The 140,573-nt window shown below is 35.6% G+C and overlaps 1 protein-coding gene across 2 annotated transcripts; it reads right to left on the reverse strand.

The window, feature by feature from the left end:
* Positions 1-38,771: 38,771 nt before the first annotated feature.
* GNAT3 (G protein subunit alpha transducin 3) lies at positions 38,772-120,834 on the reverse strand. Of its 2 annotated transcripts, XM_043967951.1 has the most exons (9): positions 120,717-120,834; positions 86,792-86,834; positions 71,384-71,507; positions 70,198-70,215; positions 64,413-64,570; positions 56,578-56,706; positions 42,003-42,132; positions 41,633-41,786; positions 38,772-38,962 (listed from the first exon to the last, which is right to left on the reverse strand). In XM_043967951.1, exons 1-9 carry the CDS (start codon positions 120,832-120,834, stop codon positions 38,772-38,774), a joined length of 1,065 nt encoding a protein of 354 aa, XP_043823886.1. The 2 variants fall into 2 exon arrangements, with proteins under 2 accessions (XP_043823886.1, XP_043823885.1); XM_043967950.1 differs by lacking the exon at positions 70,198-70,215 and having other exon boundaries at positions 71,366-71,507.
* Positions 120,835-140,573: the final 19,739 nt, after the last annotated feature.

Below are 140,573 nucleotides of genomic sequence, written 5' to 3' on the forward strand. Positions count from 1 at the left end.
TTTCCATGCTCATTTATATTCAGTATCCTCCCTCAATGTAGATTCCTGGTTCCCTTTTGTTACTCTGTAATCATACTTCATCTGCTCTATCATCATATGATTGAGATGTTCTAAACATTTATAGTCTCATAGTACAGATGTCAGGTTGTTTGAAGAGCATGATAACTGAACAAGAGTGTTCCAAGCCATCTTGAAACCATAAAAGAAGTGTTCTATTTTCCAATTTAAACTTATCCTCTACTTATGTTGATATTTTACTATATGGTGGGTTTTCAAATGTTGTGGTGGGCAACACTTGCCATTCATTCAGTAGAGTTTCTGATAGAGTATAACCAGTGTGCCATTGATTTAAAAGAAGAAAGTTATTCCTGGAGAGATTTATTCTTTAAAAGATTAGTTAACATATAAACATTGTTTAAAATGAAGCAATATAGCAATTACATGTTAAGTACATTTGTCATTTAATATGACAGTTGTCATTAACCAGTAGAAAAGTTACATTGTTTGTGATTGGTTAGGTAGTGAACTGTTGTTGTTGTTGTTTTAATCTATCTTTCAGCAAAGGACCTTCTGAAATTCTACGATTTTCCTCCACATATTTGTGTGAGTGATCATTTTCATTTTATTCTATTTTAATAAAAATACAAAAATAACTCAATGAAGGACCAGATTTAAGACTATGTTTATCTGGTGTATAGCCACATATCTCAAGCTTCTGTTAAAATAAATAGCACATATTTACATATGGTTATCATGTTATGTTAAACATCTCACAAATTGAAACATTTCATTAAATTGTTCATTGTGGTTGATAAAAAAATTAAAATACAGAAATTTAATATGAAGTCTTAGAATAATATGCATATATGGTCTTGCTGGATTACTTCCTTTCAGTCTCACAAAATAGCCTACATAAAATATTCATAACTTTATTATAATTAGTTTTATGATTATGTATTTGTAGTTTTCATAATTATAGGTGGAATAAAATTTTATATTTTAATTATAATTCTAAAATGTAAATTTCAATTTGGAGTTTTGAGAGACAAAGTTATTATAGTACTTATTATAGACATTTAATTCATAAATCTAACATAATATTTTAAGTAGTATTTTAAATTTCCCCAGGGGTTCACAGCACACTTTTTTGTAATTGTTGAAAGGGTTCATTTAAGACTAAGCAACCTAAGTCTTAGATGTTCTTATGACATTTATATCATTTTGTATACCATAGATTTTTGAAACCCAAATAACCCTGTATAGTGGGAATGACTTTTGTTGTTCAGTCATTTCAGTTTTGTCTAGCTCTTCATGACCCCCTTTGGGGTTTTCTTGGCAAAGATACTGAAGTGGTTTGCCATTTACTTCTCCAGCTCTTTTTACAGATTAAGAACTAAGGCAAATAGGGTTAAGTGTCACTGCCTTCATGTTAGATCCTTTTATCATATTTGTAGCATTCTGTATTCCATAAATCTTAGCAATTCAAATAACCTTAGAGGGTGGGAATGACTACTATTATCTTTATATTTATAAGGAAATGGAAAAAGGTTACAATAATCCATAGGGAACAAGAAGAAACTACAACTGGGTCTTCTTTGTTCTAAGCTATTCTTCAATCTAGTGGTCTGTTTAGTATGTTATTGCCCTTATTTTAAAAATCCATCAAGAAATTGCATCAAACAATGTTGTTATTTCAATAATAGTCATTGATCTTGTATACAGAATATTTCCCCTTAATTCTTTATGGAATTCTCCACTTTTTCCATGTGTCAAATTGAAGGACCAAAGGGAAAATAGTTTTTTCCAGGAATTGATGGTTCCTGTTGAAGAGGATCAGGGCCAGCTGGTGACTAAAGATGAATTGTTCAGTATCAATTTGGAAGGAAATCATTAGTGGAGTAGGGATGCTTCAGGGATATATATTTGTCTCTATGCTGCTTAACATGTTTGACAAAAACCTGAATGAAAGATAGAGATAATGTGCTTATCAAATTTTCTGAGATTGGTAACACTGTATGATAGAGCCAGCATGAAAGATCCTTTCAAGTTAAAATATGGGGTCTAATCTAATAAAATGGCATTTAACAGTGATAAATGTAGCATCCTTGGTGGTACAGTGGATAGAGTACTGGGCTTGGAATAAGGAACACTCTACTCATGAGTTCAAATGCAGCTTCAGACACTAACTGGCTGTGTGACCCTGGTTAAGTCACTTAACTCTTTTTGCCTCAGTGTTCTCATTGGCAAAAAATGAGCTGGAGAAGGAAATGGCAAGCCACTCCAGTACCTTTGCCAAGAAAATGCCAAAATGGAGTCATAGAGTGTCAGACATGACAAGTGACTGAACAACAACAAATGCATATTCCTGGTTTCAAAAATCAGTTTCATAAATATAAATAAGGAGACCTTTGGCTAGATAGCAGTTCTTCTGGGAAAAGAAAAAGATATGGAAGTCTTAATGACTTGCAAAGTGAGTCAACGTGTGCTGTAGAAGCCTGAAAATTTAACCTGATGATAGTTTAAAATTAGGGAAGAATAATGTCCAGGACTAGAAGGGTGAATATCTAACTATATTATTTGCTGGACAGATGATATCTGAAGTATTGTGTTCAGTTACGGATGTCATATTTTTTAGGAAATTACAGTAATAATCTAAAGAATATTCAATAAGAATTGGCCAGAATGGAGAATGTCTGAGATTATGCTATATTAGTATCAGAACTAGAAATAGTTATTTTGTATAAGTGATTGTGTGTGGTAGAATTTATGATAGCTATTCTAAAATATTTATATACTTAAAGTGCTGCCAAGTATAAGAAGAAATAGATCTATGTGGTCCCAGAGCATAGTAGTAGAAGCAATGGCTAGAAATGATCAGGAGACTAACTAATTTGCACTCAATGGAAAGGAAAATATCCCAGGAATGAGAGTTATTCAAAAGTGGGATGGTCTGTTTCAGGAAGTAATGGGTTCTTTATCACTGCAGGTCTTCAAGTATATAATGGCTTGTATGTGTAACTTCTGCTCTAAGCCAAAATTATCATGTAAAAACATTTAAAATACTGCATGTATGCCCACTCTTGTGTCATATCTGAAGCAAGGTAGTGATATATAAATTGCTATATAAAAGCCTGCTATTATTATTGCTTGGAATTTTGTGGTGACTGAATGTTTCAAACTTAAATATTTTTGATCCCTCATTCTCATTAAGTTTTTTGCTCATCTAGTCCATCTATTGATGTCCTATCATTTCCTAACATGACTGAAAATTAAGGTCACCCTAATGGTCTCTAAATTATTTTTGGCTAGGCCACTTGGGCCATTTTATGACTGGACAAGACAGGAAATTCTTTTTTGGACAGCTTACTAGGCCCTATATCTAGCTTGGGATATCGACAACAAGAGGTTTGGAAATGACACAGGCATTAGGGTTCAGCTTATGCTTGTCTTAGTATATAATGGCTAGTTAGGTTTTCTGGAGGTGTAGTTTACATGGTTTCAGAAAAAGCCTGAACAGGAACTCCCAAGGCTCCATATTTAGGGGGATCATACCTATGTATTACATCATTGCTCTTAGTAGAATTAATTCAACCTGAGTGAAACTATTTCCTGGAAGCTATTCTATACCACTTAATGGCATTGCAATAAGGAGAAAATAATTAATGCCTCCATAAACTTCTGGCTGAAATTATAGCCTGAATTTGGAAAGTATCAGTATTGTAACTATTGGAATCATGCCACCTGCTGGAGACTTACTGTAGAAAAGCTTCACCATGAGGTGAAGGTCTCTGAGGGCAAGACCATGCGTCTTTTCTTTGGCTTTAGGAAGTGATGTTTGCTTGTGGGAGGAAGAAGGGGGAGCCTGGCGCTCTGACTCTCATGCTTTCCTGAGGACTCCAGTGGAGAAGGGAGCTAGAAATGCACTCTCCCTTAAATAGATAGGTGAATGTAGGCCTTTCTCTCTCTCTCTTTCCAAATTCTTATTCTTCTTCATAAATGCTTAAAAGTCTAACTCTTGCTAAAGCTTATAATTTATTGACGACCACTCATTAGATATTTTAGACAGTATAGCTAGAATTTTAGCTTTAACAGTATCAAACTCATAAACCTCTGTGATGAGATAAAAATATATATATGCTGAAAAATAAACAAGAATTTCAATGTAATTTTTATATATTTTCACCATCATCCATTACTGTCCCTGTAAATAACATAGGGGTGGGTTTAGACTTTTTTCCTCACCCCATCAATTTAGGGGAAAGAAAATAAAAATACCACAGGGCATGTATGTGTGTGTGTGTCCATGTGTATACACATATTTATTTGTACACAGATGTGTGTGTGTATATATATATATATATACACATATATGTTTATATGTATACACATAATGACTATATTTAAGAATTTGGAAAGTAAAAACTCAAATATGAACTGAAAAATACCTTTGAATGATGAAATACTAAAAAATGCAAGGGAGTATAGAGAATGCACAAAGAAAAGATTTGCTTTACTGTGTCTTCATTTTCTCATAAAGTCACTAGCTTCCATTTTTTCAATCAATTCTTAGGCAATTATTTTCTCCTGAGAGATTTTGTATCTCCTTTTACATTTGGCTTTTCAAGCTGTTGACTTTTTTCTCATGACTTTCCTGCATCACTCTCATTTCTCTTTCCATTCTTTCCTCTACCTCTCTAAATCTTCCTTCTATTTCTCCTACTTTCTCTTCAAAGTTGCTTTTGAGTGATTCCAAGGCCTGAGACAAATTTATAATTTTTGGGGAAGCTTTGGATGCAGGAACTTTAACTTTGTTATTATCTTCTGTGGCTGTATTCTGGTTTAGCTTGCCCCCAAAGTAGCTTTTGATTGTCTTCTGTTTTTTTCTGCTTATTCATCTTGATCCCCTATTTCTTGGCTTTTAATTCCTTCTTAAAGTGTAGCATTGCTTCCAGGACACACTATTCTGAGCTACAGTGTGGCCCAGGGGGTGATTTGGCTTTTTCTCAGCCTGCCTGTCCTGTGAGTAACCACAACTCACTTTCTCTTTGACCTGGAAACAGAAGTGTGATTGAAATCTGATTCTCTGTGGTGGGAAGTTTGGTGTGCCTGTGCCCCTCCCCCACTAGGTGGCTGTCCCTCAACTTCACTTGATGGTTCAGAACGTGGGCACCCTGCCCCAGTTCCAGCAGAGACTGCAGTTATTCCCCCCAAATTCTGGACTCCCTCACTGGTTTGCAAGCTGAGCTTCATAAGAAGCAGCTGAAGATTCTGAGGCTTTGGAGGCACTGCCTGCTTGAGACTGGTCCTGTTCCTCATGCCGTGCTCCTCTCTCAGTCCAAACAGCAGGTGATCCCAGTCACCTAATTAAGCTGCCTTTGGTTGGAAAAGAGTCTCACTCTGTTCTTATGTGGGTTATGCTTCTCCAAGAGTTGTTGTATCACATTATTTTTGGAGATATGTGGACAGGTTTTCTGGAGCTGGGAGAGTCACAGCCTTACTTCTGCCATCTTGACTCTTCCCCACAATTCATTTTTATTAATAGAGCCCTTCTTCACGCAGTGAACTCATCCAGTGAATCATCCAATGTAACAAAAAATAAAAAAATAAAAATAAGAAAGCAGTTTAGTAAAACCAATTGACACAGTGACCATGTATGGCAAGATATACAATATTCAACATTCATATTCTGACACCTTTGTTGGGGGAGGGGAGAATAGTAGGAGGTATATATTCTCAAGTAATTTTTCTATTTAAGTTTGACTATTATAATTTCATAGTCTTCATTTTCATTATATTGTTCTTTCCATTTGCATTGTAGAATTAAGTATATTTTCCTTTAATTTTTCTTACTCTTTATCAGTATTTTAAGTAACTATTTTATTTATTTATGTATATTTTATGACCACTTAGTAGCATTTATACTCTTTAACAATGGGAGATTCTCTTCCCCATCTTCTTTGCCTCCCTCCCTCCCTCCCATTCTTCCTTCCTTCCTTCCATTCCATTTCATATTGAATATTGTGTGTAGTTTTAGAAACCATAATTTAAAAAGATAATTACACCATAGATAAGCTGGAATATGTCCAAAGATGGTTGCTAGAATGATGGAGTACCTTGGGTATATGTTGTATAAGGATAAATTGAAGCAACTGAATGTGATTAACTGAGAAAAGAGAAGATTCAGTGGTCACATGATACCTTTCTTCTAATATCTCAAGTACTCTTATGTGGAGGAGAGATTAAATTTGCTTAGTTTGATCTAAGAGGGAAGAACCAGGAACAATGAATAGGAATTTCAGTGGTCACTTTGGACTTGATATAATGAAATGCTTCCTAACAGTTAGAGCTGTCCAAATATAGAATACCCTATCTTGAAATGCTCCCCCCTCATCATCTTTAAGTAGAAAGTGGACAACCATTTGTCTGATATGTCTTCGTGAGGAGTCCCTTCTTGTATGAATTGGATTAGATAACCTCAGAGAACCCTTCCACAATTCTATGATTTTATATTGTGAAAAAAAGTATTGTTACAAATGTTTTGGTAAATATGGGACCTTTCTTTCCATCTTTGACGTCATTGGCAATCTCAAATGGGATATCTGTATTGAAAGATATGGACAATTTCATCACCCTTTTAGTATAATTCCAAATTACTTTCCAAAATAGTTGAAGCATTTCCCAGTTCTACCACCATAACTCTTGTCATTATCCTGGTGTCTAAAAATAGATAACATTCTATGGCATAGGAATTAAGAAAAAAAGAGTAGCTGTATTGCTAGTTATCATAAAAACAAAACACCTCATATTTTATGTAGACATGGATGAGACTGTAGATGGCTTTATCTTCACCCCCTCATGTTCCAATCTTTAATTTATATCCTCACTTAGACCTTGTAGTGGGAAAAGGCACTGGAGAAATACCTGGGGGCAGAACTAATTTACTGAAAAGTCAACATATGACAAAGAAACAAACTTGTAAAGGCTTTATTTTCTGATTTGTAAATCCATTATCATTATTAGCCCCTACAAGAGATAAAATTGAATCTGTAAAGAGGATTATGATCATGAGTCAATCAAGGGAATTTTTTGGAGTGGGTAGATAAGATTTTTATTTAGTACTTCCATCAGGCATATGTTTTGATATAGCAATTTGCAACATATATTTAATTGCCTCATTGTTTCAGGTTTTGGAGCTTAGAGGAAAAAAAAAGACTTTGCCTGGGAATTCTAATAATAAATGAAGTTACTTCAGATGCAGCACAACCACTATAATCCTTTATTTGTATTGCAAAAACTTCATTCTCCAAAAATGCTATCATGTTCAAATCATTCCTCATCCATAGGCTTCTGCCAATATTTCATCATGCCATATGGGTAATTCTGTCTTGAAGAAGGAGCCCTAGCTCTGCCAGGCCATCTTAAGCTGAAAAAGACTTCAAATTCAGGCTCTTGATGCTCAGAATGTCTGTTCTTTTAAGCCCTAAACGTAGAAAAGTTGGGGGAAAGTTATCAGCAAGTTGGCTACCAAGTAATGTGCCTCCCCCCCAACACACACATACACAACCCAAGCCTAAGCAATTCACAAGGACATCTGTTTAAGATACATAGTGATGTTGGAAGTAATTACAAAGGTGGGAAAAAAAAAACAAAAAACAAAAACAAAAACATGGGACAGAAAAATTCAAATTGTTATACCACTTTATACTTAGCAGCACATGTTACCAGGGCAGGATCAACTTACAGTGTCAGGATTGTGAAAGTTTAAAATATGTTTTGGAAAAGTAGCCATTATCTTTCAAACCTGTCATCACACTCTTAGAAATAGTTTAGGAATCATTAGGCGCCCAAATGTTATATTTGACTTATAAAACTTTCCATGACATTGTAAGACTTTCCATGCCAATATCCAACACATCTCTCTCTCTCTCTCTCTCTCTCTCTCTCTCTCTCTCTCTCTCTCTCTCTCTCTCTCTCTCTCTGGCTCTTTCTCTCTCTCTCTCTCTCTCTCTCTGGCTCTTTCTCTCTCTCTCTCCTCTCTCTTTCTGTCTGGTATGGGAGAGGTCCAGGTCTGTGATTTCATCAAAAGAAGAGAAGTGAATATGTAAATATGTATTTATAGAGGGCCTACTAAGTGCCATGCACTATGCTAAGTACTTTACAAATATCTCATTTAATTTTCACAACAACTCTGAAGTAGGTGCTTTTATTATCCCTACTTTATAGCTGAGGAAACTGACACAAATAGCAATTAAGTGACTTGCTCAGGGTCCCACAACTAGTAAATATATGAGGCCAAATTTGAACTTAGATTTTTCTGACTCTAAGCCCAGTGATCTATCTACTGTACATCCAATGCACCTTCCAGTGATTTAAATTGGCAACTCCAACTGAGTAGGCAGAATTTCTCAACTAGTTTATGGACTTAGTTAGCCCTAATTTTTCCATTGGAATGTTGGTTTGCTTGTGAGAGACTTTATGAACTTGCTTCCTTATGGGCTAGTTCATGCACTAATATTCTATTTGGTCACTCCCTTTAAGGACAGAAAATTTCTATTAGGGCTCTGAAATTTGAAAGGTCCTGGAAAAGGAACTTAAAACATCCGGTCCTTAGTTTACAGGAGAGGAAAATGAGGCCACAAAATATTAAATTAATTGCCTTTTGTCACGTAGGAAGTAGCAGGGACAGGATTTGAAGCAGGATCCTTTGACTCTAAATCCAGTACTTTCTGTTATATCATGTCTCCTGTCTTTAAAGTTCATTTATGTTGTATGGGCTGCAACCAACAAGATTAAGTTCTAATCTCCTAATCAAAATTGTGCACCTCATTTCCTTGCCTAAGGCCACAGTCTCCCACCTCATGCTCTGCATGACTATCTCTTTTTATGGACCTTTATGCCCTGTCTGTACTCTTGTGACTATATCTAAGTACAGATGAGGTAGAAAAATGGAAATGTTTGTCTGATAACTCCAAGACCTTTTTGCAGTTTTACCTTAATTACCCAGGTGTTTCAGGATAAGTGCTTCAGTTTTTCACTTCAGTTTGAGATGTAGTGATTCATTTTTTTTAATGTATGGCAAAGAATGTCCCATTTAAATTCAAAGACTAGCAAATTGCTTATAAACAACTATAAAAAATTACTGGACTCTCAAATTGCATCATTCAAAAGGCTTTAAAGGCCAGTCCTGCTTATTTTGGTATTGCCTAATGTGATGGGTACATACTTTGGAGGAATGTAATTTTTTTACTTTTTAGAGGCAATAGTTGACACCACCAAAATGCCATTCATTTTAACTAAGGAATATAAAAGCTATTCTTTGGAAAATATCTTAGAGTTCAAGGTCTGTATTGTATGTAAATTCTATACATGGCCTAACCCATTCTACAAGCTTAATAGTTGACAGGAAATATTTATTTTTATGTGCAGAGAATATCCCCACAAGTGCATATATTAATACACATAAATTATACACAAATACATTTGTAGCCCTTAATCAGGATGTAAATAGCACCTTATAAAATTGAGCACAAAAAGGGCAAAAGCTATTGGTCTCAGCTGAGTGATTCTTCTATATATGTTTAAAACCTCTAAATTCAAGATCTGAAAGTAGTCTGGGTCAGCATTATGTTGTCAGAACTTTAGATCTGTGTCTCCTATAGATAGATTTTCTCTATTTCTTACCATGAAGACAAATCAAGCACAGAAGGAAAAGAAAATTTAGGGGCAGTCATAAATATCCTGGTGGAGCTTCCTTGGCTGTCTTCTCTTCTCTCCTCTGATGTTGCCACCATCCTTGTGCACACTCTCATCACTTCATTCCTGGACTATTGCAATAGCTTTCTAGTTGGTCTCTCTGCCACAAGTTTCTTCCTACTCCAGTCTATACTCCGCTCAGCTGCTAAAGCAATTTTTCTAGCAGTTAGATATGAATGTCAACCCTAACCCTCAATAAAGTCCTTATCACCTTCACTATTAATTATAAAGTCTTCTGCTATTCAGTCTTTTACAACCACTTGCCCCCTTTCAGTCTTCTTACTCTTTTACCTGTCCTCCCCCTGCTTCCACAAATAAAGTCTTCTATCTAGTGTTACTGGCCTCTTTGTTGTTCCTCAAAGAAGACATTCCATCTCCCATCTCAAGGCATTTTCACTGGACGTCTTCAAAACACAAAATGTTCTCTCTCTTCATCTCTGCCCCTTCTTTTCACTGGTTTCCTCATACTTCATTAGTACTAGATGAAATTCCACTTTATGCAGGAAGCCTATCTCCATTCCTCTTAATTCTACTGTCTTCTCTCTGTTGATTATTGTCAGTTGATCTTGTTTATATTTTATTTACATGTAATTGTTTACATGTTATCTCCCCCATTTGATTGTGAACTACTTGAAACCAGAGACTATCTTTTTGCCTTGTCTACCCAAAGCCTAATTCAGTTCCTGGTAATAAGGAGTTAATTAAAAAATGTTTGTTGACTCACTAATTGAGGGTAATACAACACATATAGGGCAACAGTGGCCAGGGAAAGGAACTAACTAACTGAACTAATTTTCTTGCCTTCCCACAGAGACTAAGGTGGTGTAAGTGTGAGGAGTATACCCCACTCCAACTGTGTATAGGAGAATGCTTTTTTTCTGTACTAGTTATAAATCTAAAGTAAATAATCCTTTTTAAAAAATAATCTATCTGTTAAATAGTTAAATAGAAATAGGGTGTAAGGGACTCATAAGTTGGGAGAACACAGTCAGTGTGGTTGAGCTAATGGCAGAGAGACTACACTCCCCTGAACTGCCTTAAGGGTCCTGATGAATCCTGGGAGGAGGAGTGTAAAAGTAACATACCTGGCTTTTGGGCACTGGGGGCCATAGTATTCATTATTTACATATTGTCCTTCTAAAAAATTAACACCAAAAAAGGCAAAAAATATTTCTGTTTTTTTGCTTGCAAACTTTTAAAACCAGTTCCCTAAATTGAAGTAGTTATGAAGCAAATTAAGAACCATGTTGCCTACCTCCCACTCAATTTCAGTATATAATGATGGGGCCTTAATTACAGGTTACCTAACCACATTCCCCTCTACTTAACTCTGCCTTCAAAATACTTGGATTAAAAGGGCATTCCATGTATGTATTTTAGGATAGCATCTACATTGTAATTGTCATGGTTACAGATAATATTATAGGTTTTAGAGGTATTACCAAGGAAATGCTAGTGATCTCACCCTCCTCAGCACTCCTACAGCTCTTACCACATGGTGCTTTCCATTGTGGTTTCCTGTATACATGCATTATCTTTTCTACTCACCTAGAAGTCTGATAGTGAATCTAACTTCTCTCTGTATTCCACATAGATTCTTGGACAGTGCCTTGCTCTTAGTAGGTTTCCAGGAGCCATCATTTGAACAGCATAATGAATTCAATGCAATGAGCAAAATCATGGCATAGTGAAAAGAAAAGTTGAAACTGGAGACATGGTTCATTTCTATCCCCCCACATATAACTATATTTTTATTTAATTTCTCCACTATAAATTCCAAGAGAAGCAGTGTAGCCTGGTGGACATAGAGCTTGCTTCAGAGGCAGAAAGATATATTTTATGCCTTGTCTGTGACTCACACTAACTGTGTGATTCTAGGAAAATCACTTAATATCTCAGAACCCTTAGGCAATTCCCTAAGACTATACATTTTAGGTGAGGAAAAGGTACCAACCAATTCTTATTGATAGGGGAGCACAAACTCCTTACCCTTATGAAATCACAAAATTAATAAAAACAATAGTATAAATGTGCATAGTATATATAGTTTTTTAAATTAAGGATTTTAACTATCAAGAAGTTGTAAGGTATTTAAATAAAATGGCATGGATTTATATTTTGTTTTTAATTGATTTACCCACCACCTTTTCCATATAATTAGTAGTAAACAAATAAAACAATTAAAGATTTATTAAAATGCAATTTGTTCTCATGAATACCAGTAATTTCCAATGGTAAACAATAGTATTGAATGAATGAAATTGCAAAAAATATATCTGTGAAGAAAAAGCAATGTAATTGTCATAAAAGTATACTACACATCATCTTGGAAAGAGAAAAAATTAGATGAGAAGTTTGGGAAACATGACAAATTTTGTATAGAGACACAGTATACAAGAGTACTTAACTATTTACATATATGTATATATATATATTTTATATTCCATTTTCTGCTATGTATATGTATATACATAGCAGAAAATGGAATATAAAAGAGTTTTACATATATGTGTATATACACACACATATATGCATAAACACAATACTAATGATGGAGGTTTCAGTTATCCAAACAGGTGATACAGCTCTCATTGTGCCCAAAGCAGGAACAATTAATTCTTCGAGTGCCTTAGTGGAAATTTGATCCTATTAAAGGAATAAGGAGAAAGCCTATTCTAGAGATGATTATCATCAACAAATAGGAATTGGTTCCCAGAGTGGAAATGTTGGAATTTTAGGGACAATTTACCACATAAACTTAGAATTCATGAGATAAAAGGAGAGCGAAATTCAGCATGATTTGATATTATCCCTAGATTAGGAAGAAAAACTGAAAAGATTTGAAGAAAGACTGGGGAGGAAGCCATGACTTAAAATTTTAGAATCCATAAAAACCGAAGAATGTTGGAACATTATGCAGAATAACATTCTTAAGACAGAGAAATAATTCCAATCATGAAGAATATGGACAATTAAAATCCATTTTTGTGTTTGTTCATTTTTGCAAAATTGAGGAAAGGATGATAATTAAAGAAGAGATAGGCATTTTGCTTAAGGGTGGAGGTAGAGAGAAATAGTCGGAAAAATTATAATGAAGACTGAAGAGAAGGCAGAACTATTTACTCATATTATTATTTTTCTCTGCCTAGAAGAATGATCTCAGGCCTGGAAAGGGCATATTAAAAATACTAGTATCCAAACCATAAGAAAAGCGGGGAGATAATTAGAAATTTTATAACTGTCCTTAATGAGTTCAAATAACTCAAGCCTAAATTAACTCCAATCCAGGGGACTAAAAGAAATGGTATATGTAATTGCCAGACCATTGGTGTTGGCATTTGAAGGACTTTATAGAACAGTAGAAGGGCCTCGACTGGAGAAAGACCATTATTGTTCTAACTTCCAGAAGAAAAAGGGAAAAGAATAGAATCTCCAAATCATGGCCATTGAATTTGATTTCAGTTCTAGGCAAAATTCTAGAACATGTTATTAAAGGGATGGTTAGTGTACAAATAGGAAAGAAAGCATTAATTATAAATCATGTAGTGCCCTTTCCAGGCCTGAGAATAGTTTGTGCCAAACTAACTTCATTTCCATTCTGTTTGTTTTTATTTTTATTTGACATGGATACTAGACCAGTAGATTAGGGAAGACCTAACAATGGGGAATGGAAAAAATCTCAAATTATACTCTGAGGTAACAAATAGTTTTTAACTTCAATATTCTTTCTTTCATTCAACCCTCTACAATATAGTTTTGTAGAGAACAGTACAATATGAGATCTTTCAATCTTTATTGCACACAATTTATTTTAATGTGATCTGCTTCAGTCAGATCCAGCTTCAATGGCCATAGTAGAATGGCAAAGAAAATACAAGCTGGAGAAAATGGGTTTAAAAAAACACAGTCAGGGGAAGCTAGGTGGTGCAGTAGATAAAGCACTGGCCCTGAATTCAGGAGGACCTGATTACAAATTTGGCCTCAGACACTTGACACTTACTAGCTGTGCGACCCTGGGCAAGTCACTGAACCCTCATTGCCCCACAGAAACAAAACAAAACTAAACAAAACAAAGCAAAACAAACAACCATAGTCAAGTCTGAGTCTTTACTGTGATTTAAGTCTTGAATTGTAAGTTTTTTGCATACTGATTTTTTTTTTATTATGTGTGTAGATTACAACTAGATCTGTGATTTCATTGATACAGGATTTTCTGGTTTTGGTATCTCCTCTATAGTTTATTGCCTTATAAATTTGCCTAAATTGCCAAGAGATTAAATGATTTGCCAAGAGTCACAAGGCCATTATTTGTAAGAGCTGAGAATTGGACCCAACTTTGCTCGCCTCTTGGGCCAGCCCTCTATATAACCATTATGCAGTATCACTGCTTCTCATGTAGATGTAGTAACAAATTGGATTAATATTTATATTTCAAATCTTGAATTCCTTGATCTTTTTATTTTACTCATTTATATATTATTTTTTCATCTACTCTGTACTTTTTTTTGTTGGGAAAAAGAAAGCATACTTACACCTTTGTGTTCTGGGGAAATTATTGTTTTTCTTTAAGGCTATTAAAAATTAATGCTATGGTCATGTCTTAGAATTCATAGTTTTCCTTATCTTCCTAGTGAATAAGCCTTTTTCATCCTTTATTCTACTCATTCTTCTGAGAAATCTCACTATAAGTGCTAACATTTCTCTGGGTTAAACTGTGTTAGTTAAATTGTCTGGAAAATAACCAAACTGACACAGCCATGTTAAAATTCTTACAACAGTATATTCAGTGAAAGAAAATAATAGTGTCATGTAAGAGTTTGCTGAGGCTAATAGCTTTTTGGAGGCTTTACACTATAGTACAAATTGCTTTCTTCATATAGCAAAATTTCGTTTTTCTTTTAAAAGTGACAAAAATGTCAAAATTTTGATGAGATTCTGAATCCCAGTCTATAAATTATTGAGCAATTAGGAACTATAATGAAGGAGTTCCAGTTTTTATATACATACATGTGTATGTATATTTATATGCATGTATATATTATGTATGTTTATATATACACACAAATCATGTTTTGTGTGTGGATCCATGAATGCACACATATATGTATGTGTGTGCATATATATGTATATGTACACATATGTAGACACATATAGATGTTGAGAGAGAGAGTAGGAACAATGCAGTGTGGATGTGTGTTTCAAGGGGAGAGGAATAATTGAATACTTCTAGAAAAGCAACATTCTTAGAGTTGGAGGTATGGATAAAAAACATTCCAATCTGAAGGGAAAGTGGGTACCAAGGCATGTAGACCTAAAATACAGTGGCCTGTGTGAAGAACTGTACAAAAGCCAGTATGACTGAAATCATGAGTATATGAAGAGGCAGGCATATATAATGAAGCTGGAAAGATAGGTTGCATTTAGGTTGTGGGGACTTGAAAAGTCAAACTGGAGATCTGGCGTTTGATTCTAGAGGAAAAAGGGTACCCCTCAAATTTACTGAGATGGGGAGTAAGATGGTCAGAACTGTCTTTTAGGAATATTACTTTGGGAAGTTGGTCTGGAGAGGGGGAATGCTTGGGGCAGAGAGGCAATTACAATAATCCAGGCAAGAGATGGTGTGGTTCTGAACTAAGGAAATGAAGACAGAACTGACAAGATTTGGCAACTGACTTCTTACAGGCTAAGGCCTGGGTTTAATCATAAACACTTGAAATATTGAATTAAATATAATTGTAGGTAATGGAGAGCAAGAAAGTATGGGCTATTACCTAGTTCAGTCCTGGTCTTTTCCTGATGAGGATAATGAGTTCCTGAGAGGGAAAAAAATTTCTTTAAGGTCTCATAATTTATAAGTAACAATGTCAGGATTAGAATACAAATCTTCTGACTCTATATCACTCTGCTTCCCCATGTTGCTTTTGGAAATATTTTCTCTTTGTTCAATTACTTCAATATGTCATAATCTCCAAATCTTCATCATAGCTTGGAATCTGTTGGCCACCTAAGGATTAGCCTAATTAAGTATACAGGGACTCATCGCTACACACACGCATACATACATAAACCCGCATAAATACACACATACAAACACATGAAAATACACACAGAGACAGACATGTGTGCAGGTATATGCAAATATACAGATGTATATATAGGTCTATACACACATATATACATATACATATGTGTACACGCACATGCAAATACATACATATACACATACTAGTAGATTGGCCATTCCTTCTTGTCTCGTTAATCTATGTATGACAGTGGTCACACATTTCTCAAGTGTACATTGGTTTAAATGCATGTATATGCAATGCACATATATATATATGTATATATACACATATGTACATACATATGCAAATATCTTTAAGTCAGTAGGGGAGGAGGCTTTTACAGATGATTTTCTATGGCAAAATATTTTATCCCAGTTAAATGTTTAAATAAGTGGTATAGAAAGTACAAGTTTTATTGTGTTTATTTTTTATTGATTATAAATCATAATTTGACTCAATGGAGCAAAACAAAAGCTTAAAATTCTCTTCCTATGATTTTTCTCTCATGCATGTTAAGATCACATAAGGTAATGCATTTATTTGCAATAACAAGCCTTTAGACAAATACTTCAGCAACTTTAAAGAGTCCAGGTGGAACTGATGTCTTTTACCTATCTTTCCTGTAGCTCCAACTCAGGTTATTGCTATCTGCCTTAAAAAAGAAATTTTTAAAATCTCATTTTATGCCTGTGACATCACTACTGTTGACATGAGGAATGCAAACAGGAACCAGATAATAACCTTGTATCCCAAGAGCTTACATTCCCTCTAAGTCAAATCTATAAATGTTTGAAATACAATGAAGAATATAAGAAGTGGTGGGAAAGATTGATGTGAGGGAATCAGAAGAGGGAGAGATACATGTCACTGATATTAGAAACATGTTCACAGGAAAGGTAATATTTGAACTTGGGCCTGAGAAAGAATAGGCTATTGATAGGTAAAGATGGAAGAAGATATATCAGAGAGGAATACCAGTAAAAAATATGTATAGGCAGAAAATTTCAGGACTTGTTGGAAAAGCAATAAGTAATCTAATTTGACTGGAGAATAAATTGCATGTGGGTGAATAGGAAGAGAGAAAGGTAGCACCAGGCTATATACTATTAAGGGTCTTAGATGCAATATGTAAAAGTTTGGGTTTCATTTTTTACATAAATGAAACCATTAAAAATTTGGGGCAAGGTAGCAAATGATGAATCCTGGACATTATCTGAAATAATGTTTATCATACTGAATTTAAGAAAGTGAGGAAGTTAAGAGAGAATAAGAAATATTAGACCTCATTAACTCAGTGTTCAATAATCCCCAGCCATGAATTCCTTAGGAAAGAACTTCCTATTTGATTTTTAAAAAAAACTACTGGAAAAAGTAGAAGAAATTAGGTTTGGATCAACATCTCATATTGTATTACATAATAAAGTCAAAATAGGTAAGTGATAAATAGCAAAGAGCCTACTATTGAAAAATTAGAAGAGAAGCAGATCATGTAGCTTTCAGAATTATGAGTAGAAAATGTATTGTTAACTGATGGAGGCAACTAAAAATAGAAAATTTTGATTACATGATCCTGAAAAGCATTTACAGAAACACAATCAATACATCTTGGAAAAAGAAGGAAGTAGTTGAATGATGGGGGTTAAGGGAAAAGATACTTACATCAAATTTCTCAAGTAAAGGTTTGGTATCCAAAATTTATAGTAAATGAATGGAAATATATCAGACCAAAAGTCAATCTTTAAGAGACAAATGGTTGCCGGATAGAAACAAAAAATTCTCAAAGGAAACATTGCAATTAACAACCATTTGAAAAGGATACTACAAATCATGAAAAGTAAAGAACAATGTAAGTAAAATAGCCCTAAATTTTCAGATGACATGCAGAAAATTGCAAATATGACAAAAAACAGAAATACTCAGTATTGGAGGGGTTGTACCTATTTTGCATACTAATTCATTGTTGGTGGAGCTGTGAATTAGTACAACCAATCTGAAAAGCAATTTGGAATTATATAAAATAAAGTGGCTTAAAATGTTCATACTAATTGAATTACTGCTAAGCATATATCAACGACCTAATTGAAAAAACAATGATGTCTTCATATAAGCCGAAATATATAACAGTGCTTTATTGTGGTAGCAAAGAATGGGAAACACTATGAGTAGATACTCATAGACTGGAGGAATGATTAAAGAAATAGAGGTGCATACATTTAATGGAAAATTACTGTGCTTTACAAAACAATAAATATGATAACTACAGAAAAATAAAACATGGAAAGACTTAAATGAACTGATTTAAACTAAAGTAAGCAGAGCTAAGAAAACAATATACATATTTCACACAATTCATCCTCATACACAATTCAACAATGTAAATAAAAAAATAATAATCATGGAAAAAGTTGAAAATAAACATTGTTAAATTACAAATATGTGTGGGCAAAAAGGAAAGGAAAGGAAGGAATGGAGGAAGGAAAGAAGGAAAGAAAGAGAAAAATGAATGAATGAATAAATGAATGAAAGAAAGGAAGAAAGAAAGAAGAGATCATAACTCCTACCACTCATTTTCAAAGTTGGGGTGGAACATTGCATAGATTTCACAGTTTGTCAATGTATAGAATGGTTTTGCTGATTTCTTCTTTTTTATCATTTCCTTTTTAAAATCAGTTTTTGTTATTATGTAGTATAGCTCTTGGGGAGGGGAGAGAAAAATACAAGAGGAATTTGGGCAATGGGGGAAGAAAAGATGCCAATAAAACTATTTTTTTTTTTTATAAAAAGTAGGATATGTTCAGCTAGGTGGCACAGTGAATAAAGCACTGGCCCTGGATTCAGAAGGATCTGAGTTCAAATCCAGCCTCAGACACTTGATACTTTACTAGCTGTATGACCCTGAGAAAGTCATTTAATTCTCATTGCCCCACCCCCCAAAGTAGAATAGTAATACATTTTAGAATATTTTACATTCAAAATGCTTTTCAAAAGTTGAGGTTCTCATAAGCGAGTATTCATTGGGGAAATTCCTCAATTAATCAGCCATATGGAATGACATTCCTCAAAGGAATCAGATGGAACCATATTTTTAGTATATAATATTATAATTTTCAGTATATGATCTGATCATACTTCATATCCCATCTCACCCTCCACCTGAGTCATATACCATATGTACTGACATGCCCTTGCCTCTTTCTAATATCCCAGTCCCTGTTGTCTACTTCTTGCCCCAGACATAATAAACAAATTATTACTACCATTGCTTCTGGAAAGGGCATTTCAATGGCCTGACCTATGGAGTAGCTCATTATCATTGTAAATACCTAGATCAGTACCCCCTTACTTGTTCATCACTCCCTATGTGTATTTTCTACTTCGCCTTCCCCCAGCCCTTAGAGTGTCAGCTCATTAAGGGCAAAGTGTTTATAACCTCAGCTCTCAATACAATGCCTGGTATATAATGAACACTTGCTAAATGTTTTTTTCATTCTTCTATCCATTCCTTCATTTATAGTATTCTTACAAAATCCATAGCTGCATTTTCTTTGCTTCTTACTAGTTATTATTGGAGTAACAGTGAAATGTGGAACTGTGTGAGATTGATAGGGTACTTTTAAGTGACAACATGCTTTTGATACAGTACTAACATCTCTAGGCAGTTGATGGTTGGAGATTAATGTTACAATTAGCATGTAGATGTTTGCTATGCCAACCTCCTGGGTTCAGAACACTTGTAAAGCAGCATGGGCTCAGCTGGGCCTTTCCTTGCCATAGATGGCAGAGATAATAAAATCAGACATCTGCTGACGTATAACTGAGATGAGATTTAGGGCTTAGGCTCTCATGTAGTAAGATTTTATTTAGAGGAGTAAAGCCCTTCAGAGAGAAAATTTTGTTAGCAAGTAAATATCAAAAATACTTTATGGAATATCACACAATCACCAGAAAATCAAATGGTTTATATTTACTCTGCAAGCTTTGCTATAGGCTAATAGGTTAAAAGCTGATTGTGACTCAGTTCAGTAGCTAGAAGTAGAAGAAAAAAATTATCTTTAAAAATAGCACCAGTACATTTTACATTTGCAGAGTTTGAACAGCAACTGAGAACAAAAAAACTAATGGGGTTAAAATATGTACTTAAAAACAGTAGTGAGTAAAGAGATGGGCTCTGAGTCAAGAATACTTGCATTTAAGACCTATCTTTGATATAAGCTGGCTGTGATGCCATGGGAAAACCATTTAATTTCTCCATGGCATGAGCTAATTCTCTAAATTTTGCAGAGCAGAGGCTAATCTGCATTGGTAGAAAGAATTTCCTCACTAGGAGTCCCTAATATTAATGAAATCCACAGGTTTGGTCCAAAAAAAGTGTATACTAATAAGGTTGGGTTAAAATGGACAGGAGATAGATGGTATCCTAATTATTATTAGGATTGACCTTTTACAAGATAGCCAATTGCTTAAAGTTTAGTATTACAGGGGGCAACTAATACTACTCGTGCTAACCATCTCTGACAATGATGATAGTTAATGTTCTCTTCGCTGGCGATTTATTTCTTTGGGCATAGTAAATTCCTCTCCACGTGGCTCTTAAGGAGAGTATCAAGTTAAGTTCCTATTATCTTAAAGTGGAGAGTGACAAGAGAAGCATAGGAGTTGACATGAAAGGGAGAAGAAAAAGGAGAGGAACAAAATGGAATCACTAGTCAATTCATTAACTTCCCAATTTGGTCTCTGGTTAACCCAGATTAAAATTTTAAATTTACATAGGGAATATTGTTAGTTACACATGTAAAATTCTGATCTGTAATTTCCTAAGTTGATGTTTCATCATGATAAAGATGAGATCAGGGTTCTTGAAGGCTACATCATCAAACCATCAATGTTGGCAGGTTCTCTCATCAAGGAAATTTGGGGGTATAAGCTAGTGACAGAATTCTCTATGGGGACCAACCAAGTTCAATATTGAAAGGCTGACCACCAGGATAAGAACCATTAGGATATGAATTATTTGCTATAACATTCAAGAAAAAACAAACATGAAACCTCTATTCTTCCATTTCTACCTTTATAATGTCTCTCATATATACCTTCTTCTCTTCTCTGACACTCCCAAACCTGGTATATTCTCTAATAACCTCATTCCGGGAGTATTATAATAGCCTGTTAGTTGGTGTCACAACTTCAATTCTCTCTCTACTCTAATCCTTCCACCAGATGTCAAATTGATCTTTCAAAAATGTAGGTCTGCCCATATAGCTCTCCATTAAAAAAGCTCCAGTAGTTCCCTATTACCTCCAAGGTAAAATAAAAATCATCTGACTTTTAAAGATTTTTTTAAAAAACAGGGCAATGAGGGTTATGTGACTTGCCCAGGGTCACACGGCTAGTAAGTGTCAAGTGACTGAGGTCAGGTATATAAACTCAGGTCCTCCTGAATCCAGGGCCAGTGCTTTATCCAGTGTGCCACCTAGCTGCCCCCCTTTTAAAGATTTTTATAACCTGATACATTTTACCTTTGCAGTCTTCTTTTGTCTTACTGTCTTCTAGGTAATCCATGATCCAGTAAAAGTGGCCTCCTAGTTGTTCTTCAAACAAAACATTCTGTCTCCTAACTCCAAGAATTTTTAATAGCTGTGCCCCATGCCTAGAACTTCCTCTTTCTTAACTCTAACTCCTTCCTTCCCTGACTTCCTTTAGGTCTCAGCTAAAGTTTCACCTCCTACAAGAATCCTTCTCAATCCTCCTTAAAATTAGTGTTTTCCCTCTGAGATTGTCCTCATTTTATTCTGTACATATTTTTGTTTGTATACAGTTGTTTGCATGTGCTCTTCTCATTAGACTTGGAGATCCTCAAGGGCAGGGACAGTCATTTTTTGTAACCACTGTGCTTTGCATAATCTCTGGACCATAGTGGGCACTAAAAATGCTAGTTGATGGCAGATTCAAGATAGTAGGGTAGAGGCAGCAACACAGGTAAAGTCTCCCAACATTCTCCTCTAAGCTTTAAAATAACTCCTCAGAAGGAATTATGTAGTGGCAAAGCAAACAAAAGGTTGGGAGTGAGGTATTTTTCCAGCCTAAGAAAACTTAGTTGGGGGTTCAGCTAGGTGGCACAGTGGCTAAGCACTGGCCCTGGATTCAGGAGGACCTGAGTTCAAATACAGCCTCAGACACTTGATTCTTACTAGCTGTGTGACCCTGGGCAAGTCACTTAATCCTCATTGCCTTGCAAAACAAAACAAACAAACAAACAAGAAAACTTAGTTGGGCAGTAGGAGAAGGCTATGACATTGAATAGGTGATGGCCTGGAGCTCACTCAATGGCAGATCCAGTGGTGAGCCTTGGAGTCAGTCATTGTAGTAGTAGCAGCAGCTTTAGGAGGTTTCAACACAGAGACAGCAAAGGAGACAGATAACTGGCCAGAAAGAAATTATAGGGAACATTTTGGGGTCAGTGGGTGGAAAATCTGGAGCTGTTTGGCCACTATATCACCCATATACAGTTCTGGATTGCAGTTCCAGGGTGGAGAGGAGCGCTTGTGGTCACTTACATGGGAGCAGGGGCTCTTAACACAGTTATATGGCAGAGAGAAGCTCTAGCACTTGTGGATGCAGGCAGTAGTGTATCTGGTCACCATTTCAGGGCCAAGAGGAGTACTAGCTCTTTTGGCTACAGGGGAACCAGGGTCCTTCTTGGGTAAGGACCAGAGCATAGATCAAGAGAACAATGATCACATCTTTTCCTGGATCACACCACGTTGGAAACACCAAAAAATTGCAGATCCCCAGAATTATCTCTGAAAATAGCAACATAAAAAAGCCTGAACCTTAGGATAGTGCCTCCCCACCCCAACTTTAACATAAAGTTCAAAGTTGGGGCAGTTAGGTGGCACAGTAGATAGAGTATTGGTTCTGGAGTCAGGAGGACCTGAGTTCAAATACGGGCTCAGACACTTGACACTTACTAGCTGTGTGACCCCAGGTAAGTAACTTAACCACATTGTCTCACCTTCCCAAAAAAGATCAAAGTCAAGAAATAGGATGGGAAAATGAGCAAATGACAACACAACAATTGCAAAAAAACCAATTTGACCATAAAAATCTTATGATGGCAAGAAAGACTAATACACAAACTCAGAAGACAGTAATTTGAAAACAACTACAACCAATGCCTCAAAGAAAAAATGCTAATTGGACCCATGCACAACAAGAATTCCTAAAAGAGTTAAAGAAAGACATGAATGATTGAATAAAAATGTGGAAAAGAAATGAGGGTGATACAAGCAAATTATGAAAATAAAATAAAGTGCTCAGTAAAAGATGAACAGAAATACTGAAGAAAATAACACCTTAAAAACAGAATTGAGTTAATGGTAAAAAAAAAAAAAGCAGAACAATTCACTGAAGAAAATAACTGATTAAAAAATGGAATTGGACAAATGGAAGAGAAAATACAAAAATTTACTGATGAAAAAACTCCTTAAATTTAGAATTGCCCAAATGGAAAAAGGGGTACAACATTCTTACTGAAGAAAAAAATTCCTTAAAAATTATAATTGGGCAGGTAAAAGCTAATGACTTTGTGAGACATCAAGAAACACAAACAAGGCAGCAAGGTAGTAGAGTATATAGAGCACTAACCTTGGAGTCAGGAGGACCTACTTTCAAATCTGGCCTCAAACACTTGTGATCTGGTTGATTCTGGGCAAGTCACTTTACCCCAATCCCCTCCCCCCACAAAAGAAAGAGACAATTAAAGTCACAAGAATGAAAACATAGAGCAAGAAGTATTATATCTCATTATGAAACAACTGGCCAGGAAAATAGATCCAGCAGAGATAATTTAAGAATTATTGGACTTGAAAACCATGATCAAAGAAAAAGCCTAGACATCATATTTCATGAAACTATCAAGGAAAACTGCCCTGATATCTTAGATCTAGTGGGTAAAATAGAAATCGAAATAATCCATTGATGATGTCCCAAAAGAGATCCCAAAATGAAAACTCTTAGGAATATTATAGCCAAGTTCTAGAGTTCCTAGGTAAAAGAGGAAATATTTCAAGTAGCCAGAAAGAAACAATTCAAATGTCATGGAGCCACAGTCAAGTTCACATAAGATTTGTCAGCTTCCACAATAATTGGGTGGAAGGCTTGAAATATGATATTCTGGAAGGCAAAGGAGCTATGATTACAACCAAGAATCACCAACTGGGGAAAAATAAGTATAAAGCATCAGGGGGGAAATGGATATTTAATGCAATAGAGTACTTTCATGCATTCTTGATGAAAAGACCAAAGTAGACTAAATAGAAAGAAAGACTAAACAGAAAATCTAATGTTCAAATTCAAGTCTCAAGAGAAGCATAAAAAAGTAAACATGAAAGAAGAATCAATCATAAGGGACACTAAGTTTTAACTACTGATTTTCTCATATGAAAAGATGATACATGTAATTCCTAAGAACTTTATCATTGTTAGAGCAGTTAGGAGTCTACATAGACATAGGGCATGGGTATGAGTCAATTATGTTGGGATGATTTAAAAAAAGGGGTGAGAAAGAGGGCTGAAGGGGAAGGGGGAAAGGAAAGCAAAAATGGGGGAAATTATCTCACAAAAAATGTAGTGCACAAGAAGGAGCTTTTACTGTAGGGAGAAATGGGGGGTTGAGCAATGCTTGCACATTATTTTTGTTGGAATGGATTTAAAGAGGAAAGTATGCATGCATGCATACACATATGCATTCACATACAGTTACATGTATATATGTGTGTTTATATGTGTGTTTGCATATGTGTGTATCACATAATCAGATGATAGGTATAGAAAGCTTTCTTACACAACAGGGAAATATAAGGGAAAGGGGATATGAGAAAGGGTAAATGATAAATGGGAGTGTGGATTAAGGGAAGCCATTCATGGTCAAAAGCAACACAAGCTTTACAGGAGGGAGAGGGTAGAAATAGAAGGAAAAGAAGAAAGGATGGAGAGAAGTACACAATAATTATAACTATGAATATGATTGGGATGAACTCACCTATAAAATGGAAGCAGAGCATAGATTTATTAGAAACCAGAATCCAATAATATGTTGTTAACAAGGGACATACCTAAAAGATACCCAGATCTAAAATAAGAGGCTGGGTCAGAATCTATTATGCTTCAGTTGAAGTGAAAAAAAGCAGAGGTAGCAATCATTATCTCAGACAAAGCAACACCAAAACCAGATCTAATTAAACAAGATAATCAGTGACCCTACATTTTGTTAAAAGGTACCATAAGGGGCAGCTAGGTGGCACAGTGGATAGAGCACCGGCCCTGGATTCAGGAGTACCTGAGTTCAAATCTGCCCTCAGACACTTGACACTTATTAGCTGTGTGACCCTGGGCAAGTAACTTCACCCCCATTGCCCCACAAAAGAAAAAAGGTACCATAGATAATCAAATAATACGAAAAGAAAAAAATCAGCACATTTCTCTAATGAAGGCAACATTTCTCATATATGTAGGGAATTAAGTCAAATTGATTAAAAAAAACAAAAGAGCCATTTCCCAATTGACCAATGGGCAAAGGATATATGAACTGGCTGTTTTCAGAAGAAATCAAACCTACCTATAATTGTCTGAAAAATGCTAACTGAGTGATTGTACTTTCAGGGACCCAATATCTCTTCATTGTGGGTACTCCTTTCATTGGTGCAGATTACAAGCCACCTATTCCTTCTCATCCTATATGGTTCTTGGTCAGATTACTTCAAATACCATCCACAGAGCATCTATTCAACACATTAAAAGCTTTATCTTAGGGCCTTTTTACTTTTTAAACAACTTTTTATGTACCAGTAGATGCCTTCTATTTGTTTTCCCTACTCAACTAGACAAACTCCCTCCACTCCTTCCCAGTGGAGCATTTACAGTGTTGTTTCCTACTCCTTTCTGCAGCCTACTTATACCAGTCATCATAACTATGTCTCTTCTTCGCCTTTTGACTCTCTTTCCTTCATAATGATTAATCTATAAATTTAAAGCTGGAGGGAATCTTAAAGGTCATCTAGTGAACTCTCTTTATTTTAGCTTATGAGAAGCCAGAGTGTCAGAGAGCCATTACCATGCCCAAGAATGCATGACAAAAGCAGACCTAGGACTTATGTTTCCTGTTGTGTAAAGGAAAAAAAGGAGTGGCTATATAGTTAAAGGACCTGAGTCCTAATACTGGTTTTGATATCTGTGTGACATGGGCAAAAAATAAACTTTCTTTCTAAGACTCAAGAAAAAAAAGTGAAAGTGCTGACTGAATAATCATCAAGGTCCTTTGCACACCTAAATTCTGTGACTTGCTTTGCAGTGTCTTTTTCTTAATGCTTCTTGTACTTTACTGCTATTATTTATTCAGTACATAACTAAATTTTTATTAGAATGTGAAATATTTGCATCTAATAGAATACTAAATCTAAACATGAAGCCCTCTTAACTTTTTTAACACCAAACTGGCTCTTTTTTTTTTTTTTACTTGTTATTTTACCTGATTTTAATTACCGGAGAAGACATTGGACTTGTCTCTTTAGACCATTTTATGTGACTGTTGGTTAATCAAAGGAGTTAAATTTACTATCATTTGTGGGCTCAATTCATTATCTTAACAGTGTGCAAGCATCAAAACCAATATTTCAAGGTTATTGCTGTCTTATGGTTATCTGTCTATCTGTTTTTCCAGCCAAGAGAAGATTAAAAGCACCACATCTTTGGATCTCTTATCCAGAGACTGAAATTTGCTTACTTTAGTATGATGTCAAAGCTTAGAAAAGGCAATCACTATTTAACTGGCAATTCCCAGTAGCAGACAGGGCAGCCTAGTCTGACTGCCACCTCCCCTCCTCAATAATGCCAGTCCATCCAGGGAATCCATGCTTCTCAAAAGTAGATGTGCTTAGTTATTTCCTTTTATATATATATATATATATATATATATATATATATATATATATATATATATATATATCCTTGTAGAGGATTATTTCTCTTAATCCAAGTCCTTTAAACTGTCATTAGTCACTAAATAATTTTGAGTACCTCCAATGGGCTTAGAAACTACATGATGCAAGGGTCATTATGCTGAACTTGGAGTCAGGAAGATGCCCACCCCCATTTCTGTCTCTGTCTCTGTCCCTCTCTCTCCTTCCCCTCACTTCCCCCTCACCTTTTCTCCTCCCCATTTCTCCCCTATTTTCTTCTCTCCTCATTTACTAATTGCATAACCCCAGGAAAGTGGTTTAAACTTCAGCAATATTCTGGAACTTAGTTACTAAATCATAGGTTGAAATCCACAACAGTTAAAGAAGTTCCCACACATGAAGTTCCCCAAATTATTTTTTCCATATATATATATATATATATATATAGGCCCATAGGTAAACAATGAGACATAAGAAACTAAATGCAATAGGGGAAACTAAATACCGCTTTGCCTTTTAAAAGTTAATCATTAAAGATATGTAGTGTGCATGACTGGACATGTGCTAAGAAGAGTGTGGTAAACCCATTTTCCTCTCTTCTGTTACTGGAGATGATATGAATTCTCCATGCCCCATGCCCTCCTTTTGCTATATGCCCAGAGTCAAGTTCTTGGTTCCAAAACTGAATCAGCTTTTAATATATATATATATATATACACATATATATGTTCATATGTATATATTGTAAGGAATTAATTGTGATTTGGTGTTTCTATGACCCCATCTTTGGCTAAAATTAGAGATTCCAGCATACACCCATGCATGCTTACCTCATGCCAGACACCCGCAGGCCTACGTGGGACTGACCAAATTATACTGTAGGAAAGTCCCACCATGATGAGAAGCCTGGTGAGGACAAGTCAGGTTATCTTCAGCACCCAGAAGCTAGAGGGCTAACATTTGTAGAGCTGCCTATTAGTTTTGTCAAGCAGGGCTGTCAACAAATTAGGTTGGGGCTGTGTGTGTGTGGATGGCCCTGTTTCCTGTGGAAGAGGGGGTTTCTGGGAGAGAGAAGGGAGGAGAGCTCACTTTGGCATGCATGAGAGAGGGAGAGGGACAATGTGTAGCTGGTTCTCTTTGAAACTGCTGATTCCAAGGGGCAGCTAGGTGGCGCAGTGGATAGAGCATCGGCCCTGGATTCAGGAGGACCCGAGTTCAAATCCGACCTCAGACACTTAACACTTACTAGCTATGTGATTTTGGGCAAGTCACTTAACCCCAATTGCCACACACACACACACACACACACACACACACACACACACACACACACACACACACACACACACACAAGAAAGAAACTGCTGATGCCGGGTGGTGGTGAGTTTGCGGGTCGTATTTTTTTCATTCCCCAATTCCCTTCTTGTTTGTCCCTAGTTCTATTAAACTTACTTGTGTTTTAAATTTGTTCCCATTAAAAAACCCTGTTTTATTTTTTGAAAGATGCTGTTAATCTCCTTTTTTACCCCAATATTACGGCAAGCTGCCCAATTAGCTCTCCCCATACTAAATTTTGCCCTTACAATATATTATAATATTTAAGGTGTATTATATGTATATATATTATGGGAGAAAGGAATTGAACTCTGATCATTGATAATGAGGACCCTTGGATAGGAGCTAAAGGATTTTTTTTTTTGGCAGGAAAATGAGGGCTACGTGACTTGCCCAGGGTCACACAGCTACTAAGTGTCAAGTGTCTGAGGTCGGTTTTAAACTCAAGTCCTCCTGAATACAGGACCAGTGTTTTTTCAACTGTACCACCTAGCTGCCCAACTAAAGGATTCTTAGAAGCACCATTGTGCTTCTAATATTTTCTAATATTTAGTAATTTAAATTAATTTTTAGGTTTATTGAGGGTCATATTTGTTACTATTTATATGATTTCAAGCTGTGGTATATGATGGTGATGAAATATTATTGTGCTATCAGAAATGATAAGCAAGATGATTTCAGAAAGGCCTGGAAAGGCTTGTATGAACTGATGTATAGTGAAGAGAGCAGAACCAAGAGAACACTGTGCACAGGGACAGCAATATTGTTTGATGAAGGACTGTGAAAGACTTAACTACTTTCAACAATACAGTGATCCAAGATAATCCCAAAGATGCCTATATTCTATTGAATACTTTTTTTTGTTGTTTGGCTTTACTCTAGAATTAGAGGACCCAGGTTCAAATATGCTGCTTGTTGCTTTTGTAACTAACCTTGGGCAAGGTATTTAACCTCCTCAGGCCTTAGTTCCCTCATCTAGAAAAAGGAGAGGTTGATATCAATGGCCTCTGAGGGCTTCTCCGACACTTGATCTAATACCCAGTATCTGATGGTTTAAAGGAGCAGATTGGCCTTTTGTTCCAATTGTCTTTACAAAGGAGACTACCTTATGTGGTATAACCAGAGCTTTTTAATCAGATACATGGAAAAGAAGAGATTCCCAAACATTGCTCAGGATTTATCTTTTCTTCCTAGTGGACTGATGAATTGTTCCAGAAGTCTTATGAAGCACTGCGATTCATTATCTTTTAAAAATTTTTTTTTTGGTGAGGCAATTGGGGTTAAGTGACTTACCCAGTGTCACACAGCTTGTAAGTGTGAAGTGTCTGAGGCTGTATTTGAACTCACGTCCTCCTGAATCCAAGGCCAGTGCTCTATCCACTGGGCCACCTAGCTGTCCCCAATTCAATATCTTAAACTTTAAAATCCATTTAACTTATGTACTTTCTCTGACTTCAGTAACTTCATCTGAATCCTTCTAAGTTTTAATGATTGGGTCATGTTTATAGAGGCCTCAAGTCAAGCAGCAAAGACATTAGTATCTTAGATTTTCTTAAAATTACTTCACCATATGTAATAACTGTTATTGCTTTGGTTAATGATGAGTTTGGTCTTCTCTATGGACATAGGCATAAACTGCACTGATACTAATGGGATAATGTAAATTATTTTTGGAAAGTATATAGGATACTGACATACAGTTTTATTTAGGTTACAAAACAATGAAATAATATTAATTCTTCTTTTTTGTAGGTGGCATTTTATTTTTTCCCAATTACATGTAAAGATAGTTTTCAACATTCATTTTTCTTTTTTTGTTGGTTTTTGGGGCAGAGCAATTGGGGTTAAGTGACTTGCCCAGGGTCACACAGCTAGTAAGTGTTAAGTGTCTGAGGCCAAATTTGAACTCAGGTACTCCTGAATCCAGGGCCGGTTCTCTATCCACTGCTCCACCTGGCTGCCCCTCAACATTCATTTTTATAAGATTTTGAGTTCCAAAATTTTCTCCCTTGCTTCTTTCCTCCCCAAGATAGCAAACAATTTAATTACTTTTTACATGTGCAATAATTTTTTTTTTTTTTTAGTGAGGCAATTGGGGTTAAGTGACTTGCCCAGGGTCACACAGCCAGTAAGTGTTAAGTGTCTGAGGTTGGATTTGAACTCAGGTACTCCTGAATCCAGAACCGGTGCTCTATCCACTGCTCCACCTAGCTGCCCCTCAATGTGCAATAATTTTAAATATATTTATGTTATGTTGTGAAAGAAGAATCAGAACAAAAGGGAAAAACCACGAGAAAAAAACAACAACAAAGAAAACCAACAAAAAAGTGAAAATAGTGTTTCAATCTGAATTCAGACTCCATAGTTCTTTCTTTGGATGTGGATAGCATTTTCCATCATGAGTCTTTTGGGATTGTCTTGGATCATTGTATTGCTAAGAAGAGCTGTCTATCATAGTTGATCATCACACAATGTTGCTGTTACTGTGAAGTGTTCCCCTGGTTCTTCTCACTTCACTCAGTACTAGAATAGCTTTTTAAAAAAAACAATTGTGGATGTACTTTTTTTGGTCTATGAATGATTCAGTAACAAATATAGACCTAGCAGTAAAGATGAAGAGTTATTGTTTCTTTGAATAGGCATTTTCTAGGAAATTAGTACTTTACATCAGTCTAGATGCCCATGCCTGTCATCTTCTTACCATCCACTTGCCATCTATCCCGCCACCTATATTCCACCTTTGGTTTCTGGGGACTATAATTAAATAAATATTATCAGCGATTGGACTTGAAGCAAGGTCTTCCTGGTTCCGAGGCTAGCCCTCTATCCATTCTGTGATGCTGCTTCTGATAAGCTTGAGAGAGACACACACAGAGAAAGACAGAGAGATAAAGAGAGAGAGACTACTTAAGGAGTAAGGAAATATAAAGTATCAGAACCCAATGTATTATGGATGAAGAAATGACTGAATGAAAGAAAGATGCATACTATTTGCCAAGCACTGTGCTAGATACTGGGCATAAAAATGTAAAGTATGAAGGTAATCCCTACTCTCAAGGAAGCTAATATGGGGTGAGAAAACACAGGATATCTCAAAAGTCATAGTGCAGTTTTAGGTTATTAAGCTAATAATGTTTGAAATAGCACACAGCCTTTTGGGACTTATGGTATATTGGGGAGTGGGAACCAGGGAGAAGAGAATCACAAGGATGTTGAATAGAGCCATTGAAAAAGATCATCATGGTCTTTTCACAAGTAAGTATTGATATGATTCTATTTAGAGAGCAAGAGTTGGAAATTAGGGGGCATAGGTAATGAAGGAAGCATGGTTTAGGGCCCTAGAAAGTAGAGTATGCATTCACTTCATCACTGACCAATAAGAAAGTTCAGCCCCAGGGTGGAGTTCCAAAGACAGAGTAGATTATTTGTTTCCCTAGGGACAGGTTAAGATAGAGGTCAGGTGTAAAATGTACTATATTTTTCTTTTTCTTTTTTTTCTTTTCTTTTTTTTTGGCGGGGGGCAGGGCAATGAGGGTTAAGTGACTTGCCCAGGGTCACACTGCTAGTAAGCGTCAAGTGACTGAAGCCAGATTTGAACTCAAATACTCCTGAATCCAGGGCCAGTGCTTTATCCACTGTGCCACCTAGCTGCCCCCAAAACATACTATTCTAAATGAGGAGAAATGTCCCAGAATTAGTCATGGTCAAAGGTGAGATATAAAATTAGGTGTTCTTTATTTCAAGTCCACCACTCTGCTTGCTATGCCACCTTGACCTATTGAAGTAAAAATATTCCAGGAAGACAAAGAAGAACACATGTCACTTGGAACAATCCAAATCATAGGTATATTTGATCATAGAGTAGATAATGCTTGTTGTATTAGCACATTATCTCTTGGTTCCTTTCATTGCTGCCTTCCTTACCACCCCCCCCACCATGACTTTGTATCTATTTTGTAGTTACTTATATTGTTTCTTCCTAATAAAATTGTTTGATTGTATTTCTGGCATTGAGAATGTGAATGAATGATGTATATATTAGATACTTAATAAATACATTTAATTGAATTGAAATGTCATATTATATGTAGGGAAATACCAAATAAAAAAATAAAAGTTTTAAATTCCCACCCAATATAATGTTGATATTCAAACTGTACAAGAGCAGCAAAGTAGTTACTATAATTTATTGGAGTGTTTGATGGGGTGATTGGCAGAAATTTGATTTAGCAAATATGTTCATCCATTATAGCTTTTAGGCCTTCCTGCTATAATTGGTTCCTGTGGTACATGCCATTTATTGTATTAGCATTCACATACCCTCCATTTACCCCCCTAATGAAGAAACAGTAGGCATTGGCCTTTTGATTTTTAAACAAGGAAAATAAGGGTCAGATATTTTGGGGACCTGATTTTCTGACTCAGACTCAGACCGGTAGTACAGTTCATGTTTGGAAAACATGAATGCCATTCAGAAGGAATGATTGCCTTTACCTTGGTAGGTAACATCAATTATTCTTTATCTGAAAGGTGTCATAATTAAAGGGCTATTACAGCCTCTGCAGAGTGAAATATAACCACTTTTATTCCTTTTGCTTTCATGTAACTATTTATTTCTTTTTCTAGTGTGACAAGATGTGATTTAGAACTAAGATGGGGCCACAGTTAAGGATAAAAAATTGTTGGAAATAGTAGTGGTGGAAATAAGAAAAGGGCACAGAGCACTCATTTCTCCCTTGATTTGGTGCAGCAAGTATTTGAGGGGAAAATGGGAAGAGAGTGTGGTGATTAATGCTGCAGTGGGATGAAATGCTCCCTCAACTTAGTGAATAGTTGTACATTTGCAGAGAGAATCTATTATTATTCAAACACACACAAGAATCATACTTTGGCTGTGAATTATTTTTTCTTCACCTGGGAAGAAGTATGTTAAGAGGGTCTGGGTTCAAATGTCTCTGTTCAAATATCAGGTCACTTAGCCTCACTGGGTCTCAATTTCCTTACTTTAAAAAAAAAAAGAGGATTGGACTACATAATATTCAATCTTTCCCTATAGTGCTAATTAAGAATGTAACGCACCATAAACAATAGAAACACACCTATTAGAAAATTAAAAATGGTACTGAATAAATACAGAAAAGATCAGAGGGAAAAATACAGAAGTAGTAAGTGTAGATCAGGATACATAGAGTTTAGCTGACCACAGAATCAGAAAGACCTGGATATAAGTCCTACCTCTAGGGAAAACAAAACAAAGAAACAAACAAAAGCCATGCTTTGTGACTCTGGGCAAGTCACTTAATCTCTCAGTACCCCCAAGAAACACTCTAATCCCATAAGTGGCAGAAAAGGAACTGATCTGTAGTATAGAGAGGAAATCATAGATCCAGGTAAAAAAATAAAAGATAAACAGCAACAAAATCAACAATAATAAAAACAACAGAAGTAGTAATGATATCATATATATTTACATCTGGGGCTGCTAGGTTACACAGCAGATAGAACACTGGGCTTGGAATCAGGAAGACTCATTTTCATGAATTCAAATCCAGCATCAGACACTTACTAGCTGTGTGACCCTAGGCAAAATAAATGAACTGGGGAAGGAAATGGCAATACACTCCAGTGGTTTATCAAAACACCCAAAAATTTTGTCACAAAGAGTTGGACACGACTGAACAACAAAAACAAAAACTATTTTATATGTAGATGTCCTGTGTTCTATAATAACTTAGGGTTGCTCAAATTAATTTCTTTAAAATATACCCACTGAGTAGATATTGTAAATTATGATTACCAAAAATTACAATATAATTCTGAACTGTAAGCATAAGTTGTTCTATAACTTCAAATATATATATTTGTATTTTTCTGTAAAATTTTTAGTACCATATTAAAATGAGGTTAGACATTGAAGAAGGGAAAAAATGATGTGATTCTGCCCCCATGTGGTTATGACCTTGTACAGCCTGTGCCAATCATTGTTCGACAAAGTTATGCAGAGCCACGCGGGATCAGTGGGGGATGAAAATGCCTACATTGTAATAGACAGGTGTATGTCTCTCTGATTTTTGAAGTTCTTAAGGATGAATATTCCAGATCCCCACCCCAACTTATTCCACATTTATTATTCCTTGCAACCAAGGGTTTTTTAAATTTTATATGTGTGTATGTGTATATATGTGTGTGTGTATGTGCATCATTCTATATACACACATATAATTGATACAGATATAAAGATGTCATTATTGAGATATATTTATATTTGGGATTTGGTAGATAGGATGCAGGATCATATAGAATGTAGCATTTTATATGAGTACTGAAAGAAACCAAGAATTTCAGGAAGAGAAGGTTAGAAAGGAGTTCATTCCAGACATGGGTAGTGCAAAGGTAGCGAGATGAGAGATTTAGTATTATTTTTCAGGAATAACAAGCAGGTCAGTATGGGAAGTAGTCAAATACTGTAAGTATAAAGAATGTTGGAATTTTTAGGAAGGGGTAGGTGGTGAAGAGCTTCTAATGCCAGACAGAGGATTTTATATTTGATCTTTACATTATCACTGTCCTTGCACCTTCTCTTTATAGAGTCATCATCTTACTACTCCCTTCTCCTCTAAGTGAGGTTAAGATTTTAGAGATATGAAAAACAAATGCCTGTACTTAAAAAGGTTGGAGATACTTGAACTAGAATACCAAATTTTGAAAACCATAGTCCTAAATAATATTTCCTTTCTCTTCTGTAGTTCGCCATGGTGAAAATTCCTTTTTTGAAATGTTTAATGCACACCGTTCCAATAAACATACCTGTAGAATAGATTGTAATTCCATGATGCATGATTCCTTCCCTGTGTATTTCTTCTTTTTATACATATGAGAATGTATCCGAATAACATTTCAGAGAAGGAATTAATAGATAAGTACAGTAGAGTAGAATCCATAAATCCTTCCCATTAATTCCTCTTTAAATGAGGGCTAAAATTTTGAGAAAAGTGCATTTATCTTAGCAAAGCCAGACACAGAAAACAATTCATCTTTTAATAGGTTAGTTATTAATATTGTTTCCATTACAATACAAAGTTAAAACATGAAGTCATCAACTTTTCAAAGGACAAACAATATAAATGATATAACATTTCTCTTTCTTTTTTCAGTAAACAATCTTTTCTTTTAAATAAGTCAGTGATCCTATTCTGAACTTGATTTGAAATAAGTTTAATGGTGACATAAAGTGGCTAATGACATATTATTGGGACTGGAACATTTTTCCAGTGTTTATTCACCCTGAGTCAATCTGTTTTGTTTGTTTGTTTGTTTGTTTGTTTGTTTTTTCATTTAGGACTGCACCTAAAAAGTATGGAGATATAGTAATTGAATTGGTCCTTAAATACCTTTAATGGTTGCAACTCCATTAATTTACTTTATTTGTCTCATTTGTCCAGTAACCATTACACTTGGACAAGTATTTGCCAAGTTCAACTTTTCACTATTCCATAGTTTGGGCATAGCAGCATGGAAAACTTGATTCTCTGGAAATCAGTCAAGATTTTTCCTGGAAAATTATCCTGATGGTAGAAATCCACACCCAATTAAGTCATTTTTATTACTGGCAAGATGTTGAACTGCCTTGATAAGGCTAAGTGTTTCCTGCCAGAGAAGTTTCCTTAATAGATAAACTAAGTTACTTTTGTAATGTTTTAAAATCTATATTCTTTCAAGTTAGAATGGATCCCAAAGGCTACCTAATCCTATTTGTACCTGACCAAGTATACTTCCACACTATTGTCCCCTGTTGCTGTCTGGCCACTATTTAATCATTCCAATATTTAGAATAAAATGCCAAATGTGTTTTTTTCTTTTTTTAATAGGTAGCATTCTCCATCTGCCAACTCTCTGGGCAAAGTGTTATATAATTTAACAAATAAAGCCACAGCCATACTAGCCAAAGCAAAATGGTGAAATTAATGAAAATTACACTAGTTTTCCTGATGAATGTAATATATAGAATACAGTGAAGTTGTAAAATCTATAAACTACTAAGTCAATGAAATGAATAACTAGTGGAAAAAATGTATTAGTAAGTTATACCTATCTCTACTTACCCAAATGGAAGAAATTTAATTAATTCATTTAAAAGAATAGTTGTGTAACATTGTTGCTTGCTATTTCTTGAGGCTCCAATAGGAAATATATATATATATATATATATGCATATACATATATATATATACATATATATATAATCAGTCCCATTGAGAAGTTTTTTTGAAGAACGATTACAAAAAGTGTTATTTCAATAAATGACCCACAATTGCTAAAAGTTTTTTTTTAAAGCCAGAGTATTCTATTTCCTGTATAAAAGTAAAATAAGTCAGTCTGTAAGGCACTTAATTTGCTTTTAAAACTTACAGATGTTTTCTGAGATAGAAACCCAGAATATTTAAAATAGGCTGCTAAATGAGCACCCATCAGTCAGTTTACTGCTCACCTCCTCAGGAACTCTTTCCTTATACTTTAATAAAGTTATGATTCCTAAGGAGGTATCACTTGATGTGATTGATGACTATAACATCATTTTCTGCTGCTTTGGTTAAAAAATGAACATGAATTCAGGAATATTGCCTTATTTATGTGACTTTATGGGGTATGGCCAGTTTAGCCCCATAGGAATGGGGATGGATGTGTAATTTAATTGATATCAGGACCTCTTGGGAGAAGAAACTACCTCTACCAATGCACACTGATATTTTCTCTGTAACTGCATGATCCAGCAACATTTATGTCCTTGCTGTTTTTCACATGAGACAATCCATCTCCTGATTCCACACACTTTCACTGGCTCTCCCCTGTGCCTGGAAGACTATTCTCCTTTCTTTCTACCTCCTAGCTTCCCCCTAGATTCCTTCATGTCAGCTAAAGTCTCACCTGATAGAAATACTTTCCAGTTCTCCTTAATCTTAGTGATGTCTCTCTGAGATTTTCCCACCACCCCTTTACCCTAGATGTAGCATATTTCCACATAGTTATTTGCATATTGTCTCTTCCATAGAATGAGAGCTTCTTGAGCTCAAGAACTATTTTTTTTGTTATTATTGTTACTGTTTGTTAGTTTATTTGTTTAAAGTTTTTGCCTTTCTTTATTTTCCCGGGATGTACAACAGTGCCTGGAATATAGTAGGCACTTAATAAATGCCAGTTTATTGACTGATTTCAACTTAAAAGTCTTACAGCACTGAAAAGATAATTGACTTGCCAAGGGTCATATAACCAGTATATCTTAGTGAGAGGTCATTTAAGTGAGATCTTTCTGGTTAGCTCTCGGTCCACTATATTACACTGTCTCTCTCTAAGGCAACTTAATACAAGGTGAAAATTTTCCTCCTACTGTCATGTTGCATGGTTCTCTGCATGTTTCTTTTGAGATTGAATAAACATTGCTGGATTCCTTCAATTTTGAGGAATCCAATTATGGAAACAGTTGGAAAAAAATCTAAGGCCAAAGTAACTTGAGAAATCCTGAACTGGAGCAAAAGATGTTTCTCTCTAATCTGTATTAACCAAAGAAGGCACAGACTGAACACATTATTTGCATTGTATAAGAACCAATAGATAATTCAAAATTTTTATCATACAAGGGAAAAAAAATCTCAATTAAAATCCTACTTCCATGCCTCATCATAGCCTGTAGAGGGCTCTGAATTCTTAGAGACTCCTTCAGCAGTTCACAAACGCTAGTAAGTCCTATTAAGCAGGAAAGATGTTGATTATGGGAATAAACTTGAATGGAACATGTACTGGGTATACTGGCACACTCAGAAAAACCCAGATGATGCTCTATTCACACCTCTAAGCCAGGACTCAGAGATAAACTGTGCTTATCATCAGACGACCAGTCTTGCCAAGCCTTGAGTCTCATCAGCAAAATGTTAATCATTAGGAATTATTATTATTAATATTTTGGCCATGAAAAGCCTAAAGAAGTTAGAAGGGGTTGTTTTCTATATCCACATCAGACTTACCCATACTGATGAAACTGTGTATTGTTCAAATGATTAAAAAAATTAAAATAAACGTATTGGATTAATGTTACATGTAATTCTTTATATATAAAAAATTTAAAAGTGATAATACATATGCCAAACCTTTGTCCCATGTGAAATTGGCCAAACTAGTCCAAAATAATTCCCATTCATTTGTGAATAAAATCTCTCAATTCAAAGCCTAATCAAAATCGACATTTTAAAAAATATTTGACCTTTGAAGGATGTTCTAGTGCCCTGAATTTTCCATAATTTCTCTTCTTAAAGAATCTAGGCCACAATGCAGAAGGCCATTTTTAAATGTCATCAGTGTGCCCTATTTTAGAATCCAAAGATATTTCAGAAGTTAAAATCTAGGATGCCAAAGGCATTATGAAGCCACAAAATTCCCTATATTCACATTAGACACCATAGTAAATTCAGTTATTTATGATGCCCAAAACAATACAGGTAATGCTTGAGCAAGAGGCCACTGAAACATTTGGGGGCCAACCCCTTGCAATGTCATTCTAACTCTAATTCTAAGTCAGTTAAAACTTGTCCAAACTACAGTAGAACACCCAGCATATCTTTCTTTATCCCATGAAAATAACACATAAGTGGGGCACATTTGGAAGTAGCAATTAAAAAAGGCCACAGTCTTTCAAGTTTTCTTTGATGATTATATCTGTCACTGCATCAAAAACAAACTTGACATTTTGGGTGTCAGTAGCACAGGTCATGTGGGAATAAATCTCCTTATCTTCCTTTTTTAAATTCAGGTCTAGGAACTGGTTCTTGATATAGTTCCCTGCATCTTCAAATGTATTTGGTCCTAGATTGAAAGAGACAGGAACAATCAACACATTGGATTTTAAAAACTTCAAATACTGAGGACTTCAAAGAAGGAGCTAATAGTTATTTCACAGTCAAAATTATAAATAATACCATCAAACATCCTTTTCTTTAATTAAATTCTTTTAAAAAAATTAATCTCGCTGTTGGCACATATAGTGATTAAAATATACCAGGTATGTTCCATATTTAGTGACCATGACTTGACTAAGCCTTACTGAGGGGCGGGGGTGGGGGTGGGGGTGGAGGGTGGCTGTCATCAATTAATCAACTTCTGTATGTCTGAAAGGCAAAAACTAATGTGCTTGAAAAAATAGTACTATGTTGCTGTATGTGATCAGGAGCTAAATGATGTTGTCTGGAGGATACAGGATGTAGGAATTCAGAGGAAGAGGAAGACTGGTGAGGCCAAAGTAAACATAGGAGGCTTAGAGAAGGAGGTGAAAATTAAAATGGATTTTAAAGATAGACATAATTTGGGTATGTATTGGGTAGGTATTAGCAGCAAATGAAATAAGATAAAAGGGACAGAATAGAATAACGATGGGAGGTGGGGAGGGGGGGAAGGGAGGGGAGTGAGGAGATGGGCTAAGTGGGATGTAATATTCATTTTGGTGTGTAATATGAGATAAGGGTAGATGGTTAGGGTGGGAACAGACTGTAGACGATCTTAGAAGCCAAACAGAACTTAATGTAATTGTCAATAGGGAACTACTTTAGATTTTTGAACAGATGAGCAACAGTGAAAATAGTATTTTAAAAGATTAGTTTATTAGCAGTACATAAGGTGGCTCCAAGTCAGGGAATCTGATTCCATTAAAAAATAGCTCAATAAACCTCATTTGTTTGCCTTTAAAACTAGAATTTTATTTAACAGAAACTTGGTATTGAATGGGATAAGAATATTGGGGTTCACCTATGAGGATGGATTTTTTTTTCCTCTTCTGTGACTTGGTAGAAATATCATCTGTATCATGCATTGAACCAGGTAGCAACATGTAAATACATACATGTAAACAATGATTTGATTACATTCACTATGTAGTTTTAAATGTTTGTTTGGTAGCAATTGATGTCTTTTTTTTTTTTTTTTTGGTGAGGCAATTGGGGTTAAGTGACTTGCCCAGGGTCACACAGCTAGTAAGTGTTAAGTGTCTGAGGCTGGATTTGAACTCAGGTCCTCCTGAATCCAAGGCCTGTGCTCTATCCACTGCGCCACCTAGCTGCCCCAGTTGATGTCTTTTTAAAATCTTTATACCTTTCCTAGACAGTGTGGCCTCAAAATTGGGATGACTGATGTTCAAGTACTACTTCCAATATATGTACTGTCTGTGCATGCCTGGAAAAGTCACTTCACTATTTTGTGCCTAAGCTTCCATATCTCTCAGATAAAAGAGTTGCATTCAGTTGTCTGTAAGGTACCTTCCAAGTCTAAATCTATGATTCTAAAAAATCTCTAAAGAGGTCTGGTGACACAAACAAAAACAAGAATTCTTCTGGCACTTAGCAAATTGTTCTGCACATAATAAATGTCCATTGAAGTTTGATAATTTAATGACTACAATATTTTTCATTCACAAACTGACAAACATCATGCAGATAAATTGCTTTGTTCAATGTGACGTAGATGCTAGAGCAGAGGCTATTGAAATAGAATTTGTATTTTGATCATAGCCATGTTTCCCTCTTCATGACCCCATTTGGGGTTTTCTTGGCAAAGATACTGGAGTAGTTTGCCATTTCCTTCTCCAGCTCATTTTACAAATTAGGAACTGAGGTAGATAGGGTTAAGTGACTTACCAGTTGGGTGGCACAGTGAATAGAGCGCTGGGCTTGGAATCAGGAAGAATCATCTTCATGAGGTCAAATCTGGCCCTAGACACTTAATAGCTATGTTACCCAGGACAAGTCACTTAACCCTGTTTTCTTCAATTTCCTCAACTTTAAAGTGAGCTGGAGAAAGGATCATCAAACCAATTCAGTATCTTTGCCAAGAAAACCCCAAATAGGATCAAAAAGAGTCCGACATGACTGAAAATGACTGGATAATATCAACAAACATGTTCCCCTCACTTATCTGTACTTGCAAGAGTGCACTGAACTTGGGCCTTCATGGATTATTTTTTTTTATTCAATTATCAACTCATTAAGGATAAGCATTGGAAATATGTAGAATTTTAAGAAATGTGAATTGAATTTGAAATACAGATTACCCTCTGGTAAATCAGTTTTCTTCTTAGAGATCCTGAGAAATGTCTGACATTTAAAGATTCCATTAGAGATAGTTCTAACATAGGACACTTCTTAGCTTTTTTGACACTGTATAGTGTTTCAGTGCTGTATAGTATTGATTAATATTCCCACTTAATCAGTGTCAATGCCTCAGTGGTCTGCTTTTCATGTTTATTCAATAGGAATTGGTGGGGTTTTTTTTCATTGTACACAGTATAGAAACATCTGCAGTTATGAAATTCACCTTTTCTTGTTATGCTTATAAAAATGAAAAACAACATCATCCTAAGCATCTCTATTAAATACAAAGCTTTATACATATTCATATATATTCCGGGAGGCCTAGGTACATGGATATACACTCAGAAGTATTATTTCCTTCAATGAATGGCTATAGGTTTTTCATAACAAATCTTACCAGTGTATTCTGGAAAACAGATACTAAGATGAACCTTGGCTACTTTTTCTTGAAAGAGATCTTTTTTGTTGAGAAACAGGACAATGGAAGTCGTAGCAAAGTACTTGTGATTACAGATGCTGTTAAATAGGTGAAGGCTTTCATGCATTCGGTTCTGTTGAATAGAGGTGATAAGAATAGTAAGTAGGCATATTCCATTTTCTACTGAGGGTCACATTTACTTGGGCATGATAAAAAAAGGAAGGTTGAATGATTGTCTTTTCAAGATCAATACCACATAAAGAAATAGCTCTTATGTGCACCCTACCATTGGGAAGCAGAATTCTTTGTTTTGTAATCAAATTAAATCATGCTTTGTATCTAGACTCACCACTTCTTCATCTTCTACTAGGACCATATCATAGGCACTGAGTGCTGCACAAAAGATTATACAGGTAACTCCTTCAAAGCAGTGAATCCATTTCTTTCTCTCTGAACGCTGTCCACCTACATCAAACATCCTTAAAAATGAAATCACAAATAATGAGGGCAATTAATACTCTTCAAAATTTAAAGCAATATTTAGGCAAAAAGACAATAAGTGGCCCAATGGATAAAGCTCTGATTCTGGAGTCAGGAAGACCCTAAATTGAAATGTGGTCTCAAACACTTACCAGCGCTTGTAATCCTGGAAATATAATTTATCCTCTATATGCTTCAATTACCACAGCTGTAAAATGGGAATAATAGCCCCTATTTCATAGGATTGTTTTGATGATGAAATGAGATAAAATTTACAAAGTAACTAGTACATTATGCAGAATAAAGTAAGCACTTAATAAATACGTCCCCACCCACCTTTTCCCTTCATTCATAATAAAATAAACTATATATCCAGTGATCTACTTGAGTGGTATTTACACCTATAGGCAAAGGAAAAGGAATGGGAGTTGGGGTGGTACTGATTTTCCTTCTTTCCATCCCTTTAAAGTAGTGGACAATAAAACACTCATTTGGGAGTTGAGAAGATTTACCTTAGAGTCTTAGCTTTACCAATAACTTCCTATTTAACCTTATACAAATAAGTCTACTTTCTAAAATTCCATTTCTTTATCTGCATATAATATACAAGATGAAGGGTTTGGACTATATGATGATAGAAATAGATAGATGGATAGATAGATGAATAGAATATTTATTAAACATTTACTGTGTGCCAGGCACTGCCCTAAATACTGGGCTTAAAAAACAAAAACCAACAACAACCACAGCAACTACAACAACAAAACAAGCTAGCAATAGAGCCTTTTCTTTCAAGTAGTTTACATTCTGACAAGGAAGGACAGCAAATAAAAGGGAGTTGGAAAAGGGACTAGTATATACTGTGCTGAATGGCAGTGAAGTTGATTGGAAATGAGGTGGAAGTCCAAGGCTGCTGCAAGATAAGGTAAAAGCTGACCATAGGGACTCAAGAGCTGGAGTCCAGGTTGCTGTCAGGAGAGTGGGGACGTGATATTCAAGACAGAGATTGTATGGCTGGAGTGGGTCAGAAAGTGTCCCTTCCTTACTTCCAATATCCTGTGTCAATGATTTGACTAAAGTCTCATGCCTTAGATGCAGCAAAATGAATAATCACCCTCACTTTGGATGGTTTGGCTTAAGAATGATACTGAGAAAATTCAACTATTCTCAACTATTAATGCTGGAAAATGAACTTAACGAAGAACAGACAAATTATTATCAATGAAAAAATAGTCATTAATCAGTGAAATCATTAATTTAAAGATCTTCACAAAGAAATCATCATTAATTTTATAGAAGTCATTAATAGATGAAAATGATTATTTGGCATCATGTAAACAAGAATTTGGCTTTGAATTCTTCATGTTAAGTTGCATACTGATCTGGAGTTGACACTTGAAGGGATCACAGGATCACACACTAAGAGTTGGAATGGAACTCAAAGGGAATTAATCTAGTACAGCCTCTCATTTTACAAATTAGAAAACTGAGGCCAAGTGAGTTGACATACAGTTCCTATCTGATTCCAGTTGTATGGCTCTTTTGCAAGTACTCTAGTCCAGGGCTTCTTAAACTTTTTCCACTTGTGGGCCCTTTTTTGCCCAAGAAATTTTTACATAACCATGGGTATATAGGCATATAAAATAGGTATACATAATATTTTACTGTTGCCAAATTTTTTGCAAGCATCATATTCAGCTATGCAACCCCAGATGGGTTTGAAATCCACAGTTTAAGAAGCTTTGCTCTAGTCTAACCAGTGCTTATACAGGAAGCCCCTTTACAAAATCCATAGCAACTAGTTATTCAGTCACTGCTTGAAGGGTTATAGATTTCTGGTGAGGAGAAACTATCTCCCAAGGAATCTCCTACTTCATTCTCGAGACCTCTAAATGGTGGGAAGTTCTCCTTTAGAACAAACTGAAATCTGATGCTTTTCAATTTCTATCCATTGCTCCTCGTTCTCCTCTTTAGGACTAAGTAGAATAAGGGTAATCCCTCTTCTGAAAAAGAAGCCTTCAAACATTTGCTGTCATACTTCTGTTTCATTTTTTCTTATACCAAGTAAACACCCTCAAGTCCATCAACCTATCCTTATATATAATTTTCTTCATTTTCCTCTCTATTCTGGTTGCCCTCCTCTGGATTCACTATAATTTTTCAACCTTATTCCTACAATGTGGCAGTCATAGATACATAGTATATATATATGTGTGTGTGTGTGTGTGTGTGTGTGTGTGTGTGTGTGTATGTGTATGTATATTATAGCTTTTTGAGCATAGTTCCAAATTGCTCTCCTGAATGGTTGGATCAGGTCACAACTCCACCAACAATGCATTAGTGTCCCCATTTTCATGTATCTTCTCCAATATTTAGTGGCAGCCATAAATGAATGAAATACCCCATATATCCTTTGACAAGGGCAAAGTATAGCAGGATAATTAGTTTCCTCTTTTAGGCTACAATGAAGATATTGGGTATTTTAGTTTTTGTCTCTCTGGTTATAGTTTAAAAACAGTGGGACCTATAACTGAGGGTATCTTTTAAAGAAGCTTCTTATACTTTAAGTTGGGCTAAGAACCTGATAGTAATTATAATATTTTCATAGTGTTCTTAAACATGTGTGATATTTAGAGAATGTTGTCAGTGGCTGATATGGAAATCTTTTCATTTGCCTTAGGATAGAGATCCTCAACTAGGGCACCAGAGTATGTACTGGTAGATCTAGCCAGTAGCTATTCTAAGATTCTGTTCTTAGCCATGTCCTACTCTTGTGAATGAGATTTTCCCCATCCCTTAGTTATAAGAGATTCACCATAGTTATAAGTGATTGGATTAAGATAATAATCAATATATTAACTAAAAATTGTGATTTATTCTATTTAATATAGATTGCATAAGGTCAAAAGGTTAAGTCTTTTCTCATATTTCCTAATTTTCCAATGTCAAGCATTAGGTAATATCACAAGAGTTAGTAGTCAGAAATACTATATTTTAATAATCATGAGTGACATACTTTCCTATAAGAGTTCACGCTGCTGACCAGTGGCCTAACAATGACCCACACTATTGTCCTCATAATGATGACATTTATGGTCATTTAGGTAGTTCCTCATATTTCCTAAGAATATGTTTTAATTTTAGAAGTACAACTAATGATATAATGCTGTACAAGTGTAACTTTGGAAGGGTATATAAACCCATGGATTGTGTAATTCTGGGTCTTTCAGGCCCAACGCCTGGATGACCAGATTTATTGGGAGGCTAAAACCCTCTCAATAAACCTATTGGCTTTGTTGGGGGACTAACCCTCTCTCAATAAACCTATTTGCTTCAGCCTGGAAACGTTGTTTTGTTCTTCCGTCGGACTTAAAAATTTTCCCTACACTCTACATTTTGAGGGATAGTTTTTCAGTGAAAATATGAACACAGCAAATTGTACCATTTCTCTCTGCTCCCTCCTCCGTCTTCACTTTACTCAAGGACTTCAGTATCACTAACTCTTCGCCAAACCCTTCCCTTTAATCCCCCTATTCCAGGGAATATGAAAAGGAAAAGGGAAATGAAATTTAACTGTGACTTATAGAAGAATTTGTGCTGATTTTAGGTGTGTGACCTTGGAAACTCAATTTTCCTTTCTGATCCAATTAATTACTGAGTATTTACTGCATTTGCAGGCACCATGATAGGCACTGGGAACACAAAAATGAAACAATTCCTTCTCTTTGAAGAGCTTAAACTCTCTTGGTGTAAATAACATATGCTTAAAAGTATGTACAAAAATATATTGGCTAGGGGCAGTTAGGTGGTTCATTGGCCCTGGATTCAGGAGGACCTGAGTTCAAATCTGGTCTCAGACACTTGGCACTTACTAGCTGTATGACCCTGGGCAAGTCACCTAACTCTCATTGTCCCACCCCCTCCCCCCCCCCAAAAAAAATATATGTGTGTGTGTGTGTATGTATACACCTACATATATACATACATATGTAGAGAGACTAGATGCCTTAATCCTATGTAATGTGCCTTCCAACTCTGACATTTCCATTTCTATGATTCTAACAGTTGATAATATTTCTGAATATCCATGACAATTGGTGTATATGTAAAGTCAAATTTGACCTGAAGACACTAAGGGAGACAAGGTAGCATAGTGCAGTAGAATGAATACTATATTTAGAATTAGAGGATTTGGGTTCAAATTCTATATCTGAAATTTACTGTGTGACCATGGGCAAGTCATTCAATGCCCCTGAACCTGTTTCCATATCTGTAAAACAAGAGAATTGAATTAGATGGTTTTCATGAAGGTCACTTTGAAATATAAATCTAAAATCTAAAATGCAACAGGTTTTAGCCATCTAGTTTTTCTGGTTTCAGTTTTCAAGAAATATTTCCCATACATTACCAAAGGGCATGCCAATAGCAAAGAAAATTTAATAAGAATCAATTTAAGCTGTTAAAAATGTAGAAAGAGAAGGAATGCGTTGTAGAGTCCACTTAATAAGTACTGCATCTATGGATGGTGTCATAATCATTACATGCAGCACAGAAATCTAAGCACATACACACACAGACCCACCAATTTATGCATATGCCGTTTGTTTGTTTTTTCTCCTTGTAGAAAGAAAAATGAGTGATTTCCCCCTAGGGTTTTGCTCATATTGATGAAAGGGCTAATGGAATACAAATGATCTCCATATTCTATGACTAATGGTTACTAACCTAGGTACCAATTTTCTCTGAGTATAGATTGATGTGGGTGACTTGGGTCCATGTTTACTGGGTATATGACCCTAAGTGTCTCTCTCTCTTGCTATCTATGTTATCTGCTATTATAGAATTGAATTACAGGTCTGACCGAGAACAGGAGTCATTGATTCTTTTTTCAATCATCTTAGCTGGCTAAAGCATTCGCTTTAAGAGAGCATTCAATTTGTTTTGTTGTTTTGATTCCTTTTTAATTTATCTCTCTTTATTCTCACCTCTTTATCCTAAAGTTTATTTCAGAATTCTTTTGGGAGGGATGGTACAATTTGAGACACATAAATTAGAAATGAATCCCACACTGCAAACATTTTAATAGTTAAAAGAACCAGAGCCTTATAAATTTTAATTATTTTGACTTCTTCTAGGTAAAATATTTGTCCCTTTCATTGCAGAAACATTCTTAACTGTAGCTTTTCTTGAATGGTGCCTCATTAAGTCTAAAATCTAATTTTTTTTAAAGGATACATGAAAATATCTGAGACTCACAGCAAAAATTTGGATATAGATTAACTGCACTGGTTTTTGGGTGACAGCTGAACATGGATTATTTGTTAAAATACTCAAATGCAGGGCATGGCACAGGAGTTTATGGTTTAATATTAAACAGTTGGCTCAGCAGCAGAGTTTTATGGTTCTACGGTTAAACAGTTGGATAAAGGGTTATCTGCACCCCAGGATTATTGTCCCTCTATAATAGTAAATACTATTTCAAGATATATAGTCCCAAATGATGCTTTCTAAAATATCACATAACATAGAATGGTTCAAAACACCTGAGGCTTCTAAATGTCCCCTTTTCATTAAATTCAATCATTTTTTTCTCCTCTTCATATATCCCCTACCATAGAAAATTACAATTATTCAGTCATATAGTATTTGATAAATATCTACAATGTTGAAGGCACTGTGGTAAGCCCTGGGGATACAAAAAAAGTAAGAACATATTTTTAAAAAAATAGTCCCTGCTTTCAAGACAATATGTAAATAAGTATATACATATACGTGTACATATATGTATATATATACACATATATGTGTACACACATAAATATAAATATATATAATCAGTATATATATATACACTCTGTGTATATATGTATATGTGTCTATTATATACATAGACACATATATTCTCTTATTCAATTCCATCATTATCATATTATCCTGGAATTATACTGAAAACCTAGGACTAAGCATGTTACAAATGGGTTATATTCTGGACCTACAGAATTTAGAACCTGCTTTTCTTATTCTGATTACTTGTTAAGTGAAATATTCAGATGTAAAATCACGAATTTGTTGTTATTCAGTCCTATTTGACTCTTTTGAGACCCCTTTTGGGGTTTTCTTGGCAAAAATCCTGGAGTGGTTTGCCATTTCCTTCTCCAGCTCCTTTTACATATGAAGAAACTGAGGCAAACAGGGTTAAGTGATTTGCCCAGGGTCACACAGCTAGTAAGTGTTTGAGGTTGGGTTTAAACTCAGGTGTTCCTGACTCTAGGCCTGGTGCTCTATCCACTGCGCCACCTAGCGGCCATTAATTATATGGGTATAACATATTATTTCGAAATAGCATGGCCTCTCTTCTCTGTCAACCCTCCCTCCTCGCAATGGCTTAGTAATAATAGTTGCAAAGAGTCTTAGGGAAGGCTTAATAATAAGGGTCTTTCCTTAAACCCCATGACAATATAATGTGTTTAGGGTCGATATATTGTAGTAACTACACATTATACTCTCTGTTTCTGTCTCTGTCTGTCTCTCTGTGTCTCTCTACATCTCTCCTTCTGTCTTTATCTATCTCTCTCTGTCTCTGTTTCTGTCTCTGTCTCTCTCTATAAACACACGCAGACACATACACTCCCTGTTTCCACAAATATATATATACATGTATCTATGTATCTATCATCTATCAATAAAGGCCATCTAACCCAACTCCCACAATTTATAGATGAGGAACTGAGGTCTGTATGACTTGCCCAAGGTCATACATACATAGAGTATATAACAAGGCAGGTTATGTAAGTAACTCTCTATCTGGCTATGCCTGTGCAAAATGAGTTTACATGTTAGTTATTTTGAATTGTCATAGGTTCATGGAAAACCAAGCCAACAGATATATCTGGCTCCTTAATGCTCCTAGGGACATGCAGAATAATTGAGCTGACCAAATCCACTTGTCTCTGATTTTGCTACTGTAGGCTTAATATTCTTACCTCCTTTTCCCCCTGCTCTTTTATATATACATAGGATTATAGGGGGAAAAGGATGAAGAACTCCAAGGGGCCTTTTAAGTGTGCCATTTTATTTCCTTTATTTTACAGATGAGCAACTTAAGTGTTTTGCCTAAGTTTGTGCAGGTAGGAACTTTACTTCTTGATATCACCTTCACTGCATTTTATGCCCTTAAGTAGTTGGGCATAAAATAAAATTGGGCAGTGGTAAGGGGGAATACTGGGAAAAATGCAGCATTTCAACCTTGGACTATGGAAAAAAAATTGATGATAAACCACTCTGTCATTTTAAAATAAAAGAGACATTGAGGACCAAAGAAAGCCTACAGTTTTTTAAAATTTCACTTTTGTTTGTCCACCTACATATTTATAGATTTTATACACACATATATATGTATACATATGTACATACAAATATGATGAATGGGAAGAAGATAATATAGAAAATGAATTTAAAAGATATATACATGTGTACATGTATAAGTCAATATCTACACTATAACAGAAAAAAATAATTTTTTAGAATTAGACTAGTCAATACTATGGGTCAGGGATATTATTTAACTAGCTGTTCCCTGAAAATGAATTGGTAAACATAGTATTTCATGGAATGGAATGGAAGATATTTTATTTAAATGGATGAAAATATGCATCTGTAATGTAAATCAATTTCTGAGTTATTTGTTCCAAGGGGTTGTGCTGGTTTTTTCCCCATCTTGTTGAATGTAAGATTGAAAGTTTGACTGTATGAGTAGAGTTTCCACTAAAAACAAATGATGATTCAGGAAATATATGACAGCACATTGGCAGAAGGAAATATATTTCTCTATTTTAGATTCTGCAGTTCTGTAACTTAACTTGCAAACTAAGTAGACCATCTTTAATAACCACATTTCTACCAATTCAAGGTAAACTACACTTTAAAATTTGTAGAACTTGAGATATAGTTCAGAAATGTTGAACACACCACATGCAAGTTATGTAATATAATAAATAAAAAACATAGATAATATAAATGTATGGTTTTCCAAATTAATCTGTGACCTGCAGTGATGCTTATGTATGGTTTAGTGACCCATGCTTCTATTTGTTATTACCAATTAAATCAAATGAATATAAGACAATACTGATTTTAAATATTTCAGTATTAGGGTTTTATTAGTGTAAGGAGCTTTCTTTTTTCTTTTCTTTTTTCAGGGCAATGTGGGTTAAGTGACTTGCCCGGGGTCACACAGCTAGTAAGTGTCAAGTGTCCGAGGCCGGATTTGAACTCAAGTACTCCTGAATCCAGGGCCGGTGCTTTATCCACTGCGCCACCTAGCTGCCCCCAGGAGCTTTCTAACAAAATAAAATCAACAAGGGGGCGGCTAGATAGCACAGTGGATAAAGCACCGGCCCTGGATTCAGGAGTACCTGAGTTCAAATCCGGCCTCGGACACTTGACACTTACTAGCTGTGTGACCCCAGGCAAGTCACTTAACCCCCATTGCCCCACCAAAAAATAAAATAAAATAAAATAAAATCAACAGATAAAACAACAGGACAATTGGTGGAGTACATTGGATGATATATGACATTTCTACCACCTCTTTGGAATGGCTTTACTGATTCAGTCATGTTTGAATCTTCATCAGGATCTCTTGGCAAGGATACTAGAGTGGTTTGCCATTTCCTTCTTCAGTTGATAAACAGAGATTATCTGACTTGCCCAGGGTCACACTGCTAGTGCGTGTCTGAGGCCACATTTTTACTCAGGTCTTTCTGTCTCTAGGCCAAACTCACTTTCCACTGAGCCACCTAGCTACACTTTATAAATATAAATATAAATATAAATATATATCCTCCTTTCCACTATTGATATGGTAAAAATAAAAAATGTTTCACACTTAGAAGGGGAAGTTATTATATTTTTAGGGATTATTGAAGAAAATCAGCTGGCCATAGTAGATAAAGAAGCTACCCTGGAGTAAAGAAAACTGGGATTTAAGTCCTCCCTCTGACCAATACTGCATGAAGGATTTTGGGCAAGTCATATGACGTCTTAGTACACAGACAACTCTTTATGTTTCAGGGCAGGTTAAGATATGTTTTGGTAGAGGAGCTTCTTCATGGCAAGCTTCCTATCCTAATGAAATCAGGGGTGGTATATACATACATATACATATACACAAATTACATCTATACCTACAATGTTATATCCACACATGCACACATGTACAGGATACATATATGTTTGTATGTGCATATATGTATATGAATATGCATATTGGAATGTCTGAAAAGTCTTACTGCAGTTTTACATTTAGATCTATAATAAGCCTTTGGGGATACTTCTACATGTCACTATCATTCTCACCAAACTCACTTAGAGACAGATGTCTATTGCAACCTTTGGTTAAAAGTGTTTAATGATATAAATTAAAATATTGGCTAATTGGTAGGAAATGAACACAATGGTAAAATTACCTTGTAATACACACAGACACATACATACTATGTATATATGACTATATTCTGTATACATGTAGATATATGAATGTATGTATGCACATACATGTGCATACATGCATACATACACGCACATCGTCCCCCATACCCCCTGATTTTCTCTCTTTGACAATGCATTCTGTGGATCTCAGAGTGAAAAAAAAAAACAAACCTCTATCGTCCTCCCTCTCTGCTTCTGAATTCAAAGTGAATTAGTGTTCAGCTGTTCATCCTTGGCACAAAAAGCTTCCTGTGTGGCTCTGAGAATAGCTTAAGAACTTTTGGAGTAGGTTGAAAATGCTACTAGCTGTGCATGCCATGGAGGATACCAGGCCAGACACGCTGTTGCTACCATTACAACACTGGCCTGTCTCCAATCTAATTCACGCATCTGGCTAAGTGGAGAATTTATATTCACATGTTAGACTGCTGTTCAGCAAATTAGTGCAGGAATGTAGGAGGGCATGGAATTTTTCCCGCCATCCTTCCCACCTCACTGGGCCAGATCCATAGCCAGAGAGCAGAGGAGGAAACCTAACAGAGTGATTTGAAGAGAGTCACAAATCTCTGTGTTGCTCCTTCCAAGTGTCCCTCATCTGCCTATAATATTGGTATATTTTACATAAACTATATTCTCAGAGAAAAAAAATAAACAGATAACCTATCGCTGAGGGGATGGGGCTGGGGGTCACTGAATGTATAATATATTGAATCATACTATTATTGACTCTTCTGATTCAAAGGAAACTTAGAGGACATTTAGTTCTGTCTTTTTGTGGAAAGAGTTCCTACTATCATATATATCCCCCAAAGGTACTTTTTAAGATCTACTTGTAGATGGTTCAAATCCTCCCTCTGATGCAGTATGTGACCCTAGGCATGTCATTTCATTTTTCTGTGCTACCTGGCAACTTCAGAACTTTAGGTTGGAGAACAGCTTTAAATTAAAGGATGTGCCTTGATGAAGGGAATTTCCTCACTGGGAGTTACACTTATGAATAGAAGAATAACTCCAGTTTTTAAAAAAAATCTCATTATGATCCTGAATTCCACAGTACTTGGTCAATGCTCTTTTCATCCTATTTTGAGTTTAGGAACTAGATCTTTTTGTTTGAATTCCAGTACTGATATTAACAATGGATAGATAGACAGAAAGACAGAGGTTGAATTTTTCTTAATTTTCTTAATTGCATTCCTTCCTGATAAAAATTGCAATATTATTTTATCAATCTCTACCTATTTTTTGAAGTTACGTCTAAGATTTTCTTCAGAAAAAGGGATTCAAATAACTATTAAGATTCTTTTTCTCCACTTTTTTTGCTCTTAACATATTTTTTATAATTATTTCATCATGATCTGATTAAATTGTATTTAACCTTTTCTTGACTTTGAATAATTTCACATGGTCCCTACAGAATTTGTTTTTAGTACTTTGAATGACTTTTAAAATGTCAACAAACATTTTTTTCTTGCAGATTTAGAATTTTATTTCCTATTTCCTGGTCTGTCAAGTGAAACACTTTGTCAGGAGGCAATGGCAATAGAAATAGAATTGACTCATTTTCATGCCAAATACATACATATGAACTCCATGAAAGTATAAAGATAACTTGTCAACCTGGCAAATGATACCATAAACAAATCAGTCTTTTCCAAATTATTTGAATGGTATGTATTTTCAAAACTAGGCAACATAGTGATTACCTCAAAGAGGTAGGAAGGTCAGAAGGCATGGGGAGCAGAGGTCCCAGCACTTGCAAATTCAAATATGTACTTTAAGTGATTTCTAATTAAGGACATTCTTTGTTTCCTAAAGTAGAATGAGATTTTTTATTTAAATGGAATTAACCATGGGGAAAAACTTGATTGTTAGTGATTGGTTTTGTTGTTTTTTGTCTCCTCCATTAGAAAATATACTCCTTGTGAAAAGGGATTATTTCATTTATTATATATGAGCCTCCAGGGCATAGCACACTACCTGGGAAATAGTAGGCACTAAATAAATGCTTGTTAATTATGTGTTTGATTTATTTGTTTAAGAAATCAAATCTTTAAGTGAGATCAGTTATTATTTATGAATAATTATATTGATATCATATCATGATATGACAATGATACTTATAAACATATCTTTGACAAAAAATCAAAAATGTGAAATTCATTAGAAATCTAATTTTTTTAATAGTGCTATGAAAACAGTACTTTAATTTTAATTACCCACAAGAATTATGTTAATTTTGGAAATGACAAAATAAACATGATTAAATGAGAATTAATACCTAAGATAAGTGAAGAGATGGTAAAAGAATGATTTAGTTCAGTCATCTGACACTTTGTGACCCCTATTTGGGGTTTTCTTGGCAAAGATACTGGAATGGTTTGTATTTCCTTCCCCAAATCATTTTACAGGTGAGAAAACTGAGGTAGACAGGGTTAAGTGACTTGTCCAGCGTCACACAACTGGTATGTGTCTTTTTTTTGTTCTTGTTTTTTTTGGCAGGGCAATGGGGGTTAAGTGACTTGCCCAGGGTCACACAGCTAGTAAGTGTCAAGTGTCTGAGGCCGGATTTGAACTCAGGTACTCCTGAATCCAGGGCTGGTGCTTTATCCACTGAGCCACCTAGCTGCCCCCTAGTATGTGTCCTTTTGACTTCAGACCCAGTACTCTACCCACCGTGTCTAAACTCTTTTCAGAACAACTGATCTTCAAATCTTTGACATTACCTATTACATTTTCCTGTCTTCTCTTCATCAGGTTAAACACACATAGTTCCTTCAGCCCACTCAAATGCTATACAACCCTGAGACTCTTCACTATCATGGTCATATTTTTTATGGATATACTCCAGCTTATAAATTTCCTTCCCCCTGCCCCTTTTCTCAATATAGCATTTCGAACTACTTGTTATATTGAAGATCTGGCCAGGGTAGAGCAGTGGGACAGACATCTCCTCTTTCAGGATACTAGACCTTAAATCAGCCTAAGATTGAATCAGTTTTTGTGGCTACAATATCACATTGTTGATTTATATTGAACTGGTGATCCACTAAAGCCCCTGATCTTACTTTTTTCTTTTTTTTTTTTTTTTTTTGCAGGGCAATGGGGTTTAAGTGACTTGCCCAGGGTCACACAGCTAGTAAGTGTCTGAGGCTGAGTTTGAACTCAGGTCCTCCTGAATTCAAGGCTAGTGCCTTATCCATTGTGCCACCTAGCTGCCCCATATCTTATTTTTTTAAATCTCCTCCACCCTACCCAGAACTTCTATTCTACATGGTAGGCAGCATGGGTTCCTTAAAAATACATTGTGCCAGGCTAACTTTATTTTCTTTTCTGACAAAATTACAGGATGTGGTAGATTAGGAGAATTCCTAATTGGTTGAATATTAGAAGTAAAGAGTATTGACCAAGATATTTCTGTCAACCAGAAATATCTTTAATGAAGTAACAATTTCTTTTCTGCTGATCTGATCAGCATTTTAACCATGATTTAAATGAATATGTAGAGTAAACTCTCATTAAATTTAAAAATAACACAAACTTAGAAGAGACACCCAATAAAATAAACAAAGAAGCCAGGTTCCAGAAAGATTTCATTACTATAAAATGATAACCCAAAACCAGTAAGATAAAATTAGATTTAATTAGGGATAAACGTCAAGTCCTATACTTGTATTCTATAAATTATCTGTACAAGTATAGAATGGTTGAGGGAAGATAAGCAAGAGTACCTGCAAAGAAAAAATCTAAGGGTTTTGGTAGGCTAGAAATTCAATGAGTCAAGACAACAAGGGGGCAGCTAGGTGGCGCAATGGATAAAGCACCAGTCCTGGAGTCAGGAGGACCTGAGTTCAAATCCAGATTCAGACACTTGACACTTACTAGCTGTGTGACCCTGGGCAAGTCACTTAACCCTCCTTGCCCCACCAAAAAACAAAAACAAACAAACAAAAAACCCCAAGATAACAAAAATAAACTTAAATGAACCCAGGGTATATAGTATTCAGTTGAATAAAGTGAAAGTCCTGGTATGTTGATGTTCAGTCATTTTTCAATCATGTCTGACTGTTTATGACCCCATTTGGGGTTTTCTTGGCAAAATTACCAAGTGGTTTGTCATTTCCTACTCCATCTCATTTTACAAATGAGGAAACTGAGACAAACAGAATTAAATTAATTTCTAGGGGTCACATAGGTAGTAAGTATCTAAGACCAGATTTGAACTCAGGTACTGTGCCATCTAGCTACCCTTACAACAACAACAACAACAAATGATTATAGTATTCAAGTATTTGAAGTAAATTTTGCCCTTAAAAATCAGAACTAAGAATAACAGATGGAATTTGCAAAAAAGTGAATTTCTGCTAAATATGAGCATGACCTTCCTAATGGATTGCTTCAGGAATTAGTGCTTTCAGGTATGATGTGGAGCTGGATAGCCACTTGTTGCAGAAGTTGTAGGGAGGAATTTCTCCTTACCTATGAGTTTCATCAGATGAGCTCTGCAGTCACTTCCATTCTGAGATTTTATGATATAGTCAGTAGAATACTAGGAAACGGAATCAATCAGATTTTCCTAGTTGTAATGTTGAGGTGTACTGAGGTATTTGGATTCTTTTAGTCAACTCTCTCTCTCTCTTTCAATAATATATATTTATAGAACAACAATTCTGTCAAAGTACTGTTGTTGTTGTTTTATCCAGTCATGTCCAACTCTTCACGACCCTTTGGACCATAATCACAGTGCAGAACCCAACAGTGCGGTGTTCAGCATGGGTTACTTTGTGGCAGAGATATAGAAGATATAGTTTGCCTACTTAAATGGTTTTGAATAGGTTCAACCTCTTCCACAATAGATGCAGCTGTCTTGTTACCCTGAATTCATGAGTATTATCCACCTGAATCCATTGAAGAGCTTTACATGTCTGCTTAGAGATTGGAAAACCAAAGGATCCTACCTGAAGTGCAAATCCTTGAAAGAGAATTGTGTTTCAATAATGCCAGTAGTTTTCACCCTGGAGTGCAGGACATCTTGTTCATTTGGAACATACCCAGGAGCTGTTATCCTGTCAAGATCATTGAGGTAGCTAGAGGGGGGAAAATAAACAAATAAACGAAAAGATTGGCTATCACATTTGAAGGACATCAGCCTGGATCACTAGAGCAAGTGTATTTTTAGTGGAGATTCCATTAAAATTTACCTTCTAGAACTACTAATGCTGTTTGTGATTTCAAAAAGCTTTTTTTAACGTAACAAAAAGTTAAAAATGAATTAGTAAGAAGTTGGGGGTGCTATTTTAGAGGTGAATTTTACGTTTAAAGCAAAAGTAAACCTTTTTAACATAGTGATAGGAAAGGGAACTTTCAGGTAAGAGGATTCCCCTACCCAGAAGATGCCAGCCAGCATCTTCTCTGCAAACTTATAGTCTTAAAGAGTTACCAAAAGCACTGCCTCGTTCAAAGTTACTTAGCTGGTATGTGTGAAGGATAAGATTTAAATAGACTTTTTCCTGACTGTGAGGACAGCCATGTAACCAAGCTGCTTTTCTTATTTACAACAATTGGGCATCCTCAAGCCAGGTGGTTTGGACAAATTTAAGACAACTATGAGTCTTACTTCAAATAGAACATTACTTGAAGTCCAAATTAGTTCAAGAGAGAATCCAAAGTATTGTTGTGATACAGAAAGAGATCTATTTGAAATTAAATGACTGGTGTTTAAATATTAGATCTATCCCTCTCTTCATCTAATGTAAGGGTTTCATTAGATAACATATTGTTCATCTGTGTGTGTGTGTGTGTGTGTGTGTGTATACTCGAAAGAGAGACAGAAACAGGCAGAGACAAAGGAGCAAAGGAGACAGAGAGAGAGAGAGAGAGAATGAATGGTGAACTCTATATATCTGTTCTTAGAATAAAGTTTTTAAATGCATAAAATAAAATATATAAGATTATAAAGGGAAAAAATTAATGTGAAATACTGTGGTCAATATACTTTAAAAATTATTTTATTCTTAATAATAAGCATTTTTATTTATAGTTTTGAGTTCCAAATTTTATCCCTCCCTCCCTCCCTCTTCTCCCTGAGGGGGTAAGCAATCAGATGTAGCTTACACATGTAAAACATTACCGTATTACTCATTTGGTATAAGAAAACTGCTCAATATACTTTTTAAAAATACATGTTCACGGGGCACCTAGGTAGCGCAGTGAATAGAGCACTGGCCCTGGAGTCAGGAGGACCTGAGTTCAAATCTGGCTTCAGACACTTGACACTTACTAGCTGTGTGACCTTGGGCAAGTCACTTAACCCCAATTGCCTCACCCCCCCCCCAAAAAAAAAATACATGTTCACAGACTCTAATTTTGGAACCACTATACTAAATGATCTCTAAAATCCCTTCTAAGCCTATGTCTCTATACATTATAGATTGATTTATTAGGTTCTAACAGACGCTAGAACTAAAAGTCCAGGTTTCAAATCACATCTCTGATACTTAACTACCTGTGTGACCTAGGGCAAGTCATTCAATATTTTGGGGTCTTAGTTTCCAGGGCATCAGACTATCTAATCTGTAACATTCTTTCCGGAACCAGTTTGTTTTTCTATAGATCACAGTATAGTCTCTTCAAGGTTCTCAAGGACTCTGAAGCTAAAGTTTTCAGGACTCAATGGCAACCATTTGTAACCATGGGCAACTCTCTTAATCTCCCTAGGCCTTTGTTTCTTTATATGAAAAATAAAAGGGTTGAATTAGCTTGTTTATGAGATCCTTTCCTGCTCTAGACCTATTATCTTTTGATTCACTATGTCTAGGCTGGAGCTATCTCAGAACCTTAGCTGTAGGCTCAAATCACCACAAAGTCCCAGGAGGTTCCAATCAGCATGATGAGATGCAGGCAGGAAATTTTCCATAACATTATCTGAAAGACTTTATTGTTTATAGAGGATATTGTTACTGACAATCTGCCAAATTTACAGTTCTATTTTGGAATAATATAATAAAATAATGTCTCCTTGAAAACACTTTTCATTTTCAGTCTCCTGCAGAGGGAGCCCAAGTTTCACACCCCCTTTTAAATCTGAGGAGGGCATCACTATGGAAGATCATAGCACCTCAACACCTCAACCTTTTAGTTGGAGAATCAGACTCAGTAATCATTATTTCCTGTCACTTAGCATGCTAGATCAGGGCAAACTATTAACTTATTTACCATACTTTAAATTTCATCCAATTGTATCTGAGAAATGAGCAACATAGAAAGGTTTTTAAATGGCTAGTCCTTTCTGAATGTTGGGCTCTAAAATTCAAACACTAAAAACACAGGCAATTTAACAGCTGCTCTTATCTCCTTAGCAGTTCAAAACTGTAGTTTGAGATCCACCAGATATCACAAGCTTCTCTCATGCATTTATAATATTTAAACAATGACAGTCTCATAGTCAGGAGAGCATAAGAACTGACATTTGTCTTAATGTAATTTTATCCCTTATGGATGATAATGGCTTTGGAAAGAGACATGGATTTGTATTCAAAAGACTGGATTCTCTATTCCTTGCTCCATAACTGAGTTGTGATGGAACTCCTAGCCAAGTAGCTATACCTTTACACCTACCTCGGTTTTCTTACATATAAATTGAAAAATATATACAAGGAAATTCCCAAGATCCCTTGGAATAGTGGAAAGGCTAATATATTTTGAATTAAAAAAAACCCTGAATATGAAACCTGATGGTGTCAGTTTCTTCTTGTGTAACATTCATCTGATCTCTTAATGTTCCTGGGACTCTGTTTCCTCATTAGGCTAACTTCTTTCTCTTATAGGATGTATGTGTGTGTGTGTGTGTGTGTGTGTGTGTGTGTGTGTGTGTGTGTAAAACTACAACATGTAGACAAATTTTTAATGGATTGAAGTTTGAAAGAGAGAGAACTAACATTTGGGAGAATTGGGAAAGATTTATAATAGGAGACGGTACACTAAGCTATATCCTGAAAGAGGACAAAGGTTCTGCAAGGAAGTAATCAGAAGGGATTGGGGTCATAAGCATGGGTTAAAGCCTAAGCCTGTGAAAGGGTGCTGAGAAATGTTATATTCGGGTCACAGGTAGAATGAAAGTTTTGTGGGAACATAGGGTGCATAAAAGTGAATAATAGAAATAAAAGTATGTGGCAAGTAGATTTTGGAAGATTTAAAATGCCAGGTGGAAGAGTATGAATTTCAACCACTAGGCAGATGGAGAGACACAGAAGGTTTTTGAACAAAGGAGGAAGGTGAAGAAACACGTAGTTTAAGTAATTTTTCTACACTGTGAAGGATAGATTGGAAAGTGCAGAGACTGTAACCAGAGAGATCAATTATGAAATTGCTACAGTAGTCCAGACAATGTGAAGAAGAGAGTAGACAAGAGGTGATGAGCTAGAATAGTGATCATTTGAGAGGAACAAAGAATGAGAGAGTTGTTGTGGAGGTGAAATCAATATGACTTCACAATTGATAAGAAAAAAAAGATGAAGGAGAGAGAATAAAGGATGATTCTGGGGTTTCAAGCCTACGTAAATGAAAGAATGGGACTATCCTCAACAGAAGTAGAAAAAATTTGAAGACCCACTTCTTCTAATGTGTAGATGTGAGTATGGAAGGGTTTGATGGGGGAAGATGATGACTTCCCTTTTAGATATGTAAACCTATAATTTGCCACTTTTTTCCAAAGTAGTAGTTCCTTTTCAATTGAGCAAAGCTAAAATAATAGGTGGGAGGCAGCTAGGTGGCACAGTAGATAGAGCACCAGACCTGGAGTCAGAAAGACCTGAGTTCAAATATGAACTCAGACACTTACTAACTGTGTGACCTTAGGCAAGACACTTAACCCTCTTTGACACAGTTTATTCAATTGTAAGATAAGCTAGAGAAGGAAAAGGCAAACCACTCCAGTTATCTTGGCCAAGAAAACCCCAAATAGGGTCACAAAGAGTTGGCGGAAATGACTGAACAACAAAAGATAATATGTGATAAAGTGGTTCTTCAAAAGTTACTCCTAGTACATGGAATAAATGTTTCTGCAGAAAGAATTGAGAACTTATGCTTCTCAATTTCTATGAACTTTAATATAATGTGATACATAAAGAATTGGCTATTCATCTATATCTGTATATGAACTAGTAAAGGTATGTCTGTAGAATCATGCAGTATTTCGAAAAATAAACATACCTGTCAGAACTAAGAAAATTTACAAACTATACCTATTAGATAGGGAGGGAGGGTGAGGTCAAAGGACACATTTTAACATTTTCATTTGCATTCACAATGGAGCTTATTTGAATGTGAAAATAATGTTTTCTTATGCAAACTCGGGATTTGGTTGTGGATGTCTATCTTGTAAAAGTTGGGAAAAAAATAAGAGCCATTTATGGATTTAGATCAATTTTACTGAAAGACCTCATTATTTCCTTTTTAAAAAAATATTACTTTTAATGATGTATAACACATAAGTTCCTATGGAAGATTTTGTAAGAGTCCGAAGAAGATTCTAGCTCTGCTACTTGCTACCTGTGTGACTTTGGGTAGTTCACTTATTCTATCTATGCTTCATCTATAAAATGAGGGGCTTGGTCTTCACTAGATGATATTTAAGGTCCTGTTCATCTATAAATCTATGATTTTATCATCCAATAAATTTATCACTTTATTCCCCAAAGGGTCAAAGGATACAAATGGACAGTTTCAAAGGAAGATATGCAAACATTCTTTAACCATACAAAAAAATTCTGAAATAACTACTAATAAAAGAAATGCAAATTTAAACAACTCTAAGTTTCAACCTAATTCCTTTGGGATTTGCAAAGATAACAGAAGAGGAAAATTGTTGGTGATGCTGTGAATTAGTTTAACCATCCTGGAAAATCATTTGAAACTAGATACAAAAAGTCACTAGACTTTGTATGCCTTTTGACTACGTGATATTGGGTTGTAAAATGAGAATGTTAAAGGTCCACAACCCAAAGCAGTCAAAGACAGAGAGAAAGAACTTATGTAGAAAAAGTATTTATAGCAGAATTTTTTATTATAGCAACAAACTGAAAAAGGGGAATATTCATAAAAAGAGAAAAGTTGAATGAATTATGACATATGAAGGTTAATATAATATTATTAGAGAGTAAGAAGTGATAAATATTAAAGATTCAATGAATCTTACTAAAACTTCTATGAACTAATATAAGATAAAGTGAAGAGAACCAGGAGAAAAATGTGTTTAATGACCAAAAGAATTTTAAGAGAAAAATAACTCTAAAATATTGCAGAGCTCTCAGTGACTAATTATAACTCCATGAAATGGATGATATACCATGTTTTCTATACCTTGGCAAAGAGGTAACAGACTACAGGTGACAAAAGAGATGTGAATATTCAGGCATAGTCTATGTAGTGATTTATTTTCACTTGAATGTACTTATTTGTTGCATTCAAGATAATAATACAATAAAAAGAAAAGAAAGAAAAATTATCAATAAATCATTAGAAAATACTGTGCAAAGAGAAGGAAGTTCAGAAGGGGACAAAGAGAAACAAGGCAATTTTGTTACTGTAGTGTTAGATTTAATATACACGAAAACCCAAACCAAAGAGAACATGTATACCCTTTCCTACACCATCTTCTATTTTTGTTTATTATTCTGTTTACAAACACTTGTTTCTGTTTATTAAGTTCATAGTGTGTGTGTTTATCAGTTTTTAAAAATACTTAATTGGGAGCAGCTAGGTGGCACAGTAGATAAAGCACTGGTTCTGGATTCAGGAGAACCTGAGTTCAAATTTGACCTCAACCACTTTACACTTACTAGCTTTGTGACCCCGGGCAAGCCACTTAACCCTCATTGCCCTGAACAATAAATAAATAATTAAACAAACAAGCAGATAAATAAAGAAATGGTAAGTAAACAAACAAATAAACGAATAAATAAATAAGAATAAGAATATTTAATCCAAAACCTACGGCCCCAACCAGCCTCTAAGTAGCAGATCCTCAAACTGAAATATCTACTCATATTTGCTATTCTGACATGCCTAGCTCCTCATTTTACCAGCAATAGTTTGTCATCTGCTTGGTTAAGGAGTTCACTGGTAGGTAAAGACAGCCAAAGATCTCAAAGCAAAATGAAAATTATTATATCCATTTGATTTAAAATAGTTAATGACTCCTGCCTTAAAATGATTTTCATAAGTACATGAGTAAGAAGCATTGGTATATGTATTCTTTATTATTATTCTCCCATTTTAGGCCTTGTTGTGAACACAATTCCGTATTTTGAGAAATTCCGCATTTCTTTTAGAAAAGAAGTTATGATTGGTCAACTATTTTTTTTTTGCCTTATTTAGGTTTCTTGGAGCATTTCTAACCCTTCCTTAGACCTACTATGTGCTAACTGTGTAGTATTATGAAATGTGTTCTTTGCATATTTATTTATTTATTGTTGTTTCAAAAGTGAAGCCTTGCTCCTGGCATGCACAAGTACCACCAATTACTCTGATGTTAGACAATTTGTTGGTTTGTCAATATATTTTGAGATTTAAGGGCCAACTCAATGAAGTCAACATTTGCATTTTGACATACAGGAGGAAAACCTGAATTGTTTAGTTCTGCTTTGCTTTTCAGATAAGACTTCTTCCAGTGCTCTGGGCAACACATTAAGACCTTTAAGCTGGGGGCAGATAGGTGGCACAGTGAATAAAACACCGGCCCTGGATTCAGGAGGACCTGAGTTCAAATGGGGCCTCAGACGCTTGATACTGGTTTTTTTTTTTTTTTTTTTTGCAGGGCAATGAGGGTTAAGTGACTTGTCAAGGGTCACACAGCTAGTAAATGTCATGTGTCTGAGACCGGATTTGAACTCAGGTCCTCCTGAATTCGGGGTCAGTGCTTTATCCACTGCATTACCTAGCTGCCCCCAGATGCTCGATACTCAATAGTTGTGTGACCCTGGGCAAATCATGTAACCCTCATTTCCCTGCCCCCCCCAAAAAATATCTTTAATCTATAGAAAATGTCCAATTTGAATTAACAAAGAAGTTTTCTAATTGTGGAATTCCCTTTGTGACTGAAATCACAAGTCAGATTCTTATCTATCCCTCAATCTCTATGTTCCTATATATACATGTATCTATCTATCTAAAGATCACTTTATCATCTATGTGTCTGCCTATGTGATTTCATTGTTGTAAAAGCAAACAATGAAAAAAATCCTCCTGATGCAGACTAGTACCTACTTTACAACTTGTTGTCTTAGACAGTTACCCTGGAAACAGAGAGATTAATTGACTTTTCCACATCTCAAGCCAGTATGTGTCAGAGGGGGAGCTGAAATATGTGTCTGTTTGTATACACATACAGACAAGTATATGCATGCAAGGTCCTTCAGTCATTTCCTTTTCTGAAAAAATACTAAAGTTTTGTGTGTTGAGTTCTTTAAACACTAGCATCCTGATTTTATTATGACTAGGCCACATTGTGTATTTAACCTGACGAATATATCACATTATTTATCTTCTCAAGTACAACAGCTGGAGAACTAGTTTTGTGAAAAATTATCTGGTATTTATTTTTAAGCCTAATTTAACTTACCCTGAGTTTTTAAAAAAATAAAAACTTTATTCCATTTGTTTTCTCTTTAGCTAGCACTTTCAATTTTATAAAGGCACATTGATGCCCCCCATATTACTGTTTACAAATTGATTTTATACTATTCAACTTTTAACATATTTCCTTGAAAATTCTTACAAGAATGAGTTTACTTACTAAGCAGCTGAGTCATTGAGTTGATATTCTGATGCTCTTTCAAAGCAGGCCTGGATTCCTGGATCTTTCCATAGTCTTTTTATTATCTCAGTCAGTTCAGGAGTCATGCTGCCATCTTCTAAGCCATTTGCTATCATGCAAAGTTGTTTCTGGTCTTCCTAAATAAGGTTTTAGTCAGAAGAATGAAAATGTTTTCAGTTGGAATAAAGTAACACTTTTTAAATGTAGTAATTTTTATCTGGAATATCTTTACCCTGTTCCTTCTAATGTCTTCTTTACCATCAGTACTAAAACAATTCGCAGTTGCCAGATTAAAACACAGTATAGGGTATCCTGCATAAAACATTTTTCTTCATACACATGCTCAAACCATAATGAGTTACTAACAGAAAGTAGCATGTTTACAAAGTATACTTCCTTAATTGTTTTTTAGTGAAATATCAATAAAGATAGCCATTTATTTTGTATTTTCCCTCCTCCTTGGAGAGAGAGAGAAAGAGAGAGAGAGAGAGAGAGAAATACCACATTGGTTGGAATGGATATTAAATATGACTCCTTATGGCAAATCTCATATTCCTTTATCCTTTAAAAGAGCTACCTGGTTTATCAAGAAATTAAGCATCAGTCAAGGTTTGAATAAAAATAGAGTAGGCAGAAGCTCTATAATTATGTTTCTTTAGACTACATATATTGTTTCTTATTTTATTTAGTAAACTTGAGTTTGTCATGATTTCATTGTTGTGAAGAACCCCAGGATAGAACAAGCATTTGTGCAATGCAAATGGTTTACATTTTATGGTGTTTATGTTGTTGTTTGTCCTTTGTTCTTGAAGAGGACCATGATGTTGGGGGTGATGTCAAGACTTTCAGTGAATTGGATTTAAGTGACAGAGGGCTGTCCAAAGTCGCCAGCCTCACTCTCTCCTCTAGAGCCAACTGGCGTCCACTGGCAATCTATCTATCCACTCTGTCTGTCTGTTTCTCTCTCTCTCTCTCTCTCTCTCTCTCTCTCTCTCTCTCTCTCTCTCTCCTGGATGTTCAAGGCAATTGGGGTTAAGTGACTTGCCTAAGGTCACACAGCTTGTACGTCTCAGAGGTCAGATCTGAACTCAGGTGCTCCCAACTTCAGGGCCAATGCTCTATCCACTCTGCCACTTAGCTACCCCTTATGGTAATATAGAATTGCTTGAAAACACTGAAGATTCATATGACATGACTAGGATCACACAACTAGTATTTGTCAGAGACTGTACTTGGACTCACTCTTGTCATCCTGATTCTGACTGACTCAATATACTATTCTCAGCCTCCTCTCTATTTTATTTTTTTTGTGGGTGTTATAAGGAATGGTAAAGTGAGCTCCTTTGATTCACATGTTTCAGGTAGATAGAAAGACATTTAAATAATATTTCCCTATGCACCATATATATTATTTCCTCATTTAACAGCATATATGTGTAATTGGTTTTGATGGGAATTCAGTTAGGCAAGAAGGTATTGCAATGGCATCAGAGGAGAATAGAGAGAATGTTAATAATATCTGACATTTTTATAGCCCTCCACAAAGTGGTTAACATATATCATCTCATTTGGTTGTCAAAACTTTGTGAGGTAGAGACAATCCCCATTTTCATAAAAAGCAAAATGAGTCTCAGAGAGCTTGATTGACACATCTACAGTCACAGAGCTAGTTAGTGTCAGACTCAATTTCATGTTTCTTTATTACAAACCTAGAAATCTTTCCACTATTCAAAACTTCCTTATTAACTCAGTGATGACAAGTTATTTTGTCCCTATAGACAGTCTTAGAGATGCTCACTATTTTCACACACACACACACACACACACACACATGACTAGGTTATTATTTAAGACTTCATTCATTGCATGTTATGTTTCATGCATCTATATAGAGCCAGGGCAATGGTGTCAGGATTTCATAAGAAAAAAAAAATCAGAGACCTTAATATGGTGGCTAGTCTATTTGTTTCTAGTACTCTCACAATCAGTCCCTATTGCCACAACCCAAATGTCCATTAACTGACCTAATTCAAATACTAAGCAGCTGAAATCTTCAGCTGGACCATGTCACTGCTGATTCATTTCTTGCATAGACAACTTTTCTTCCTGATTGGTTCAAGGTGAATGAGAACTGCAAATCCTGTTGTTTTTGCTTATGGTTTTACATATACTCTTCCCCTTTGAAAATGTAATCTAGGGCATTTTATGTAATGAAACAGCTGGTCACATACTCTTGAATGTGGAGTAAAATTTTAAATGAGTAAGTTTTAGCTTCCCAAGCCAAAATCTTACTGATTTCAAGACATAAAACCATTCCCTAAATATGGAGAATTTGGTTGCTTATTTTAGAAAAAATATAGAAAGGCATCTATTATGGAAGGATTAAGGTACTATATGAGGGGAGAGTGGAAGGCTAGATTTTTTTTACACAAACTACTGGAAACTCTTCCATTCTGAAAATAATTAGAAAAAATATTTCAAATACTTTCCCCTTATTTACTGTCACATGAAAAAAAAAAGGCTTGATACTAGAAGTTTATGTGGAAAGGATTTTGTTTTGTTTTGTTTTGTGTTTTTTGCTATCTTCCTTAGAAATGAAACCAAGTGCATGCTAGGCAACTCCCAACTTGAATTGCCACATGTGATTTGTAGCTGAAGTACTTGTTCCAAGTTAAGAAAAAAAACTGAGTTTTAAAAGAGGGGGAATAACATGAAGAGAAATGGGTTTTGAAACGATGTAATTTAACATGGGACTAAAGATAACTTTTTCCTAGTGAAGTCTGCTTATTACACTATACATATCAGAAAAAACCCAACCAACTTTATGCAAAAGGAGGATAATTGGAACAGGCAATATCTACACATGGAATGGCCAATGCCTATGCTAGTTAAGTGTTAAGAACTCACCAAAACAAAAAATTAGGGCCTGTACTGAATTATCAGCAGCAATTTTTTAAATTATAAAACATGTATACATATATAACAAACTTGATGTAAATAATATTCATAATGAAACATGTCAACCATGCCAGACCAGCTTATTAAAAAATATTTTACTAACATCACTTTCCTCATCTGTAATATGAGGAAAAGTAATAGCATCTGTCTAGTAGGGTTGGCATAAAGGTCAAAGGAGTATGAAAAGTGCTTTGCAAGCCTTGTAGTGCTATATAAAGGTCAATTATTATTACTGGGAAAAATTTAGTAGAGTAGAAAAAAGGCCCTACTTTTTATAGATCAGCTGTGACTCCAGGCAATTCATTTAACTCCTCAGTATTCTGAGCAATTCTTCAAATTGCAAAGCAATTGCCAGTTGGCTTTAGGAGACAGAGTTCCCTATATCATGGTTTCCTACGTTTAGAGCTGGAAGATACCTCCTATGTCATACAGTCTAATGTGCTCATTTTACAGATAGGAAAACTGAGGATAGATAAGTTAAGTGATTTCTCCAATGCCACTTAGGTAATAGCTAGCTAGCTGGCATTTATATATCACTTTAAGGTTTTCAATATGCTTTACAAATATTAACTCTTTGATCCTTTCAATAACCCTGAGAGGTAGATGTTAATTTACAGATGAGGAAACTAAGTTAAGAGGTAAAGAGACTTGTCTGGGGCCAGAGAGCTAATATTTATCAGAATCAGTATTTGAACTCAGGTGTTTTCAACTCCATGTGCAGCTCTATATTTACTTTGACAGAGACAGAATTTGAACCAAAGACCGTGATTCCAAACCCAATGTGTTTTTCCATGCTACCATGCTACTTCACCAATGAAATTTTAGGTACGGACCCCAAACAAATAATTTTTTATTAAATTAGAGGTTATTAGCCTCAATTTACTCATATTTCATTAGAGATAATACTTGTTCTACATAAAATAGAAGGTTTATTGTAAGGAAAGAGTCAGGTAAACTTTACAGCCATATATAAATATGGATTGTTCTTAAACCTTTCTGAGCCTGATTGTTCTCATTGTAAGTGTAGGGGGTTAATCTTGAAGACAACTTTAAAAAACAATTCTATCTAAATTAAATTTCCAGACTGGAAGAAAAAATATATAAAAATTCTTTACACATAAAATACATGATCCACAGAAACATTTTGGTCTGAACCATAGAAGAACCTACATGGAGGCCAACTTTAGTCATTATGTGATTGGTTTAGTATGAATCTATGCTAGGCAATTCACATCATGAATTTACAAATGTCGTCCCTTAATTCTGGAGTTGACAATCTGGAACAGTTTGTACCATATCAATGGAAATACATTTTTCAGTCAGTTAAATGAAACTTTACTAATGCATGAATTAAGGAAGGAAGGAAATTTGTGCACCTGCATAGACAAGCTGTGGTTTAGGTACATATTTAGCAAGTTTATGAAGCCATGTGAGGTACATTTTTAAAATGTATGGTGAGGAGGAAAGAAAGAAAGAAAGAAAGAAAGAAAGAAAGAAAGAAAGAAAGAAAGAAAAGAAAGAAAGAAAGAAAGAAAGAAAAGAAAGAAAGAAATCTACATGCTAATTTTGTTATATATTTAAAAGTAATAGTAAATTCTACATAACTGATTTGCAGTTTTCATTTATACTCATGTTTTATATTATACTATGCTATGGAAAAGCTTGTTTGATTCCATAAATTTAAAATAAAGTCCCTAAAATAAAACAATAATAAAAAGAGAATGAATTAAAAAAAAATTTGGAAGAAAAGGGAGGACTATTACTGTTTTTTTCTTCTAAGTAGTCTATGAAAGGAATATTTAGGCACTTATTTCTGAATAAATTTCAGTTTCTCCTATATGAATTTCTCATGATATTTCTCTTGAGGATGCTACAAATGTGCCTTTTCTATTTATTTTGTTATTGTATCTGATCTTTATTTTATATTAACTCTACTAACAGGATGTTGAAATAAGCATTGGGAAGCCCTTTCATTATGGTCCTCTGACAGAGGATTATTTATTTCTGAATAAGAATGGATATCCCTAGACCTTTGCCTTTGATCCTATATATCTTCTGTAGAATTTTCCTTAGTGAGTTCAGTCAGTGTTTGAATGGTACTACTGCCCCTTACTACCTGTATGACCTTGGGTAAATCATTAAATATGCTTTGGTCTTTTTCTCCTTATTTGTAAAATGATAGAGATTGGATCAGATGACTTCTTAGATTCTTCCTTACTCAAGATCCATGATCTTCTAATCGTATAGTGTATTATCCTATGGCTCTAACTGGGTGAATTCTTGTATTTCTGTCACTTATTTTCTAAAACCTTCTCTTTTGGGGGTGGGGTGGGCAAGAGCATAGACTGAGAAGTACCTTGGTATAGTAGATAGACAGAATAAAATCAGGAAACACTAGATTTAAGTAGTATTTCTGATATAGACTAGCTATGAGACCCTGGGGAAGTTATTTAATTTCTAACTGCCCCAGGGAATATAACATTATTGATACACAAAATTGCCAGTCTTTATTGTTAGGAGTTTCTTCAATGGGAGTTCTTTGTATGAAGGACATAATCCTGTCCAAAGAAAAATAATGACACTAAGATAGCATATGATTTCCAACATGAAAAATACCATGTCTTATATTTCTTCTATTAATGCATTTATGAGAGGGAGCAGATAGTTGTGGTAATTAACTAGCTTTAGAGTCAGGAAGAACTGAGTTTCAAGTTCTGTTTTTGACAAATGCTAGTTATAATGACCATAGACAAAAATGGAGCAAGAAGAATCCTGGCTTTGTCGATTACTTTTCATGATGTTGGACCACACATGTGGTCCACACCTCTATGGATCTCTTATTTCATCCATGAAGTTAGAGGGTTAAGCAAAATAATATCTAACATCCTTTCCATCCTATAATTTCTGTTTATGAATAAAATGGCTACCTTGCAAATTGGATTTTATAAAACTTTAAATCTTTTATATTTCTGGTGTCCAGATACTCAAATAGATCTGTGATCTATTTTTTTAAGTTGGGCAGTGAGGGTTAAGTGATGTGCCCAAGGTCACACAGCTAGTAAGTGTCAAGTGTCAGAGGCTGGATTTGAACTCAGGTACTCCTGAATCCAGGGCCAGTGCTCTATCCTCTATCCACTGTACCACCTAGCTGCCCCAATCTGTGATCTTGAGTAGAGTTACTCACTTCAATCATGCCGATTGTAACATTCCTTCTTATCTAATTGCCCTTATCCATATTCTTTTATACATCACTTATGAGAGAGTGTGTCTACTAAGCATATAGAGTCACCTATTTAAGTATTTACATTTTATGTGTGTACCAGTCCAAGCACATAGTCTGTCCATTTGCTTTCACTCTAGCCATCTGATATTTTCCAATCATAATTTACAGTGCACAGTATCTGACAGTACATCGCAGGCACTTAATGAGTTCTTGTCAAACAAAAAAAAATGAATTTCCTGCATAGGTTTTTTTTTTCCCCCCTTTGGAGTGTATCATCCAGGAGATAGAGGAAAAAATATTTCTTAAAAAAGTGTGTGAATGTATATGATGGAAAGAGGAGGAGATCTTAGGTATAAAAGAATTGGTGGCCTTGATAGATACACATTTGAGATTTTAAGGTAGCTGTATTTAGTAAATAATAATAATAATAATAATAATAACAGTAGTATAGCTAAAGTGTGAATGATTCCCAACACTTCATAATATTATTTCTTTTGATCTTCACAAGAACCCTGTGAAATAGGTGCTATTTTTTTTTGGTTAATTTTATGGATAAAGAATCTAAGAGAGAAGTTAATGATTTCTCCAAGATCATATTACTGATATGTGTCTGAGGTAAGATTGAACTTAATTTCCTGAATTTCCAAGTCAAGTTCTCTATCTACTGTGGCCAACTAGCTGTTGCCACAAAATGATTCAATCACATTGTTTTGTTTTAGGATTATCACTGGTGAATTGGTTTCACACTTACAGAACTTTGGGGATTTACATAATCAATCCTGAGGACTGTCATAGCCTTCACAATGGCCAGAATGGATTGCAGGGTGTTACTGTAAACAACAGCTTTGAACTCCATACATTCTTGCTCTGTGTAGCCATTCTTGTGGATAATCCTGTAATTGAAACAGAGAAAAGGGTGCCTCGAGTTTAATATTTGGCTGTTAAGTAATACCAAATCACACGAGAATAGCCTATATTTTTTGGACAAAAATTAATGACTTTTAGGGATCTGGGTAGGATGCTTGGGTGGACTGCTAAATTTCACTGGCACAGAGAATTCCGAAATATGGAATGTTCTCTCTCCAGTGCAGATTGGCAACTGAACTGTATAGCCCAGAGTCATAGAACATTGCATGAGACGTTGCCAAATTAAGAGTTTTGCCAAGGTCACACAATTAATATGTATTAGATTAAGACCTGGGGCAGCTAGGTGAAGCAGTGGATAGAGCACGGGCCCTGGAGTCAGGAGGACCTAGTTCAAATGCAGCCTCAGACAAAAAGAACCTTCAGTTCTTTTGAGATGTATGACCCTGGGCAAGTCACTTAACCCCAATGCCTCACTCGGAAAAAAAAAAAAAACTCGAACTCAGTTCTTCTTAATGTCAAGGCCTACCCTTTATGCTTTATCCATGCTATTTGTGACTCTAAGGAAGCAATTCTGAAAGGGACTCCTTTCTATTCATAAATTAGTGAGGATCCACATGAGAGTTTTATTTTTTTTAAAGGTGGGTTTGCTCTATTTATATTTACCCTATCAGAAATTAAAATGTCTTATTATCACAATAATAAAAGTTTTGACCTTGTGGACCCCCTGAATAATCTTGAGACCCTCATTGTTCTCTGGGCCACCTTTAAGAAACACTGTTATAAGTAATAGAAAGAACAAAAACGAATATTCCAGAATGGCAAGGTAGAACATGAAATGAATCTGAATTACTTTATGTCTTTAGATTTGATTTCTTTTTTTTTTAGCCATTTAATTTTTTAATTAAAAAAAAAATTTGTGAACGTGATTTTATCTAATCATGAAAAACTACTAAACTGCTTGGAGACTCTGTAATTCTCTCAGAATATACTGTTCATTTACTTGTGTCAATTCATGGACATTTTTTTGGGGGAAAGTTTACTCCCTCTCAAGAGGATAATACCCAGATTTTCAGAACACAAACATATGCAGTACAGTGAAATTTTTAATAGACTATTGAACAATTTCTACAGGAAGTAGAGATAGTAGCTAGGAAACACATGCCATCTTCTGATCACTTAAGATACAGGGAAAAATAGGAAGGTTTGTTTTCTATTTTGGGCATTATATGATGTTTATTTCCAGTGGGAGGAAAAAGCATAATTTTTGACTTAAGTAATTGTCCGGTGGTTTAATTTATTGCTATTCCCTAGTATAGTTATGTACAAGAATATTTTTATTTGGTGTTTTGTTTAATGTGTCTATTCCTTCCATTTAAATCATTAATTCAGAAAGGAACCACATCATGTTTTACTATTAGGTCTGGAGAAGTAGCACATACACACACACTCATGCACACACGTATGCAGGCATGTACATGCATGCATATATGTATGTGTATATGTATGCATGTATACAAACATTTTGATATATATCTATTGAGATAAAATTAGTTTACATGGATTTATTGAAATCTAATGTACCATTATTTAGTACTGATGCATAGATTTGGAAGAATAATTTCAAAGAAAGTGACATTTTTAACACTTGTCTTTATTGAGTTCTCCTGAGAGATGCTCAAGTACAAAGTGTGACTATGTTGCAATTGTTTTGATTCTTTTTATACAAATTGAATGGCCTTGGCATGAGGAAGAACCTTCAGTTCTTTTGAGATGTGTGACTGAAGCAAATGATTAAAGAGGAGAAAGTCTAAGCAATGATTTGTTTTCCTGGGCTAAAAGAAATTCCTCCTTTATTGAATAGGCTGCGAACATGGTCTTCCTTACAGCAATATTGTCAATAAAAAATAGAACTTGGTCATTTACTATAAGCCAATCTATGAGAATAAGAACAATTTCAAGGATATGAAATTTCCAAAGTAGAATGAATTTTGACCTTTCTGGAAAAAGTGAATTATAGCATCTCAAAAGCCAAGACTCAGAAACAGTGTAGCCAAAACAATACTGGACAGCATTCCCAAGAATAGTTAATTAGCCTTTTCCTGAAGACTTCTTTTGAGGGTGAATTAAGTTCCTCCTTGAAGCAAACCATTTATGTATTTTTGCCCTCTTTTTAAGTTATTTCTTTCAATTAGCAAGACAGTATTTTTCTCCTTCCCACCTACATATACCAACTGTTAAAAAAGAAAAAAAAACCTCTCATAAATAGTAAGCATAGTCAAGGAAAATGAATTCCCATACTGACTAAAGAGCCAGCTGTGGTAAGGACTTACAATTGAACAAAAACTGTTGTAGATACTTGAAAGTACTGGCAGAGCGGGCAGCTAGGTGTCACAGTGGATAAAGTACCAGCCCTCGATTCAGGAGGACCTGAGTTCAAATCCTCCCTCAGACACTTGACTCTTACTAGCTGTCTGACCCTGGGCAAGTCACTTAACCTTCATTGCCCCTAAAAAAAAATACTGGCAGAAATTAGGTATGGGCCAAGATGGCACATTGTATTCCAAGAAAATCTTCAAATAGAATACATATGTATGTATGCTTTTCCTATATCTATATATCTGCATACATACAGATATACATACACACATATACACACATACACATATACATGTACACACACAGGTATATGCATACTGTAAAGAATTAATTGTTATTTGATGTTTTTATGACCCCATTTTTTGGCTAGAATTTAAAAAACCCTGGCACACACACTGGCTTGGGGGCTCAAGCACAGCACCTCCACAAACGGCATGGTGTTCCACCCACTGTTGTAGCTGTCACCATGGCGCTGGCACCTCACATTATCACCACTCCCTGACGCCTACATGGGCCTGGCAAAATTATAATTACTGGAAGCCCAGTGAGGGCAGTCATGTGACTGTCAGTCAGGGCTGCCAGCCAATTGGCTTGGGGCTGTGTGTGGTCAGCCTGGGATCTGCTGGGAAGAAGAAGGGGGGAGATTCGCCATTCTAGCTTTAAGCTGGAAGGCAACAGGACACAGCCACATGCTCTCAGCTGATTCCTGGCGGTGGTGTTAATCAGGTTGTATCATTTCCCTTCCACCAATTTTATTTCCTTTCCCTTAATCCTACTGATCTTGGCTTGTGTTTTTAAGTTCATTCTTGTTAATAAATCCTGTTCTGTTTTTGAGGGAGGCTGTTGGTCTCCTTCCTTGCCCCAATATTGCTGTGAGTTGCATAGCTAACACTCCTCCAATTAAAATTGGTCCTACAATACATACATGCATACAATATACATACATACATACCTCCACATTATATACAACTTATGTAGGACAAGGATGGAATTTCCTTCTGGAATCTGTACCTAGGGGAAGAAGTCAAGCCCATTTCATTTTTAGATAACTTTAATTTTGGATGTTTGACTTAAAAGAATCTTAAATCTTTCTCTCTACAATTTCAACCTACTGGATTTTGTTCTGCCATCTAGGGCCAAAGAGAATCATTCCATCTTTTCTTTAGGGTGTCTTTCAATACTAAAATATCACAATCCCATTGCCCCTACTCTGAGTTCCTGCATCCAGTTCTCATAATCCATGAGACCCTCACTATCATAATCTTAAGTCCCTCACTATCATAGTCATTAGAAAATTTCCAACATATCAGGTGCCTTCCTAAAATGCAGTGAAACTATTCAAATCCTATTCCCTATATAATCTGATCAGCTTCTTTTTCAGCATATTATGACTTCATAATGAAGGCCACATTAGTGGTTTGATTTCTATGTTGAACTGTTGATTCATATTGAGCTCGAAGTATAATGTCTATGGGTGCTATGTCTGCAGCATTCTCCTGACCCACTCATCTATAAAGGAAATGAGGTCGATTAGACATGAATTGTCTTGATGTAGCCTTGCTGCTCTTTCTAGTCACTTCATCCTTTTTTCGGTATTTCCTCAACCATTCCTTTATAATAAACTGTAGAATTTTGTGAGGAATCAAATCTCTCAAACATATATTTTTAACATGAAATAATTGGTAGCTATACATTCATCTTATACATCTGAAGTTCATTTTTTAAAAACCTAAATGAGGAATTTTCCATTTATTTTTATTCAGTTTTTATAATAGAAAGTGACATGGCATAGTAGATAGACAACCAGTATCAAATTCGGGAAGGCTTGTCCTCAAATCCTACCATTGTTATATACTATGTGAGATTAAGAGGCAGGAACTAGAGACCAAATTGCCAACATTCACTAGAGTATGGAGAAAGCAAAGGAGATCGACAAAAGGCATTTATTTCTGCTTCATTGATTATACCAAAGCCTTTGATTGTGTGGATCACAACAAGTGGTGGCAAGTTCTAAAAGAGAGGGGAGTGCGAAATCTTCTTACTTGTCTACTTAGGACCTTGTATGTGGGTCAAGAAGCAATAGTTAGAACCAAATATAAAACAACTGACTGATTCAAGATGAGCAAGGAATATGACAAGACTGTCTATTGTCACTTTATTTAACTTATATACAGAGTATATCATGTGAAATTCCAGACTGATTTGATTAATCACAAATCAATCAATCAGTTAATTAATTATTTAGATAATTAATTAGTGATAAATTTTATATTGATCAATTAAAAGCCAGATTTGTTGCCAGGAGAAATATCAACAATCTAAGATATAAGGACAATACCTTGGGGCTCAGTGGATAAAGCACTGACTCTGGATCCAGGAGGACCTGAATTCAAATCTGGCCTCAGATACTTGTCACTCATTAGCTGTGTGACCCTGGACAAGTCACTTAACCCTCATTGCCCCACAAAAAATAAATAAACAAATGAATGAATGATTAAATGAATGAATAAATAAATAAATAGGTGAATGGATGAATGAATGAATAAATAAAGAAATAAGTAGATAAACACAATACCTCTCTGACAGAAGAAAGTAAAGAAAAATTAAGAAGTGTCTTGAGAAGGATTTTAGAGGAGAGTAAAAAAAGATGATTTGAAGCTTAACAAAAAAAAAAACTAAGATCATGTCATTTGGTCCCATTATTCCCTGAAGATGGACTGAGAAGAAATGGAAGTAGTGTCAGATTTTATATTCTTTTGGTCAAAGCTCACTGCAGACAGTGACTACAGTTGTAAAGTTAAAATACACTTGATTCTTGGAAGAAAAGCTATGGAAAATCTGGATAGTATGCTAAAAAGCAGAGACATCACCTTGCTGGCAAAGGTCTGCATAGTCAGAACTATGTTTTTGTTTTTGTTTTTCAGTAGCAATGGATGATTGTAAGAGTTGGACTATAAAGAAAGCTGAGCACTGCAAGAATTGACCCTTTCAAATTGTGGAGCTGGAAGAGACTTTTGAGAGTCCTTTGCATATCAGGGAGATAAAATCAATCACCACTTAAAGAAATTAACTGACTATTCATTGGAAGGACAAATACTGGAAGCTGAAGTTTAAATATTTTTGCTACATAATGAGAAGAGAGGACACATTAGAAAGACCCTGATGCTGGGAAAGATTGAAGGCAAAAGGGGAAGGGGATGGCAGAGGATGAGATGGATAGTAAGTGTCATGGAAGAAATTAGGCAGACTTCAGGAGATTGCAGAGGGTTGAAGGACCTGGTGTGTTATGGTCCAAAGTGTCATGAGGAGTCAGACACACTGAACAACTGAAATGACAACAAACACGACCCTAGGAAATTAACTTTGAGTTCCTCAGGTAAATTTGTCAGGCTACAAGTTGCATAAAAAAATGTGGATTACTTTGGTAGAGGAAATTCACCAAAAGTTCTCTATGGCAATGTGCATATATGCATACATATATACCTGTGTGTATCATGTACATATGTGTGTGTGTGTGTATATATATATATATATATATATATGGATATGTGTGGGTATGTATGTGTGTGTGTATGTATGTATGTATGTAGGTATGTATGTATGTATGTGTCCACTCAAGGACAGCTGACGGTACAATATATAGTGTTGCCTAGGCCTGGAGTCAGGAAGAATCCTCTACCTGATTCAAATCTGGCCTCAGATATTAGCTGTGTGACCCTGGGCAATCATTTAAACCCTGTGTGCATCAATTTCCTCATCTATAAAATTACCTGGAGAAAGAAATGACAAATCACTTCGGTATCTTTGCTTTTGGGGTTTTCTTGGCAGAGATATCGAGTGGTTTTGCCAATTCATTTTAGAGATGAGGAAACAGAGGCAACAGGGTTAAATGATTTGCCTAGGGTCACAGAGATAATACATGTCTGAGGTCAGATTTAAACTTGGACCTTCCTGACTCTAGGTCTATTGCTCTATCAACTGTACCACCTCATTGTCCCCTCCATTGTTAGTATTTCCTCCCAAATACCTATTCTATCAGTGGTTATCTTTTTTTAAAATTTCCCCTCTTTAGTCAGCTTTTTGTTGACCTGAACTTTTCTTGACAGCTGCAGCTCATTTTAACCTTAAAACACTTGATACCACTTTTACATGCTTCCATGTCTTTTTTTTTAAGTCCATTGTCATCTATAAGTTCCCTATTCATCCATATCCATCCCTTTAGTCAGATTTTCCATGCAGCTCAGGTCTTTTCATCACAAACACCTGAAAGTCCTCTTTTTCATTGAAGTCCCATTTTTTTCCTGAAAGATTATATGCAGTTTTTCTGTGTAGTGTTTTTTGGTTGTAATCTCAATTCTTTTGCCCTCTAGAAAATCATATTCCATTCCCTCCCATACTTTAATGTAGAAGCTGTTAAATCTTATGCTATCCTGACTGTGGGCTCCACAGTACTTGAAATGTTCCTTTCTGGTTTCTAGCAATATTTTCTCCTTGACCTAGGAGCTCTGGAATTTGACTATGATATTCCTGGAGGTTTTCCTTTTGGGATCTCTTTCAGGAGGTGATTGGTGGATTCTTTCAATTTCTATTTTAGCTTCTGCTTCTAGAATATCAGAGCAATTTTCCCTGACAATTTCCTGAAGATGATTCTAAGCTCTTTCCTTGATCATGTTTTTCAAGTAGTCCAATAATTTTCAGATTATCTCTCCTAGATCTATTTCCAAGTCAGCTGTTTTTTTCTCAGTAGATATTTCACATTGACCTCTATTCTTTATTCATTTGGATTTGCTTTATTTTGTCTTGATTATCATAAAGTCATTTGCTTCGATTTTCTCAATCCTAATTTCAAGCTATGATGTTCTTCAGAGAGGTTTGTATCTCCTTTTCCATTTGGCCAATTTGACTTTCAAGCTGTTGACGTTTTTGTCATGACCCTCCTTCATCACTCTCATTTCTTCTTTCCATTTTTCCTCTACCTCTCTTACCTTTTCCTTCTACCCCTTTACTTTATCTCCAAAGTCCTTTTTGAGCACTTCTATGGCCTGAACCAATTCATATTTTCTTGGAAGCTTTGGATCTAGGAGCCCTGATGTTGCTATTATCTTCTGAAGGTGCACCTTGATCTTCCTTGTCACTAAAGAAACTTCTTCTATGGTCTGGCATATTTTTCTGTCTACCTATCATGCCCCCCTTTTACATGACTTTCAACTCCTTCTTTAATGTAGGGCACTGCTTCCAGGATGTACTGTCCCAAGCTTCAGGGGGTCTAAGGTGGTATGATTTAAGGAGGGGCACGTTCTTCACTCATCTGTCCTGTTCTCTGGTCTGTACACAACCTCAGGCCAACTTGCTAATTAACCATCCAGCAAAACTTTGTGTGCTGTGGTTGTTAGCTCCTATGAGCCTGTGTACCTCCCTGACTTGGACACTGCTACTCAAGCCTGCTTTCTGGGTCCCAGCAGGGGGTAAAAACTCCAAGGTTACACCTTAGCACCAGCAGAGACCCCTATAATCTCCCCCTGGCCAACAACTCAGCCCTCTCACCAGACTTAGTTCCAGATGACACTGGCACTGCAGCCTGATTCAGAAGCTCTGGGGGTTTCTCTCTCTGGCTCAGCCTGCCTGGGCTGATCTGTGTCAGCATGACCTCGGGGTTTGGGATCTGTTCCTGCCCTGGCATAGCAGCCCCCTTCCTGCTGATTTTCCAGGGGGTCTTTGTCTGGAAAATTATCTCAGTCTGTTCTTTTTTCTTTTGTGGGTCCTGCTGCTCCAGAAATTGTCCTATGGCATTATTTGGAGAGGTTTTTTTTTTTTTTTTTAAAGCAATCGTGTTATGAGTTCCAAGAGCGTACTGTCTTTGCTCCACCATCTTGGCTCTGCCCTGGAAATCTGAGCACATCCATCCCTTTGGTAATCTCCCACATTCCCCCCTTTTAACTCTTCAGAATTTCATTTTTGGAAATTTATATAGAGTTTTCAGCTATAATATGTAATTTTTTCTTCTCTTGAACTGTTTGTAACCTCCCATGCTAAAATTTAGGATACATATGAGATTTCCAGCTTTCTTCTCTTGTCTATCACAGACTCTAATTTTGTTGTGATCACTTTCTCCAAAGAAATTTCATCCCACTAAATATTTGCTTCTTGTCTTTGATTTCTGTCTTTGTCTTTCTTTGTCTTTTTTTCTTTCTTTCTATTTTTTTTTTTTTGGTGAGGCAATTGGGGTTGAGTGACTTGCCCAGGGTCACACAGCTAGTAAGTGTCAAGTATCTGAGGCTGGATTTGAACTCAGGTCCTCCTGAATCCAGGGCCAGTGCTCTATCCACTGTGCCACCTACCTGCCCCTTGCTTCTTGTTTTTTAGGATCATTTCAGAATAATAGCACCCCTCATTACTTCTTCCATCTTTGAATGTTAAATTTACCATTAAAGCAAGCCAAGAAATGCCTTAGTTGTTCTGCTTTGGGAAGAAAGAACTCCAGCAGGTGTGGATAAATGTATTTACTGTTCACTACTCCATCATGCCTCTTGGCCATTTTTGTGGTCTGTTAATTAACTCCAAGGTTATCCATAATGAATTCAGATGACAGGATTGATTTTGTTTCTGTTGCTAATAATATACTCCCAAATATTGTAGCTCACCATTCTGTTCCTAAATTTCCTCAGCTAAGTGTATCTTTTGTTTTTTCTGGGCAATGGGGGTTAAGTGATTTGCCTAAGGTCACACAGCTAGTAAGTGTCATGTGTCTGAGCCAGATTTGAACTCAGGTCCTCCTGAATCCAAGGCCAGTTCTTTTATCCACTTGCACCTAGCCAGCCCCCAAGTATATCTTTTTAAGGTGCAATGATATTTATTCCCTTCTCTCTCCCTCACACAAAGTCACCCTCATGACCTTACATTGGAACTGTTGCAACAGATCATTCTCTTGACTCTAACCTCTCTTGTAAGGGCCAAATTTAATATGGGATAGTTAATGGGTGGCTTGCCGTAATATTGGTGTTCAGAAAATAATGAGACCTCTAGGTCCAAAGTTTCCTCCCTTCCAAACTGCCTTTCTTTGTTATTTCTACCAGACTAATAAGAAAGGAGATTAATAGCATCTTTTCCAGAAACAAACCAAGTTTTATTCAAGGGAACAAAATTTACAACACAGTGAAGTTAATAAAGCCAGGGACAACAAAAAAAGGGAATAGGGGAAGAGAAAATTAATAAACTCCCTGGCTCTAGCAAAGACTGACTCAAAACCCAAACTTGCTTCCAGTTCAGCTAGCTCAAAGAGCTGGCCTCATTTCCACAAACTCACTACCACCTGGGGTTCGTAGTTTCAATGAGAATCAGCTGTGCAATATCTCCCAAGTTCCGGCCAGAACTCTACACACAGCTCCTCTCTCCCCGCTCTTTTTCTCTCCCACAGGAAGGGGAGTTTCTTAGCCGTGAGTCTCCAATTGGTTCAACATTCCCCCTGAGCTGTCCCCCATTATAATTTGCCAGGCCCATTTGGGCATAGGGGCAACTACTAGAGGAGGATTAGAAATTTAGTTGTTCTTTTCTATAATCTCTTCAAGTACACACCCATCTTCTCTTAGGCTTCTCAAGATTACATCTTTTCAGTCTGACCATAATGAAGCAAAGATGTGGTCATGGAAACCCCAAATTACAATTAATTCCTTACACTCTCTATTCTAATTCATCCTTACACAGAAGTCAGTTGTATTTTAAAGATTAGATCCAACTATGGCACTTCCCCAACTCAATAGATTCCAGTGGTTTCCTGTGATGTCTAGGATCAAAAATAAGCTTCACTCTTTGTCAATTAAAGCTTTTCACAATGTGACTCCAGTCTACCTTTGTGACTTGATTCTATATCACTACCCTCTGGTCCTGCAAAATTTACCTTCTTACTATTCCCAATACACACAACATTCCCTCTCCCATCTCCCATGATGCCTTTGCATCACCTAACCCCAATGTCTTTAATGTTTCTCATCACTTCACCATCTTATAATGTATAGTTTAAGACTAAGTTCATTTCACGTTCTTTATTAGGCCTTTTCTGATTCTTCCAGTTACTAATTCTTTCATTCTTTCTCCCCCAAAATTATTGTGAATTTATTTATATTCATTTTATCTACAACTATAAATATAAGGTTACATTCTGATAGAATGTATTCTTTCTGAGGGGGAAAGAATGTTTTATTTTTTGATTTGTATTCCCAGTGTCTGGCAGGACAAATGATGCTTAGTAAAGGCTTATTGATTGGCTTGTTCTTAATCTCTCATCTTCCTATTTTTTTTTAATTGAGGTTTGCCTTTCTAGAGTCATCTTCCTGATATGTGTATATGTCCATCCTTCCCATTTCATCAAGTCATAGGGGGTTCTGTCACATCAAATCTGCTTCCTACATCAGAGCTGTAGTTTACCTTACTTGATACACTATGAGCTAGTCACCAAGCAAAAGTGATATAAAAGGTCAATGTTGTTTAAGAAGCAAAGCAGGAATAGTCTCTGGTCACAGGGATGTAGTTTAATGTGATGATGATTTTAAGAGGTTTTTATGAGTGCTTTGTGTTTTTTTGTTTCTACAAAAGATTACTGAAACCCACTGAAATACCCCCTAGATAGGCTCTGGAGAGGATCCACTTATAGCTTTAGAAAAAACTGAGTTATTTTGGGTGTTGCTTTAACCCAATATCTGGTGAGATGATAGGCTACTGTTATTCATAGTACATTTCAAATACTTCAAATTAGGCTGCAGCTTAGAGTCTGGAATTCTCTTGGGGGCACAGGGCTGGTGCAGCAAAAGGCTTCCTATGATACTTTAGGTTTTAGGCCATTTTGCAGTAGGTCACATGGATATAGACTACCTATATCAAAGTATATGTTAGAATAATGTTCTTTATCATGATGCTTGGCCTCTATTTAAAAAGGAAGAGCAGTGGGGTACAGTGGAAAGGGTAATGGATTTGTGGTCATATGACTAGCATCTGTCCTTTAATGCCTATAAGACCTGGGGGGCTTAGTGACCTAACTTCTCTATACTCTGCTTTCCTTATGTGTAAAATGAGGGGGTTGGATTAGACGATTGCCCTTTGAGCTTTAAATTTCCATGATCCTATGAAACCCAGTGCATGAAAAAAAAATTAATGTATTCAACACCACGGTTTAGTTTGCAGAAATTTGCAGAGGCACTGACTAGGCAACAGACAGAATTAAAACTGCCAACTCCTAATGTCACTTTCATTCCATAAAAGTAACATTGATATTAAAGTGAGATTCTGCAAAGATGGGACAGCTTTACAGTGACATTTATTAAAGTGTAGGAAACTAATGACCACTTAAAGATTTATCAGAGCAATGTGTATTAACTGATAATAATAAATTATAACCACAATATTTCTGGACTTCATAGGAGTTAGTGCTCTGAGACATATAGTAAGCTATAAAAATACTCATATCAAAGTACTGGGTCCACCAAGAGGTACAATAATTTTAAATGAATTTGGGCAAAAATAGTACAATATATTTCTATGAGCATTTATTCATGTCACAAGTAGAAATCAAATCCCCTTTCCTCTCCCTTGAAACTATGAACATACTATAAATCAAGCAGGGATTATGAGTTTCCTTGTGTCATTGAAGTTGCATATGTACAATGGAATCATCAGATGAGATTAATTCGTTTGCTATTTGTACTATCACAAAGTCTGACTTGCATTGACAGTCATATTAATCATATTGATGATCAATAGTTGAGTATAGCTGAAAAATAAATGTCTAAAATACTAGATTGACTCCTGTGATTTCCCTACTCAGCAGGCTTCCCCAGCCACTGATATTACAATTAACTTTCAAGATTGTATTCTAGCTATATATCTACCAAGAGTTTATTCTTTGCTACAAAAGTTCATAGTTATTTTTTCTTCTCAAATGTTGATAATGAGTTTATTCAGTCCCACTCCTTTGTCATTAACAATAATATGATGATGATATCTGGCATTTACATAGTATTCTATTATTATTATTGAAATATTTGTATAATAATATCAATAGTAGCAGGTGCTGAATTTTTAATCACTCCCTTTCATAGTCTCTCTAATTTAATCAGATGAGGTATTCTCACTTGGTATATTAATTTATTTAGTTACTCATTCATTCATTTGTTCATTCATTCATTTATTTATTACTTATTCATTTACTCATTCCCTCATTCATTCATTTTATTTGCTACTCTTTCCTATCTATAGAAGTACTTTTGTTCATGCTGCACCCCCATGGCTAGAATGGACTCCTTCTGTCTATCACAAAACAATAACAAGGTGTCACTACCTGATGTCATCCATGACTTCCAAAGATGGAAATGATCTCTCCTTTATCAAATTTCTGAAAATTTCTAACTTTGCTTAGTCTTTTACATTTATTTCACTATCCTTTGTATCATTCTTATTTGTACTTGCATTTTATTATATATTAGGGAAGGTACCTGACAGCAAGCTACCTTTGTACCTCTAGTGTCAATGTGCTTTGTCCATAGCCAATATTTTAATTGAATCGCTATAGAACATTGTGGCTTACCTAATGCTTTTCTTTCATAATCCCATGAGGAGAGTAGTATAAATATTTTTATTCCTATTTTACATATGAGGAACCTGTGGTTTAGAGAGATTAGCTAACTTGCCCTACAGCCACACTGTTAATAAATGAGAGTCTTATCTTTTGACTCCAAACCCTAGGCTCCTTTGACCTGATTGGCATTGTTAGCTAAATGTTATGCATATGTATGTGATATATGTGTGTGTGTGTATATATATGTATATACATGTATATATGTATGTGTGTATATATGTACATGTGTGTATAGTTTCTTCAATTAAACTATAAACGTCTTAAAGTCTAAGAGTTGTCTGGCATCCTCTTTTATTCTCCATAAAACCAAGGTAGTGCTTTTTACACAGTATATATTCCATAAATATTTGTAGATTCACTGATTAAACAAGGTAATGAAAAGTAAGGTTTTATTTGCAATCAGAAAGAAAAGAGAACATTTCTTAACTTTAAAAAATTGACCTCACCTCAGTTGTAAACTTTGATTTCTAAAAGCCTAGGACATCTTTTTGATAATTTTGAAATTGGTTCCCTCCTTTTACAAATACCGTTACCACCCTCACATATATTAAAGCCTTTTAAAAGATACTATCTCTTCTCTTCTCCCTGCTCTAATCCTTTTCTTTTTTTGCTGCAAGAATATTCTTCCAAACATAAAGATCAGGTTATGCCTCTGCAATTCTCAAAAGTCTTTAGTGGCTCTCTATTACATACCAAGTAAAGCAAAACACTTGCTATTCAAAGCCCTTTGCTACTTGATCCCTCCTTTTTCACATCTTATTACTCAATGGCTAATGATTTGCTCTCCAGTTGGACTAGACAGCTCAACTTCTCCCTCCTTCACAAAATGAAGCCAAGCAAAAAAAAAAAAACCCAAAATTCATAACGTTCTTCCAACTTTGTCCCTTTGCATAAAAAACTCCCTATCCCTGGTATATTCCCCATCTCTGGCTTTGCCTGTTGAATTCCTACCCATCTTTTAAAATCTAACTCAGATGACACCTTTTCCCAGAATCCCTTGCATTGCAAATGTAGCTATTTCTCCCTGCACCTTAGAATTATGTCCTTTAAATAAGGAACTTCCATCATTTTTATCCAGCAGTCATTTTTTTTCTATCTGGTACAGTGGATGGAGGCTATATCTGGAGTCAGGAAGACCCAGATTCAAATTCCAGCCTTCTATATTTATTAGCTATGTCACCCAAGGCAAGTCATTTTACACCTCTGTCTTCTTCAGTTTTCTTATCTATAAAATGGAGATAATAGTTACATCTATCATCCCAGGGTGATAAGCATCAAATGATATAATATTGGTAAAATGCTTTATAAATGATAGCTATATTATTATTGTTATCACCACCACTACTACTATTACTATATACTACTCTACTCCTCTTCCCAGTAACAAAGAAAATAAATTAAGCAAAACTAACCAGTACAGCCAGTCTGAAAGAATATACAACATGCCACACCCTAAATCTCTAAACTCTGCAATAAAATACTCTCTACTTTGTTTTGTAACTCTCCACTGCATTTATAATGTAGGAGAGGCTGTACTATGAGGACCTGAAAAGAGCTTTGAATTTGACACCCTGGGATCTGGACTTGAATCTATTGCTTAACCTCACCTGGCCTCAGATTCCTTCTCTAAAAAATGAATATATTGCATTAGCTGACCTTAAAGTTCTTTTTATGGCACTAAAGCTATTATCTTAATATCATATATTACTATGATTTGGTGACATTCTTCTGCTGGAAATTAAACTTGAGATAAGGATTGATCAGAGGGCAGGTGGTTGGTTCAGGAAATACAATACTGGACGTAGATTTAGGGAGAACTGATTTTGAATTCTTACTCAGACATTGACTAGCTGTGATCAAGGGCAAGTCAATTAATATCTCTCAGTCTTGGCTTCATTATGTGTAAAAAGGGCATAATAACATTACCAACTCCACAGAGTTATAGTGGGGATGAAATGAGATAGCAAATGTCATATTCTTTGTAACCCTGCTAGTGCTATAAAATAATAATAATTATTAAAATATCTTATACAAATGTGCATATCACCTCACCCTGCCCCTGTACCCAGCCAACATTGTATAGATATTTACTGTTATTGACTTATTTTGTTTAAAGAATTATTATTCATCCACAGGTGATTAGCATGTTTGATAAAGGATCTAGAAAAAATTACTGCTACAGGCCAAAACAAAATGAAACAAAAAAAACAAACAAAAGAACTAGTTTAGTAATTTTTTTTTCTCTAGCCTTTGTCTTTACCAACAATCAAAGATGTGTATAGGCTGCTGTACGAAAGGGCAGATACTTACTTCATCTGCTTAACAATTGTGCTTTTTCCAGATTCACCAGCACCTGCAAAAAAAATCAGACCATTCATGATTAACAATTTCGAACTATGGAAGCCTGTATTAAAAGCTATCATGATCCCTTTCTCAGTGAAAAAAAAAATCTCATTTTTCTTTATTCAATAAACATGTTCTATTATTAGTAAAGAAGATTCATTTCTATAAGTTTGGAAATTCTGCTGGTATTTGCTCTCCTGGATTTTGGAAAAAGTATTTTGCCCGTCTTCTGTTCTCAGTTGTCATTTGGTTATTTCAGTCATGTCTGACTCTCCATAACCCCTTTGGGTTTTTTTTTTGGCAAAGATAATGGAGTGGTTTTGCATTTTCCAGCTCATTTTATAGGTGAAGAAACTGAAGCAAACAGGATTAAGGGACTTGCCAGGGGCACACAGCTAGTTAGTGTGTTTGAGGCTAGGTCTTCCTGCCTCTAGGGCCTATTACTCTCTCACTATGCTACCTAGCTGCCTCCAGACATATTGCAGGTAAAACACCACACCACCAACAACAACAACAGCAACAGAAGAAAAACCAACCAACCAACCAACCAACCAACAAAAAACTCATTTGTGTTAGAAGACCAAGATAGTTTTCCACTGTGGGAAAAAAAAAAAATGTTACTGTACAAGTATCAAGTAAGTGATGAAAATCAGAATTCTTGTTCCAACGGACTTAGAATGAGCTAAACAAAAATTTAAACGGTGATAAAAATCTACCCTAAAGGAAAAAATAATTTCCTGAAAAAATAAGAGATGAGTTTTCTCTAAGTAATACCTCTCTTTTTTATTTTGCCCCATAGCCCATCCCAAGTTTTGAGCTCAATTTCATTGTCTATATCTTTGAATGTGTATGAAGAAATGTTCTTTTGGTGGCTGCAGTGAAATTTCTATTTGCATTTGCTATTAAGTAATTCTGGATAGCAAAGAATTGGGGAGAAATTACAGGTATGTGGGCTCCAAAACATTCATCATGATTCAAGAATCGAACCCAGGATTTACTTGTAGATCATGTCTTGGTTTATACATACACTTGTAGATCATTCAATGTGGATAAAAAGTCCAGTAAATGTCAGTAGGAGACCAACTAATAGAAGCAAAGGAGAAAATGGGTTTTTTACTCTCCTACAAAACTCAAGATGTACCTATACTTAGTTTGCTATGTGAAGTTTCATTTTGTTATCCGTTAAAATAGAATGGAGCAAACTATTTTCCAATGAATATTTGCAAATTTTGAACAACCATGTGAAATAGTCCTCTAAATAATTAACACTAAGGGAAATGGACATTAAGACAACTCACAAATTTCACCACATAATTCACACAATAAATGGGCAAAGATTAATTGAAGTAGAAATAGAGTAGGGAAGATAATAGTGAATTGAGTATATTAATGTATTATTGGTGCAGTTGTGAAATGGCTTGACCATTCTGTAAAATAATTTAGAATTATGCTCAAAAAGTATCTTCAGTATCCATACCTTGGAACCAGGAAATCCAACTGCTAGACACCAGCTGTGTCAGTGAAAAAAAAATGAAGGTCTCACATATCAAAATATTGAGCTACACTTTTTGTATTAGTAAAGAATTGCAGGGGCAGCTAGATGGCGCAGTGGATGGAGCGCTGACCCTGGATTCAGGAGTACCTGAGTTCAAATCCAGCCTCAGACACTTAACACTTACTAGCGGTGTGACCCAGGACAAGTCACTTAACCCCAATTGCCTTACTAAAAAAAACAAAACAAAACAAAACAAAAAAAGAATTGCAAAGAATAGCTGACAAACTTGTAGTACATGATGTAATGCAATATTATCATACTATAATAAATTAAGGTCATGAATACAGAGAAGCATGGAGAAAGTATATAAAATGACGTAAAATGTTATTAGCAGGACCAGGAATACAGCATGCTTGAGGACATCATAGTCTTTAAACTGCAAAACATTTTTAAAAGATTTTTAAAATATTAAAATTTTAAAAATGCTGAAAAATTATAATGACCAGGTTTGGTCCCCAAAAGTAGATGGAAGAAGGCATTTTCCCAACTTTTTTACAGAGAGGGGAAAGCATGGGTGTAGAAAACTACTACTACTTTCAGATAATTTTAATGTATTGGTTAATTTTTACTAAATATATTTCTTATTTTGTCAGAAGGAATGGTTTTCTGAATGGAGGAAAAGTTTGTTGTGAAATATAAATATTGTAAAAATGAAAATATATCCATAATTTTTTTCTTAAAAGAAAACAAAATTCTCACATAAATACAGATATTCTTATCAGCCCTTTTCTCTTGGTAACAAAGAACTGGAAATAAAATAAGTACTCAGCTTAGTGAATAGCTTAATAAATTGAAGTACATGAATATAATGAAAATTATTGTTCCAAAAGAAACAAAAAATCAGTAAGAATACAAAGCAGAATGGGAAGACATATAAAGACTGATGTGCTGAGCAGGAAGCTGAATCATGAAACTAATATACCTAAAATTACATTAATATAAATACAAAAACAATAAAAAGAAAAATATTTAGTTATTGTGACAAAGCATAGAAATGGAAACGAATTGAGAAAAAAATTCTCCCTGTGATGTTTAAGGCTACATGGAATGGAACCTCAGAGTCTTTAAAGAATCAACATTGTGAGCAACCCCAAAACCAACAGATAAACACTGTATGAATCCTTTATTTTATTCAAAAGTCTGTTCAAGTGATACCTTTTACATGAAGCTTTTATTGATACTCTCAGCAGTTATTCCCTTTTGCTCCAACTCTTTGTGGCCCAAGTTAGTGTTTCTTGGCAAAGATACTGGAGTGGTTTGCCATTTCTTTCTCTAGCTCATTTTGCAAATGAAGAAAACTGAGCCTGTGCTCAGGGTCATACAGCTAGTGAGTGTCTGAGGCCAGATTTAAACTCAGGAAGATGACTCTTTCTGATTTCAGCAATGTGCTCTATCCAGTGTACCTCCTATCTGCCCATGAGCTATTGCCTCCTCTCCCCCCCCCCATAAGGTTAGCATGTATTTATTTTGTGTGTATGTGTATAAATAAATACATACATATATGTACATGTATGCATGCATGTATATATTTAGCACTTAGTAGACAATTAATAAATGTTTATTGACTCAGAGTCTGACTCAGTTGCCTCATGTTAAAAATGGAAGGGATAAATTATATTGAATCCAAAGTTGGTTATAATTATAAATTTATGATCCTGTGGCTTAAAGGAAAACAAAAAACCTTTTGCAGTATGAGATCATTTGGTTGGGTTGTTATCCCTTTGCAGTTAAGTTCACTACCAGTGAAATCACAGACGTTAAAGATAATTCAGCAAAGATGTAATGAACATTTAGTTTTCACAAGATGCTGTGCAAGGCACCAGGGGTAATAACAAGCAAAGTAGGGCAGGGAGGAGCTAATTCAAGTATATTATAAGGTACTCTATGTTTTATTATATCCGTTTTATGGATGAGGTGCTGTGGTGAAGAGAAACAATGTGATTTGCCCATGGTCATTTGGACATTTCATACTGGATGTCCCAGAGACATAGTAAAATGAACAGATCCAAAATTTAACTGTTTCATTATCTTTGCCCCCATACCCTCCCTTCTTTCAGACTTCACTGTTTTTAACCAAAGGACCACTATCCTTCCAGTTTCCCTAGTTATTAACCTTGGGATTGTTCCCAACTAACTCTTAGATTTAATCAGTTGCCAAATCTTGCATTTCATCATTTACAACATTTTCTATTACTGGACAACTCTACATTTTAAACAAGTACTACTTCTGTTCAGGCACTCAGCATATTTTCCCAAAATTATTACAAAAGCTTTCTAATTGATCTCCCTTCCTCAAGCCTTTTACCACTATAGTCCAACCTACACATTATTGCAGAAGTGATTTTCCTTAAGTGCATATCTCACCACCTGATTCCCCTACTCAATAGATTCAAGTGGCTTCCTATGGCCTCTAAAATAAAATATCACTCCTCTTTTTTAGCTTTTAAAAGAAACATGATTCCTACATAGTTTTTCAGCCTCAGTGGATAATATCTCTGCCCCCCCCAACCTCCCACACTTTGAAATTACTCTTCCTTCCACATTATACAATCTAACCACATTGGCCTGCTCTCCGTTCCTCACATATTCCTCAAAGACCTACAATGTTCTCCTTTCTTACCTCTGCCTCAGAATCCCTCTATATCTTTTTTTTTGTTTGCAGGGCAATGAGGGTTAAGTGATTTGCCCAGGGTCACATAGCTAGTAAGTGTCATTTGTCTGAGGTCAGATTTGAACTCAGGTCCTCCTGAATCCAGGGCCAGTTCTCTATCCACTGTTCCACCTGGCTGCCACCCTTCTATATCTTTAAGACACAACTCAATCAATCAATGTCTTCTGTATGATTCCTTTATTGCTAGCTCCTTCCCTCCCAAACTACTTTGTATTTAATTACTCCGAACATTTGTATTTATTGATTTTATATTTAGGCTTTTCATACACAAATATGTATGTGAATATGTATTTATGTGTATATATGTACATATATACATATATTTCCATATAGTATATCTCCAGGTAGATAGAGATAGAGATAGATAGAGATGGAAAAAAAGAAAGAAAGAAAGAAAGAAAGATAGATAGATAGATAGATAGATAGATAGATAGATAGATAGATAGATAGAAAGAATTTCCTACATGAGAATGCCAGGCAAAAACCACTTGTTAAGTATAAGCTATGTACCAGGCCTAGAATGTTAAATCTTTGTAAGTAGAAATTACTTCATTCTCTGTAGTTGTAGCAATGGTACCAAGCACAGTGTTGACATGTGGTAAAAACCTAAGAAATTCTAGCTGATGCATTCATTGATTGGTGGCCACACAGCTTCCCAGTGTCAGGAACCAGATTCAAACCTAGCTCTCTTTGATTTCAGATTTAGTACTCTCTGTTTACTGTACTACCTCATATCCAAGAATGTTGTTTGGAGTAGAATTGACAGGATTTTGTGGCTGATTGAATGTAGAGGATGGAGGAGAAATGTAAAGTGGAACCCAAAGATGATTGTATGTTTGACTATAAGCAGATGGGTGTCATGATAGGCACAAAGAAATTAGCAGTTGGAGTAGAATTTGGGGGAATAATTAGTTTAATTTCAAACATGCTGTGTGGTGAAGGGGCTAATGGAGCAAACTAGGTTCAGATGCTTAATAGGAAACTGGAATAAATAGTACAGTATGCAGAAGATTAGATATAGATGGAGCACAGATGTAGAAATCTCTTCAGGAAGGCAATAATGAAGACATGGGAGTAGATTAGATCGCTGGAGAGTGGTAGAGAGAAAAAAATGTGGGATATTCAGGTATAAAGTCTTGAGGATGTTTCATTAGAAATAATGAATCAGAGGAAGACTGGGAACTATGGAAAAAGGCAAGGTAATTCTTGAAGACTTTAACCTCATGGCCACTCAGCTCAACTAGCATGTGCTCTCTTCTGTCCATAGATTTTGAGTATTTCACAATTAGATTCTGGATTTTCTCGCCTTTCTTCTAAGTGGTAGTTTTGTCATAGCTCATAAATGTTGTCATGAGGCATTTTGGAGAGTTAAGGGATTGTTCTAAAAGACAAGCCATTGCTCTTCTTGCCAGGTCTTAACAATCAGGCCTTTAATGTGAGACTGAATTTTGCAGTTAGACATCTATAGAATATAGAATAATGTAGAATAATAATAATAATAACTATTCTCAGCAATACAACGATCCAAGATAATTCCAAAGGACTCATGATGGAAAATATTCTCCACATCCAGAAAAAAAGAACTGTGGGAATCTGGAAGCAGATTGAACCACACTGTTTCTTACTTTTTTTGTTTTGTTTTTTTGTTTGTTCTTTGAGGTTTTTTCCCTTTTGGTCTGATTCTTCTTAATGATATGACTAATGCAAAAATATGTTTAATGTGATTGTACATATATAGCCTATATCAGATTACTTCCTATCTTGGGGAGGGGGGAGGGAAGGGAAGGAGGGAGAAAAATTTGGAACTAGAATCTTATAAAAACAAATGTTGAAAACTATCTCTATATGTAACTAAAAATAATAAAATATTTTTATGATAAAAAAGAAGCCTATCTATTTTGCTTTTGTGATATTATATTAAATTATCTCCTATCCTTTATATATATATATGTATATGTATGTATACATATATCTACATATACTTACACACACACACACACACACATATATATACACACACATATGTATGTGTGTGTATATATATGAAGTTTCACCTCTTATATGATTTTGGCTATTTCCTTGATACCTAGCTGCCTCTTTGTGGATCCTGAAAGCATTTTTTTTCAATGCATGAATTCTGGATTTGGGCTATGTAATTCTTAAAACTTTTTGGTGAAGAGTGGGAATGGAGAAGGGGAAGAGAAGTTGGAACATAAAGTTTTTTTAAAAAATTGAAGTTAAAATTTTGTTTTACATATATTTTGGAAAATAAAATTCTTATTCAGAATAAAAAAAATTACCAATCAAAAAAATACTTTCTTTTTGGAGATTCTTTTAGGCAGGGATTGGTGAATTTATTCTATCTTTACTTCACTCTCTTATTCTAATGGTCTGGGAAGTTTTCACTTAATTTCCTGTGACTAAGTCATTTTGACTATTAGAAATATTCATTTAGCTACAAAGGACATATGAAGATGCATCTAGAAAATCAACCAATAAAGAGAAGTATGTATAGAATGACTTGCATATATAGAGATAGAGATGTACACACATATATACATACATATTATATATATTATATGTACACATACATACATATTTATGTCTAATTGTAGCCATCTCTAGGGGAGGGGGAGGGAAGAAAAATTGAAAGTTACAAATTCACTTTATTATATATTTTTAAAGAATAGCAAGTTAAATATTAAATATATTTGCAGTTTCATGTGTACAGTCATCTTTTTCTAATCTATATTTTGTTTCATGTTCAGAAATTTGTTCTATGCATTAATGAATAGTTGTGGGAGTTGTGAACTAATCCAATTATTCTGCAGAGCAATTTGGAATCATGCCCCAAAGGCTATAAAACTGTACATACCCTTTGGCCCAGCAATATGATTACTGGATCTAATCCCAAAAATATTATAAAAAAGGGGGAACAACCCACATGTACAAAAATATTTACAGCTGCTCTTTTTGTGGTGGCAAAGAGTTGGGAAATTGAGGGGATGCCCATCAATTGGGGAATGGCTAAACAAGTGTGGTACATGAATGTAATGGAATACTCTATTATGCTGTAAGAAATGATGAGGCAAGTAGATGGATGGGAAAGCATTTTCCATGGTGAGTCTTTTGGCATTGTCTGTTTCCTTATGTTGCTGAGAAGAACTAAGTCTATCACAGTGATCATCACACAATGTTGTTGATACTGTCTACAATATTCTCGTGTTCTGCTCATTTCACTCAGCATCAGTACACAGACAATGCCAAAAGACTCACCATAGAAAATGCTCTCCACATTCAGGAAAAGAACTATGGAGTTTGAAAACTGATTTTTTTTTTGTAATTTAGAATTTTATTTTCCCCAAATTATATGTAAAACAATTTTTAATATCGATTTTTAAAACTCTTTGTTCCAAATTCTCTTCCTCCCTCCCTCTCCAACGCCACCTTAATAACTCAAGCAATTCAGTATAAATTATACATGTGTAGTCATGCAAAACATTTCCATGTTAGGTTGTGAAAGAAAACACAAAAAACTTAAGAAAAAAAGAACTAAAAATATATTATGCTTCAATCTGTATTCAGAAACCATCAGTTCTTCCTCTGGAGAAGGATTGCATTTTTCGTAAGTCCTTTATAGTTGTCCTGCATCATTGTATTGCTGAAAATAGTCAAATCATTCATAGCTGATCATTTAACAATATTGCTGATATTTTGTATACAGTAAATTTCACATTGCATCAGCTCATATAAGTCCTTCCAGGTTTTTCTGATAGCATCATGCTCATCATTTCTTATAGCACAATAGTGTTCCATCATAATCATTCCACAATTTGTTCAGCCATTCCCCAATTGATGGGCATCTCCTCAATTTTGAATTCAACTTTTTTAAAAATCTCTTTTGATACTGACCTAGTAGTGGTATTACTTAATCAAAGAGTATGGCATGGTTTTATAGTCCTGTGGCCATAGTTCCAAATTGCTCTACAGAATGCTTGAATCAGTTTACAACTTTCCAAGAGTGTATTAATGTCTCATTTCCCCCATATTCCCTGCAATATTTGTCATTTTCCTCTTCTATCCTATTATCCAATCCAATAGGTATGAGGTAGTCCCCAGAATTGTTTTGATCTGCATCTCTGCAATCAATAGAGCAAGCTTTCACATAGCTATAGGTAGCTTTGATTATTCATCTGAAAACTTCATATCTTTTGATCATCTATCATTGAGGAATGCTCTGATTTTAACAAATTTGACTCAATTGTCTATTTGTTTGAGAAATGAACCTTTCAGACAAACTTGCTTTAAAAAGTTTTTTTCACAGTTACTATGGTAACAATATTTCCCTCCATCCTATTCCCTACCCATGACATTTGCTCTATTTTCTATCTTCTTTCAACCTACTCCTTCCACAAAACTGTTTTTGCTGCTGATTTCCCTCTCCCTCAATCTGACCTCTTTCTATCACCCCGTTTTCCCCTTCCCCTCCTACTTTCCTACAGGGTAAAATATATTTCTATGCCCAATTGAGTGTGTATGTTATTCCTTTTTTGAGCCATTTCTGATGAGAGTAAGGTTCACCAATTCCCCAGTACCTCCCCCATCATTTCTTCCACTGCATAAGCTCTTACTTTTTTCTTTCATGTGAGACTTTATCCCAATCCACCTCCCCCTTTCTCTTGTCCCAGTGCATTGCTTTCACCCTTAATTTATTTTTTTTAAAGATATCATCCCTTCATATTCTACTCACAGCTGTGCCCTCTGTCTAAATATACTCCATCTAGCTGCCCTAATAATGAGAAAGGTATTATGAGTTAGAGGTACCATCTTCCCATGTAGGAATGTAAACAGTTTAACATTTTAATATCCCTTATGACTTCTTTTTCCTGTTTACCTTTTTATGTTTCTCTATGGTATTGTATTTGAAAGTCAAATTTTCTATTCAGCTAAGGTCTTTTCAACAAGAATGCCTGAAAGTCCTCTCTTTCATTGAATTCACATTTTTCCCCTGAAGGATTATACACAGTTTGCTGGGTAGGTGATTCTTTTGCCCTCCAGGATATCATATTCCAAGCCCTTGAATACTTTAAGTTAGAAGCGGCTAGATCTTTCATTATCCTGACTGTGGTTCCACAATATTTGAATTGTTTCTTTCTGGCTGCTTGCAATATTTTCTCCTTGACCTGGGACCTCTGGAATACAGTTATTATATTCCTGGGAGTTTTCATTTTAGGACCTCTTTTAAGAGGTGATTAGTTAATTCTTTAAATTTATGTTTTACCTTCTGGTTCTAGAATATCAGGGCAATTTTCCCTGACAATTTCTTGGAAGATGATGTCTAGTCTCTTTCTTTGATTATGGATTTTAGATAGTCCTATAAATTTCAAATTTTCTCTCTTGGATCTTGTAAAGAATTAATTGTTATTTGAGGTTTTTATGTCTTGGCGCACAGTGGCCTGGGGCTCTGCAAACTGCATGGTGCTCCACCCACTGGTTGTAGCCGTTGCCATGGCACTGGCACCTCACTTCATCACCACTCGCTGATGCCTACTTAGGCCTGGCAAAATTATAATGATTGAAAGCCTAGTGAGGGCAGTGATGTAACTGTCATAGTGGCCAGTCAATTGGCTGGGGGCTGTGTGGGGCTTCTGGGAATGGGGAGGAGAATCCGTCATTCTAACTGGAAGCTGGAAGGCGACAGGAGCTCTGTTGTGTATTCTCAGCTGATTCCTGGGTGGTGGTATTTTTCAGGTTATATAATTTCCCTTTCCCCATATTATTTCCTTTCCCTTGATCCTACTGATCCTGTTTGTGTGTGTGTGTATGTATGTGTGTGTGTGTGTGTGTGTGTGTGTGTTGTTTAATTCATCTTGTTAAAATAAATCCTGTTCTGTTTTGAAGGAGGCTGCCCGTCTCCTTCCTTTGCCCCAATATTGTGGCGAGCCCGCTTAGCTAACACTCCCCATTAAAAAATTGTCACCACAATCTATTTTCCATGTCAGCTGTTTTTCCATTGAGATATATTACATTGCCTTCTAGTTTTTGCATTCTTTGGTTTTTGCTTTATTGCTTCTTGATTTCTCATAAGTCATTAGCTTCCATTTGCTCCTAATTTTGAAGGAATTATTTCTTCAAAGAGCTTTTATACCTCCTTTTCCATTTGGCCAATTCGGCTTTGCAAGGCATTCTTTTCCTCATTTTTTTTGTACCTCTTTTGCCATTTTTCCCAGTCGGTTTTAAGGTGTGTATTTTCTTCAGTATCGTTTTGTATCTGTGTGTCTCCTTTAAAAAGCTGTTGACTTTTTTTTTCATGATTTTCTTGCATCACTTTCATTTCTCTTTCCTTTTTTCCTCTACCTCTCTTTCTTTATTTTCAAAGTCATTTCTTAGCACTTCTGTGGCCTAGACCAATTCAAAAATTGTCTTGGAAGCTTTGGATATAGGAGCTTTGAGTTTGTTATCATTCGTCTGAGGGGATTTTTGATCTTCCTTGTCATCCTAGAAACTTTCTAGGGTCAGCATTTTTTTCTGTCTGCTCATTTTCCTAGCCTATTTCTCGACTTTTATCTCTTGTTTAAGTGGGACACTGCTTCCAGGGTGGAGGGGCACACTACCTCAAGCTTCAAGGGGGTTTGAGCAGCTGTTCTGTAATATACTTCTAGGAATTTGTAAGTCCTTAGTTCTTCAAAGGCAGGTATGAGAGAAGTATGTTCACCCACTCTCTGGCCTGTACTCGGTCTGCAAGCAACTACAGGCTGGCTTTTCTGCCTTGCATCTATGACAAAATCCTGCTCCACTGTGGTAGCAAGCTCTTCTATGCTTGTGCTCATCCCTCACCAGGGACTGCCAGGGGACTGTGACCTGGATTCTGAATTCCAGAAGCAGTTGATGCCACAGTGGATTCTGGGTCTCCTGAGGCCTGCTCCTGGTTTGCTGGGGCTGGGTCTATGCTGGCACAACCTGCACTGGGCTACACTCTACTCTCCCCCTGGTACAACAGATCTTTTCTGCTGACCTTCTAAGTTGTCTTTGGCTGGAAAATTATTTCACCCTGTATTTTTGGGTGTTCTGCTACTCTAGGAATTATCTTATGGCATGATTTGAAGGGTATTTGGAGGGGTCTTGGAGAGAACTCAGGTAAGTCACTGCCTTTCCTCTGGCCATCTTGGTTCATATCCCCTTCAATACTGATTGAAGCATACTATTTTCACTTGTTGGTTTCTTTTTCTTGTGTTTTTTCCTCTTTGTTCTTATTCTTCTCTCACAATATGACTAATGTGGAAATATGTTTAACGTGATTGTAAAGTATAACCCATATCAGACTGTTGCTGGCTTTGGAGAGGGGAAGGGAAGGAAGTGAGGGAGAAAAATTTGGAGCTCAAAATTTTACAAAAATGAATGTTGAAAACTATCTTTACTTATTATTGGAAAAATACTAAACTATTATTATTTTTTAAAGAGAAATTTGTTTTATTTCTTAAGTTCACAACGAAGATTTTGTTTAAAAAAGGGAGAGTATGCCCAATTTTTTAAATCATAGCTATCAGAGGGCAACTATTTTAAAATAATCTCTTAGACTAATTTTCTGGTCACTTGCTTTTGCTATCATATATTTTACATTTCATTCTTCCCCTCATTATTGCTGTCTTGTGGGTGTCTTGCTTTTTAGCTGATTCCAGTTTTCAGTGTCCCTTTCTTAGATAAGGTTTGAGCTTCTTATTCTTCTGCCTTTTTCTCTTTTGTAAAATTTCTGGTTCATCTTTTTTTCTAGATTTCTATGTTGGCATTATCGGGAAACGGCATGTTTTTTGTTTTTTTTGTTTTTTTCATTTAGTTTACACTTGTTTTTCAGTTATCTCTATAGTTGCAATATTTTTTATACTGGTCAGTTTTTTTTCTCTTTGATTTACCTCATCTCTCCAGCTTAAGTTCCTGAATTAGGGCTCTTTTAGAGCCAAGATCTACTTTCTACTTCACTTTTGAGTGAAATGGCCAATCTCCTTTCATCTCACCCTAGATCTCATGGGTTGTGTTGCTGACCCTCCTCCTCCTGGATTAAGCCTCCTTGGATCTTTAAGTTTCAGAGTACTGACTCTTCAGGGCCCTCTCTGTTTTCCAGACAGAAAATTAGAGACCTCAGGCCTCTGGCTGGGCTGACCTTGGTCTGAGATCTGTGTCTCGAGCTGGCCGCATTTGTTGAGTTGTAAATATGGTCACTGCCTGCTGACACTCCAATGGGTCTGCCAAGTTGTCTGCTCTAGAGCTTCTTATTATCCTGAGGACATAACAAATAACCCTGGATTTCTCAGAGAAGCCCCTCCATTTTTTTTTTTTGCCTGAGTCCACAGAGCCTTGAAAACTACATGTTTCCCTTCTATGATCACTCTGGTATTTGCTTTGCTTAAGGCTCCCCTTTCTATTGCCCATAAGTTTCCAATTGAGTTTTGATATGGTTCTTGGGTGAAAGTAGTCACTGTATGTCCCTATTAGATTTCTTAATCATTACCTTTGTCTGGTTGTACTTCAGTGTTTTGCTTTGGTAGAGTATGGACCACCTCTCTACTATTCAGGTAGTTATCTTGTCGCAAAGGTCCCGTCAACAATAGTTTATTGAATTCTTTTCATATATTCTTAAATTTATAGCTATATCTAGGTATGGCTAATTTCAACCTCTCTCAAAGGAAATATAGATTTTACAGGCTTGTCTAAATATACCTACTTTCTTGATTTTTTCAGAAAGAACACAGGTCTGGGAGTGGGTCTCATGCCTGTAATCTTTCCTGCTGAGTAGTGTGGTGACTCACTTCAGTTGGGATTTCTGAGGTGTAGTCAAGCCAATCAGTAAGTATTTATTGTTTACTATATCCCAGGCATAGGTGATAAGTGCTGGTGAATAAGAAATATAGACCAGTGAATTCCCTGTCCTTCATGGAGCTTACATACTAATGGAGAAAGACAGACACGTAAGAAAGAAACAGGAAAATTAGCCAGGATGGTGGGAGAAAAGCTCAGAGAGTCACGAATGGAGCTGGAGGAAAAATGAAGTCATGAGTCAGCCTGGGCATTTTCCTTGTTAAAATGAAAGGAGCTGAAACAAGTAGAGCAGGGAGCCAGAATTGTGGATTTTTTATTCCGGGGTGAAGCTGGGGCAGGTATTGAAGTAAAGATTCCAGGGTGAGGAGGCTCTTCTGCCATGGTAGACAAAGGATAGTGAAGGTTCTCGGGAATATATGACCAATCAGAGGAAGGGGCCATAATGACTTCCTGGCCTAAGGAGCTGCAGTAGGGCTAAACGGTGATTGAGAGTGCAACACTAATTCATCAGTACAGCCTCTGGGAACAGAGGACCACTATGGATACCAAAGGAGGGGCAAATCTTCCCATGTTGGAAAAAAAACCAAAGCAACTTAAGGCTTCTCTGTTGATCAGTATAAGGATAGGGCCCACTCAGACATGTGTCTGGGTTTGAAAGCAGACTATACCCTCAGTAATCTTTGACAACTGTCCTGATTTGTAGAAGATGGAATTTTAGACAAATCTCACCTTGAACTTTAATTTCCTTAACTGTAAAAGGAAATGTTTGACTAGTGATTCTTTTCCCCCATAAAATGTAGGAGACAGAAATTTAATTTTAAATTCTTTAGAAAATAAAGGTTGGTATACCAACAACATCACAAGAAAACACTTTTCCCCCCTTTCTGAACATGATCTACAGGTGATAAATAACACTCAAAGCTTTCATACTATCAGTACACTAAAGAATGGAGGAGTCATAAATACATCACTTTCTTTTAATGCAGTAAATGGAAGGTAACTTGCCATCAAGGGAATTACCTTTACATTCTTTTCCATTAGAAGAGCACACACAAACCTTTGATATATTTGTCCTACACTTTAGGCAAAGTAAGCACACATTTTTACAAGGAGTACTTTTTAAAGTATATAAGAGAAAAAAGAATAATGAATTTTTGACTAAGACAAAAATATACACATAAGTTATGTTTATGTCAATTGCCTCAATCTTCAAAAAGATAAATTATCAGTTTTTGTATTAAGAGATTTTTTAACAGCTATACTAAGGCAGCTAAGTGGCAAAGTGGATGGAGCACTGGCTTGGAATCAGGAAGACTCATTTTCATGAGTTCAAAACTAGCTTCAGACACTAGCTGTGTGACCCTGGGCAAGTCATTTAACCCTGTATGCCTCAGTTTCTCACTTATAAAATGAGCTGGAGAAAGAAATGGCAAACCACTCCAGTATCTGTATCAAAAAAAAAAAACAAACCCAAATGGGGTCACAAAGAATCATACACAACTGAAATGCCTCAACAACAACAAAAGATCCATGGATGGGATAATAAGCCACAAAACTCTTCAATATGCTACAATATATTTAGTTATTAAAAGTAAAAATTTCTCCATCTAATTATTTCTCTGTCAAAACCAACATACAAGAAGTTGTCAATTTTCAAGTATGAAAGGCCCCTCAAAAAAGTGGAATACTACTTTGATGATTTCCAAAGAGCAGTTTACTCTATTGAAAGGTAGAGTGCTACGATTATTGTGAGACCTGAAAAAAAGGCAAATCAGTGACATCTGCACCATATTCTGTTTTGTTTTGTTGTATCCTTTGAATAGCTGTGATATTATGACATTCCCTGATGCACACATTTTGAATGGGAAAGATTTCTATGATATTCTAAAGTCGTGTTCTTTTTTGTGGGTGTTGCTTTATGTAAGGAGGACCAGGACTTTCCTATAACAAACTTCAGTCTAATTGAGTCCATTACCTTTGGCAACTCCCCTTCCAATATGAGATTTATTGAAACTTCAAAGCAATTTGAATGTCTCCATATTATTTACTGGGAGGCTGGAAGAGGAACAGTGTGAGCCAAAACATGATTGAAAGGGGATACACACATTGGGTACAGGAAGCTATATGTTAATTGCTGACATATAATTCTTTTAGGGCATAAAAAGTACCGTGATATATTATCTCCATTGCACTTTACACAAATCCTCTCAAACAGGTACAGTACATCTTATTATCTTCATTTTTTAAAGAGAAAAACTGAAGCTCTAAGGTTAAGTGATTGCCCAGAATCTCTTAGTGTTGGGGTTGGTGGTCGTGGTGGCAGCGTGATTGTCATCTATTTCTTCCTGACCCCAGGTGTAGTTCTTCACCCTCTATGCAACACTGCCTCTATATAAGAGTAGTCCAGTTTGGTTAGAATATAGGACAACTGATGAAAGAGTTAGTGTACTCTCTTAGATGTCTATACATATACAAATGTGTGTGTGTATACATTTATATGTAAGCATATGCATATTTATATATTATTTTTCTATCAATAGAGACAGATACAAAGAATAAAAGTGAGGGATCCGATTAAATGTATGCACTGAAACAATTATATTGGAGGTGGGCAATGTATTCAATGGGTTGGAATTGGGAAAGAGTAAGTGTAAAGACCCAAATTGGTGCTGCCTGGTTGCCTAGCTAGCAGTAAGGTGACAGCCTGAGACTAATAGTCATACTGAAAACTCTAAGGCAAGGCATAAGCCTGAAGTGCCTTATGAAGCATGGATATAGAAATCACACTCAGGACAGTCTAAAAGTTAAGTCTACTTTTTATATTATAATTCTCTGAAAATAAGTCTTTGTGAAGGGCACACATATTTCTCATTTATTCATAACACAATCTAAAAAGTCAGGTAGATAATAATGTAGAATTTACTGTACATGAAATACCTTTTAGGGAAAAAAAATAAAAGGCATCCAGAGAGAACTTGCTTAAGATCAATTATATTAATTTTCTATTTGAATAAGTAGTGTATTCAATAATGTCATCAAAAGATTGACCCTGAAGAAAAGCAAAGTTATGTTTGTAAAAGATTAATTTGTAATCTGGGATACCATTTTGAATTTATTTGAGAGTAAAAATGACTGACTTTCTTCAGTAACCACAGGGCTTAGTTCACAGGGACAATTCCATTCCTGGAGCATTAGATCATGTCACTAGGCCAAATATAGCTGCTAAGCAACATGTTTGCATGTACCTAAGAATGTCCTGAGATACCCTGCCCTGCCAAATTGTGAATGCATTGCTAAAAAGATTTTTCTGGGTCACAGTACACAGAACATTTTATCACTGCATGCATTTATCATGTTCATTTATGTGATTTCCCCCAACTATTATATATTTTATTGTGAATATATATTTTTTTAAAGTCAGAAGACCTCTCCCATATTATTCTATACTTAAACAGCTTTAAGGTAGGAGTTTTCATTCCAGTTTCCATGTGGGAAAGCTGAAAATTATTTCTAAAGGTATGATACATCTTTCTTTCTCTGTTTCTATGTCTTTCTCTGAGTGTCTCTGTCTCTGAACCGCTGTCATTAATTCTATATCTGTCTATCCATATATATGTATATGTATACACATGTATGAATGTGAGTACATAATATGTATATGCATGCATACATATTTACATTGTATGCAAACGTGTATACATGTGTATACAAATATACATGCATGTCTGTGAAGCTAGGTATCACAGTGGATAGATTGGCAGGCCTAGGGTCAGGAAGACTCATCTTCCTGAGTTCAAAAATTGCCTCAGACACTTACTTGCTGTGTAGCCCTGCACAAGTCACTTAAACATGTTTACCTCAGTTTCCTCTTCTGTACAATGATCTGGAAAAGGAAATGGCAAACCACTCCAGTATCTTTGCCAAGAAAGCTCCACATGGTATCACAAAGAGTTAACCACAACTGAAATGACTGAGCAACAACAACAACAAAAATGCATATCTACATATAATTCAGTATTCTATTCTTATTTGGCATATTACTTTAATACTAAGAGGAACAGGAATATCAGTTGACCACGAAAATTTTAATGAATTAATTTCACTATACTTCACTGTATTTCTTCCATCGGTGCAAATTACATTTTTAAGTTTAATTTTTAATTTTTTTGCAAATGTACTTTCAATACAAATAATTACAAGGAGATATATAAATTTATTTTTGAAATTTAAACAAAAAACATTCATCCTACTATCTCTATGTACTTCCCCTCATAGGGGAAATTTGCATCAATTGATGCAGTTTAGGCCTTGGAGTATTCTTTAAATTTCATCTCTTTTAACAGAGGCAGGAAGTGAATCCATAGAGAAAAGAGGACAAAATATCCTTCAATTTTATGTAGTAGAAAGGTACTAGATTGGAATCAGGAGTACTGGTTTCCTGTTACTCAATCTGCTACTAATTAGCTCTGTGCCTTTCAGTTCCAGGCTATTTGACATTCAGGTTCCTACTTTCCTCATCTGGAAAATAAGGGCATTATACCAGATGCTCTCAAGAGGTCTCTTCTAGATCAAAACATTCTATATAAGATTTATGAATATCTCAGATTAAATGTTTAAAATCTAAAAATAGTAAATAAATTAGAATATATGGAATCAAAGGACTTGTGGTCCAGTTTATGTAAGTTTTTTGTTTGTTGTGCAAATTAGAGTACTTTAGGTCATTAGTACCTAAGTACTCATGCAGAGAGTAGCATCTTCTTTTTAGAAAACTCCAACATCAGGAACTTCTTTGGGCAGTACAGATTAGCACATTATTTTCAATTTATAGTCTTAGAAGTGCCTTAGGGACACTGAAAGTTCAAGGGACTCATTTAGGATCACATGCTAATAAGTATCACAGGCTATATCTGTCAGGTCATGTGCGCACATGCAATTAAAATATCCACAAGTTTTCAGTATTTGAAATAATCAAAAATTTTACAAAATCATTTTACCAGGTTGAAATAGTTTGTTTTTAAAATTTAAGAACACAAAGTCTCTCTTCAGAATAAACATATTTTTGATAAACTTAATAACTATAAACCATCAGTCTCATTAATTCTTGATTTTTCTAGAGCTATTTTTATCAAATATTCTTTTTCTTTTTGTCTTTTCTAAGAGGAGGAAAGGAATTGACTAGATTATTTGAATAAGTGAACCAATTCTTCAGATTTCCTATGGAAATATATATTTTAGAATTGTCCAGTGACCTCAGAGCCTATCTAAGCTCACCTCCTTTTCAACAGAGACTTTATTAGCAGTAAATAGTCAGAAACCTCTGCGTGGAACTGAGAATAGTACCAAGTGATTCAGACCAGTTCCACTGTTAAGTAAATCTGTGTAAAGAGTCCTTTTTAAAATATATTGATCAGATAGCAGCCTTCCTGTGACTTAAGCTCAACGGTCCCAGTTTTCTTATGGAGCCACACAGAATAAGTCTTTACTCTTTCACAGGGCAGTTGGTGGCACAGTGGATAGAATACTGGCCCTGAAGTTGGGAGGACCCGAGTTTAAATCTCACCTCAGACACTTATTAGCTGGGTGATCCTGGGCAAGTCACTTAATCTCAAGTTGCTTTAAACATCTGGGGCCATCTCCAGTTGTCTTCAAAACATATCTTGCCACTTAACCTGGATGGCTGTGAGGAGAGAGTAAGACTGGTGACCTTGCACAGCCCTTCCTCACTTAAATCCAATTCACTGCAAGCCATGACATCATCGAGATGTCATGGTAATCCTCAAGAACTAAGGACAAACAACAGTGACAAAAACACAACTCTTTCACACAGAAGTGTCTTCAAATAGTTGAAGCAGCCCTTATGCCCTCTCTAAGTCTTCTTTTTCCTAGGTTAACTATTCCCATCTCTTTAAAATGATCTTAATTTGATACACTTTTGCAATCTACTTGCCATTCTGCTCTTTCAACTCTTGTCAGTATACAGTTTGTCAGTCTATTTCTTAAAATATAGCAAACAATAGACATGGTCTGAGCAAAGCAGAATGATTGAAACTATCATCTTCCTAGTTCTAGACTTTATACTTTTGCAAAATTCTCTAAGGTTTGGGGGAGGGACAGAACATTTCATAGCATTAACTCACATTGAACTTGGAACCAATGAAAATCCTGGAATCTTTTTTTTTTTTTTTGGCGAGGCAATGAGGGTTAAGTGACTTGCCCAGGTCACACAGCTAGTAAGTGTCCATTTCCTTAACTAAGCCACATTTAACAATATTCTATATCTTTTACTTATACATTTGCCAGACCTCCCCCAATGAATGAGGTTGAAGGGGTTTACCAGGCTCCTGTCTAAATCTACTATATGGAAAGAAACCACCCCCTACCCTACAAACACCAAATCATTCACAATGGAGAATTCCTGCCACATTGAGAATGAGCTACTAATCAGCATTATTGAGAGGTGTTGCAGTAACCATACCTAGAACCTAGGTACTATTTGTATGGAAAGAATACATTTTTTTCCACCCACTGTATGATACTCACTTTGAACTGTCAACTAACTCCCAGATCTTTTTCACTTAGCATGATTTGCTAGTCTATTGAGATAAATTTAATCAATTCTATTTTCTGCCATGTTTGATATCCTCTATAGCTTTATGTAATTTATAAATTAAATTTCTATTTTCTGTGGCTTAATCCATGACATCCAGTTCTTACAATAAGAATGTTGATCAAGCCAGGGCCACAGGAGAGACTCTTAAAGCTTTTCACTATATTGATAGCAAGTTAATTATAAACAGGTTGTCATGTGTAATCTTTAGGCAATAGGCTAATATAGACTTTCCACATAAAACATGAACAAACATCATAGGGCTTTTATTTATTTTAATATTCCATTCAAATCAATAATATTTATTTAAGCAACATAAAGATAAAAGAAGCTCAATTCATTTCTCCAAGGGAGTTTGTGGTCTAGTTGTAGAAAACATATAGGCACAAATAATACTGACAAGTCAGAATACAACATGCTCAGAGGTCCAGTGAAAGTGATATAATTTTAAAAATGAAATTGCTTTCAAAAGGTGTGAGAGATTGTACAATATTTCATGGAGATGACACCTTATTTGGATCTTCACAGAATGCTAGTAGACAGAGTCAGCATTTTTTTAATTGAAATTGTCCAAGGTTCAAGCTAGAAAGAGAATAGAGTGCCAGGCATAGAGTTGGGAAGACTCATCTTCCTGAGTTAAAATTTGGCTTTAGACACTTACTAGCTGAGTTATCCTGGGTAAAACACTTAAACTTGTTTGCCTCAATTTCTTCATCTATAAAAAAGGCTAGAGAAAGAAATGGCAAACTACTCTAGTGTCCTTGCCAAGAAAATCCCAAATGGGGACATGGAGAGTTGGACATAACTGAAATAACTGAATAAGATCAACAATAGAAATACAAAGCAAACAGTGAGCAATTCATATGAGTTTACAAGCTGATTCAGGGCAGACAGGTGGAACTATTCTTGTTCTCTTAGATCCCTTCTCTGAGGATTTAGCCATACATAGCACCATGCCCTCTTTGTAAACAATTCTAATTGTCTTCCCTAAAGGGTGGTGAATAGATGATCTACTTACATGTCCAAGCCAGGCAAATCAATAAGTAATAAGTAGTCCTATCTCTCTTGAATTATTGACTTCAGAACAAACAGATCCAGGGGGAGAATCATTTTTCCCTTCAGGTAAAAAAACAAGCAAACCCCACAAAAGCAAAGGAGAGATAAACCAGTTTCAAGGGTAAAATGATTTTTAATCACATCCCCTGTAAGCAATAGCTGAACAAATGAGTTTGAGAGCCAAATTGGTCAAATGAGTTCAGCTCCCTTTGAGGGGCTATTATTGACAGTTGGTAATCACTCAATTTTTTTAGACTAGCACTATTTTGATCAGATGAAAATAAAGTGTGGATTTTTTATGTCAGGGAAGTGAAATTTGATTTGGATAGTTTTAGTCTCCCAGTGTTCATTGGTAGCATGTGACATAGACTGTGTCCAAGAAGCAAAGTGTAGGAAGAAGTTGAGCAATCATCTTGTGATGTGGGAAAAAGGCAAAATGAGTCATTCTAGGCCCAAGCCACTCGTGTTTGCTAGTTTACACTCCCCCAATATTTGTATTAATAGCCCAACTATTTCTTTTGTCAATGGAGACAAAGACTAACTAGAATTTAGGGCATGCTTATAGTTATTTTTATGCTCACATAATAAGTGTTTCAATAAATATTTGTGGAGGAAGGAAGGAAAGAAGAAAGAGGGAAAGAAGAAAGCATTAGGAACTAGAATAGTATAAAAGAAGACAATACTTAGGAAAGTACATTTTCCCTTTGATCTTAGCATTTCTGTTGTCACATGTTGTCCTTATGTAGCTATCAGATTCTATTTTAATATTTTAAAGACACTCCTTAAGTAGTCATAATACGCAATATATCCTGATGAATGAAATTAATTTACAGGCGAAAATTAGCATATTATATACACATACATATTATATAGTGACTTATTACATATAGGTATTATAAAATTAATAAAATATCATGAATGTACATGCACATTGACTAAATAAGGATCATGAAGATTTAGAGCTCCAATATACTTTGAGATCACCTAGCATAAACTTTTTTTTTCAGGAAAAATTAAGCACTGTAAACGATTTTCTCAGATCATAAGTAATATATCCAGAATATAAGGATATAAATCTAAAGTCCTTTCTAGTACACTATAGCTGCTTTTTAATCCTTAACACAAGGGGTGATAAATGTTTTTGTTGTTATCGAGTCATCTCAGCAGTGTTTGACTCTCATTACCACATTTGTTTTGTGTTTATTTGGTTGGTTTGTAGGGCAAAGGTAGTGGAATGGTTTTGCCATTTTCCTTCTCCACTCTTTTACAAATGAAGAAACTGAGATAAACAATGTTAAGTGATTTGCCCAGAGTCAAAAAGAAAGTATCTGAAGCTGGATTTGAACTAAGTTCTTCCTGAGTCCAGGCCCTGCACTGTATTCACTGGGCCACCAGGTACTGGATTAAATAACAACTTAAAGACATGTGAGACATCTTTTCATCTTTGAACAACTAGACACCAAACAAATTGTGTTATTTCCAGAGGAAACTCTGAGTGATGACACTATGTACAAAACAAACAAACAAATAAATAAATATGTGTGAGAAGCCTTTAAAAGGTGACCTACCTTGGTATATATACACCCAGAACTGTGATTCTTGGACATGGATTAAACATTAGTTTGGGAACTTTATCTATCATGTAGATTACATCCTTTTCATCCATTAGTATACAATCTTATGAACCCACTTTCACTAAATAAATTTATCTGTATCCTTACTATAAACGACTGCTCCTCATTGAAGCCTTTCTGAACCCATATAGACAGTCATTCTGACACTAGAAACAACCAATCATCAAGTCCATATTCAAAGACTGTATCTCAGTAGAATCTACCAGAACTTGTGTTTAGATGACATTCATTAACAAATTACATTAACAATATTAATATATTTATACACATATTTTTATATATGCATATGTATATATATAATATTGATAATTTAAAGGAAATAAAATGACCATTTAGCATTACACAATCAAACCTAAGCACTGACCATGGACAAAAGCTGGTCTGTTCTACAAGGTCTTGCTTAATTCGCTGGAATGTCATGAAGATCACAAGAGTTAATGTACATAAAAGTAATCTGCAGTAAATCATTAAATAAGTGCCAAATATTATTATCAGTTATTCTATTGGTTGTTTTTAAAATTTCATTGATTGCATGGGCTTAACATGTGAGAAGAGGGAGGGATAACTGATTGCCCACATGTTTCAGTGGTACTTTCATAATGTCAAGAGAACTTGAGGAAGTATCTCATCATAGTTTATGGTTTGGGGAGGACTTGAAGAGGGTAGCAAAGGATAGGCAGGCTAGATGAGTTGAAATTTACATCACTGTAAAAGCTTACTGCACTGATCAGAGCTCCATTCCAGTATATGAATATATTAATATTATTCTCTATGTAATTTTCCCCTGACAGGTAGCCAGGTGGTGCAGTGGATGGAGTGCTGGACCTGAAATCAGGAATGCACCTCTTCCTGAGTTCAAATCTGGCCTCAGACACTTACTTGCTATGTAACCTTGGGCAAGTCACTTAAATTTGTTTACCTCAGTTTCCTTATCTGTAAAACAAGCTGGAGAAAGAAATGGTCAACCATTTCAGTATCTGCCAAGAAAACCCCAAATGGGATCACAAAGAATCAGACACAACTGAAACAACTTAACAACAACAACAACAGCAACAGTTCTTTCTTACTCAAACCTCCTTTACCCCATGTTCTCCCTCTTAATTTTCTCAGAAGGCTGGTAACTTCCAGTTATACCTATGGTTGGTATGTACGATAAGTAATTATAAATTATGTAAAGTGGTGAATCACAAACAACTTAGTTCAGGCTTTGGGGTGAACAAAAAGAACCTAAACATTTTCAATAAAAATATGTAAATTACTCCTTAAAATTGCAATTTTTATGTGGCAAACCTTAACAGGATGTAGTGAAGTGGGCATGATATTATATGACAAAATTGATGGATTCCACCTCAGCTCAGAATGCATTTTGTTAAACTAATATTGTGCAAGTGGCACTGATTAATTTAAGCAAATGAATCAAAACAAACAACAAAATTTATGCAAAACAGTTCTCTGAATTCTATCATGTTAGTTTTAGAAAACATTATGCCTTTGCCAGTTTGGGTTAAAAAAATACCCAACATTATGCAAAGCTATTTGATGCTGCCATCTGGCATCCTTTGTAAATAATTGCAACTTTGTAAATAATTAGTTTTGCATCTGGAACTTGCAAATTTGTAAGTTGCAAATAGGCCATTACACTATGGGATATTGTGAAATTCTCCAAGTAGTTGGCTCTTTGTGCTATTGTCTGTAACTATTTTGTTCCAAAAACAAAGAAAAGTTTAAATAAAGCTATTTATGCTAAAAAGAAATCTCCTGCCCAGAATTTGGCAAAAGACTGAAACATTTATGACTATACAATATAGAATAATGTAAAAAGGACATACTCTATGAAATTCTGAAGAACAAGCAAAAAAGATGATGAGTGCTGGTAATAGGATTTTTTAAAGGAGCCTTTCATGTTTTAACAAGATGCTTTTCATGTCACCCAGGATTAGAAAAAAAAAACTGTTATTATTAAAGCATTCTTTTTGGTAGCTGCAACTACAGATATAAATTTGTTCAGTTATCTGATGAGCGTAATTAACCAAGGCATGGGTCAGGGACATATGGTTATCTCATATATCTTGTCACTGTCATGAAAGTTGAAATGGAGGAGTGTTCCTCAGTAGATAGATGATGAGATTTTCTATATGCTTCTACTTTCAAGTAACATTGTACTCATTGCGTCAAGCCTGAGAATATTATACTATTCTTTATTGAGACTGATAGTCACTGAAAAAATAATAGACTTGCAATCCATATTGGGAGGCTAGGGGGTTGGAGGAGAAAGGAGAGGTAAAGAATGTGAATTGCTCAGATTATGAAATAGTTGATGTAGTAACATAGAATGAAGATAGATAATGCTCTAGGTCCTATATTGAATAGAAGTAGATGAGTGCACTGAATTGTTTTTAAGAAATTGTGCAGCACTTTTCATGATGCTGTCTTCTCCCTATCATAAAAACCCATCTTGTTACCATTGTTCTCTTGTTGATGCTAGATGGCTGTAAATTTTGAAACTAGAGAATCAAAATTGTAATTAATCCAAAGGGCAGTGAAAAGAACATAAATCTCTAATTGTAAGAGACCTCAGAGTTTACCCTCCCATTTTGCAGCAAAGCATATAGGTGAGAGAAATCCAAAAAGAAAATATATTCCCATGGAAGTATTTGGTTTCATAATAATATGATCTTAAAAACTATCTTCCTCAATGAGAAAAGAATTTAGACAAATAGGCAGCAGCACAATGTACTAGATAAGATCAGAGAGCTGATTTAGATGACTTTTGAAGCTGGAATTATGTTAATTAACATTAATAAACATAAACTGTATCTTTAAGGAAGAGGGGAATTCTGAGGGCAGTAAGGAGGGAGTGTATTTCAGGCTCAGAGTATACCCAGTCCAACGTTATGGAGACAGGGAATGGAGGGTCCTATGTCAGAAAAGAGAGGTCGGTTTACCTGGAGTATGGGAAGGAGAATAATATTGAATAAGGATGTAAATATAGGTTGGGGCCAGGTTCTGTAGGGTCTTAAAAGCTAAACACAATAGTTTGTATGGTATCCAAGAAACTAATGAAATTTATTTGAGTAGGAGTCATATGGTTAAATCTGCCTTAAAGGAAAATTATTTAGGAGCAGTGTGTAGGATGAATTGAAGGACGGAGAGACTTGAGACAGGAGACAAAGCAGAAGGATGTTGAAATTATCTAGGTAAGAAGTAATGAGAGGCTGAACTTCCATGGTAGGTGAATGAGAGTAGAGAAAGGGTGAGATGCAAGACACTTAAGGAATGTAAAATAGCAAAGATTGTCAATGATTAGATACCTGGAGAGGATGCATAAAGAAGAGCCAAGGATATTTCAAAGGACTTAACAAACTAGGATGGTGATGTTTAAAAAAGAAATAGGCAAGTGGAAGAGAGGGAGGGTTCAGGAAGAATGATAATGCATTCAATTTTAGACATGTTGAGTTTATGATGGCTCTGGGGCATTCACTTTGAAAAGTATAATAGTCAATTAGTGATTCAAAAGTGAAGTTTAAGAGAAAGAATAGGGGGCAGCTAGATGGCATAGAGGATAAAGCACTAGCCTTGGATTCAGGAGGAACTGAGTTCAAATCCAGCTCAGACACTTGGCACTTACTAGCTGTGTGATGTGTGATCCGAGGTAAGTTACTTATACCCTCACTGCAGACCACCAATAAAAAAAAAAGAAAAGGAGAGAGAGAGAGAGAGAGAGAGAGAGAGAGAGAGAGAGAGACAGATATGTAGATTTTGAAGTCATCTGCAAAGAAGGGCTAGTCAATTCCATGGGAGATGATGCGATTACTTAGGACAAAGAATAGAGTGAAAAGAGAAGGACCAGTATATACCCTTGAGAAAACTTGCAACTAGGGGGGGGCAGAAACTCAACTCTAGGTGATTTAAAAAACAGACCTCATGGCAGCTAGGCTGAAAATACAAGTAGTGTTCCTGGAAAACCTTGCAAGTATGACAAATCATATAACACACATATTATGAAGACAGTCTGATTTTTTAGGGTAATACTTTGAAGAGAACTCAATGAAATATAATACTCCAATAGATCATGAATATAAATTTTTGGTTCAGAAGATGATGTGCATATATTTAAAAGCATGAAATTATATTTCACAACTAAAATAGCAAGAAATAAATTTATGTTCTTCACAGTACGATGCCTAATATTCTATAGGTAATAAACCACATTTTTTCAACTTATGACTACCTGGAAGTAGGCAAAGAGGCTTTCTCTATGTTGATGTATTTTTCAAATTTCAAGGCCTAAACAAAGTGCCACATCCTATAAGAACATTTCCATCTACCCATTCCACAATTGAAAATAGTTTCTTTTCTTCCAATTTTCTTAAGAAATTTATTTTGTCAGGATCTATCCTTTGCCTTTTCAAATTCTATCTTATATCATAATTATTAGTATATATTTCATATCTACCTTCTTAGACTATAAACTCCTTGAGAGCAGAAACTATTTTTTTTCACTTGGTATTCCCAGAACCTAGACAAGCTCCTTGCTCATAAAATGTGTTTAATCAATGTTTGTTGAATTGGATTCAATTTCATTTTTTTTTCCTCAAGGCAATCTTGTCTCAGAATGTTGCAGTCAAAAGAATGTGGGTAATGGATAGCAGAACTTGGTCTAAATATTATATTAGCCTTTGATTCTTTTGATTCCCCTTCTTGATTACTTATACCAGTAGGTTGGGTATCGTTCAATTTAAATCAACAATCATTTATTAAGAACCTACTATGTTCCAGGTACTTTGCTAAATCAGAAACCCTGGAATATAAAGAAGACTTTCATCTTTGTCCAAGTGGGTAATTCCAAGAAGACAGCTGAGGAAGCTCTTCTTATTTCTTCTGCCCCTTAGGAATGCATGTTCCCTAGCACTGGTGGGGATTGCTTCACCAAATAATAGTCACAATTAGAGGTAGAAGCATATATTACTTAGAGATAGACATAATGATTTAGAATGAAATTTTCAAGCTAGGGGAAAGAGAATCATCAGTAACGCCATTATTTCCTCTCTCTGTCAAGTACCCTGTTCAAATATTCTGTTCCCTGTAAGATCATGAGATAGGGAGAATTGAATGAAGATTTTTTATATTGCTTTCTAGTTGCATTGAGGCAATAAGATTTGAAAAATTATGCTTAGCCTTGGAATAAGGAGAGATCTAGGCCTCTGAGCACTTAAAACTGTGATCCTGGGCAAGTCCTTAACTTTTATGATAATAGGTTCTTTCTTCTCTAAAATGGGAGAAATGATGCCATGTACCTATGTCATATAGCTAGTATGAGGATCAAGTTGGTGGACTCTCATATCCAGATTTTTGTTTGCTTGTTTCTTGATGGGTTTCATTTTTGTTTGTTTTTTGTTTGTTTTGGTTTTAGTTTTGTTGGGGTTTTGGTGGGGAGGTTGCTATCAAGCTCATTTCTATGCATCTTTGAGTAAGTTCTAGAAGGGTAAGAAGTAATTTCTTTTCCATTTCCTCTATTATCTGGCCCAAAAATTTCTTCTCAGACATACTATGATTAGTATTTGGCAACCATACAGGGCCTTAACATTAGACCACTTGGGGGCATTATCCATTTAAGGCTGTCTGGGACTAGTTCCCATTTTCCACATTCACAATTGCATTTTCATGTGCCCCAAAAACTATTTCTGAAGCTCCGTTTGTGTAGAATTCCTGGTAGAGACCTGTCCCAATGGAAGTTGTTACAATAAACCCTAGTTTTATAATTTAACATTTCTTTAATAATCATATATTAATATGTTTCATATAAAATTTATTTTAAATTTCACAACACTTGAAAGCATTATTTTCTGAATAGGACAGGGAGAAAATATATTAAAATATGTGATTTTAATTAATTAAAAACATTTATTAAGTACTTAAAAAGTGCTGGGCTCTGTACCTTATTCTATAAGCCCTTTGATGTCAAAGGATATTTCATCTATCTATGTAAGATACTCAGCATAAATATTTGTTCAATGAATGACTGAATCTACTAATTACTGTTAAACCAGAAACTTGGTGATTTATTTACTTATACTCAGCTAACTCTTAAATCACAGCTTTCTCCATGTTGATGTATCTGCTTCTCAAATTTTCTTTAAATCATTTATTTTGTCTGTATAGCCTCCTTTGCTTTTTCACATTCTATCTTGTATTGTAATTATTCTTCAAGTCAATAATTAATCAAGTGCCTTCTATGTGACAGGCACTATTCTCAGTTGACATAAGCATCATCTAATATATTTACGTGAGTTTTGTTAAACAGTGAAGATTGTCTTCATTAATATTATTGTCATAATCAAGTATAATGTTAATTTGGTCGTGCTTTGTTCACCCTGTGTAACATCTTACAAATCTTCCCACATTTCTCTGAACTTTTCATACTCATTATACCTTAAGACATAGCAATAGACATACCATAATTTCTTCAATCACTGGGCATAGTTTCTTTACAAATTTTTGCTATTTCAATTAGTGTTGCTATGAATATTTACAGATAGTTCTTTTCTTGCTTTCAATAATCTTCAGGGATATGGATCTGATACAGAGAGGTTGACTGGGTAAATGGGTAAGAAGAATATTGTAACTTTCCTTGCATAATTTCAAACTTCATTTAAGAGAAAAACCATAGGTTAATGTGTCTTTGTTTTTCACTTTAATTCCATATACTCTCTAAAGGTACCAATCTACAATGCTTCATAGCTGAAATATACTATGTCTATAAAGGTACTTTTCTGTATAACCCCACCTGACAAGTGGAAACAGACACTCAGGCACTGGCATGTCTGTTCATATACTTTTTTTTTTTTTTTGCGGGGCAATGGGGGTTAAGTGACTTGTCCAGGGTCACACAGCCAGTAAGTGTCAAGTGTCTGAGGCCAGATTTGAACTCAGGAACTCCTGAATCCAGGGCTGGTGCTTTATCCACTGCTCCACCTAGCTGCCCCCTGTTCATATACTTTTGAATACTTATAATTAGATTTAGAGACATGGTTGCCCAAGAAATGGTTAAGGAAACTTAAAATGATTATAAGACATAGATTTGGTAATATATTTGAGAGGAAGGATATATTGCAAAGGGCATGGAATTCTGAGTCAGAATATCTGAGTTCTAATTCCAACTCTGCTGATTACTACCAGTGTGACCTTGGCTGAGTCAATGAACTTCTTTGGGACTCCATTTCCTTACCTCTAAAATGAGAGGATTGGATTTGATGACTTCTAGTATCTTTTATGACTCTAATTCAAAAAGCCTAAAATATTAATTATGTCTTCCATTCAAGTATTACTTCAATGTTTCATCATTGCATGGAATTGAAACTAGGTTTTTAAAGGCTGTTGGACCTCAACTTGAGGTAGGACCCATCCTGCTGAAGTGCTTTGGGTATAGGTACAGCCATAACCTGTGAGCTGCTGTCCAAGGGGCTCACCAACCAGGTGAGCTATGGGGTGACAAAAAATCTGTCTAAAGTATCTTAATGAAAATTGACATAGATAGATTGTGATCTATTTCAATAAAGATAATACCCACACTGATAAAAATCACACATGCTTAAGATACTGAAGGATTTACTACATATGATGGTTTTTCATTCTTATATAATACCTGAATCATGACTCTATTTTCCAAATAACTAAAACAAGTATTTAAAATAATAAAATCAGATAAGATAATTCTAAAACTTAAGGAGTCTTCCTTTATTTTATAATTCTGACAATTTTAGCTTTATAAAATGACAAAAATAAGATAAAGAATCCTCATACATATAAAGAGAAACACAGAATCAATGATGAGAGTCCTGTGATCCTACTGATAATCAATACCTGAGAAGACATATGAACTGGGACAGAGTAAAGTAAGCAGAACCAGCAAAAGAATATACTCAGTGGGCACTTCCATGTGTATTGAAAGAATGGGGAAGCGGGGAGAGAAAGAGACAGAAAGGGAGAGAGAGCAAATGTTGTATGATTATAATGTCTAAGATTGTTCCCCAAAGAAAAAGTGAGGCACTTCCCTTCTTTGCAGAGGTGGGATGCTACATTGGAAATACTGAATAGGACATAAGATTTAATTGATGTATTGGTTAGTTTTCCTGAACTGCTTTATTTCCTTAATTTTATTATTATTATCCTGTATTACAAAGAATGGCTTGCTGAGTAGGGGAGCTACCAGCTTCTATATGAAATTCAAAGCAGGATATGCAAAAAGAGGGACTTTATACAAAACACACACATACAGTGAAACTCACCAAAAGAATCCTTAGATAAACAATAAGTAATTTGTTAGTAGATGTAAGATTCAAGCAAACAAAAAAGGAAATTTTAAAAAATTTGGTGATTACCCACTGCCCCCAAATCTCCATTTAGAATGACTTGTGCATTTAACATTAAGCATATTGTTCAAATATTTCTTTGTTCATGCCGTTTTATGGGTTGAATTTTAATCACTTGGTATTAGATATTTAATGGTAATTATTGGGTGCTTTCAAAATATAAATTTCATATTTAGCATTTACTAGCAACCTATCTTTTCCTGAAGAAAGTGACATCTGTTTTATAATGCTATATAAAATCTATAAGAGCAATAAAATGGGTACCTATCTGCAACATAACCCTTTGCTTATAAGACAAATGTTTGATGGCTCTGAAGTCAAACATGAAGTTGGCATTCAACATTACTGAATGATACACGTCCTTTGAAGGTGTATCTACATACCTCAGTGTCTATTATAGTTAAAGTGTTGAATGTATCCTATATTTAAGTAAATATGTATATTTAAATACTTAGACTTCACAATCTAATGAGGATAATATAAATAAAACAAAATTTATTAAGAGCATATGCTATGGGGCAGCTAGATGGTGCAGTAAATAAAGCACTGGCCCTGGATTCAGGAGTACCTGAGTTCAAATCCGGCCTCAGACACTTAAACTAGCTGTGTAACCCTGGGCAAGTCACTTAACCCCAATTGCCTCACCAAAAAAAAAAAAAAAGAAAAAAGAAAAGAACATATGCTGTGCCAGGCTATGCACTAAGAAGAATTGCCTATACCAAAATATAAACCTATAAACAAACAAATAAGCAAATGAGTAAATAACTAAATAAATTAATGTGATTCAATAAGTAAAAAAATTGAATGAATGAATGAACAAACAAATAAGTGAATCAACAAATGAATAAATAAAATAGAAACCTCCCTCCCTTTGAGGAGTTCATATATTAATTGAGTATATAACAAAGTGTGTGCATGTATACACACACACATACATATATATACACACAGGAGTATGGGAGGCAAACATTGAAAAGGCACAGGGATTGGAGGTAGTATATTCAAGGAACAGAAAAATACCTTGGAGAACATAAGGACAAGATTGTTAAGTCTTCTAGTCTACTTTCAGTGGTTGTGTGGTGTTGGTGTTGGTATTTTTAATTGTTTTCTCCTTAGATTTTTTTTTTCCTAGAGCATCCTGTCTGGGGCTCACCTTTTCTTCCACTAGAACCTATCTGGCATTTTGCTTATATGTGGATCTGTCATTCTTATCTCCACTCAGACACAATGCAAAGTTTTTGAGGGAAGGATCTGAGCTATTTTACTTTTATATCCCCAGTGCACTTAGCACAATCCCTCATATTTTTTTCCCTTTGATCAGACTTGTAATTTTACCACTGTAATGAGCTCTTGAGGAAAGTCCTTTACCACCACAGATCAACACCAGTTCTACACCTCATTCAGTTGTGTGGATGAAAGGGCAACTTGAACTGTTGTTTTCCTTATTCTATGGTCAGCTTTCTTGCTATCAGTCTAGAATGGCTTTCAAAGCAGGCTCTTAATAAATACTGTTGCCTTGTACAAAATAGGCCCTCAATAAATACTGATTGAACAAAGGTATGAATACAGTCTAGTCTTGTGGTCGTTTTTTAAAATCAAAGAATCCACATTGAGAGAAAGAGAAAATGTTTTCTTTGACTTTACAAACCATGGTTTCTGTGAATCCCAGGGTAAGTTTAAATTAAACTCATTTCTCAAGAGGTAAACTGGACACATTTATACACACACATCAATATAAATAAGCATATATGTATGTGTATATATACACACACACAGAATAAATAAATATTTTTAGTGTTAAAAGTCCCAGTTCTTAAATTGAAATGAAAAATCCAAAGTTCTGTTGTCCCAAAATCTCACCAAGCAGTACTATTCTCCTCCCCACCCCTCTTCTTTTAATGTATGTCTTGGGAAGGGATGAATCAACTCCACTTTTTATATCATAATTCTAATTTTGGAAACCTTTTTCATCATAGATATTTAATACTAAACATTTTTTATTGTGACCATTAAAGTGAAAAGTTTAAGATTCAGGAAAAAATTTATTATATGGTATATATGTTCATATATGGTACATAGCTCACACATGCGAGAACTACTTGTTCTTTCTTTCAATGCATGAGTAAAAAATGAAAGATAATAAAATGACTACATTATTCTGTAAGATAATTAACACAGGATAATTATGAAAATATGAATTTAAAATACATTTGTTTTGATACTTCTTGGTTAGTTCTCTGCAATGATTTCTGCTCAAACCTTCATTAAAATATATTCTATTTATAACATTTAATTAAATGAATAATTAATTTTAAAATTTATTTCATTAAAAATAAAATTCTATTTATAGCATTGAATTTGACATTTTAAATGTAACAAAACTGACTTTAAGAAATATGTCATTACTTATAGAGAAGCATAGATTGAAATGATCAAACAAGATAACATACATATACTGCTTTGCAAAGTTTAAATTGAAACATAAATGCTATTATTATTGTATGATATTATAGTTAAGTATCACTATATATTTTTTATTTTTTCCTACAAAATTCATTTTTCACTAAGGAAGTGTATAGTCCTAATAAATATTTGGTTTTATGTCTATTGAATATGTTGAATAATGTCCTAAAAAAGAGCAACATTTGAATTATAGTATATTACAAACACATACACACACACACACACATACACACACCACAATGCAATATGTTCCTTTGATTTTCAAATCCTAAAATCTGACCAATAGAAAATGAAGTGAATGGGGAGAAATTCTCAAGATCAAAATTGTGACAGTTCAGCAGATAGATACTTTAACTTTGGCATTGTGAATATGCCATAGTTGTGTTTATTGTTGGTCTGTTGATATTGGTTCAAAAGTTAAACATTCAAATATGCCTTCCAAAGATCATAAATGGGCATGATGAAACATTTTAGTTATTCTAATATTACTATTTTAACTTTCTAGATAATTTAGGCAGTATTTTAATGAAATTCCATGAATAAAATAATAAAAATATGATTTCTCATATTTTGCAGAGTGTGATGTATATTTGAGGATATGACTCAATACTTATATACAAAACTTCCCAAAATTATTTTCTTTGAAACTAAGTTTAAAATGTGGAAATTAATCCTTTTTTTAAAAAAATTAATCTTAATATGAATTAAGAGAAATATTACCCAATAAGAGAAGCTTTACAGTTCGGGCATCTCGTTCTGCATCTTCCTGAAGTTTTTTTTCAAGTTCCTTTGATCTTTTGGCTGATTCTTTACTCTCAGAACTTATTCCACTCCCCATGCTGAATTGTTGGATAATCTGTTTATTCTTTAAAAATAAAATATTACAACGAGGAGCAGAGCTGTAGGCAAAATATACAGTGTAAGAAGAGTTTTATGCAGAAGTCCCAAACTCTCTATCCAATCATCTATGTATAGGTTCTGTTTTGACTAAGGAGTAGTTTTCCAATCTGTCACCTGATCCAGGGAATCTGAAGGGGAAATTCATTAGGCTTTCAAATTTTATGACACCTTAGAGATCCTCTGAGGAATACATCTTTGAGGGTAAGGGTTAGAGGACTACTTATATCCACTAAAAGAAAGCATACAGAATCTGGATAGGACCACAACTTTTTTATTTTTTTATTTTTTGGTGGGGCAATGGGGGTTAAGTGACTTGCCTAGGGTCACACAGATAGTAAGTGTCAACTGTCTGAGGCCAGATTTGAACTCAGGTACTCAGGACCACAACTTTAAAAGTGAGTCTCAAATGTGAGAGCTTTAGAGATGGAAAGTATTTCCTCTTTAAGTAGTTCATTTCCTTTTTTTTTTTTTATCTTTCCAGAGTGAAATGAAAACTATAAAATGTAGGGATTTGAAGTTAGAAGAGTTGGGTTCAAATCCAGCTCTGTCACTAAGTATATTCGTGACCTTAGGCAATTTACTCAACTTCCCTGGGTTTCAGTTTTGTCATTTGTAAAATGAAGGGGATAGACTAGATGATTTCTTAGTTCCTTTTCAGCTCTAAATGCATGATCCTATTATTCTATAACTCTAGAGAGAGAAGTGGTAAAGTGGCAGTGATTTATTCTTTGGAAATAATTATATTGTTACACAGATTTTTTTGGAGATTATAGTTTTAATTTACATTTGGATTTCATAAACACATCATGACAAATTTATTATGGTTTCTAATTTCTGAAAGATGATGTCAAATTTTCTAAGTTCCTCAGACTTTACTCCATCTGTCACTTAAATATGCATGAAAATGGGAGTACAGTTCTTATATTTTTATGTGGTTCTAAATTCCTACAATTATAGTTGTTCTTTGTCCTTCTTTCTCAAAGAGGACCATGACATCAGGGTGATGTCATGACCTGCTGTGAATTGGATTTATGTGAGGCAAAGCTGTGTAAAGTCACCGACCTCACTCTCTCTTCCAGAGCCATTTGGGTCTAGTTGAAAGATATATATCAGGATAACTAGAGATGGTCCCAGATGTCTAAGGCAATTTGGGTTAAGGACTTGTCCAGGGTCCCATAGCTATTCTATCCACTGAGCCACCTCCCTGCCCCCTGCAGATATGGTATTCACCAGTTGCGGCTACTAAATTCTTGATTTTTGTGTTTAAAAGATCCATCTTCACCAATTGAGTCACCAATTGAGTCGTCTGAGAAAGTCAAATCATTAACATTCAATGAATGTCCATTGTGTCTGGAACATGGTACTATTGCTCACTTTGGGGAATCCATTAATTCTAGCAGGCACTAAAGCACTAATTGCTACATTGGATGAGATAATTCCTTAATTGGATCCAAATGGTGTGGGAAATATAATAGATTTGGGTAATTCTTTCTTATAGATAAAAACACTATGTAGTCATGAATATCTTTCTGAGGTTTCCTATATTATAACATATTTAATTAAATAGAAATTTAAAGTCTAGATTAAATGTACTAAATATTTATAACAGAAGAAATTTTTCTAAAAATAAGGTGATGCTTATTTAACCTAAGGTTTGCCTCCCCATGTGCACAATGTTGGCCTGTTTGGAATACACAAACACACACACACATATACATATGCACACACACATGCGCACACACACAAAGTATAAATATATGTAAATATACAAATGTCATATATATTTAAATATGTGGAAGTGTATATATAAATACATGTAAATACTTAATTGACATATTTTAAAATTTGTAAAGCACTTTATATACATTATGTCATAGGATTGTCACACAACCCTGTGACATACTTGCTATAAATATTATTCTCCCTTCATTTTACAGATAATAAAACTAATTGACTGAGGATTTATGGTTTTCAGTTTCAGTGCTAATAAATTTCTGAGGAAGGATTTGAACTACTGTTGTCTAGACTACAAGCTGGAATTTTATCATGTCATGCTTTACATGACTTTTATATATGTACATGTATGTACATGCATACTGTGTATATCTACATGTGAGAATATATGCATATGCATATCTATATATAATAAACACATATAACTATACACACATTAATAAGACACATGTTCCTTTCCACATCTTTGAAATATCATGGTATTTCTCTTGACAAGAACAAAAATATTTTGAGCAATGGTCATATACTCTCAGTCTAATTGTTTTATTTGAAAAAAATAAACAAAACAGGAAAGTGTGTTTAACTTGTCACCATATTTTCTTGCAATATGAATATGCAAAAGCCCACCTGTTCAAACAAGCACCTGAATCCACAGGGAATTGTGTAGGCAGACACATAAATATACAAAGTAAATTCTGATAACCCAGATTGCATAAGGAGAATTAACACATTGAAAGAGTTTCTTTAATGCCCAAACCAAGACCCTCAAATTAAAAGGAAAAAGAAGGAACATGCCAAGACGAGAGGAAACATTTTGTTTTACATGGATAAAGGAATAAGAAGGCTACAGATTAGTGAATAATCTTGCTTGGGGGCTCTATCCTAATTGAACAGTGAAGTGGCACAATAAAACATAGTTATCAATGTGCAAGAATTAATAGAGCATATAGTATAAAAGAGCAGGAACTAACTAGGGGGTATGTGGTTCCTATTAGCCATATCCATTATAATGTCCAATAACCAATACTTTTCCTAAGCTTTAAAATGGGTTACTCCCCTTTACTCCATTGCTCCCCTCACTGAAATGTACTATAAGTATGAGTTCAAGATATAGTTTTCTAATGAAGTTCAATATGCAGCCCTCACTCCATGATAATGGAACAGAGAATCCATTTGCAGGATCAACATAACTACAGTGATAAGGATCTATATAGTTCTTTAAGGTTTACACATTACTTTATATCTTTCATCTACACAATAACTTTGTAAAATAGGTGTTATGCCCATACCCACTTTACAAATGAGGAAACTGAGAGTGACTCTAAGTGACTGCCAGCCTCTTTAAGAGGATGTCACTTCCTTAGGTGCACATAATAAATGTCTAAGGCAGAATTTGAACTCAGATCTTCCTGACTCCATGTCCAACACCTAACTACTTCAACATAGATAAGTAGCCCCTCAGTGGTTTTTGCTACCAGTTGTTTGGTATAGACAAAGAATGTGTTTGACCATTTTCACTCATTTGATTGGCCAACCAACCTTATTACACCAGGTAGCTAGGTGTCTCCTGGATAAAGCACCAGCCATGGATTCAGGAGGACCTGAGTTCAAATCCGGTCTCAAACACTTGACACTTAATAGCCATGTGACCCTGGGCAAGTCACTTAGCCCTCATTGCCTCACCAAAGGGGAAAAAAAATCAATTACACTCTTAATTTGACTAAATCAAGTAGTCAGTTTGAGAGACAACATAGTACAGTATCTGTAGTTATTGACTTGGAATCAGAAGTCTAAGGTATAAATCCTGCCTCTCATACTAACTTTGTAATTATAGGTAAGTCATTTAAATTCTCTTAGTCTCACTCTTCTCATCTTTAAAGTAGAGGAATAATCATACCAAAAAAATGGTCATATATGATGGGACTAAGGTCCCACTCTAGACCATAGGGCCTTTCCACAATACTTAAAGGTGAAACTTATAAATATTGTCTCCCCCTTTAGAATGTAAGCACTTATTTGAATCCCTAGGGTTTAGCACGGTATCTGGAGCATAGAAAGTACTTAATAAATAAATGCCTTTCTATCCATCCATCCATCCATCCATCCATCCATCCATCCAACTATTCATTCATTCATTCATTCATTTATTCATTCATTCATTCATTCATTGACTTCCTGTTCTAAATCTGTCATCTCATAATTGCGAATTTTGTGGCATCCCTGTTAGATTGAAAAACATCTATCAGATTCCTTTATTCAGTTCACATATGCACCTACCCATTCATATGCACAAGTATATGCTTACACCATTGGGAAGAGTTGGGCATGAAAAATACCAAATATCTGCACAAAATTGGAAATAACTATGTTTCATAGTTATTTCACATAGGAAATGACTTGATACAGATTAGAGAGTCATTCTTGAATCTCTATAAATAGTAGGGATTAACTAAACTTTAAATTAAACCTCTCCTTTTATATTAGCTCTGGGTTTCATTGCTATAATTATTAGTGACAGGGACTGGATCATTCTCTTGGTTTTTACTATTCAATTTTGACTGAGTATTCTTGTGTTAATCTGACCACCTCCTGCCAAAAGATATCAGAGAGATGTTATTCCTTCCTTCTTCCTCAGCCTATCTTCTGACACGGCCTGGGCTACCTGCAGGGATGGGAGAGAAATCCAATTCCATTATCTCTATGCAATACTCTTTTCATTGTCTGAGTTTCTGAAAATGGTCGAGGATACCACCTTGAGCTTGAACCCCTAATGATGTTAATAACCATCCTGATTTTTTTCCAACAATAATTAACAAACTCCCAGCCAGTCATAACTCCAAAATCTAGGTGATCCTGATCATCTGGATGCTAAAGAAAACATATTTTCCACCCCTGCCCCCCCATTGCCCATTTCCTAACTGCATCCCCCTCAACACTGCCTTTCCATAGTCACATTCTAAAGGCACTCACCCCTTCCAGTGTGTTCTGTGAAATAATGTCCTCCATCGGCATCAAACTGACTTTCGTGGCTTTTGTTTTAATCTTTTCCTTACCCACTCATTTCATCTGATTCTCACTAAGAGATGGCCCCCTCCTGATAAACAGTCTCCAGCCACCCTTTTCAGCACTGGGTGCACTTTCCTTGACTCCCCCTGATTACTGGTCAAGGTAGGGAAGCTAGAATTGTTGCTCCCACTGCCACCTGCAAGCTTACTTTCTACCATCATCCCTCAGTAACCTGTCTTCCTTTGTGGCTGACTAAATCCATACCTACTAACCCATAAAGATCATGGTAGTTGTTGTCCATTGACATTCTTCTCCTTTCATCAAAGGTCAATGCCTGCTTCACTGCCCTCATTCCTCAACTAGAGGGCTGCGGCATACCCAGTTCCTCAACTTTTCATGATCTGCTCCTCCATCCCATCTCAGCTACACACAGAAATTGTCATAGTCTTGGTTTTACCAGCGTTCCATTTCCATGCTTATGAATTCAGCAATTCTCTTATCTAACCAGTCTGTTGCTTTTCTACCACTTTCTATGCCTTGTTAATCAAATCTTTTTTTTCATCCACATTACGACCTCTTATTTTGTCACCATTTTCTTCGCTCTCACTCTACAGTTGAACTTCTGACCTCATTATTCAACAGAAACTGCTCTCTCCAAAGTCACTAATGATCTCTTAATTGCCAAATGTGATGGTATGTTCTCAGTCTGTGTCCTTGACTTTTCATCAGACTTTGACACTACTGATCATTCTGTCGTGATATTCTTTTCTCTCTAAGCTTTTCATGACATTGCTCCATCTTGGTTCTCCTCCTACATATCTGACAGCTCCCTCTCAGTCTACTGTTCTTGTTCTAAATACAGGATATGTACCCTATCCCTAAGTATCCCACAGGCCTCTGTTCTAGCCTCTTCTCTTCTCCCTCTATATTTCTCTTGGTTATCTCAACTTCCATAGGTTCAATTGACTCTGTGCTGATAATTCTTTACTTATCCAGGCCTAATCTCTGCTAACTCCTAGTCCCTAAACTCCAGTGACCTATTAGACATCTTGAAATTGATGTCTTGTAGACATCTAAAACTCAATATTTCCAAAATTGAAATCGTTAGCTTATCTACAAAACAGCACCACTTTCTGAACTTTCCTATATGTGGTGAAGGCACTACCCCTTCCCCCCCAACACTTACAGAGGCTCACCAACTAGGTGTCATACTTGACTCCTTGGCTTCTTTCACTCTCCACAGTGAATCTTTTCTCAAATTCTGTCAATTTTACCTTCTAGTATGTCTCTTGTCTGCTTCCTTTTCTTCTCAGATATTGCCACCACAGTGGTGCAGGCCCTTAGCACCTCTCACTTAGGCTTTTATAATACTCATAGTGTTAGACTCTACCTTAACTGTCTCCCAATTTCTATCCACCTTGCATTTAGTTGACAAGTTAATCTTCCTAAAACACAGATATGACCATGTCACCTTGTATTCAGTAAATGTCAGTGAATCCTAGTAATCTCCGGGGTCAACTATAAAATCATCCAATTGGCATTCAAAGTTCTTACACCTTGCATCCCACAATGTCCTCTGCAATTCAGTGATGCTGGCCTCTTCAATATTCCTCAAACAAGACACTTCATCTTCTGACTCTACATTTTCACCAGCTGGAATTCCAATTCCTAGAATTTTCTTCATCTCTGCCTCTTGACTCTCTTGGTTTTCTTCCAGCCCCATCCATAACCCCATCTTTTACAAGAGTCTTTCCTGATCTCCCCTAATGCTAGTCTTTCCTTTATCGATTATCTCTAATTTATCAAATAAAAACATATACGCATGTATGTGCACATACAGAGAGAGAGAGAGAGAGAGAGAGAGAGAGTGCTTGCACATATTATTTACATGGCATCTTCCCCGTCAGACTGTGAACTCCTTAAAAGTTCTTCTTTGCTTCACACTGGCACATAGTTGGTGCTGAATATATATTTATTTGCTGATCTATTGTCTTCTCTAGTATGTTTCATCCTATCTTAATTACATAGTACACAATACTAGGGTAGTATGAGAAAAATAGAGTTTATAATCAATTCATTACTATCCATTTAGGTTTGAAAGGACCTTAGTTTCTAAAGTTTTAATATATACTTCGTCAATAGTTGCAAAGTTATAAAGTCCCTGAGAATAGGGAAATATGTTTCATGTAGTTTTGTATTTTCCTCTAGTACCTAAAGTAATACTTTTAAATATATACATATATGTATGTATACGTGCATATGCATGAATGCACATGTATATTCATACATGCATGTACACATTTGGAGGGGTAAGCCAGATCTGGGGTTTCATTGGTATAGGCAATTCCCAGTAAGAAAACTCCCTACCAACCCAAATAAGAAACTTGGGGAATTGTCTGGGGACATTGAGAAACTAAGTGATTTACCTAAAATCATTCAGCCACTCTGCCTCTGAGGCAGGACTTGAACCCAAATCTTTCTGACTCAGAGGACTATTCTTTATCCACAGCTGCCTCTGCTCTGAATTCATTAACTGCTTAATGAGTGTTTACTGAATTGAATTGAATTCTGCTTGATTGACTGGTATTTAGCAAGAATATTTGCCTTTCACAGTACTCAAATATATTCCTGTTTCCCATTAGAAAGGAAAAGGTTATGCTTCATCACTCTGAGTACACTAGGAGTTTTCCAAAAGAGTAATGAACAATCTTAATGAAAGCTTCTTCCTTAAAGCATATAAGCTGTAGCCAAGAATGTGCAAACATGCACACACACACACACACACACACACACACACACACACACACACACACACACACACGATGGAGATGGATATTTAGAAAATTTGCAAAACAATTTTTAAAAAGTATTTATTATAAGGACGATTCAGGTCAACTTTTTGGAATCTGCATCATGGTAATCATTTTGCCTAGGATGCTTATTGACATTAATACCCCTAAATTCACTTTCTGTAATCCGTACATCCTATAACCCCAAACTCTAAGATAAAGAAGAAAATTCTCACCCCCAATATAGCAACAATACTGCATGGGATGGGATAGTTTAGCTAGCTCGCTAGCATTTATATAATTTGCAAAACGGCTTCACAAATCTTATCTCATTTATCCTCACAACTATACTAGGAGGTAGGTTATATTATTATCCCCATTTTATAGATGAGGAGACTGAAACAGACAAAGGTTAAGTGGCTTTCCCAGAGTCACAGAGCCATTAAGTGTCTGAATTTGCTTTTTGGATCCAAGTGCAGCACTCTATTCACTGCACCATTTAGCTGCTTGCCCAGGAAATATCTATAGAAAGATACAATAAAAAGCAATGAATTGATGTTTTGCTTTTATTATTTAGAAACTCTATTCATCACTTTTTCATTTTGAAAAACAGACTGAGAACTCTAAATAAATCTTGTTATGTTATTGAATGTCATATCATATTATCACATCATATTACACCATAATATATGCTACATTGTTATCATTATTATATTAAATTGGTCATATATATTGTATATTAAATTTATATGTGATTCATATTTTAAATCTCTTTGTTTTCATAATATGGGCCACTAATTCAGAGATAAGGGGAAAAAGGAGAAAAAAGAGAGATCATATCACAGAATCATAGACTCAAATCTGGAAGGAATCTTCACTGAGTCCAACCTCATTTTACAAATGTGGAAACTGGCAAGATAAGAAAAATCAAGTGGGTGGACAGGGAGGCACAACATAATATATACAATTGCCTGGAAACAAGATAGACACAAATTTTCATGAAGACACAAATTTGTACAGAGACACAAATTCACATAGACCTACTACGAAATTCAAATAATCCCACAACAAAGAAAAAAAGGAAGACACAGTTACAGAGATAGGCTTTTATGGAATAACATTCCCATCTTGTGGCCTTTGAGGATATTACTGCTAATAGACTGATAACCTCGTTGCATTTTTACACCTACTGTACAAGCAGAGAGGGTGTGACAGTTTTTTTCACTGCCCTATGCCCTGGCAAAGTGGAGCTTGGTCCTAAAGCCAGAGGGAAGTTGCTGGGACCTGCTTTAAAATAGACAGCAAGTCTAAGGGAGAGCCTAGAATGATGGGGATTTGTTTTTCTTTTTCCACAGAGGACTGATGTGAATTATCAAGGTAGTACAAGTCCATAGAAGGGGTTAAAGGAATGTTTGAGAACATCTACACTGAAGTTATCATTTCTCCGGGGCTTTTGAGGTGCCAGGGAGATGAAAGTGCTGTTTCCTATCTGCATTAAATAAGAGCATTTTCCATCTGCTTACTCTGGAAAACTTTCTCCACAATTATCTCTATGCTCTTGTTGCTGTCTGGAGGAATGTGCTTCAGTGGGCACTGCTCAGAGCTAATTTTGAAAACTACTCACTGGGTCTCAACTAGTATAGAGGAGCTTAGTTCTTGACAGCAGGGAAAATGGTGAGTTGCTTTTTGGGAGTTAGCTTAACATAATTTTTCTACCATGGGTAAATAGCACAAGACCAAGCCCCAAGAGAATGGCACAGAAGGCAACCTGAAAAGCTGCTAGAAAAGCAAGGTTCAAGTTAGTGTGATGAAATTTCAGAGAGGAGAAAATATCTAGGACAACAGTATCAAATGCTATAAAGAGGTCAAGAAAGAGAAGGATTCAAGGAAGACAAAAGTTTGGCAATTAAGCAATCACTGGTGACTTGGAAAATGTAGTTTCAATGTACTGGTGGTCAGAAGCCAAACTGCAAGGGGTTTAGGATCAAGTGAGTAGAGAGGAAGCAGAGATGATATATTTATAGAACTTTTTCTTGGAATGAGTCAGTGGAAGAAGTTATCTGGGGCAGTCACCAGTGGGGAGCTTCTTATTTTAAATAATTATTCTTGAAGCTAGAGTCAACTGAGGTATTTCCCTGCATAGTTTTTCGGTCTGGAGGACAACTGCAGCACCACCTACCCTTGCCCTTCCTTGGGCAATCCTTAGCAATAGGCAAGGTAATTAAAGTCTTGTATACTTGGGCCTTGATGACAGCAAGTATTTTTTGAGACTTATGAGCGCTTTAATTTATCTGCCACTCACTACTGATCTCCTGGTTATCAAACTCATACCACTTGTTTTTTTTCCTATCCCTGTATTACTCAATCACTGGTCACCTACAAGTAAACAATGTTTAACACCCAAATTCCATTCACTTATTCCCTTCTTCCTTAACCCTTCTCCACTCATGGCCCACTCCAAACTCTCCTCTTTACCCACTGGAATTCCCATTACATGATCAGTCAGTAAGCATTGCTTAAATGTCTCCTATGTGCCACACATGACTGAGTACCAGGGATACAAAGAAAGGCAAAAACTCAAACTTCCCTTCATTCTGAAACTTTTACTTATATACGCCTTCTATCTACTTTTCTCAGTGTAAACTGCCTTCCCTCAGACAACACTGAATTCTTGACCATCTTCTAATACTGTCTCATATTCCCAAAATATTCCCCACTACCAGCTTCCAGGCTCTCCCTTGGTTGTCATTGCTTCACAACCTTTCATCCTCTGAAATTCACTCTATTAATATTTTCACTACTATGCCCTTTGTGGTGATTATTACATGCTGGCCTGGGGGTCCTTCTACTCTTCTCAAGGAGATGATCACCTGGCTAACTGTCCTCTCCATCACCACTCCTGTTCTAACACTGCAATAATTTAAAAAAAAGAAGTTTGAGACATAGTTTCAGGATAATTTAATTATTTTGTTAATAAGGCCAGTAGGTTATTAATAAAATGCTGGTCATTTGACTGTCTCTTTTAGACCAAAGACCCCCTAATTGTGGTGGGGTCACAGTTTATATGTCCTTTGAAGATGAAGTGTTCCCAAGGGGTGCCTGACCAATTCTGATTGGTTAATCAAATGGGAGTTGGGCTATCTTGGGGTAGGTGACTTAAGTCACTCAAATCTTGGTCAAAGAGACACCAATTTCCACATCACCAGTCTTGATAATAAGGAGGATCAACAGTTTGCAGACATGTCTGAGCAAACACAATGAGCTAGAATAAACCCATTAGCACAAGCTTAGATTTTCTTCTCTTGTCTGATTATATCTTGGCCTCACTAAATCTCTAAGAGAGATTTCCTCTCTTGAGGAAGTAGAAGAGAAGAAAAACCTCAGTCCTGATACAATAATTACTTATTGAATACAAGAGAGAAATATTTGTTTCTCACAATAATAAGGAGACTTCAACGTTCATGTTAATATTTCTTAAAACTAATCTCTCATTTTTGTTCTTTCCTCAAATTCATGACCAGCTCCTTCTCTGAACCCAAGTCACACAGGAATGATCACACTCTTTATTTCACCACTGCACACAAATGTCACACTTCCTTAATAAAAATGCTGACATCCCTGTATCTGAACAAAACCTTTCCTTTCATCTCTCCCCATGACTCACCCCTTCTGAAAACATTTTTAAACTGTATCACATACTCCAATATTTTTTAACATCAGTACTTTTTCACAACATTACTCCATATCTAACTTCAATTTTTTTCCCTTCCCAATCTCAACCCTAGGGCTAGCAAATTCAGCAGTACACTGTCCCCTATTCTTGAATTCTTCTATTTCATTGTCCTAATTGTCCTATCACTGATTATTCTTTGGCAGACTCTAACCTTATATTCCACACACACACACACACACACATATACACACACACACACTCATGTACACATCTATCTCTTTTGCTCCTAATCACATGTAGATGAATGGAGGTGGAGAAAGTCACTATCATGATCAATAGTGTTAACCTGGAAATTAAGGAAAGATCAATATAGGAGATATAAGGTCCTTAATGGGGGCAGAGGAACTATAGCTCATGGTACCAAAAAGCTAGGAATACCCAAAGATGGGAATGGAGGACAAGGTTTATATGGAGTAACAGAACAGAAGGTAATCAAAAGATTGCTCCACATTCACATACAACTACTTAATGTAAATGAACCTTTAACAAAAGAAACAATAGAACTCCTCCAGAGTTAAGTATAGACACTACTAAGTCTAAATAGAAACTACTTAATGTAGGTGGACCCTTTTTACCTAATAACATAAAGTCCAGGGAGTGAGGCAGGGATCATTTTGCTTGGGGGAAGGTCCATAAGTAGATCAAGAGTCTGGAATTGACAGACTGGTCAGCCCCAGGCAATTCACCTGCCTGGATAGGGGGAACTGGGTGGGGAATCAGTTCTCAGTAAATTTTGTAGTTATCATTTCATAGCCTGCTCTTCTGATTTTCCTCCCATTGGTCTAACTAGTTCTTAGTATCCTTCATTTACTAATTATCCATAAGATACCCTTTCACTATGGCTATTTCCCAAGAATCTATTCTGGGCTCTCTTCTCCCCCTTGATCTTATGGTGATCTCCTCAGTTGCCATGGGATTAACTGTCATCTATTCAGTTGATAAATTTAGTCTCTATCTCTTCTCTGAGCTTCAGACCTGCATCACTATTATGCATTCAAACTGTATGTCCCAGAGACAGCTCAAAGTCAACATGTCCAAAATAAAATGTATGATCTTTCTCTCGAAATTGATTACTCTTCCAAACTTCCCAATTTCTGCCTAAGGTATTACAATTCTTCTAGTTTCCTGAGTTTGTAACATTATCTTCATGTATAACCACTCCACACATCAAATTAGTTACCAAATGTTGCCATTTCTACCTGTATACCATCTCTTTCTATATTCACATAGTCATTGAATTTACATAGCTCTTTATTACCTCTGACTTAGATTTTAATTAATTTCACTACCTTAATTCTTTTCTCATGCCATTCCATCCTCTACAAAGCTACCAAGGAGGATTTCCTTAACTGCAGATCTCACCATATCTTTACCCTACTCAATCATTTCTAGTGGCCACCTTTTCCCCCAGAATAAAATATAAAATCACTTGCTTAGCTTTTGAAGTTCTTCAAAAGTTTGCCTGAACCAGAATTCTCATCTTCATTTTATAAAAACCTATTTCTCACATTCAGGGTTCTAGCTAAATTGGCTTTTAAAATATTTTTATTTTCTTTTTTATACTTGGCATTCCACCTCCTATCCATTTCTTTGCCTTTCCCATCTTCCATCCCTGGAATGTCCTGTCTTCAACTTTACCACATAGCATTCCCCTTTCCTTTCAAGATTCAGTTGAAGAACCACTTTAGGGGTAGCGAGGTGGTGCAGTGGAGTCAGGAGGCACCGGCCCTGGAGTCAGGAGGACCTGAGTTCAAATCCAGCCTCAGACACTTAACGCTCACTAGCCGTATGACCCTAGACAAGTCACTTAACCCCAATTGCCTCACCAAAACCAAAACCAACCAAACAAATAAAACCACTTTATACATTAAGTCTTTTCCAACCCCACTTCCTTACTCCTTGAATACCTTGTATTTCTCTGAATTTACTATTTTCCATTTCTGACACAGTGGATAAAGAGACAGGCCAGGAGTCAGGAAGACTCTTCATTTGAGTTCAAATCTGGCCTCAGACACTAACCAGTTGTGTGATCTTGGGTGAGTCACTTAACTCTGTTTGCCTCTGTTTCCTCATCTGTGAAATGAGCTGCATAAGGAAATGGCAAAGCACTCCAGTATCTTTTCCAAGAAAATTCCAAATGGGATCATGGATAGTCAGTCATGACTGAAAATGACTTAATTGAACTGAATTGAAATTTGTTTTCTCCCCTATTATAACATAAGGGTCTTGGGGCAGCTAGGTGGCACAGTGGATAGAGCACTGGCCCTGGATTCAGGAGGACCTGAGTTCAAATCTGGACTCAGACACTTAACACTTACTAGCTGTGTGACCCTGAGCAAGTCACTTAACCCCAATTGCCTCACCAACACCCCCCCCCAAAAAAAAACCCCAATAACATAAGGGTCTTGAAAGCACTTATTTTATTCATTGTATTTCTACCCTCAGAACTTCAATGCAGTGTCTATTATGTGGTAAACACTTAATAAAGGCTTGTAGATTGAGTAACAGATACTACTCTGTTCAGTTATTTCTATATTGCTTAAGGACTTCATGTGTTTTCAGCTCCCTCTACATTTTGGCACACTGAGGTAAAGCCTCCACTGTTCTGCCTTAGGTATGACTGATAGTAACAGTCTATATTCAGTTTTGGCAACTCATTTTTTTTTTTTTCAGAAACAGAAGGTGTTGACTACAATCTTTAAGGGCCTTGGTGTTTTGGACTCTAGCTACCTTAGTGATCACCTTTATCCCTGTGTACTCTCAGGACAATTGAGATGAACTAGCAAACCTGTGTTAATGGTTCTCAAATATGTACTTCTGGGAGTCAACAGTAGAACCTTTTCTCCAGGGTGCTATTGCCAGGTAGGGTTCCCAGAGAGTTCTTATCTGATCTTTAGTCAATAATATAAGACATTAATGCCCTGTTTTAAGTTAGCCTATTCAGAACATATACTAATTTTGAATTTTATTAGGGTGTTTTTTAAATGTCTTTATTGCTAACATGTTGTTTTAAACATATTTTAATTCCCTGGTATTTTTCACAAATTTGAACCAAACAATCTTAGGCTTATGTGATTTTAGACTCTAGTGTTAGATCAGTGAAATGCCATAGACACACTATGCCTGGATTTTCATAAGGCATTTGATAAAGTTTTTCATGGACATCTTTGCTGAGGAGAAAGAAAAGATTTGGACTGGATGATGGGAGTAGTTAAATGAATTCCAAACTAGGTGAACAGCCAGACCTAATGAATGTTTGTTAATGGATAGATGGAAACATGGAGAGAGATCTCTGGAGGAATGCTATAGGGCTCTATCCTTGGCCCTGTTCTGCTAAACATGTTTAACAATGATTTGGATAAAGGCATGGAAATATGCCCAATGACCCAGAGAGAGGTATGAGAGTTAGTTAATACATTGAAACCCTGAATTGTTATTGTTTTAGAATCCTATGGGTCATGATGGACCAAATGTTATAGAATGAAATATATAGTGACACATTATAAATCAAGCCCTATCACCCTTAAAAAACAAAAAATGGAGAGGACACAAAATCCAACTGAGATAAGCTATTCGTTAATAAAACTAGAAGAACAAAACAATTTAAAACCAACCAAAGAGACTGTGTAACTAAAAGACAGGATGTATAGCTGATTGATAGCTCTATAACAGGCTTTTATCATCTCCAGTGGCAATGAAACCATTATATTTAAACACTAAAACCTGTCCATAATGTACTATTATCCCTATGTTGAAATGGCATTTAAGGAGATAGTGAGGAAAAGTATCTGAAACAAAGCCAAGTATAAACTAAAGAATCACTTTCTGGAACATATACAACCTTGCAAACATTGAGGGTTTATGTAAAGATATCTTAGGGAGAGGAAGATACCAAAAGAATAAAAATCACAGTAGATATTATTACCAAAAATAAGGAAATAAAAGAACATTAATAACCCTTTACCTATAATCATTATCCTATGAAGTCTTAATGATAACAATAATAGCTAGTGTTTATATGTCACTCTGAGTTTTGTAAGGTCCATTACTGTGAGGAAATGGGGACTGATCTCCTCTCAATAAAAATATAATAGTCACCATTCAAATTACACTCCTCCGGACCTGTTTGAGGAAAAAGGTCTTCCCCCACCCCCCACCCCCCCATACAAAATCACATGGTTCAGGGAAACCCTAAACTGGTCTCAATTAGATCCAGTCCTGAGCTGTGTCCATATAAGGGAGGAATTGAACAATGGTCCCTGTATCACCTCCCCCATTGGCTAAATTGAGAAAGGGGAAGGTCCATTTTGCATTGAGGATTAGGAGATGAAAGGGGCCTGCAGGCCTACATTTTTTGTCACCCACCAGCTGCACACGGGGTGGCCCATTTTCATGAGAATGACAATAAATATGCCTTTGACACATCACCGTCACTGAGTTTCAGAAAATTATTGAGGAGTCATTTTCCTCACAATTACAAATAACACATCACTTTGTTTTTGTTTCTTTTTTATCCTCACAACAACCCTATGAGATATGTGCTATTATTATCCCCATTTAATAGATGAGGAAACTGAGGTAGACAGAAGTTAAGTGACTTACCAGGGTCACACAGATGGTAAGTGTCTAAAGTTGGATCAGGTATTCCTGAGTCCAGATTCAACTTTCTAAACACTACACCACCTAGCATCCTCTACTGAGTGGTGAGGTAATAAATAGATGTTGAGGTGTAATAAAAAAGAGGACTCCTCAATCAGCCCCAAGATGACACATCACCCACAAGAAAATTTTCATGCCCAGGTTTCCAACTTTCTCAAGGGCAAAGGGTTAAAAATCATGGTATATATTTATATGCCCGTGTTATTTCTGAGAAATTGCATTTGCTCAGAGCAGAGGCCAACACACAAATACACACACACACATGTGCATGAGCATGCACATGTAAATGTTTATATTTTTTCATTACTATATGATTGGTTTCCTTTTTACACCCATTTGGATTTTTTGGTTTTTACATTAAAAACAAATCTTAGAAAGAGTCTATATATTTCATCAGATTGTCAAAAGAATCCATGATGCCCAAAAAGGTTATTAAGCTAAGGCTGAAATAGGTTTAGTTTCTCCTCTCTCCTTAGAAGGATAAAAAACATTTCCCCCAATTTTTCTCTCTCTAGGGATTAGTGACACAAACAAGGTTGTACAGATCTGCTAGGTTTTTCCTTTATAACTGAGACACACAGGCCTATATGATAGATGACAAGGGACTTATAAAACAATATCAGTAAACACTGTAGGGGTATTTTTGTGTGTTTTTTGGGGGGTGGGGGTTGTATTCATTCATTCATCTATTCATCTATTTATTCATTCATTCATTTGTTTATGTATATATTTATTTATTTGTTCATTTATTTATTTATCTATATATCTATTCATTCATTCATTTATTTATTCATTTGTTTATTTATTCATTCATTTATTTAACTATTTATTTAATTATTTCTTCAACCAATTATTTATTTATTCATTCATTCATTTATTTGTTTGTTTATCTATTTATTTATTTGTTTGCAGGGCAATGAGGATTAAGTGACTTGCCTAGGGTCACACAGCTAGTAAGTGTCAAGTGTCTCGGTCTGGATTTGAATTCAGGTCTTCCTGAATCTAGGCTCAGTGCTTTATCCACTGTGCCACCTAGCTACCCCTGTTTGTTTGTTTCAGCCTGGTAGCCCAGAGGGTCAGCTTTCTGTCTTATTTTTTGTCTTATCCTCCCTAACAGAAAGAAACAAGTGGGTCAAGTAGCAAGTGCCTTACTTTTCACATTATCCCTGTATTACATCCCCAGCCCACCAAAGTCTCAAAGGATAGAGGATGGGAGGCAGAAAGCTCACATACAGGGGTCAGACATAGTCAGTTGATCCCAAGCTTTATTTCCTTCCCACGTGGTATTTGTATGATGGGAGTCTCTTCAGTGACCCTCTTACCAATATCATGTAAGACAAATTACAAAAGATCAGGAAGAGAATCTTTAAAAAAGAATCTATTTGACACTTTTCTATGACTTTTCTTAGGCCAGCAGCATGGGAACCAAGAGATTATATTCCCATATAATTAATTTATCCTTTTAATTTATCTTTATGACACTCATCAAAATGTCTATCAATGATGCCCTTAGTGAAAATGTGAGAAGGGAGTAGGCAAGCTTTCACAAATTATTTTCTATAACTCATATCTTTACACTCACACAATTGGCTTAAAGGTTAAAAAAAATACCAGATGCTTCTGTTTATTGTTTATGTATTACAGAACAAAGAAAACATTTGATATGTTAGAGTAAACCACAACCTTAAAAACTCTCTTACAAAAATCTTTCATGCATTATGTAAAGATAATATAAGATGATTTGATATAAATACATATATTGATGTATTTTTAATTTCATTGAGGTATAAAACTCTTGATTAAAAAAATCTTTTTACCCCCCAAAAAACCTACAACTTACAATTTTACAGAAATTCTAGGGCATAGGTAAAATGACTTTTCCCATGTGCATACAAGAAAGACTTGAACATACATCATCATTTTGAAATTATTTAGCTTTCTACTGTGTCAATCTATTTTTGATAAATAGAATCATTGAAATAACTCCTCAGTGACATTTCACATTATTTATCCTAATTAAAACATAAGGTTTTCAATTTAGAGCTGAAAGTGGCCTTGAAGACCATCTAGTCTAATCTCCTCATTGGAAAACTGAGGCCAAGAATTGTAAAGTGATTTGTGGAGGCTATATAAAAAGAATACTACAAACTCTTTATACGTTTACATTTCCATCATGGCTGATGCTTACTTAGGGTCCAAATAGACATAATTATATAGATATAGAGATATATGTATGTATATATGTATATGTATGTGTATACATATATATATACATATTTATGTAATTTAAGATAATGTGAAGTACCACATCTTTTATAAGGATTTGAGTGTGTATATGTATGTATCTCTCTCTATATATAATTACTGTACAAATACAAGATGAGGGCTACACATACAAAAGTTATCTAAAATATCTCTGAATAATTTCACAAATTTCAATCTTATTGTATTTGTGATGTGGCAAACAAAACCTAATTTGATTTTAGGGAACATAAACACAATTTAATGTGTTGATATATGCAAATTGTAATTCAATACACACACACACACACACATATATATATACATATATATATATATATATGAATATCAAACTCAGCTGGGTATCATAGACATTATTACCCTGGGTTCAAGATACTCTATAGATTGAAAATCTCTCAAAAACAATATCAGAACACTTACTGGCTGTGTGGACTCTGGGCAAGGTCACTTAAACACACACACAAAAAACTAAAAACAAAAAGAAAAACATACATCAGGGGGCGTTGAGTCAAGATGGCAGAGAAAAGTCAAGAGATTCATCTCAGTTCTCCCCCAAAGACCTTTAAATAATGTTCCAAATAAATTCTAGAGTGGTAGAACCCCCCAAAAAGGATGGAGTGAATAATTTTCCAGCCCAGGACAACTTAGAAGGTCAGCAGGAAAGGTCTTTTATACCAGGGTGAGAGTAGAGCACTGCTCTAATACAGACCTGATCCCCGTAAACCAGAAGCAGGCCTTGGGTGCAACTGAATCAGTGGTGACATGGTGGGTTTTGGCCCTATGAGTCAATACAGATGGTAAGTGGATCAGAAAACAGGTCGAAGGAGAGTCCAGGGTTCCCTTTGTTGGCACTGAGGGCAGGACGTTGCATTGCCCAGACTTGATTGGGACTGCAGTCCAGTGTATCAGTCCCAGGTGAAAAGGAGCAGAAGCACACAAGATCTTGAGACCACAAATATGACAAAAAAGTAAGGAATAAATGTTGGAGAAGCCTGTGGAAAATTGGAACCCTAATGCATTGCTTGGTGGAAACTGTGAATTGATCCAACCATTCTGGAGAGCATTTGGAGCTATGCTTAAAGGGCTATGGGACTGTTCATACCCTTTGACCCAGTAGTACCACTGCTCCGGTCTGTATCCCAAAGAGGTTATAGAGGAGGGAAAAGGACCCACATGTACAAAAATATTTATAGCATCTCTCTTTTGTGTGGCAAAGAATTGGAAATCAAGAGAATGCCCTACATTGGGGATGCTAAACAAGTTTTTTGATATATGACATGTTATGGAATACTATCGTGCTATAAGAAACGATGACAGGAGGAGTTCAGAGAAACCTGGAAGGACTTACATGAACTGATGCTAACTGAGGAGGAGGAGAACCAAGAGAACACTTGTACACAGTAACAGCAGCACCTGTGTGCTAGTACGATTGGTGATAGACCTGGCTCTTCTCAGCAATTCCAGGTCCAAAACAATTTCAAAGAACTCATGACA

Source organism: Dromiciops gliroides, chromosome 5, assembly GCF_019393635.1.
Source record: "Dromiciops gliroides isolate mDroGli1 chromosome 5, mDroGli1.pri, whole genome shotgun sequence".
Classification (NCBI taxonomy): domain Eukaryota; kingdom Metazoa; phylum Chordata; class Mammalia; order Microbiotheria; family Microbiotheriidae; genus Dromiciops; species Dromiciops gliroides.

Coding starts and splice junctions, on each gene's coding strand:
- GNAT3 (XM_043967951.1), bottom strand. CDS start 120,834: ATGGGGAGTGGAATAAGTTCTGAGAGTAAAGAATCAGCCAAAAGATCA. Junction 71,508..86,791: donor ACAATTGTTAAGCAGATGAA/GTAAGTATCTGC, acceptor TTTCAATTACAG/GATTATCCACAAGAATGGCT. Junction 42,133..56,577: donor TTCAAGGATTTGCACTTCAG/GTAGGATCCTTT, acceptor TTCATTTTTAAG/GATGTTTGATGTAGGTGGAC.